Raw genomic sequence first — 131,979 nt, forward strand, 5'->3', positions numbered from 1 at the left:
CAAAATGTGTTGTTCACGTCTCATACACCCGTTTTTCCCCAGAAAGCAATATATGCTACGACAACCGACAATCGCCACACACACTCATCTATGAGCGAAATTTTTGTAACGCGAAATAAAACCCAATTTCACCCCCTCAGCTTTTACACATGCTTATTTGATTCTATATATTTATTTTTTTTCTCACTAAACTACATTATCAAACTATCATTTGATGATACGTGAGACACATCTGACCAATAAACAAGAATGAGTAAGTGAATGAATTGGGTTTAACGCCGCTTTGTTCACTATTGCAGTCACAGCATGGCGTGTCTGCTTAATTTGGGAGAAAAGACCGTGATGCTGGTCTCAGACGTTTACCACGACACCAGGGACAGCGAATTACGACACCTTAGACGACTGGGCCACCCGTGATCCCAGGTGAATAAGAAACACCTGTCCAACTTACAAAATACTGTGAGTAAAATATTATCATTCGATCATGGCAATACTGTTTTTTAGTATTTTATGACAATACGTGTTGTGTTTTGTTTTGCAAGATAGTTTGCTACGTTAACAAAAAAAGTGTACTGCTTGGTCTGATAAGAAGTAGATAACTGTCGTTCATAATCCTAAATCACTGTACTTTGTACAACCGTAATTGTGGCCAACATTTCCTACTGATATCATTACGTCACGGGCATAATCCAGTCAAACATCTGCCAATGCCGTTGAATAGATAACGAGTAATGTGCACATTAAACAATGACCAAACTGCCGATGCTATCACCATGAAGATAACATGGAAGTATGGCATATATAAGAACCCCGCTGTTTTGTTAACGTATGATACAAATCCCTCTTGCATGGTTTCAACATATACGGATCGTGTCTTGTCTTTTCTTTGGGTCCAGGAAATGTACCACCACGACCCTATCACAAAGATTAACCACAATCCTTAATACAATCAAGTATGGACTTGCTTTGTACATGTATTCACAAAACGTATTTGAGACAAGTCCATTCTCTCAAAAGGGTTTGATTTTTTAACTTTTTATGTTCAGTATTTTCCAACATGACAAATAGAGAAACCCCCAATTCTTGATCCATGGAACTTTTGTTAGAAAACGTGGAGACCACAGATACAGTAACAGTTCTATCTTCAGGGGTTCAGGACAATTTGTCAAAAATGAAAACAGAAGTCATCTGAAGTTTACCGAGAAGACAACAGAGGAAATGCTGGCCTTCCTCATTGGTAACATTTTACAACTTGGGGGTAAGACATTTAGGCAAGACGTAGGTATCCCCATAGGCACCAATGGTGCACTCCTTCTGGATCTGTGTCTTTATACTTATGATTCGGACTTTCTGCTCGGGTAGGCGAAGTCACAACAAAATATAGACTATAGCTTTAGGTATATCGATGATCTGACATCGACGAATAACAGTCAAATAGCTAATTCCCTTCCACTGATTAATTAGGGACACGAAGGGGGCTTGCCTCGAACAGAAAAGGTCCACGGTCATAATGAATCATCAAAACTGAGACCGCCAAGGAACAAGTGAGCTACAATGATTAAGATAAACCTACTAATATCTCTTTTGCTACTTTGTGGGGGATCCATGTGGGAGAGGAAGGCACTGTGTTTTCAAGCTGCGCATTCGGTTCTAAATTCAATTTAATGCTAGTACCCTAGCTCTAAACTGAAAACACAGCTACACAATTCAACTCGACGTCTTTGGATTTAGCGAAGATATGTGAGTGAAGCGGCATGGGTTGAATCCATTGTTTTGGGTGGATTGTCGATTTTAATTCTGGAAAACTGATAACAGCCTTTAAACAGATAATGACGCTGAATGTGCTTGAACATATTTCTTTCCATGAATATGCCTTAACCGTATATAGGACAGGCATAGAAAGTGTTAAGCAAGCCTTGCAACGTTTAGTTCTACGTACATTAAACGTCACTCTTGTGACGTCACATCGCTCATTGTCATTCAAAAAATAAGACGTCACAGTCAATAAGATAAAAGAAAACGCAAGGGTTCCAAGCTCTCTGATTTCTCCAAACTTGTATTACACTCTCATTTGATTTATATCGTGCTTTCTGCACAATATGTATTTCCAAAAAGACTTTGAATTTTTAAATTACCGCAAATCTTCATTTGATAATTTTACATCTAATTATTATATTGAAATGCCTGATTGGTAAAAATGGAAAACATCTGAGACAAGGGTCATTTAGGACATTCCTCCAACAACAAGCTGACACACAGTGATGTAACTAAAATGTACCCAGAAACTGGTCATCGAGCTCAGATCCGCTTCAAACCCTCCCCATTCACTTAGTACATGTGCAGCCTCCTTGTTTCTTGGTGTTCTTCGTACAAACTTGGGGTTGTGTCCTGAACAAGGTTTATTCATCTCACTATCAAAACCAGTGCATATACAACAAATGTACTTACTGTATCAGTATGTTTATGAAGTGTAATGTATATCTGTGTTTACTATATATTGTTTTATAACTGTTGTATTGTAGAACTGATTGTTTCAGGGTATACTTTCATACCATCTGGAATAAAGATATTGGCCATCGACGAACACAGTAGCGTCTATTGCCTGCGCGGCTCACGCAGTCCTGTTGTATATATGTTGTATATATTTCAAATTTTATATACAGCTATAACCGCTTCTTATGTTTGATTTGTTGGTTTTGTTGTTTAACCCCGTACTGTTATTCCAGCTATATCACGATCTGTACATAATCGAGTCTGGACAAGACAATCCAGTGATTGACATCATGAGCATCAATCCCCGCAATTGGGATACGATGACATGCATCAACCAAGTGAGCGACCCTGACCACCCCATCCCGTTAGTCCCCTCTTACGACAAGCATAGTCGCCTTTTAGGGCAAGAATGGGTTGCTGAAGACCTATCCTAACACGGATCGTCACAGTTTGACTACCGCTTCATACAAAACCGTCGACTACTTAATATACAAGTCTTTGGTAGAGGCATTGTGATTTTTTTATCTATTTTGTAAAACGTGAACACGTTCATTTTGAAAAAAACCCATTTGTATCTAATTCTATAATTCTATTAGTTGTATCACCGCAGACTGTATAACGCGTGTCAGTATTTTTTATCTCCGCCATCTTGAGAACATAAGTAAGGTATAGATATCAGTGCGGAGTTAGTGTTATATATAACACATCGGATGATCGGGCCTGAACAAAGCTGCTTGGTGTGTTACAGTAAGAGGGTCTCGTGACGCCGACTAGCATATTTGGCAACGTCTTATCGTCACCCTTCCGAAGCCATAGCAGACAATAGTATTAAGAAGCATTACACATTATATAGTATATTCAGTTCTTGTGACAGTGGTATTGTCAGTCTTCAGAAATATATTGAGATGAATGCCAAATAATACGGCATATGAATTTTTAACCCATATTAGGCTGTATTTTAAGGTACACATTCGTGTCTTGTACAAGCATATTTCAGGTGAGTTGGGTTTAACGCCGCTTTTAACATTATTCCAGTTATATCACGGTGTGTCAGCTTAATGTGGGAGGAAAGCCCGAAATGATGCAGGTCTCAGGCGTTTACCACTTCGCTGAAACCCACGAGCACGGGTATGGTGCTGACAAACCTAGAAACATAATCGGGGCGAACCAGGATTCGAAGCCATAATCATAAGTTTCTGGCGTGTCCAAGGAACGCAACTCTGCACAGCGAATCGCGGCGCCTTAGACGACTGGGCCCCCTACCATGCAAGAATAATTGGACATGCAAACATAAGGATTGGATGTTTCTACCTTCTTGCAAATGATCAAAGCGGCTTTCAATACACCTCGTAGTCTTACTGTAAAAACGTAACAGACATTCTTATTCTACTGATAGCAGTACCAGATGGTTTACTCGCTACTTAACCTTGGAACTATGGATGTCACCTCAAGATTCAAAGTGACATTTATATCCAGAATAAACTACCAGAAATCGTGGCATTAACTCTGCAGCTCGATGCTGTTTTGGGTTGAACACATCACTGGCCGTGCTGTAATATCGGGATTAAAAAATAAATAAACAAAAATTCTGTTGACATTGTTTGAGATCTCTTCCTGTCAGAAGATTGTTCTTACAGAAAGTATTTGTCTACCCGATTTCATTCCAGCACTTGTTTAACTAATTATTGAAACATGTCTTGCGTGCTTAACTATTTTTCAGGTGTTTATATCCTTTGCATTTACATGGATTGTATTCGACTTTCACACATGCCTGAGGCGTAGCATTCGCAGCACGGAGTGGCATCCCTTAGTTGTGCCAGGATCTGATGATCGTGGATCTGAATTCAAGATTAGCTTTATAACGAACCTTACAGCCGGATCTGTCAGCACAATACCATTACTTGTGGGTTTCATAGTGGCAAATATATTTCCTTTCACGCTATAAACACTCAGAGTTACTTTTTAAATTGCCAAAATTCTGTTTTATTTTGGATAAAATAAGCCAAATAATAAGCCGAACAATCGGTCTAAATTGAAGCTGGATGTCACGAGTTGCCATACATGGTGTTTATCATTCCACAATTTACAAGCTTCAGAAACGTCACCGGCTGATGAATATTTCTACGTGCAAGAAAAACTGTCGAATGAGGTGTTGGACTCATAACAGACCAATCATCGGTCAAACAGTTGGACATAGGTTGCGGGGTGCCATTCTGCCACTGCCGTCGATCTTCCGTCAAACACGTCAGCTGTGGGTGCAATATCATCGGAATCGGTACAACAGGCTCTGGAGAAGGCTTACCGACATGTGGACGTCGGTTATGCATAGACCAGGCCGATGACCTCGTTTGAGCTTGGAGACGTTTCTATTGGAAACATTTATTGTTATAGCATGCTACTTAAAATTATAAAAGTAAACATCGGAATTTGGATCGGGTGGGGTGTACAGGTATATGTATACTACCGACAAAACAAAGGGAACTGATGAACAGTGGATGTGAAAAGACGATAAATGTCTGTAAAATGTGTGTAGATCAATATCACAACACAACACTTTGATGGTACATGTACATTGTTGATGAATCTGCGTATGGTTGCCCTTGGTATTGCCCGCCATTCCGAATGAATAGCTACCCCAAGCTGGGCCACGTTGGCGTCCGCCCGAGAACATCCCAGAGATGGGGACATAGGGGGCATGTCAGAGGACATAGCAGACCAGTTCAATGTCCGTATGCCTTCTCTTCGTCGATAATCGGTGACGACCTTGGCGCGATGTGATCTGGCATTGTCATCCGATAATTCTAGCGAATGGAACAGCAGGACGCAACATTTCGTCAACATATCGCTGGTCGGTCAAATGTCCATTCGGGGGCACGGGTGGCCCAGTCGTCTAAGGCGCCGCGATTCGCTGTGCAGAGTCGGGTCCCCTGGACACGCCAGAAACCTATGATTGTGGGTTCGAATCCCGGTTCACCCCGATTATGTTTCTAGGTTTGTCAGCACCATACCCGTGCTCGTGGGTTTCACCGAAGTGGTAAACGTCTGAGACCTGCATCACTTCGGGCTTTCCTCCCACATTAAGCTGACACGCCGCGATATAACTGGAATAATGTTAAACGCGGCGTTAAACCCAACTCACTCATTCACTCACTCACTCACTCACTCAAATGTCCATTCACAAATTCCAAATGAGTGCGCTGGCATGTGTGATGGCGCCCCCACACCATGACAATACCGCCCCCATACCGATCATGGTCAAGAATTGTTTCCAAGCATACCGCTCACCGCTACGCCGTCGACAACGTTTTCTGCCATCTGTGAATCGGAAGTAACACCTTGATTCGTTTGTAAACATGATGTAATAACATTAGCGCACAGCTCGTCCCTGTTGTGCCTACCCCATCTCAATATTTTCCACCCCTGGCTCTGGAAAGCTATGGTACAGTAAATACATATACACTTATTAAAAGAATCAATATCCTTGGTTCTACGACATTTATTGACATGGGAGTTAGGGCGAGAGATTATAAATTTACAAAGAGCTCTCAATAGAGATTTATCCTGTGAAATAGTTAAATATTATTCTGATTCGATACTTGCATAATGTTTGAGAAAATGTGAGAAGGAAATGTGTTAGTGCCAGTTTTGCTACAATATCTAAAGGTCTTTGTTTAAATGTATTAAAAAAACTTTTCATTACCGATGTCTTGTGAGATCCATACAAAGGAAAATCCATGATTCAATAATATGCTTCCTACATCAGACATTCAATTCCTTTTCCATTCATCATCTGATCGCTTTATGAATTTTGTAACATTGAAATGAATACCTGTCTACTTCCATTTTTAATAATTTGTTTCCCATATTTCAAAACAAATATGAACCTATAGACCACAGCCATTAGTTTACCAAGTACTGCCTTGAAGCATATTTACCAATGTATAAAAATCGCTTAAAATACAAACATTGAATTTTGATCTATTGGGTAGTACAATTGATGTAATGAGACGATCCTGTCTGGGTGTCGTTCTTTCAGACCTGCCACGCTCAGGTCTCATTGCAAACCCGCCCGTTTGACGGTACTTGTCCCTCAGTCGATAAATTTCGCTGTTTGATTTGTCAAACATTCGGGCAACTTGGGATATTGACCCCCTCTATTGTACTCACAGTTCGCCATTTTGTCTGTCATTGAGATACTGTATCGGAAGCATTTTAATCGTGTGCTTAGCACATTTGCATTGGTGTTTATGAATTCCCCAATAGTGAGTGAGTGAGTATGGTTTTACACTACTTTTAGCAATATTCCAGCAATATCATGGCGGGGGACACCAGAAATGGGCTTCACACATAATACCCATGTCGGGAATCGAACCCGGGTCTTCGGCGTGACGAGTGAACGCTTTAACCACAAGGCTACCCGACCGCCCCGAGTTCCCCAATAAGCAGAGACACGTCATGATGTGAAATTCCATTGTGATTGGATGTTGCGTTCAGTTGCAATGCCACGGTATTGTATATTATTTACTCGGTATAGTATAAATCCATAAACAATATCTATGATACATCGGTTTGTACAAAACAGATCACTTTACTTTGTATATTATGCCCTTTGCTCACATTAGTCCTTTCCTCGGAAAAAACACATCAAAGGATTCGTTTACCAAAGGAAATAAAGAAAAAAGTGGAAGACAAAAACGTGTCAAGGTATTATTCCTCGAGTGATATGTGACAGCAGCCATGATGACTGTCAAATTGTACAAAACGAATGTTTATCTTCAAATCTACGCATGAAATCCGCCTACCCTAAATCACACCAACGTGACTCGCTGTTATATCAGATCTTTTTTATCTTAACATAGTGTCAACATGTTTACCTATATCACGTTGGTGTGTTACTCCTAGTCTTTGTGGGACTACCTGAAGGTTCCGCGTTAGCATAGTCCCCATGAAGCTCAGATGACCATCCTCAAATCAATATATATAATAATCAATAAGCCGTTTAATCATACTATACCGCACTGATCGATGATATTGAACCCTTTTTGTCCCATGGTCACGCAAATGTATAGTGTTAAGGATTTTACGAATCGCCTTGATCTGACAAGCTTAGTTACATTGTCGCAACACGCAGTGTGGCTTAATTGTACTGGTCTCGCACAGGACACAACAAAATACTGTAGTCTGTTTTGAAGCAATATGTAAGTCGGTGGTCAAATCTCGCTTGTAAACACAAAATGTAAGTATAACGTCATTGCAATATATATTTTCTCAATATATTATATAGATATGCTTGTATCAACAGTATATGTTAAAAAATCAACAGGCCTATATGTTATAATTATGATCTCGCGTCTGTTTCAGGGATTGCGAAATTTAACGTAAGGTCACATGTCGAACACGGACGTTTCCTTTTAAAATATTTTATTAGAAATTTTCCCTTAAATATATATTTCTTCACTTTAACCCTCTTCATTACGCCTCTGTTAAGTTACTTATCCATATGCAGATGGGTAATCGTAACATGTTACATCTTCTTTATGTGCTACTAATGGGTGCTAATCTTTTCGCGAATACCTGGTGTCATTATTGTTTGGTAGTGATTTATAAGCACATGCTAATGATATAGTCAGAATCGCACAATGGACTGTGCTTTAAGTAAAGATTTTTATGATTATGGGATGTTTTTGTCTCTTTCGCCTGATCACATACAGGTACCAGCGCACAAGGAAAAACAACGATGATCATATGATTTTATTGATAGATGAAAATTAATGAAAATTAAGAGGATACGCATACGGACTAAACGGTTTTATAGATTCATAACCTACTAGCTTTATTTAAAAGGAACCACTTCCAAACTGACCCCTCTAGGTGATGCCGTTTAATACTATTGGGTTATAAACGTCACCTCAAATATTCAGTTCTTATTGGAATAAAAATATCAAGGATTGGAGCTGGTGAATCCATGCCAACCAGAACGGGGTAGTTTTTGGACATTACCATGCCACCGACATCTTACCCACATTCGTTGAAGAGATGGGTACTTCTACAGGGGCCTTGCATCTTCTTGTCGGCATAGTTTCCACAAGAAGCAGAGAAAGGACCTATGTGATGCCACCTTTGCAGCCATGTGTGCATTGATTCAGAAAAATCACGCACAGCATATGTGCATTGTTGCATTAGGGATGAAAAATGTTTGAACATAGAAAAAGATGCATTTGAATTTTGGTAAATTCGGGCAGGTTTCCAGCCACAGAAACAACCACCCAAACGCAACCTAACGGTTTTCCAGTCACCGCAGATGGTCATTCGTTGAGTATTGGACGTGCAGCAATTGCATAGGGCATTTTGTGTTTCTTTGAATTGAACATAGCTCTCTGAACATTGTCTGTTGGGCGTTTCATACTTTTTTGAATAAGCACATGTTAAGTTGGTCATCTTTGCATATGTATCATGTTACATATTAATTTTATATATTGTTATTTTAAGTATGATATCATACGCCAAAATAATATTGTACAACAAATAAATATATTCGCAACAAAACATAAAGCATCGTACAATTTGAGTGAGTGAGAGAGTTGGGTTTAACGCCGCTTTTAACAGTATTCCAGTTATATCTCGGCGTGGCAGCTTAATGTGGGAGGAAAGCCCGAAGTGATGCAGGTCTCAGGCGTTTACCACTTCGGTGAAACCCACGAGCACGGGTATGGTGCTGGGAACCTGGAAATATAATCGGGGCGAACCGGGATTCGAACCACAATCATATGTTTCTGGCGTGCCCAAGAGACGCAACTCTGCACAGCGAATTACGGGGCCTTAGACGACTGGGCCACCAGCGCCCCCCGTGCAATCTGAAGTCACTTAAGCAATATAAGATGTAACTGTAGTACAGAGAGGGTCTACCAGCATCTTGTAGACCTTGAATCTATTGTACTGTCTCCGTTTCTTTCAGATCTATGCCTGAAGGTGTGACTAACCATGGAGTTTCACGTCTTGACGCACCTGTTGGTTCTATGGCTGAGTCTTCTCCCTGCAAATGGTATGTAGCTAAGTCCATATATCACCTGTTGCATTGTTACTTTATGATAACGCATATGGATACTTTACAACACCTACGGTATTCTTATTCTTTTGGCAAACTGCGTAGTGTTCATTCAAAATAGCCATGATTTCATAGTTCATAAAACAGGCGACACAGTGTTCCATGTAGAATTGCGTCCCTTTGTCGTGCGAGGATCCGTTCATATTGGGCTCCATTCCCAGTTTTGCCCTAATTTGCCCTTGATTATGTCAGCCCATGTATACCCCGACAGACCAGGCACCTAATGTGAAATAATAATAATAATAATAATAATAATAATAATAATAATAATAATAATAATAATAACCAGCCAGGATCAACCCAAACCCTCTTTGCTGCATTTTAAAATTTTAATCTGTAAATAATAACAACAACAAAATAATAATAAAAATAACATTACATTCGTTGCATCCCGGTTTTTGATCACTCGCTTTAACATAGTCTTCACTTTACAGCCGCTCTGTGGCACTTTCCTTGTTTTTGGAGATACCAAACCGGTACGTTATTGCATTGGAAACGCGGTAATCACGCAATTGTAACGCAGTTATTCCACATACATAGAGCGTTGTTACAACCCTTAATGTAAAAATTACTCTTAACATAAAGGTTTTGTATTAAGGGTTACGTGTTAACAGTAAGGGTTAATATCGTACATATCGCCTCTTATTGTGAAAAATTCTTATAAACAAAGTGTCATTAGAAATATAGGGTACGTTTTGCTATTTGCACATCTTTCATTGTTTTTGCTCGGTTTCTTGTAATTATTCGTAAAAGGCGACAGCGTGAGAAACTGACTTTGCTCAGATCTGACAACGAGAGGGGCCATTATTAGAATGGCAGGCTCGTTATTGAGGACATGCCAGCTACTACTTTGGAAGGTGATGAGCATCAGTTGTCGGTTCCAGTCGCAGATCGCGACTCAAGTGGAACAGCGTCAGTTGTGGATCAGGAGCGGATGCTGCCGTCAAGGTCGAATGTTAACTCAGCCTCAGGGAATTAACATCCCATTAGTAAGACATCCCATTAGTGAGACACCCATTGTAAGACAGTGGAGTAGATGGGATTATTTAAACAAACACAGCCAGTCTACCCACTTAACAATGGTCACAGCCCATGATTAGCGGATTAATTAATAAGAGTAGGCCAGTAATTCCGTTTGAATATTCTCAGGAAATAAATGAGTTAGGAGCTAGTAGGAGCTTACTCAAAAAGTTGAGATGCATGTTTTGTTAAAACGTACTTATTACACATATAAATTCCCCCCCAGTCTGTGAACATTTTATGCACAATCATGGCAGGTTTGCAACAGGTTCAGTTCATTACCAGTCAAAGAGGTACTCTCCAGGTCCTCTTTCAGGGATATCTCCACTAAAAGAACAAAGTAAGACAAACTGGTACTCATTGGCGATGTGCCTTTAAGACCTGCATTGGCAAATGTACAACAGTTGGAAATTTTGTTAGAAATTTCACTGTACACAACCACCCACCAGAAGACACCAGCAGAATCCAGTTCCTTGGCAGCTTAAGGAAGAGAGCAAGAGAAGAACCAACCACTCCTATGCCAGCCCTCTACAACGACGAGGTCTTGACACATGATCCGGAGGCTGCAGCTATATTTCCCTCCTTCAGCTCAGTCGGCGGCGCCATGTACAGACACCGCAGTCACACCATCCCGAAACTCCCTAAAACCAGAGCTGAAGTCGACATTGCAGCACCCTGGAGAGAGACCCATGACGGTGAGCGGTTTCTGCTTTTTGCCGACGGTGAAGAAGACAAGATGCTGGTATTTGCAACTAGTGATCAGCTTAGAGTCCTCCAGTCAGCTTCCATTGTCTACATGGATGGTACTTTCTCCGCCTGTCCAGATCTTTGGAATCAGCTTTACATACTGCATGCACGGAAAGGAAGCATTACCTATCCCCTAGTCTACGCATTGATGCCTGATCGTCGGACTACAACTTACCAACGCCTCTTTGCTCAGTTGAAGGTCCACATCCAACAACTACTGAACCAACCATTCCAGGTGGACTTTGAAGTTGCTGCCATTAGAGCCCTCCGGACAGAGTTTCAAGGTTCAGACATCAAGGGGTGTTTCTTCCACTTTACCCAGGCGATTTGGCGGAAAACACAGGAGCCTGGTCTTGCTGTTGGATACAGAGATAACCCCCTTGTGGAACAGTGGATCCGACGAGCTGCTGCCTTGCCTCTGCTGCCCTCTTCAACAGGTTCAGGATGCATGGATTGACTCCATGAACCAGCCTCCCGATGTACCGAATGCTGACGAATTCAACGACTACATAGTAGCAAACTGGGTGGATTATGAAGCCAGATTCCCTCTTTCGCTGTGGAACCATCACCAGACATTCGGCCCAAGGACCAACAACAACCTGGAGGGTTTCCACAGTCGCCTCAATGCATCACTGAATCATCGTCATCCTAATCTCTACAGGTTCATCGAGATCATCAAGAAGATTGAGAAATCTGAGAAGACCAAGCTATCTCAGTTAGACCTAGGTGCAGCTCCACCAGCAAGAAAGCGTGTGTACAAGGAGATTGACAATCGACTTTCCAGACTGAAGGATCAGCTATCCCAGGGTGTCAAGACACCACTCCAGTTCTTGGATGCTGTTGGCAAACTTCTGAAGATGGATTAAGGTTGTGTCAGTGTGACAACCTCGATGTGAACTGTAATGTGAACTGTGATATAAACTTTAACTGAACTCTAAGTGGCGAATGTGTTAGAAAAATGGATTTAAGGGATGGATGAATTAAAATGTTGAATGAAATAAAGTAAAAGAGGGTATCAAGCATCTTGAGTCATTTCTTTTGTCTATAATAAGACAAGTCCATTTTCATGATAGGGGTTAATTACCTGATTAACATGTGCAACCAGGTATGACATTGTTGTTTTAAGGTGTCTCACAACTGGGCTGTCTTACTAATGGGAGGAGACCGCCAGGGCTCTTACAGCGAGTCAACAGGCAAAAGCATGTCTTTCATTGCAAGGCATATAGAAGATTTAACCAACATTGGCTTTGTTTCTTTTGTATCGCAACATGCCATTGTTGCTTTATATGAATCATAGTCAATAACTAATATTACCTCTTATGTGACATGATAATGAACAGTTTTCGACGACAACATGTCACTATCGTCTAAGGCGTCGCGATTAGCTGTGCAGAGTTGCGTCCCTTGGGCACGCCAGAAACCTATGATTGTGGGGTCGAATCCCGGTTCACCCCGATTATGTTTCTAGGTTTGTCAGCACTATATCCGTGCTCGTGGGTTTCACCGAAGTGGTATACGTCTGAGACCTGCATCACTTCGGGCTTTCCTCCCACATTAAGCTGAGACGCCGTGATATAACTGTAATACTGTTAAACGCGGCGTTAAACCCTACTCACTCACTCACTAAATAGATCGATTGGCTTTGGTGTACATAGAAGCGACAAAACCCTTTCCATATTCATAAAAAAGCTCTGCCAACGTCACAGTCGACTGCACGATTCCGACTGTATTATGAGCATGTGTTTATTATCACTATCAAATAGTGACGACACCAGATGTTCGCGAAAAGGTGGGCGTATCCTTCCCCACCGGTGGCACATGCAAAGACATGACAATTGTTCACCTAAATAACACGGGAACATTTCGTACAGGTTAAAATAGGACATTGCATCGAACATGTAACCCTGCTTTGAACACTTTTCAGTCAGGGGTGCCGCTAAATTAGATATAAAATTGGGAAACATTTTAATTATTTGTGATTTGAATACTTTTGAAATATTTTATTTGAGATACCTTATTTTGCATTTAAGGAGGTAAATGGACATACATCGATGTTGCCTACAACTACGTGAAAGGTTACGACTTCGGCCACGAACCTATTGGCCGGAATTACGTCCGAGGCGAGATAAAGGCATGTCAAAGTATGGAGGTATACATTTCGGACAACGACGACTGGGACAACTACGCCTATTACCAACTCGACTACTACGGGTCCTATACCGCTATACTTGATGGCGGTAGCTTTCTCACCTGGGAATATGGCCTTGTGCTTGCGTGTGACACATGGAAGCCTCTGTGGTTTGCATGGGAGGGGACTTCCTTCTCCATGGGGCGTGGACTAGAGCCAAATGTTGACACGTATTTGACTGCTGATTTTGGGAGATCATTCAGCAAGAATATCCTCATCCTAGCATCGTTATCAACAGAGGCGTCTGGCCAATGGAGGTGGCTGACAGGTAAAATCAACGTCTCTATACAGTCGAACCTCCTTAATATGTTAATCCATTGTTCCCAGTTTCGTTTAGTCCTACTGAATGAGCATTGAGTGAGTGAGTGAGTGAGTGAGTGAGTGAGTGAGTGAGTGAGTGAGTGAGTGAGTGAGTGAGTGAGTGGTTGGGTGGTTGGGTGGGTGAGTGAGTATGGTTTTAAGCCGCTTTTAGCAATGTTCCAGCAATATCACTGCGGGGGACACCAGAAATGGGCTTCACACATTGTACCCATGTCGGGGATCGAACCCGGGTCTTCGGCGTGACGAGGCTTTTACCAGTAGGGTACCCGACCGCCCCTCCAACTGAATAAAGTTACGTCTGTTTTTGAACTTTTAATGTGCGTAATGAACACTGTGTATATGTTTTAAATGTATATTACGTATACGTGTGTATTCCGTGTGTATACCCTGTTTATACTATATGTGTATATACTCCGTGTGCATACTTCGTGTGTGTACTCAGTGCATACTACATATACTCTCCGTGTGCATATCTGCCCCGTGTGTATACTCTGTATTTACTATATGTGTATATACTCCGCTCCGTGTGCATATCTGCCCCGTGTGTATACCCTGTGTATACTATATGTGTATATACTCCGCTCCGTGTGCATATCTGCCCCGTGTGTATACCCTGTGTATACTATATGTGTATATACTCCGCTCCGTGTGCATATCTGCCCCGTGTGTATACCCTGTGTATACTATATGTGTATATACTCCGTGTGTGTACCCAGTGCATACTACATATACTCTCCGTGTGCATATCTGCCCCGTGTGTATACCCTGTGTATACTATATGTGTATATACTTCGTGTGTGTACCCAGTGCATATTACATAAACTCTCCGTGTGCATATCTGCCCCGTGTGTATACCCTGTGTATACTATATGTGTATATACTTCGTGTGCATACTTCGTGTGTGTACTCAGTGCATACTACATATACTCTCCGTGTGCATATCTGCCCCGTGTGTATAGTCTGTCTAATCTGCGTATACTCTGTGTTTATACTGCATGTGTATACTCGGTAAGTTACCTGCATGTATATATTTGGTAATATGTATTCTCCGTGTGTATACTCTGTAAGTTATCTGCATGACATTGTGTATATTCGGTATGTATTCTCCGTGTGTATACTCTGTAAGTTATCTGCATGTGTGTATCGGTATGTATATTCCGTGTGTATACTCTGTAAGTTATCTGCATGTGTATATTCGGTATATATACTCCGCGTATATACTCTGTAAGTTATCTGCATGACATTGTGTATATTCGGTATGTATACTCCGTGTGTATACTCTGTAAGTTATCTGCATGTATATATTCGGTATGTATACTCCGTGTGTATACTCTGTAAGTTATCTGCATGTGTATATTCGGTATGTATACTCCGTGTGTATACTCTGTAAGTTATCTGCATGACATTGTGTATATTCGGTATGTATACTCCGTATGTATACTCTGTAAGTTATCTGCATGTGTGTATCGGTATGTATACTCCGTGTGTATACTCTGTAAGTTATCTGCATGTGTATATTCGGTATGTATACTCCGTGTGTATACTCTGTAAGTTATCTGCATGTGTATATTCGGTATGTATTCTCCGTGTGTATACTCTGTAAGTTATCTGCATGACATTGTGTATATTCGGTATGTATACTCCGTGTGTATACTCTGTAAGTTATCTGCATGTATACATTCGGTATGTATACTCCGTGTGTATACTCTGTAAGTTATCTGCATGTATATATTCGGTATGTATACTCCGTGTGTATACTCTGTAAGTTATCTGCATGTGTATATTCGGTATGTATACTCCGTGTGTATACTCTGTAAGTTATCTGCATGACATTGTGTATATTCGGTATGTATACTCCGTATGTATACTCTGTAAGTTATCTGCATGTGTGTATCGGTATGTATACTCCGTGTGTATACTCTGTAAGTTATCTGCATGTGTATATTCGGTATGTATACTCCGTGTGTATACTCTGTAAGTTATCTGCATGTGTATATTCGGTATGTATACTCCGTGTGTATACTCTGTAAGTTATCTGCATGTGTATATTCGGTATGTATACTACGTGTGTATACTCTGTAAGTTATCTGCAAGTGTATATTCGGTATGTATACTCCGTGTGTATACTCTGTAAGTTATCTGCATGACATTGTGTATATTAGGTATGTATACTCCGTATGTATACTCTGTAAGTTATCTGCATGTGTGTATCGGTATGTATACTCCGTGTGTATACTCTGTAAGTTATCTGCATGTGTATATTCGGTATGTATACTCCGTGTGTATACTCTGTAAGTTATCTGCATGTGTATATTCGGTATGTATACTCCGTGTGTATACTCTGTAACTTATCTGCATGTGTATATTCGGTATGTATACTACGTGTGTATACTCTGTAAGTTAACTACATGTGTATATTCGGTATGTATACTCCGTGTGTATACTCTGTAAGTTAACTACATGTGTATATTCGGTATGTATACTCCGTGTGTATACTCTGTAAGTTATCTGCATGACATTGTGTATATTCGGTATGTATACTCCGTGTGTATACTCTGTAAGTTATCTGCATGACATTGTGTATATTCGGTATGTATACTCCGTGTGTATACTCTGTAAGTTATCTGCATGTGTATATTCGGTATGTTTACTCCGTGTGTATACTCTGTAAGTTATCTGCATGTGTATATTCGGTATGTATACTCCGTGTGTATACTCTGTAAGTTATCTGCATGTGTATATTCGGTATGTATACTCCGTGTGTATACTCTGTAAGTTATCTGCATGTGTATATTCGGTATGTATACTCCGTGTGTATACTCTGTAAGTTATCTGCAAGTGTATATTCGGTATGTATACTCCGTGTGTATACTCTGTAAGTTATCTGCATGACATTGTGTATATTCGGTATGTATACTCCGTGTGTATACTCTGTAAGTTATCTGCATGTATATATTCGGTATGTATACTCCGTGTGTATACTCTGTAAGTTATCTGCATGTATATATTCGGTATGTATACTCCGTGTGTATACTCTGTAAGTTATCTGCATGTGTATATTCGGTATGTATACTCCGTGTGTATACTCTGTAACTTATCTGCATGTGTATATTCGGTATGTATACTCCGTGTGTATACTCTGTAAGTTAACTACATGTGTATATTCGGTATGTATACTCCGTGTGTATACTCTGTAAGTTAACTACATGTGTATATTCGGTATGTATACTCCGTGTGTATACTCTGTAAGTTATCTGCATGACATTGTGTATATTCGGTATGTATACTCCGTGTGTATACTCTTTAAGTTATCTGCATGACATTGTGTATATTCGGTATGTATACTCCGTGTGTATACTCTGTAAGGTACCTGCATGTGTATATTCGATATGTATACTCCGTGTGTATTCTCTGTAAGGTACCTGCATGTGTATCGGTATGTATACTCCGTGTGTATACTCTGTAAGTTAACTACATACGTATACTCGATATGTATACTACGTGCGTATACTCTGTAAGTTAACTACATGTGTATATTCAGAATGTATACTACGTGTGTATACTCTGTAAGTTAACTACATGTGTATATTCGGTATGTATACTCCGTGTGTATACTCTGTAAGTTAACTACATGTGTATATTCGGTATGAATACTCCGTATACTCTGCATGTATCCATCTCTGTTCCCAGACGAGCCTCCCCTCTTCAACTCTCCCTCGCCTGACGGTAACGAAGCCCTCGTTATACCGGAGGACACAGCCCAGTACCAGGCGTTGTACGCCCTGGCGGGCACGGACCCTGAGGACGACGAAATCACCTTCGCAACTGACACCCCAAACACCAATTATTTCCAGGTTGGAGAAACATATGAACTTGTCAGGATGAAATAACATTCCAAATTCAAATCGTTTATCCCATGTATGTAAACCTGAAATATGTGTTATGTGTATTGTATCATGTATATCCCCGTAACTATAATCTCGGGCTTTCTTTCTGTCCCGTCACTATTATCACGATATTATTCTATCACGACACATTGTTCTCAATCTATATTGTACTTCGACCTAATTATCGCGATAGACACCGTTTAATAACACTATGGTCTCAACATATATTGCATCACGACACAAAAGAAATATCCATATGCATCGTATCAAGACACTATAATCTTAATATGCATCGTATCACGACACTATAATATCAATATGTATCGTATCACGACACTATAATTTCAATATACATCGTATCACAACACAATGATATCGGTAGTTATCGTGTCACGACACTATCATATCAATATACAGCGTAACACGATTTTATAATCTCAATATTAATCGTATCACGACACTATGATATCAATATGTATCGTATCACGACGCTATAATATCAATATTAATCGTATCACGACACTGTAATATCGATATGCATCGTAGCAAAACACTATAATCCCAATATACACCGTAACACGACACCATAATCTCAACATACATTATATCAAGACACTATAATCCCAATATACACCGTAACACGACACTATAATCTCAACATACATTATATCACGACACTATAATCCCAATATACACCGTAACACGACACCATAATCTCAACATACATTATATCACGACACTATAATCCCAATATACACCGTAACACGACACCATAATCTCAACATACATTATTTCACGACACTATAATCCCAATACACACCGTAACACGACACCATAATCTCAACATACATTATATCACGACACTATAATCCCAATATACACCGTAACACGACACCATAATCTCAACATACATTATTTCACGACACTATAATCCCAATACACACCGTAACACGACACCATAATCTCAACATACATTATATCACGACACTATAATCCCAATATACACCGTAACACGACACCATAATCTCAATACACATTATATCACGACACTATAATCCCAATATACACCGTAACACGACACCATAATCTCAACATACATTATATCACGACACTATAATGTCAATATGCATCGTGTCACGACACTATAATCTCAGTGTATATTTATTTCTGATTATTAAGGTGTATTACGGGTATATCTACTTGATGGAAACCCTCGACTACGAGACAAACGGCCCGAATATGCTCATAACCCTAACGTAAGTAAATTCTTCCCCAAAAACCTTTCTTATCGGTTGTAGGGTGCTGGTGATGAGGAGGAGTAATACAAGGGGTTTTCTTGTGGGCTGGGATCGTGGCGTCGGGATGGGGAGAAGGTGGTTGTAGCCACGGTCATAAACGTTCACTCAAATCTCATCGTTTGTGCTTCAAGTTTTATGTAGTCTCCAAGAAATAACATAATGTATTTATTGATACAATATAATTTCATTCAACTTATGTTAATGACAATGACATGTAAAATCATCACATTTGAATGCATAAGCAAACGCATTATCTGTCATCCATCAAATATATGTAAGTGTAAACATTCAGTTAAACATATTCTAAGTCGATACAGCATAGTAACGTGTGTCATAGTTATCAATCCCGGATCTCCATGTTTTTTTTCTGTTTATCGACACCATACCCGTGCTCGTGGGTTTCACCAAAGTGCACGTGGTAAACGCCTGAGACCTGCATCACATTGGGCTTTCCCCCCACATCAAACTGCTACGCAGTGAGATACTTAAAAGGGGCGGTAAACCCAACTCACTCACTCATTCTAAGTCTGCTTCCAGGGCAAATGATGGAAGGCACACAGTGAGCAACACCATGCTTCTAAAGGTGACCAATGTCTATGACGTCACTCCGACCATCACGGCACACAGTATGACACTGCCAGAGGGGACACCCGTAGGAACCAATATTGGTTCTGCCTTCACTGTGGTCGATGGGGAGGAGGGAGACTCCTTGACGTACGCTATTTCTGGTAGGTTAAGAAAGTCTTTGGAGCCGCTATGGTATATTTGTTTTGCAATAACAGTTGAAGGAGTCACTGCATGGTGGAAACGACTGAATGAATAAAAGCAACAGGACCCTTTCCATGGTCATAAGACATCTCTGCCAAAAGCTCAGTCGACGTTCGCAAAATGATGAGTGTGTCCTGCACCATTGGTGGCACTTTTCAAAAACACTTGCAAAGGCAAGTCAATTGTTTATCTGAAAAGAATCAAGAGAACGTATGTTACAAATCAAAATCGTGAATTACATAAATTTTGTCACGTTTTGAAAGCTTTACTCAGGCCTTGAATGTTGTAGGCTTGACCAAAAAGCCTTTGAGCAAGAGTTTTATGACACTCTGTAGATTGTACCTAAAACATTGTAGATACCAAGACTGGTGCTGTTTGAAAATTGCTCGACATAAAGGGAAAGTTGACTATTGGAAAGTTGAAGTCTTCCCTCTTGCCATAAAGTCTTGTGGAGAGTTTTTAGTCGCTCTGGATCTTTATGCATAGACCTCACTGGTCACAATTATTTCTGTCTCAGGTGGGTAAATCAGTGAAAGGGAATTGGCTATTTGACCGTTATTGAACGATAACAGATCATCCACATACTTCTTGGCCTAATTCTCTTGTTTTGACTTTCGCAATCCGATCAGATTCACGTGCATGAACAAACCGGTCTTTAAATTTAAATGGTTTAAAACACATATATTTTGAGGAAACATGCTCAAGATAAGACAATTAATGACCGACCATGTTATAGGCTTTGATGCTTTCAGAAATAACATAAGCCATGTCCTACGCCGGAGGTGAACGTTACACGCGACCACCAAGTCACCGAATCTGTCTAACCGATACTTTTAGATAGGTACTCAAGTCATTGAAGTATGAATTCAGAGCCAACTGTCGGATCATGGCAACAAACGCAAGTGTTATTTGGAACAGACCATTTGATATTGTTCGGTTAGGTTGATTTTATCGAAAAAAATATCGTCTTGAAATAAATAAATATGCTTCAGATTGCTGTAAAGGAAAGGATTTGCCTGCCACAAAATTACACTGTTGCAAAATGTTTTTATTTAAAAGCAATTCAGGTTCATAGTTTAAAATATATTATAGCTGTAGCTGAACAAAATATCTAATCTCGATGCAAACGCCAGGGCCGTGCCTTTTGATTTGTTACAATTTTGAGAATTTATTTCTAGAAGTGATGATCTTAAAAAGAATTTCCTGGTACTAGTTCAACATGCACTCTCATTAACTCACGGGTTATTGATAGAACAAATTCATATTATTTCTCATAAATTACATCATTTGTGATTTTTGTATTTTTTTCTTATAAATAAATATTATTCATTCAAAACATTATCGTAAAGGTAAATAAACCATTCTTACCTACATGTAAATCCACACATCGCTTACGTTTGGAACACTGTTATTGACAATGTCCTGTTCTCGCATTCCCTCCATGTCGACCTTTGGTAACAAGAAGTCTATTTCAAATAAGCGCGATACGAGATTTTGGTCAAATCTCTCGTTCTCGCATTCTTACAATCGATACGTCGCTTGTTTCGAACTACGCTTAAGTCGAATTATGTTCAACTTGAAGTTACCATGTTAATGACATATTTCACATTAATCAACCTTTATCAAATGATTAGGGGTGATATAAAACATATATTTCCAGGTTCTCACTCGGACTTTTTATCCTGTGATTCCTCGAGTGGTCAGATCATCATCGCGAAGCTAATGGACTCGGAGGCCACTACATTCGACTTCAGCGGACTTGCACTGAGTGTTACCGACTTGGGCGGAAACCAAGCCACCTTGTCCTTCGACCTGACCATCTCCGACTACAACGACAACATTCCAACGTTTTCCCAGGACTACTATGAAGTCACCGTCAACGACGGTTCTTCTTCAGGTATTGTGAGAGATACTGAATCTTTCAGTGTACGACCCTACGCAGCAGATGATTTATGTGATAAGAGGGTTACGTTTACCATGATGAACACGAACCCTTCTGGATTTGATTGCCGCAATAGGCCACGACTGACGTTTAGTATAGTCAACGCTTTAGACACGAGCAAATTAGTGTGATGAGTCTGACATTAATTATACATATATACAGTGGCTGATGAGATAGAGATAAATATACAAACGCTGTCGTTATGTAAGTATCGCGTTGACGATGTCGTCATGTAGGAATAATACTTGCGATGTCGTCATAGAGGTATAAATCTTGCGCTGTCGTCATGTAGGTATAATACTTGCGATGTTGTCATATAGGTAATACTATAAATCTTGCGATGTCGCCATATAGGTATAATACTTGCGATGTCGTCAAATAGGTATAATACGTGCGATGTCGTCATATAGTTGTGATACTTGCGATGTCGTCATATAGGTATAATACTTGCGATGTCGTCAAATAGGTATAATACGTGCGATGTCGTCATATAGGTGTGATACTTGCGATGTCGTCATATAGGTATAATACTTGCGATGTCGTCATATAGGTATAATACTTGCGATGTCGTCATATAGGTATAATACTTGCGATGTCGTCATATAGGTATAATACTTGCGATGTCGTCATATAGGTATAAATTTTGAGCTGTCATGTAGGAATAATACTTGCGATGTTGTCATATAGGTATAGATCTTGTGATGTCGCCATATAGGTATAATACTGGCGCTGTCGTCATGAAGGTTTAATACGTGCGATGTCGTCATATAGGTATAATACTTGCGATGTCGTCAAATAGGTATAATACTTGCGATGTCGTCATATAGGTGTGATACTTGCGATGTCGTCATATAGGTATAATACTTCCGATGTCGTCAAATAGGTATAATACGTGCGATGTCGTCATATAGGTGTGATACTTGCGATGTCGTCAAATGGATATAATACTTGCGATGTCGTCATATAGGTGTGATACTTGCGATGTCGTCATATAGGTATAATACTTGCAATGTCGTCATGTAGGTATAATACTTGCGATTTCGTCATATAGGTATAATACTTGCAATGTCGCCAAATTGGTATAATAAGTGCGATATCGTCATGTAGGTATAATATTTGCAATGTCGTCATATAGGTATAATACTTGCGATGTCGTCATATAGGTATAATACTTGCGATGTCGTCATATAGGTATAATACTTGCGATGTCGTCAAATAGGTATAATACTTGCGATGTCGTCAAATAGGTATAATACGTGCGATGTCGCCATGTAGGTGTGCCACTTTCGCTGTATTCTTATAGGTATAAAAATTGCGATGTCGTGATGTAATACTTGCGATGTCGCCATGTAGGTATGATACTAACGCTGCCGTCATGTATGTGTAATACTAACGCCGTCGTCATGAAGATATAATGCCAACGCTGGCCTCATGACGGTATTGATACCAATGCTGTCGTCATGTAGGTATAATACTAACGCTGCCGTCATGTAGGTATAATACTAACGTTGCCGAAATATAGGTATATAATGCTATTGCTGGCGCCGTGCAGGTATGGATAACGTAAACTAATTATCCTGCCACGACAGACGTGTCAAATCTGCCGATATGTTACTTTGACGCCATACTTTACGCTTACCCACCGTGTCATCGTGTCAACATTATGCTGATCATTCCATGGACGTGATTATACCATATTTACCGTACCAGTTTACCAGCAAATATCTTAGAATAACGACTCACTCAATCTCTTAATCGCCCACCCAAAGGGATGCACACTGGCACCGTCCTGGCATGAAGTGATACAATACACCCAAGCAGCGATATAAGCAACCCTTACAAACTCTGTTTCAGGCGACATCCTGACGGTAGCTGTGACAGACAACGATGTTGCCAATCAGGGAATTTCTAATTCTATTTTCTCACAAGACGGCTCCACATCCGGGTTTTCCTTCAGTCTCAGTGGGAATACACTCAGTATCACCGCCGCGCTGGATTACGAGTCCCGGGAAGCGTACGACTTTAAGTACGTGTTGGTCCTGCAAGCTGTTGACAGCCCCCCTTCTGGGGACCCACTGACGGGGACAGCTGCTGTTGTCGTGAAGGTGAAACAAGGACACTCCTTATATTTCCTTTCATCATTTATATGTTTGTTTTGTTAGTTTTGTTAGTTTTGTTTGTTTGTTGTTTACGCCGCACTCAGCAACATGAGTGTACTCAGTAAGTAATCAAAGCTGGACCAGACAATCCAATGACAGACATAATGGTCGTCGATCTACGCAATTGGGAAACGATGACATGCATTAACTAAGATCAGCCGATCCCTTTAGTCGCCTCTTACCGCAAGCATGAGTTGTTGCTGAAGATAAATTCTTCGTATGATATATATTATTACAGTGAGTGATGTTGCTTTGCGTCACAGACAGCAATATATCAGCTATATAAGGACGGCCTTTATATAATCGAGAATGCCAGAAGTGATGGAGGCAAAATGTGGGGATTATCAAACTGTATCAATATTTTACTTTTGCCCGCAATATGTCTCTTAACGTGTGGGCCTGGCCCTTTCATGATATTCTATCAGTCTTGCTAAGTGTAGGTGTATTTGGATAGATTGAGCCTGTCAACGAGCACACACCGTATCTGGCATCTACTCCGTCTGGAAGCAGTATCGCTGAAAACACAGATAAACTGACCGTCATCACCACTATCTCAGCAGCTGATGATGACATGGGACCAGATGGTGTCCTCACGTACTCCATTGATTCTGTGACGCCAGGTAAGCCACGTGTAACCCTTTCCCTTCGAGTTTCTTTGGCACAGATTTAAAGGTTATAAACTAATTTATCATCCAAAAATGGGCTTCCGCGGAGATATCGCTTGGGTTAGATCGAGGGAAATCTTCCAGGAGATGTGAAATTGCATCACAATGCTTTGCAGACATCACCGTTACCATGACATCATAATATTAGGACATCACTAATCTGTGCCAATGATACTGTTTAGCTTTACAAAAGACGTTCAAGTTGCTGCATAAAACTGATTACAAACTAATAACGTTTCCCTTACCCTCGTGTCATTCGATATCAAATATATCAGCATCACCAAGCCTACATCAGCTGGCTGAAGTCGTCACAAGTCCTATATCACCTGGTTGTTGTTATCACCGAGCCTACATCACCTGGTTGTAGTCATCACCAGACCTACATCACCTGGTTGTTGTCATCAACAAGCCTACATCACCTGGTTGTAGTCATCACCAGGCCTACATCACCTGGTTGTAGTCATCACCGAGCCTACATCACCTGGTTGTAGTCATCACCAGGCCTACATCACCTGGTTGTAGTCATCACCAGGCCTACATCACCTGGTTGTAGTCATCACCAGGCCTACATCACCTGGTTGTAGTCATCATTAGACCTACATCACCTGGTTGTAGTCATCACCGAGCCTACATCAGCTGGTTGTAGTCATCACCAGGCCTACATCACCTGGTTGTAGTCATCACCAGGCCTACATCACCTGGTTGTAGTCATCACCAGGCCTACATCAACTGGTTGTTGTCATCAACAGGCCAACATCAACTGGTTGTTGTCATCACCAAACCTACATCAAGTGGTTGTAGTCATCACAAGGCATTCATCACCTGGTTGTATTCATCACCAAGCCTACATCAAGTGGTTGTAGTCATCACAAGGCATACATCACCTGGTTGTAGTCATCATCAGACCTACATCACCTGGTTCTAGTCATCACCAAGTCTACATCACCTGGTTGTAGTCATCACCAGGCCTACATCAACTGGTTGTAGTCATCATCAGACCTACATCACCTGGTTGTTGTCATCACCAAGCCTACATTACCTGGTTGTTGTCATCATCAGACCTACATTACCTGGTTGTAGTCCTAACCATGCCTACATCACCTGGTTGTTGTCATCAGCTGGTTATAGTCATCATCAGGCCTACTTTTTTAGTCATACAGGTTCATACAATTGTCGTCTTCTTCGTGAGCATTTACCATGTTCAACACGTCAGAGCAGATTATGCATGAATGTAAACATTTTATGAATCGTCAAACGTTTCCAAACAAGAACATCTGCGAAAAACATGTACGTATTTCTCTACCACAAAAAACCTCATGGTTATGTCGACAAGCCCGCTAAACCAGCCACAGTGACCTAACGGTGGTGTGATATTAATATCGATCTCACTGTAAGATAATTGTATGTCGTGAGACATTGCGATAATTCTCGGACGCTTCAAACTACAGGTGGTTATTTTGTTGACTCTTTGTATTGTGAAGATAAAGAACAACACGTCTTTCCTTTGCGTGTGTAGGCGGTCTCACGATACCAGTGGGTCCTGCTTACGAAACGCGACGCACATATTATCTGGATATACTGTCCTGGGCAAACAAAGAACATTTAAGCTAGAATCGGACACGTTTGGTTTTGGGTTTTGTCTATTAAGCAGTTGACATGTTGTTTGTTCGAAACGCACAATCCCGTTCCAATAGCTATAGTCTTCTATAATAAACCCTGTATCCTACATACGAATATTCGTTACAGTAAACTATCGTTATAGGAGAAATATTACAGCAAAACTTCTGAATATCTCGCAGGTCTTTTGTACAGCCTGTTTGTACAACACTTTCGATGTGACAACACTGTGTACTCCAGGCAATGCTGGAGCGCTTGCACTCAACTTTGTTTCAGTCACAAAGAGGGAAACCTTAAGTTTTTAAAGGTCCGCAAGTAGCTCAGTCGTCATCTTCCCTAGGCAAGGGAGTTAGCTGACAATAAAAGTCCACTTTCTACCCATGCCGAACTAGGCTTCAATAATGGAGTTATATTTTGGCTCGACTAACGAATCTATGCACACCCCAATCAAAGTCGCGAAACGAAATCGACATCCGGTTCGTAAACTGCCGTACAGAGTTCTTTCGATTGCAGGATTTGCAATGCATGTGAACCGAACACTTATCGTTTTTTACAGAAATAATCTAATCTTTCTTTTTTTATCAAGGTGCTCACGTGATTTGATGCAATTCGCGAAGTAAGACGCATTTTATTACAATACAGATCTTGATTAGCGATCAGATCGTCTTCACTGGGCTATTATATTTGAAGCAAACGCAAGTGATATGAGAGGTGGAATCTGACTGGTCCATAGGACATAGTTACAGTCAGTTGGAAGGTGCTACACACATGTAGGTCGTCAAAGGCACAACAATTCGATGTGCGGCGTGGTTCGAATCCCAAAGTCACCCTGGTTATGATTCGATGTTTGTCAGCATCATATATTTGTTCGTTGGTTTCAACAAAGTCTAGTACCTGCAATACTTTGTGCTTTCCTCCGACACTTAGCTTACAGGACACGATACCACCCAAAGAGGTGATAAACCCGTTTCACATACCAGTTTTTTCAACTTTAAATTCATTCATACTTATTCTCTAGAACCATAGGGGCGGTCGGGTAGCCTAGTGGTTAAAGCGTTTGCTCGTCAAGCCGAAGACCCGGGTTCGATTCCCGACATGGGTACGTTGTGTAGATCCCATTTCTGGTCTCCCCTGCCGTGATATTGCTGGAATATTGCTAAAAGCGGCGTAAAACCAAAACTCACTCACTCACCTAAGAAACATAGAATACTTCCTACCCAATTGTTCATGTGGACATTCTTGAAGCACAGGCATTACTTTTATATATGTCGTTATAAAATAGACACCTTTAACTTGATATTCAAATTTCATTGCATACAAAAATCAAAATTGAAAGCGACCAAACCTAATCAAAATTTAGCCTAATTCAAACGAATCATATAAAAATTGTTATAATCAAGCATTTCAATAAGCAAATGTCAGAGGTATACAACCACTAAAGTGCCAGGAAATTCATTGATCTTTTTTGGCAGCCTCGGGAACAGGTCTCTTCACTGTCGACGCCAGTACGGGAGAAGTAAAGGTCGGAGGTCAACTTGATGCAGATGCTGCTACAGGAGGCGTCACCAGCTACAGCGTCTCCTTCAGCGTCTCCGACAACGGTGCAACTCCCAAGTCCACCACAGGCTCAATCACTGTGTCTGTCACAGGCGTCAATGATAACAGTCCCTTCTTCGACCAGAGCGGGTACACTGTCAATGTTGATGAAGGTAGGGCTGTCACTGTGCTTGCACCTGCTACATCCGACCATGATGGAGATGCGCTGACCCTCACCGTACAAAGTGGGAACGATGATGGCCTATTCGTGGTCCAAGGCAGTTCGGTGGACCTTGCGGCAGCCCTTGACTATGAAACCAGCCAACACCACGTTCTCATTCTCAGGTATAAGTCTAATGATTCTCCCTTTAGTGTTTTTTTATAGTAATGTCCCGGCGGAGGACACGTCGAATCGGTTCCACGCAATCTACCCTTGCCTCACTTGGAAACCCGTGCACTTCTTTTCCAACCTTCATAATGTATAGGGTAGCCTAGTGGTTAAAGCGTTCGCTTGTCACGCAGAAGACCCGGGTTCGATTTCCGACCCGGGTACAATGTGTGAAGCCCTTTTCTGTTGTCCCCCGCCGTGATATTACTGGAATATTGCTCAAATCTGCGTAAAAGCATTCTCACTCACCTACATATGCGAGTATTACCAATAAGCCACCATTCCATTCATACATCGTGCAACATCTTCATCGCCGTGATGAGTCCTTAATGTTATTTTGTATACAGGGATCGATTATGCTCAAGTTAAGTTCTGGGGTATGATCTCACACATTCTGAAAATATATTACAGTGATAGACAAATATTGCCTTACTTACTTGGAATGTTCTGCACTTTTTGGATGAGCTTAGAAGCAGAGACATATTTAATCAATTCGATCTTCTTTGGAGAAGCTACCGGGTTTGCTCGTCCTCGAATTAGATACATATTCCTACCGGGAGACAACACAAAATTCCAAAATGAAAGATTATGCACATACCGTAACGTAAATAATATTGAAGATCTGTATCATTTCATCTTTATATGTCCGTCCTGAAAAGACATTTCGAAAGCAATACATACCAAAAAATTATGTAATTCGACCTTCTGACCAACAATTTATTCGCCTCATGGCAACCACAAATTATCAAGATTTTTAATCTGTTATGTTATATATAGAGCAGAAATGTAAAGAAATTAAACATGTGATTCTTTTTTGTAAAATGATTGTATGCACTTCATTCTTGTGCTGTATTGTATGCACTTCGTTCTTGTACTGTATTGTATGCACTTCATTCTTGTACTGTATTGTATGCACTTCATTCTTGTACTGTATTGTATGCACTTCATTCTTGTACAGTAACTGTATTGTATGCACTTCATTCTTGTACTGTATTGTATGCACTTCATTCTTGTACTGTATTGTATGCACTTCATTCTTGTAGTGTATTGTATGCACTTCATTCTTGTACTGTATTGTATGCACTTCATTCTTGTAGTGTATTGTATGCACTTCATTCTTGTACTGTATTGTATGCACTTCATTCTTGTAGTGTATTGTATGCACTTCATTCTTGTAGTGTATTGTATGCACTTCATTCTTGTACTGTATTGTATGCACTTCATTCTTGTACTGTATTGTATGCACTTCATTCTTGTACTGTATTGTATGCACTTCATTCTTGTACTGTATTGTATGCACTTCATTCTTGTAGTGTATTGTATGCACTTCATTCTTGTACTGTATTGTATGCACTTCATTCTTGTACTGTATTGTATGCACTTCATTCTTGTACAGTAACTGTATTGTATGCACTTCATTCTTGTACTGTATTGTATGCACTTCATTCTTGTAGTGTATTGTATGCACTTCATTCTTGTAGTGTATTGTATGCACTTCATTCTTGTACTGTATTGTATGCACTTCATTCTTGTAGTGTATTGTATGCACTTCATTCTTGTACTGTATTGTATGCACTTCATTCTTGTAGTGTATTGTATGCACTTCATTCTTGTACTGTATTGTATGCACTTCATTCTTGTACTGTATTGTATGCACTTCATTCTTGTACTGTATTGTATGCACTTCATTCTTGTACTGTATTGTATGCACTTCATGTATTTTGGTCTATGGCCTTTCATACAGTGATCATTGGAATTTGAATTTGAATTGAATTCGTTACGAATTTGAATATCAGTGATTCCTCAGACGGTTCTAAAATTTCTTTTCCCCTATCAACAAGATACACCAAATCATTTTCAACAAACCCTGTTTCAGACATAATATTTATGTACGAAAAATATGAAAGACAATTCAAATATATATTATCATTTGATAAGCAGAGGAATTACACTTTAAAGGTGCGCGAGTGGCCTGATTGTCAGAGGTGTCGTAATCCGCTGTGAAGAGTTGTTTCCACAGGCATACCAGGGTCCTGTGGTCGTGGATTCCACTCCCAGATTCTTCTTTTTATTGATGCTTGGATTGTCAGCAACCTTCCTCGTGGGTTTCAAAAAGGTGGTAAACGTCTGCATAAAAATGTAGTGGAAATGATAACTTAAGGGTCATGTCATCTCAGGTCAGACACGAGTCACTACAGGATCCGCAGGCGATGGGTTCGAATCCCAGATTCGCCCCAATTAGGAATCCGGGAATACCCGAGCTCTTTGCTGTCACCAAACCGACCAAAGGACCTGCATACGTTTGGCTTTCCTGCCATATTTAGCCGCTACTCAATGATATAGCTGAAATTTCTGTTTAAGACACTCACTCACTAACACACCATTACATTCGTGATTGACTCTAAATACGTTTCTTCACCAGGGTCAGCGATGGTACACATTCGTCCGATGTTCCGATGGTTGTGAACGTTCAGGATATTAAGGACGAGAGCCCGACCATCACGGTTGTATCTAACACATCTATGGCAGAAGAGCAAACTATAGGAACACGGGTATCTGGGGGAGTTGTCGCCTCCGACCCAGATGCTGCAGATACCCTTAGTTACACCATAAGTGGTGAGTGACCTAAATTTGCCATGATTATGTAAACCTTTTTGCAATAGTAAAGCATAAAATATTATTTTACAAATTTGGCACCAAGAGGAGGCAACCGGACCCGGACTTAAGGCGCGACGAGCAAACGCTAAATCACTACACTACCCCACCACCTGTGAGTGGTAAAGTCACACATATAAAAGTCTTATATAATATGTATTGAGGTTGGGTGAAATGGGGTTTAACGTTGCGTCCAAGAGTATTGCACTTAAATAGCGACGTGCATGTACGTGTGTGTATGTGTGTGTGGCTGTTTGTACAAGTCCGGACTAATGCCGATTTTATAGTGCTAGCCAACTGACATACCATACTGCAGCTGAACATGAATACCCAACTCAGACACAGCACACTGACCCCGAGTCCTTGTTTTAGCCCCTCAGACAGGCTGACAACAATTACCATCTTTTAACGTCTTTTGATATGACGCGGCTTGACATCGAACCCCGGACCTTCCGCTCTCCGGGCGGACGCTCTACCACTAGACCACGGAGAGGTTAATGTGCATTGAACGTCATTAACGGCTATGGGAGGCTGTGGATGTGTTCACTTTGAGTTCAATGTCAGATTGTGCCTCGATTATTAACCTCGGCGTGTGTCCACTGAGCGATGTAGGTGTTTTGAAACTGACACCTGCCCCAGTTAGGGCTGAAAACTCCCCACCCCTTCTCCCGCTCCCGAAAACCTTCAGCAATAACAGGGCGGGTGACACCATGAAAATTAGGCTTCCTACATTGTAACCAATGTGGGGATCGAACGCGTCTGTAACGACTGAGCTACCTCCCCGACGTAATAGTGAGACGAAGCCATGTGGTAGTACTGATAGTGCAGCGTTTATGCAGAAAGTGCGTCCAGTTCACTGCTGCTACATTATGGTTATCCAGGATCCGGGAGCACCTACCTCAACATTGACTCAGGTACTGGAGAACTGACTGTCGCCCAGAACGTGGACTACGACAGCGGATTGACACAGCTTGTCTTCACAGTAACGGTAACTGACACAACCTCGAATCAAGCATCTTAAACAGTAACCATCTCCGTCGACGACATCAATGACCTCTTCCCTGTGTTCAACCCATCTGTTTACGAAGTTGAAGTCACAGAAAACGCTGCTGCAAGTAGGTTCTGATAAGTTACATTGTGTCTATTTGTGTACCCTCTACTAGGCTGACCTCCTCATTCTCTTTCCTATGTCCAGTCAGTAGCATAAAAATATAGTTAAGAGTTTTGTATCTACATATTTTCCCCAAACCATGGGGCAGGTGATGGAAGTTAATACAAAACTAAATTTTACAAAGGTTCAAGAAATGGATTCCTTTAAATCATTGTCGGTAAGGTGAAATAAAGAAAGAAAATGAAAAGATAGGTTTCTCAAAAAGCATTTTTCATTTTCCTAGACACTGCACTGGCTGATCTGACCTGCTCTGATGGAGACACGGGTAACAACGCCTTGTTTGACGTCACGGTTGCCGGTGGAGATGGCGGAGCAGGTATCTTCAAGATGTCTGGACTGCAGCTCCTTACGGACTCCACCCCTGCTGACTACGAGGCTGTAGCAGCATCAGGCTACATGTACACCCTGGTCATCACAGCAGTGGACACACCAGACCAGGGGGAGGCCAACACAGGGACAGCGATAGTGAAGGTGACGGTCAAACCAGAGAACGAGTTCGGCCCTGTTTGGAGTAATCCAGTTCCTGATGCCAGCAGTAACTTTGCAGGAGCTACAGTCAGTGAGGGAGAAGCTCCGGGATACGTGATCACAACGTTCCAGGCGACTGATGCTGATCTTGAAGTGGATGGGGAGATCACATTCAGCACCACGTCTGTAACTGGAGGTGGGTTAAGAGTATCAACTTGTTTGTTTGTTTGTTGTTTAACGGCGCACTGAGAAATATTCCAGCTGTAAGACGGCCGTCTGTAAATAATGAAGTCTGGACCAGATAATCCAGTGATTGACATCATGAGCATCGATCCTCACAATTGGGAAATGATAACATGCATCAACCAAGTCAGCTCCGGATCTTCACAGATGGAAACAACTTGTACTGAGTTGGAATTGTTGCCTCATTACTCCCGTCCATTGCACGTCGTTGTGTCCTGACAGAATATGCAAGTCTTTCATTCGAGTCACAAATTCACTCCAGTTTTGATCCCTGATCTGCCTGCACCATACCCCTGCTTATGGCTGCAGCTGATAATCGACCAGAACCTGTGTAATCTGGCTTTCCTGGCTCTTTAAACAGAGATAAAACAATATTCGACGCGGTGCTAATCTCAAATCAAAAGTTATTTTATTTTCAAACATGACAACGTATCCATGATAATCAACAATAAAGATTATATTACTGAAATTTGTGAAAGAAATAAGCATCATGTATGTATTTTTATATTCCTCATATTTAAGGATGTATGGTTAAATGAAGGATGGCGAGCAAAAGTCATTGCTATGACGTAAAACATGATGTTTTTTGTTTCGTTTGTTTTTAACGCCCCACGCAGCAAAATTGACGACGATTTGTAAATGATCGATTCTGAACATCGATTCACGCTTTTGGGATACGATAACATGCATCAACCAAGTCAGTGAGCATGACCACCCGTAAGCACATGACAATCTTTGTGTCGTGTTACAGCTTCTGGAGCAACAGCAACAGACAAGTTCTCTATAGACTCCACAACAGGGGAGCTGACGGTTGCAGGGGCGTTGGACGTAGACGCAGGGACGAATGGGGAAGCCAGTTACACCATCGGGCTGAGAGCCTCGGATAGAGGGACCTCATCTCGCCATGTGGATGGGACTGTTGTAGTCACACTCACAAATGTCAATGATAACGCACCGTTTTACGACCAGACTGACTACACGACGGATGTGAGTGAAGATTCCAGTGTTGGGGCAGTTGTGGTCACCCTCGCCACCGATGACTATGATGGTGATGTGGTAAATCTGACTGTCGCAAGTGGGCGAGATGATCTGTTTGAGTGTGTGGGGAATGATGTCAGGGTCAAGGCAACTTTGGATTTCGAGACCGATTCTACTCATGTTTTGATAATAAGGTATGTGTGCTTGGATGTATTTGTGTAAGACTGGAAAACATTTTTCTCTGTACTTTTTTCTGCTTACTATTCAATACACCTAGTAGTATAGGTAATGATGACTACCGCAACTCCAATGGAGCCAGATTTATATACCAATTCCTATACTACAGTGGTAATTTTTTATGCAAAAACGGCGATGCGAACAAATGATCGTCATGGCACCTGGAGCCATTCCAACGATCTTCACGATTCTAAACTAAATTGTAATGAAAATATTCTCTATTATTTTTACTCATACGAATACCATTATTTTGAACAAAGTGATATTCAACATTTATACTAAGTTCTTCATTCATTTTACAAGGAGACCAGACTGTATACTCTTCTTTGCCATTGGAAAGAAACAATTGATAACCGTATTTGGATGGTTTGACATCACTGATATAATATATCCCTTGTGGTAATTCTCGCCATTTGATAATTTTGTCCCGGAGCATAAATGCCTCGATAGCTCTTTCAAGTTCTTCCTTTGTTGGCTTGTAATTTCCTATTATTATAGACTTGTGTAGGCATTCGTCTAAATGATTTTTTTATGTGGTGCGATCAAACGATGTATCCAGGATAAACAATCTATTTTTAATTTCCAACCAGTTCTTTGGTTTTGGCACGGAATAATTGATGCGCTTGTTGTTTTCCCTGTTATGTGAACTTTTTTTTTCTTGTCTTCACTGATGCCACTGGTCTTTCGAGAATTTGATCGAATCTCCTGCTTCATTTCATTGTATTTGGTTGACTCAATAACACATAGCCTGGGTCATCTGGCAGGGGAGCGACTAACACACACTTTCGTTTTGAGTGGATATAAGCCCCGAGTACGTTACCACTATTGATTATCTAAGTTAGATAATGTCCTTTACCCATCGTCAAATATGGTGGGGCAATGGCGATATTCAGTAGCCACTCGATTTTTGCTTCGATCATAGTCCATTCATTATCATCATTGCGAGGAAGATTGTATGAAGTTTTTTTATGGAAACTACTAACGTCACCATCATTTAAATCTTCTAGATTAGGTGTTGGTCCTGTGAATACAACTTCTTTCCACTTGTATACATTATCTTGTAAGTGTAAAGCATATAACTTGCCATCGGTACCATGTTTATCAAGTCCTTCTGTGTCTCCAAGATCAGAAAGCACAATAGTATTACATTGTCTAAGGTTATGTGTTCCAGGGCCTGAAGAATCAACCATTTTTTATGAGTGTCACACTAAAATATCCTATATGTACAGGTTGATGTTTTACATCTATTACAGAAACTTTGAGATCTGTAATAACACCTCAACTTTGTATATTGTGATGTTGAGAAAAATTCCGCTCTACCACTATTGTACTTTTCATCTTTGACTGGAATAGCTCTTAGCAGAGTTGAAGGACTTTCGATTTGAAGGACTTTCAAGTTGAATATTATCCGTTGTACTGATCTGATAAAGATGGATGCATAGCTCTTTATAGGGAACTATATAGGGTAATTTAATTCTATGCACTGTTATGTTGTTTAATACTTCTCCTCTGATAAATCCAAGTGTATTTGCTTAGTTCCTGTGAAGAATTATAGACTGTTCTCCACTGCTTAACATCAACACCCTATTCGACTCATTTTGTGTTAGACACGCTCCAGAAGGCTTAAAAAAATCATCATTGAGTGAGCATACGCTGTGATACCCATCAGATATAGTGTGCCACTCTCTATTTATATATATATATCTTATTATTATCTCTCAAAGCACTTATATTGGTCCACCGCGGGTAATACGTTACATCGCAGAGAGCAACTTCAAGTTGCCCAACTGAGTTATCAATTGCATAAAGCAGTTGAATGGACGATCATTTGTTATTCCCGGGAGTGTAACATACATATTAAATATACAAAGATACTATATCATAACTTAAATATGAAATCAACTTACATTACGATCCAGTCGATTTTAGTAAAAGCCTCTGGTGCTAAGTTTTTTGTTCAGTTTCCTGATATCTTTGAAAAATACAGGTTCGCAGCAACTAGCACCAAAATTTTGCATGATTGGTTCCACAATCCAATTCAATTTTGGCAAAACCAGTTAAACTTTAACATATGGTGTGCAACAACAGGATGTGCTGTATCTCTTTATGCTGCCGGCTTTGAACTAAATAAGTCTGTTTTATCATTTCATGTGTACTATCAGATTACTGAAAAGAGGTCGGCTTCTTCCGAGCTTTGCTCTCTCGAGTGACGAGTGGAGAGACGATCGTATGAACTTTAAGGGTGGTGTGACTTTCACCGTCCAAAAGGTTGAGCAACCACAACATGCTAAAAATGTTTGGGATGAATTTCTTTATGATAAAACAGAAAATAATTTACTAACCCAGGAGTTGTAAGAGTTAATGAATCAATAAGAACTTATGTATGGGCAATACACAGGAATAATTTGGTTCTGGGATGGCGCTCAATGCACTAAAACAGTTTGTTTCAAATGTAGAGGATACTATTGCTTCACCAGTTGACATACCATCTTTTATAAAGCGTTATCAAGATGTATGACAGTACGCTCAATCCAAAGTAGACTGCGTTTTTGGGGAGGGACTATACATGTCTCCGAGTAATATGGAACTTAAGATCGGCCAAGTGATAGGTTATAATAATAAAATTGTGGTTGCTACCGATAAACAAAAACCAGGTAAAAATTCAGATATTAACACTGAATTAATGACGCAAACAAACACAGGCGAAACAGGAATAGTCAAGCCAGAGTCATCATGAAAACCACATGTTTCACAGCCACAAGTTGTAAAACCACATATTTCCACTCAAGATCAACAACAAATCGATGAAAAAAGTACTTAGTAGGTGGAGTTGCAGCTGGTTTACTCATGATTTAGATAACTAGTCTTTAGCAGAGACGTACAACAGCCAACAAGTTTTGACTAAGCCAAGTAGCGGTCTTGGCTTATAAATTCAAGAGCTAGGATACAATACTCCCAATTATACCAGGAAGTGCAGATGTGGCTTTCCCAGTGAGCTTTCCCAGTGCTTCCCCTAATGTCTGTAAATGCCTTTTATCCACTCTTTTACACAATTTTTATCACAAGGTGTGCCACCTCGTACACTGCGGACACCGCGGACACCGCGGACACCGCCGCCCCCGGTTAACGCTAGAGTCAAAGTTGATATAATAAATACCAATGCAGTTAAAATACTAGTAATGGTTATCCCCTGTTCTCTGAAAAATGTTTTAATTTTTTCGGCCAGTGTTGTATCATCATTGAGGACTTGATCAATAGTGCCTCTTTATTTGTGGAAACTGTTTCGAAGCGGGCTGATCTTTCGTCTTCTAAGTTATGTAATCTTTCTGTAACACGGGGTCTGCTGAATTCATCGTCTGCCTGTTCAAGTTTTGTTTTCTCATAAGCTATATGCTTGTCGAGTTTATCTGGCTTGGCTATATTATTAATGAGTGACCCCTGCATTGTTTGCATTGCCCTGTCAATACCTCGTAATTCTCTAATATTGTACAAGGATGGTACCTGTAACGTGGAATTATCGTAAGTTTCCAAGATTTCTTTGAGTCCATCAATGACCTGCTTAGTGCATTGTGGTACATCTTCCAAATTATCTTTATCTATGGCAGCAGCTGTTGCACTGAGTTCAGTACGCACAGTCTGAAGAACCTTAGTAGTCTTCGCAGAAAGTTTTGCTTGTGAGTTGTCATAGTCTGCAAGACCTAATTCATTACGAATAATGGTGATGCCACTTCGACGCCCGCCTATCGTAGACAACGCTAGGGGTTTCCTAGTATGAGAATGCATAAGTTCAATATCCAGAGAGCAACGCAGTCACAATATTCCTTTACTATCTATTTTAAACTTGGAATAGTCACGACCAGTAGGAGGAACATATTTGTTTCCTCTTTTAAGACATTGTAATAATCATTAACGGTTGATTGCAAAAGTTCCTCGTTAAGATTCATAAAGCTGGTTTCATCAGGACCCTCCTCGACTGTACTAGTATCAGCTAGGTTATCTAGATTAATATCATCCATTTTTATATTAAACATAAGGTAACATAATTTCAATATAAACAATGTCTTCGCAATACGGATGCAAGTTAAATCCACAACGTAGACTTTGGAATCCAAAGGAGTCAAAGCAATTCGCCAGTCTGTAACTATAACTAATAACCCGAGTACCATTGATCAGATTCAAACACTTTTGGTTTGCTTTCCTAATCTCGGCACTCATGGTGTGTTAGTTGTAGGACACTGCCCGACTATCATTTACAATTAGTTTGACTTCTGATCACAATAACAGAGAGCTTGTTCAGAACAAAAAGAAAATCACAATTAATATTAGCGGTAATGAGGTTTTTAGTATTGACGACAGCGATGTACAATTCTGTTACATGGATCTCTGGAGAATGGCGAAAGAATGGGAAAACTTACTGTACCAAGGTATTGACACAAGCACTAATCGGAATTCAATGAGACTGTGTGTGGGTGCTGAGAATGCCAATGTCATCACAGAAGATCTGGCTGTTGCGAATGCATTGGGTAACCGATTCCATATTCCGCTCGATTTTGAATTACTCGATAGTCACATGCCATTTTGTCAAGCATCCCTAGGAGATAGGTTAGAATAGGAACTCACTTTTAATGACTACAGTAGAGTAATCAAAGCTGCCGATGATGCTCGCTATTCCATTGACAATATCTCACTGGAGTATGATATGATAACAGATCCTGAATTAGCCAGACAAATTCGTAACCAGTATAACGGAAGTGTAGCCAATTTGTATGATCGCATGCTCCTGCACCGAAAGATTACCAGGGACAAAAGTGATACGATGTGGAATATCAATCTAAACCTCCCTGCTAGATCATTGAAGGGTATTTTAATGTTGTTCGAGACCCCTTTTGAACCATTGTCCAGAGATACTGAGGAATACTATAACCCTGGTATTACAAAAGTCGAATTGACTGTTGAAGGTGTGCCTTATCAACTAAATAGTCAAGGCATGCGAGCATATCAACAGTGGGATGAGATTAAAAAACTCCCTTCTATAAGACGAAGCCCAGAAGTTAACGCGGTTGCAAAAGATCTGGCTCTTGGGGATGTATCACTGGCTGAATTCCTTACCACAAAGTATGCGCTATGGCTCAACATGTGAACCACAGATGATGACCAACTACACGGTAGTGGGAGGAGAATAGAAAATGCCAGTGAGGGTGTCACAATACAGATGACGAAGATCAACAAAAGGGCTGGTAAATTAAACATATATTTGTTTGTGATTATGGACGCGCAACTTAATATACAGAATGGAAGATTCGTGCAAGCAGTCTATTAATAATCTTTTACCTAACCGAGATTCTTTTGAGTAATGCCTACAAGAGAATGATGTTATGTCTACCAAGCTCAAGCGAGATAAAGTCAGAAAACTGTTAGCGGAAACAAAGCACTGTAAACTCGTATTAAAAACTGACCAACAAGTTGCTTATGCAACTGCTTAGCAACTACTAAGCAAAATATAGCAAATTAACGCAACTGCTTAGCAAATTATAGCAACTGCTTTGCACAATATGGCAAAATATAGTAAAAATATAGCAAAATATAGCAAAATATAGCAAAAATATAGCAACTGCTTAGCAAATTATAGCAACTGCTTGGCAAAATATAGCAAAAATATAGCATCTGCTTAGCAAAATATAGCAAAAAGCGGTAAATTTAACATTAGCAGTGATTATGTAATCATGTGGTTTGAAATCTTCATTCCTTTGCAACAGTTTATTATTTTGGGCTGTATTAGATATGCCATATTTCATTTTGTTGGACTTAAATATCGGCTAGGGTATTACATTAAAAAGATGGAATGTGACGAACTTATCGAACAACTGCTCCAAGATGAGCCAGAGCCTGTAGTTACAGATCAACAAAGAGAAAGACTCGCAGCTTTGGAAAATGCTGCAAATACTTGGGGGAAAATTATATCACTGAAAAAATTGATAATATGACCGATGAAGAAATAAAAAAACTGTGCGCGCATTACGAGTCTAGACTGGGAGCTAACATGACTAAAACAATAGGTTCTGCTATGGTACAAATATACACAGCTGTAGCTAGTACGTTTCTTCCTGTTCGCCAGAAAATCGCCTGTATTTATGCGAATCTCTCGAGAAAGACCCATTCATTGAACATGCTTGAAGTGCAGTAGGCTGTGAGTTTTAGAATAGATACGGAATGTTCTTGGCGCCGCTGACCACCACTTTAAAAACCGCATTGTCAATTTAAACATACGTGCCCACCTAATAATATAAATGGAGGTAGAAATACCACAAGTGATTGCAGAAACGCCAAAAGTGAATAAGGAAACACCACAAGTAAATGTGGAAACACCGCAAGTGAGATTGACTGAGATTCCTCAAAAAGTCGCAGCCGTTAGAAGGGGAGCGCTAGCGAGGAAGGCAAAAGCCCATACTGAACATAGTACAAACTCGAGTAAAACTTGGGCTCCCTGTGCGACAGGCGTTATAGCAGTTGTATGGTTGTTTTTTAAGAATGGAGAAGTGAAAACACAATCAGTCGAGGTTCAATTAGAGTTAAGCCCTCATGTAATGTTATAAAAGCATGACTACTCCAGTTGCAGATTGATAAAATGTTGGTAAAGGCAGCGTGTCATTCAGCTGTGGTCAGCGGCTTGGCCATTGGCTATGCGCACATAGGTAAAATGATTTCTAAAGCCACATCACCCAAGCTAAATTTTAATGGTTATGATATTGGTTTGATGGTCCTAGATCTAGGCCTGGCTATGGCTACTAAAGATATGCTAATCAAACAAGGGCTTATCCCAGAAGACATAATGAAGTAATTAAACATTTGAATATTTATAAACATAAAAATGGCATCAATTGCGATGATGGTCGGTGGAGCTATTGTTAATGCTCTAGCTTTTTTGGGGAGTAATTTTTTATTTTCTACTATGAGAGAATAAAATGCTTAAGAAATTGAAGAGGAGCGGAAACGGTATAATAAAGCATTAAAACAACTCGAAACAGCCCAGTCACAATGGTCCAGAAGAAGGACCCAGAGATTAGATTTTATTAATGATAAACTTCGTAAACAAAACCATTCAATTCAAACGTTTAAGGATGTTGAATCTGCAATGCATGAATATTTCCTTGTTTATGGAAAGACATTTGATCCAATTGACAAAAGGCAAACAATCATTCAGTTTTGTACACCGTCAGAGGAACAAAAACACAGAGAGATAGCATTTACAGCGTTGGGATTGTCCATCGTAGCTATTTTTAGCTATGCTATTACGCATAAGCCATGAGCTGACAACATTCTATTAATAGCGCTGAGTCTTATCAGCTATGAGCTATTAATAGCGCTGAGTCTTATCAGCTATGCCCTGGCAACACACTAGGCAACATAAATCATGAGCTATGTCGTGCTGAGTCTTATCAGCTATGAGGTGGCAGAGACTCGGCTGATTTGCATTTAGACAAATGATATGATAGGTGTATAACAACCATGAATCTGTGTAGATTTACACTCTTTGGAAAGCCCATTATCTGTGGCAGACGATGTGTGAAAGATTTTTGTGGAATTCATGCTTACTACGTTAGACAGGGAAATATAGACTATACATGTTCTGTATGTGGGATAGGGGTCAAAGGTCGTTACTGCTTATGCAAGAAACATGGCACTGATAACATCAGGAACCAGATTAGTTACGCTAGGAAGAGGGATTACATCAACGAGAGGAATAGGTTGGGGAGAATACGTGTTTAGATATATGAAAAATAACCATTTAGACATTTGACGCATTTTGCATATACCATTACATCACAATGGTTTTTGTCAGAGAGTTGAAGGCTTTGGCAAAACAGCGTGGTCTACGTGGTTGTGCTCGAATGAGAAAAGGGGAATTGTTTACCTTACTCGGTTTGAAATACAACAAACCCCAGACTGTTAGAGAACTCAAAGCTCAAGCAAAAAAAAGTGGGCTGAGAGGTTATTCTCGAATTTGAAAAGCTGAATTGATTGCTTTACCGAATGTTGGTAAATATCTAAGAGTTTGGAAGATGGATATTAATTCCAACATGGATGTTAATGATGTTAAACCCATCGTATCAGGCAAAATTAATGAGGAGTTAGATGATTTAAATAGTATAAAATACCAGCTAACGGTTAAAATGTCATTGAGTAAAAATAATGCAGACGATAGTGCTGAATATAGCGAACAGTATTTCAGGGGTAACTGAGAAAAATTCGTACCAAATTTGATGAATAAGACAAAATATATAGTTCACTATAGGAATCTCCAGTTATATCTATCACTAGCCATGAAACTAAAGAAAATACAGAGTTCCTATGTTTGATCAAAGACCTTGGATGGAACCCTATATTAGGCTGAACACAGATTTAAGAAAGGTGGCTTCAAGCAATTTCGAAAAGAAGTTATTTAAGCTCATGAATAACTCAGTATTTAGTAAAACTATGGAGAATCTAAGGAAGCATGTTGATGTTAAATTGGTCAGATCTAATGAGGAAGAAAGACTCAGGAAACTTATAGCCAGTCCGGCTTTTAACAGAAGCAAGATATTTGATAACGACTTAGCCGCATTACATATGCAGAAAAGTAATATAAAATTCAACAGACCGGTGTACGTAGGCATGAGTATTCTTGACTTGTCAAAACACTTGATGTATGACTTTTATTACAACGAACTTAAGAATCAATACGGCGATAGATGTGATGTGTTATAGACCAACACAGATTCTTTGTTGATGGAAATTCAAACCGAGGATGTGTATAAAGATATGGCAGAAAAAATAGATATGTACGATACAAGTGATTACCCTAAAGATAATCCATTACACAGCGCAGTAAATAAAAAGGTATCAGATAAGATGAAGGATGAATGTGCTGGAACTTCTATAGCAGAGTATGTTGGATTAAGACCTAAGATGTATTCTATAAAGAAGTCTGATAATGGGGAGATAAGAAAAGCTAAAGGTGTGAAGAAGTATGTGGTAAAAAAGCATATCAAACACGAACAGTATAAAGAAGCATTATTCAATGGTAGAACATTCAAACACGAGATGAACACTTTAAGAAGTGTCAATCACAGGATATATGGATTAAGAATGAACAAGACATCATTATCCCCCTTAGATACAAAGAGATGGATTGATAAGGATGGTGTAACTACCTATGCTTATGGTTCTGGTGGTAATACTGTATCTCTTGGAACTATGAGCAACTCTTCTCGTAAAAATTCACTGCCTGTTTCATCTTTAAGATAATAAAGAATAGGCTCTCCTTCTTTCATAACCAACCAACTAATGTTATATATCTTAAGTGACCAAATCGAATCGGTTGCAAGGCGTTGGCCTCCTTCGAGTTCACCAGGCTGGTATAAATATCTTACGATTACTCTACCTGGAAGTTTTTGTTCTTTGCCTCTCCTCGGTGCTGAAGATTCAGAAGTCACAGATTTAATTTTAATCGCATCGGATGGTTTCTTCCCAATTAATCATGTTACTTCATTATATAGCACTGATACAACTGCTGATAATCGTGTCACCCATTCGGTTGATCTTAATCGTTTTATTTCAATCCGATACTGATATCCAAACAAACGTTCAGCTAATGTCTGGTTAAATCTTTCAACAATAGCTTGGCTACGGTGGGCCTCTTTCGCCACGCCTTATTGTGACATCGTGCTTTGTTAAAAGTTTAGTTACTGATTCCATAAACTCGCGACCAGGATCGTCTTGAAATAACTTAGGCCATTTTAATGGTCCATGTTTATATATGCAGCTCAGTGCATTAGCTACTTCGAGGTTAATGGCTCAGCCTCCTTGTAGTGACTAGCCATATCCACTACGGTTAAAGCGTATTTATATGTTTTGCGACTTACCTTATCATTTGTCACATTGCTTGTTTCTTTAACTAATCCTTGGTTACATCTTTAGATACCTTAGCCGCAGTGTCTAATTTTTTTATTGCCCCTATACCTTTCCAATATCCTCACGGGCTATAGTAAATCCATTATTAATTAATATTGATGTTTCTTTTAATACGAGTCATGACAATCATTGAATCGCATCATCGTTTTTGCATAAATAATACCCCTGTAGTATAGGTATTGGGGTATAAAGCTCAGATGGAGTTGCAGGTAGAATCACCATTACCTATACTACTCACCTGGAGTATTCGGGTAAGAGTCAACGACAAAGTAACCCTGTATTAGTATTATTAGTATTTGCAGATTAAAATAAAAAATGCAGCAAAGAGGGTTTGGGTGATCGTGGCACAGTCAGGCTGGTTAGGCTCATCATCAGCTCAGGGCCCTTGTGAGCTATCATTATCATTTTCAGCTTAGGTATGATCTGCGATTCTTCAAAGGACTTCTGGATTTTCATGGTGATAACTAAGCCAGAAAAGGCTGCTGGTTGTTGATATTAAAACCCCTATCGCTTTTACCCCTTTTGTTTGAAGTATGCTTTTAGTTTGGTTGTTTAAAAGATTTTGTCTCAATGTGCTCGGTATAAAAATCTGTTTTCAGAGCCAGTGACGGTGTCTTTGAGACCGATGTCTCTGTCCAAGTGAACGTACAGGACGTCAGTGATGAAGATCCTGTCATCACCATGGTAACAACTGCCACCATGGCAGAAGAACAGGCACCAGGAACCGGAGTGTATGGGGGATATCTTGTCACTGACCCTGATGCTCGAGACAATCTGACATATGTTCTCTCTGGTATGGAGAACGATTCATAGAGCACATGATCATGATATAATCGGAATTGTACAGTTGATTCTGCTTTAAGTAGAGATTTCTTATGATTATGGAAATGTCTTAGTCGCTTTCATTTATTGCACTACAATACATGCCAGCTATTCTGGTCATTGTATCCGTGCAGTATTTAAATACTGTTGAGGGACACACACAACAAACGTATCAAACCGATACATGTTAATTGGAACCTTTGGTGACCCTCGGTCATGAGATATGCTCTCTCTGGTACACAGACTTTCATTGATATACATGTAGCTGAATGTTTTACACGTTACATGCAACGTGAGGTGGCGATCATGACTCAGTATTTGTTAATTAAATGCATTTTTGTATTTAGACCTTCCATTCGATATTACACCTGTAACTTAATAATAATCTACATCTAAAATTTCAATCACAAGATCATTTCTGGATGCAATGTATCTTTGACTCTTTTCATAACAGGAGCTGACAGCGGTTACCTTAGTATTGATTCTGCCACTGGGGCGTTGTCAGTAGCCCAGAATGTCAACCGAGAAGGAAGCAGTGGCAAGACACAACTGGACCTCACTTTGACCGTCACTGACCAGGGTGGTCAACAGGCCACTCAGGCTTTCTCACTCACAGTTGAGGACATCAATGATTTGCCACCGGTCTTTAATCCTTCAGAGTTCACTGCTGAAATTACTGAGAATTCAGCAGCAGGTATGCAGCCTTTCATACAGTCAAGATGTCGAACTAGCCGAACAGAATTGATCGTATTGACAATGTAACTGCTATTACCATATAAGAGGGACATAGGAGTAGTCTTGTGGTTAAAGCATGCTGGAATACACAAGCATGCCACACATGTGGGTGTGTGAAACATGTAACATAAGCCTAAAATGTTGGTTTTAAGCTACAATTATTTTCCAATGCAAGTGCTTTTTATTGACCCATTTCACTGATTTCAGTGATCCATTTATATCATTTTCGTTACAATTTTGCCTTTTACTCCCAATGGAATCTGTTTCGGTTGATAACCATACAGGTTATTTTCTGTCGTTGGCGTTTTATATTTGCTGTTTTATTCTAGATGTGTCGTTGCTGGATGTAATATGCTCTGATGGAGACACTGGCAATAATGCCCTGTATGACATCACGGTTGCAAGTGGAGATGGTGGAGCAGGTATCTTCAAGATGTCCGGACTTCAGCTCCTCACGGACTCCACCCCTGCTGACTATGAGGCTCTCGGTTCATCAGGCTACATGTACACCCTGATCATCACAGCAGTGGACAAGCCGGATAATGGAGTAGCAAACACAGGAACGGCCATTGTGCGAGTGACAGTGAAGCCTGAGAATGAGTTCGACCCTGTTTGGAGTAATCCAGTTCCTGATGGCGGCGGTAACTTTGCAGGAGCTACAGTCAGTGAAGGTGATGCTCCAGGGACTGCCTTGACAGCCTTCACTGCAACTGATGCTGATCTCGGCGACGACGGTGACGTCACCTACAGCATTGCGTCTGTCACTGCTGGTAAGGAATATACTATCAACATAGCAAAATGCACGTACCCTTAAACTACGTGAAATTTTACATAAAACACTTGAAAAAAACACATTACAAAGTTCTATTAAATCAAAATCGGCCTCTTTCTTAAAGTTGGTCATATCTATATATGGATATTAATTATTTGTATATGATGGCATTTTTTCTGACTCCAACATTGTTGACATGAATTCCTTTACTGATCATCAATCTGTCTGTCTGCCATTCTCTCTGTCTCTCTGTCTGTCTGCATATCTGTCTATCTGTTAGTGCATGCAATGTATATGATATATATATATTCAGTGTGTTCAACTATTTCATTACCCTCTAACAGCATCAGGAGCTTCATCACCAGACACATTCTCCATAGCCCCCACAACAGGAGAATTGATGGTGGCAGGAGTGTTGGATGTTGACGTGGGGACAAACGGAGAAAGTAGCTACACTATTGTAGTCAGGGCATCAGACAACGGAGCAACAGTCCGGACCGTGGATGGTAACATTGTTGTTACGTTGACAAACGTCAACGACAACGCCCCGACCTTTGACCAGACTGACTACACAGCTAGTGTGAGTGAAGCTAGTGTTGCTGGGACAGGGGTGATCACCCTCATCACTGATGACTATGATGGCGATGCAGTAACTCTGTCTGTAGCCGGCGGACGGGATGACCTGTTTGAGTGTGTGGGACATGAGGTCAGGATCAAAGCCCCCTTAGACTACGAAACAGATACATACCATGTTGTTACAATCAGGTATTTGCTATAGTTGTCTCTCTGTATCACAATTGTGGAACTCTGCACATGAATATGTATACAAATTCAATTCAGCTAGTCAATCTATATTAATAAAGTGCTAGAGGCCAATGGCCCATTCTACAGTTGCATCATTGCTTGAGAGAGTAACATCATACATTGGAACATTGATATGCATTGTTCATACAAATGATTGTCTTATTTGGGTTGATTTATAAACAAACTTTACAAGATTTTTAACAGTTTCTGGATTTTTTTACATCAGTAAGTTGTTGGATGTAATGTTGGATATAAGTATTCTTTGGGTGGGTGGGTATATACAAACTCCTGATATTGTCATAAACATAACACAAATACAAACTGTCACTCATCCTCTATGTACTTTGTTTGGATAGAAGGCATATTCTATCTGACTTTACTTCTTTATCATATCTACCAGTATCAATTCGAAGCTGCAGCACGGAATTATTAAATTGAAATGTCTTTAACAAAGAATTCGAGACCAACGGACAATGTGAAAGAAGCATAGGTTACCAATTTAGAACTAGAAATGTATGCCAATCTTGCTCGTAGGATGATTTCAGTCTATATACGAACTCAGATATAAAACCAGACACATATATACATCTTCTTGTTGCCAGATATATCCCGAAACCAAACCTTGATAAAATGTTAATTTTAGAAGACCAGTTAGTCTTTCCATTTACACACTAATAAACTGTTATATTACTTCACATATCTGTCGTCAGGTATAGTAATTATTTTACATCAGTATTTAACAGCCCTTTTATAGACAAAATCAATTGAAAATCGCAAATGCTATAACTGATATTGAAGGGTTAAAACACATTATGATACATTCTACTGTTTGTAGGGCTAGTGATGGTGTCTTTGATGCCGATGTGCCCCTCCAAATCAACGTCCAGGATGCCAGCGATGAGAGCCCTGTTATTGTGATGGTTGCTGCTGCATCTATGGCAGAAGAACAAGCATTAGGAACAGGAGTATATGGAGGATATATTGCCACTGATGCTGACGCAAACGACACAATCACATACGATCTAAGTGGTATGAAAAACCTTTATAACCTTAAACGTGTTTTCACGGAAAGATGGAAGTGAGGATTATATAAAATGTATTTATTCTTTGTTCAAGACAATTGACAGACTATATCAGACCACATATTAGGATTTCGCCAGGGCCAAACATAAAATCCATAAACATATTGGGTTAAAAGGGGCGGTTGGATAGCCTAGTAGTTAAAGCGTTTGCTCGTCACGCCGAAGACCCGGGTTCGATTCCCGACATGGGTACAATGTGTGAAGCCCATTTCTGGTGTCCCCCGCCGTGATATTGCTGGAATATTGCTAAAAGGGGCGTAAAACCAGACTCACTCACTCACTATTGGGTTAAAGAACTTCATGTTTGAAGGTTTTAATGTTTAGATAAAAGGATACAAACGCATTTCCAGAATCATAAGAAAGTTTTACTGAAAGCAGATTCCATTGTACGATTCATACTACTCATATATCATCAGCATGTGTTTATGAATCGTTCTAAAGGCGATCACGGTATGAGTACAACTGCTATTGCAAGACTATGCGATAGACGTACACAATCCAAAAACGTTGTGATCAGCTATGGATGTTTCAGTGTATTTTATTTAATGGGTGTGGTACTACTGACATGATAGTCACCTGTGTATGAATCGTTCTAAAGGCGAGCACGGTATGAGTACAACTGCTATTGCAAGACTATGCAATAGACGTATACACTCCAAAAACGTTGTGATAAGCTATGGATGTTTCAATGTATTATATTTAGGTGGTGTGGTATTACCGACATGATAGTCACCTGTGTTACTCATATCCACACTTCAAAGGTGCTGACAGCAGCTTCCTGAACATTGACTCTACCACTGGGGAGCTGTCGGTGGCACGACACGTCAACAGGGATGGAAGCAGTGGAAAGACCCAGCTGGACCTCATCTTGACCGTCACTGACCAAGGAGGGATGCAGGCCACTCAGGCTTTCTCCATCATTGTAGAGGACATCAATGACTTGACACCGGTTTTTGCTTCTTCAGAGTACAGCGTTGAGATAGTGGAAAATAGTGCTGCAGGTGGAGAATGGTGTTTTTCTTACAACTCAGTGAAATTACGGAGACGTGTGAACCATTTATTACGTGTTATCAATGTATAACTAATAAAGAAATCGATTCTCTAATCAGTAATATGAGGGCACGGGTGTCCAGACATCTAAGGCGCCGCAATTCCATTTGCAGAGTTGCATCCTTTAAACACACCAGAAACCCATGATAGTGGATGGAAATCCAGGTTCGCCGTGATTATGTTTCTAGGTTTGTAAGCACCATACACGTGCTCGATGGTTCCACCAGAGTGGTAAACGTCCAAGACCTGCATCACTTCGGTCTTTCCTCCTACACCAAGCTGACACGCAGTGATATCAATGGAATACTGTTCAAAGCAGCGTTAAACCAAACTCACTCATTTAGTAAAATATGACAGAAAAAATAATAACCTACAGAACAAAGCGTATTGCAGCTGGACCATTCCAAAAGGGATTCTTAGCCCAATGACTTGAGCGCTATGACAATAATAGTGCTCAGATAGCTTTCTTGCGACGCGATCGTGGTCACTAATATATTCTGTATATTCTTTGAATATGTCATTGCTTTTTAAACAAGATTAAACTTTTCTGTAATTAAAACAAAACACAGTTGATTTCAATTTATCGTAATAGATCTATCGTTGTTGGACCTGACCTGCTCTGATGGAGATACGGGTAACAACGCCTTGTTTGACGTCACGGTTGCTAGTGGAGATGGTGGAGCAGGTGTCTTCAAGATGTCCGGACTTCAGCTTCTCACGGACTCCACCCCTGCTGACTATGAATCCGTCGGTTCGTCAGGCTACATGTACACCCTGGTCATCACAGCAGTGGACACGCCTGACCAGGGGGCACCCAATACAGGAACAGCTATTGTAAGGGTCACAGTGAAACCTGAGAATGAGTTTGACCCCGTATGGACATCCCCAGCTTCTGATGGGGTTGATGCTGTAGACATAGATGAAGACTCTGCTCCTGGTGCAGTGATATCAGCTTATCAGGCTACAGATGATGACTTGGGTGTCGACGGAGACATCATCTACAGCATTGTCTCTGTTGTAAGCGGTTAGTAACATTGGACATCATACATCGAAGCGCTGCTGTAACTACAACTCAATCACGTTTGTTTGTTTTGGGGGGATTTTTTTCTGGTTTTGATGGAGGTCTTTTGGTGTTTTTTGTTCTTTTTTAAGTAGGGATTAAAGCTTTCCCTGGTCAAACAAGATAAATATTCCCCTACGTCACATGTGTAGGGCCCGTGGATAGCCTAGTGGGTTGCTCGTCACGCCGACGGTGCGGTTTTCTGGCGTCCCTCGCAGTGATAATGCTCGAATATTGCTACTAGCGGCGTAAACCTATACTCCCTCACTACGTCACACGTGTAACGCACATCTCTTATCTTCTACGCTGAAAAAGGGCAAGAGTCTTGATTAAATGTGGCGTAAAACCCTATACATATTCACTCGACATTATCGGAACTCAAGACTGACTGTCAACTGTGTTCTTCTTCAATTCCAAACGATGTTTTTCAGTTCGAAAGGCGTCACTGGCGAAAACATTATTATAATGTTAAGAAAGGAATTACTCTCACATTGACATTAAGTATTATTGATATTGACAACTAAATAGACAAATCCGTGGCGAACATACATAGATATAAGTGAAGGCATCAATTATGCTGATGGTTACGTTTTGTTGAAAACAATCATTTCTCTTGCCTTGATCTTATTTTTATAGCATCATCTTTATATTTACATTTACGCTATACTCCGTTTCATTAACTGTACATGATAATGGTAATTTGTGGCCTTTTATTGCAATTTCCTTTCAATTATCAGCATCAGGTGCAGATGGCTCGGACAAGTTTACAATAGATGCTGTGTCAGGAAATGTGATGGTGGCTGGAGAGCTTGACGTGGACACCGCCACTGGTGGAGAAGCTAGTTACACTGTCAGTGTTAGGGCTTCAGATAATGGGGTGACGCCACGCAGTGTTGACGGGAGCATCACTTTCACACTGCTAAACATCAATGACAATGCACCTACATTTGACCAGTCAACATTCCAAGCAAACCTCAATGAAACCAGTGCTGTGGATACAACTGTCATCAACTTCAACATCCAAGACCATGACGGTGACGACGTGACGTTGTCTATCGCCAGTGGACGGGATGACCTGTTTACGTGTGACGGACATGACGTCAAGGTCAAGGCTGCGCTGGATTTTGAAACGGACACAGCGCACGTTCTTGTTATAAGGTAATATTGAAAAGACATAATATGTCTCCCCTTGTAGAAAAGGGACTTTATGGGTGCTTGGATACAATTGTGTTGTGACGTCATAAAGAAAGACGTTTGACGTCAACTTACTTCCGTAAAAATCGCTATGTAGATCTATGCGGTCTTTACAAAAAAAATTATTTTTCTCTTTTTAGGTCGTAATGTAACACATTATTTCAAAACATGTCAGCATACATGTCTACTTTCGATTGATTAGTCATTATATTTAAATTATAACAACAACAGTGATAATTTCAAGTCTGAAAATGCGATTTTGCAGAAAATTAGTCCAAATGTTTGATACCAAGTATCTCTGTAATAAATATGATTTGAAGCCTGTGCATTGTGTTCCTGTTTTCTCCAAGGCACTGTATTTTTAAAACATAATGAGAAGTCAAAATGTGATTTTTCACCCATATGGCCTCTTTTATTATGGTTGGTCACATATACCACTACGATTTTTTCGGGTGTTCTTTAACCTATTTCGAGTATTTTGATATTTCATTGTCAGTATGTTCGTCGTGTTTATACTGACGTTTTATGTGTGTTTTTTCATCACTATTAACACTGAATTATGACAAAGTATATCCGCACTTTAATTTTACAGGGCAAATGATGGTAAATATAACACAGATGTATCACTGGAGATCAATGTTGCTGATGTCATGGATGAAGCACCTATCATCACCATTGCAACTACAAGCTCAATGGCAGAGGAACAAACAATAGAGACGGCAGTGGATGGAGGCTATGTTGCCACAGATGCTGATGCTGGGGATGTCCTGATGTACGCCCTTTCTGGTATGCTCTGTCCCTTTATGTTGGGTAATACCCTGTCTGTATCAGCTGCACCTCTTTATCTCTACATCCAGCAGTGATCTACGCTAGTGTACACTCGGTATACACCTAACCATAATATCTGCCCCATTAACTCAATGTTGAAGACCTATATGGCACAGGATGGTGATACTTATGACGCGACATATTTTCTACTTGTATTTGTAGTTCCCCCGTGAAGATCCGAGTTAAAATTGGTCTTCAGCAACCCATGCTTGTCGTAGGAGGCGACTAACGGGATCGGACGGTCGCTGACTTGGTTGATACATGTCATCGTATCCCAGTTGCGTAAATCGATGCTCATGATGTCAATCACTGGATTGTCTGGTCCAGACTCGAGTATTTACTAACAATTCGGTTTATGAATTGCCAATTCCTTTATGTTCCCGATATTCTTTGACTATCGTTTAGAATATACTTGGTTGTCGCAAAAGCCGACTAAAATGAGAACATGGGTCACAGTGTGTGTCCTTGCATCTTGACGTATACATTCATGTTCATACTTGTCCCAGATGTCTGTATATATAGGCCCATGATAAAGCTGGAATATGTGTTTGTTTGTTTCTTGCACACAATATTCCAGCTATGTGACGGCGGCCTGTACATATTAGACTGTGGACAACACAATCCAGTGATCGATACTGTGAGAAACGATCCACGCCGTCGGTATATGATGACACACAACCAGCTGGGTCGTCGAGCGATCATTTTGATCGCCTCTTACGACCATCATAGGTTGTTAGGTGCCTATTCTAAATCAGAATGGAATAGTACAGCTGGAATAGTGAAATTACTGAAACATGTGAACCATTTATTACGTGTTATCAATGTATAACCCTTAAAGAAATTGATTCTCTAATCAGTAAAATATAGGGACACGGGTAGCCCAGGTGTCTAAGGCGCCGCGATTCGCTGTGCAGAGTTGCGTCCCTTGGGCCCGCCAGAAACCTATGATTGCGGGTTCGAATCCCGGTTCGCTCCGATTATGTTTCTAGGTTTGTCATCACGATACCCGTGCTCGCGGGTTTCACCGAAGTGGTAAACGTCTGGGACCTGCATCACTTCGGGCTTTTTTCCCACATTAAGCTGACACGCCGTGATGTAACTGTAATACTGTTAAAAGCGGCGTTAAACCCAACTCACTCACTAACTCACTCGAATAGTCACATATTCTTATTGTCTGGGATATTACATAAAGATTGGGAATTTTGCGTTGTGAAACAAGATTCACTCAGTCACTCATGGCTCAGATTGTGAAAAGAATTGCTTCATCTGCAGGATCCGACAGTGGTTACTTCGCCATTGATTCCACGACGGGAGAGTTAACTATGGCACAGAATCTCGACAGAGATGCAGGGAAAAGCGAAGCCTCTCTCACCCTGACTGTCACTGACCAGACTGGACTTGTGGCCACCAAAGATTTCACCATCTTGCTTGTGGATATAAACGATCTCCCTCCCGTTTTCAACCCGATAGAGTACTCTGTTGAAGTCATAGAAAATACACCTCCCGGTACGTTTCTTTCAATAATGCTTGATTTAAGCATTGTTTTTGTATTTTCCTTATCCTTTTGCGTGATATCTTACGAGTATTGGTCATATTAGAAGATTCCTTACAGAATACCTTCAAGAAGACATGTTGCCTAAAGTTCTACTTTTGGGAATCCCACTCCTAAAAGTACTCAGCACCTATAATAATAATTGTTTCTATTAAGTTGAAATTAATACAAAACAGGCGTGAATTGTTGAAACAGTTGATAATAGTAATGATGTAATAATTTTGGGACACAGGTCTTTGGTACTGCAATTTGCTGTTCAGAGTTACGGCCCTTCCCTATGCCAAGATCCGCTGATGTAATGTTAGAATTCCTGATTCTTCCTGATTATGCCCTTCGGTCTGTAAACACCATACCTGGGCTCACTGGTTTCGCCAAAGTTATAAACGGCTATGATCTACGCAACTGTGGGGTTCACCCTAAGACCATGCCTTTACTGAAATAAGATTCAAAGCAGTATAAACGAGCCAAAAGACTGGCAACCTTTTCTTCACCATAAATAGAGAGTGTTTCTTTCAACATACTGCCCTCATGTCTCCAAAACAAAGTATACTATTGTATTGATGATTCACTGATTAACCTAACAAGATCGATCTTCTGGGGGCCTCATACCAAACTACGTTAAAAATGGTACTTGTTGTTACCCTGTATGGAGTTTTGCTTCTGATTAATATAAGGGGTAAAACAGTTCGTCTCAGAGTCATATATATGTGTCTGAGTGGTGTATCCGTGTTAAACTCATTGGGCTAGCACTATAACCGACATAAAGCCGGACTACTACAAGCAGCCACACACACACATGTGCAATAATATTGAACTCCACCTTCACCTTCACTTTCACTTTCACCTTCACCTTCACTTTCACCTTCACCTTCCACATAGTGTTTACATAATCCTTTCAATGCTTGTGATATGATGTTCTTTGGTATATGGGACAATTACGTCGTGATATAACTGGGATACTGTTCAAAACGGCGTTAAACCCAACTCACTCACTCAAAGGATCCGGGTTAGAATTAATCTTCAGCAACCCAAGCGTGTCGTAAGAGGCCACTAACGAGATCCGGTGGTCAGGCTTGGTGATTCGATTGATGCATGTAATCATATCCCAATTGCGTAGATCGATGCTCATGATGTCAATCACTGGATTGTCTGGTCCAGGTCGATTATTTAGAGACCTCATATAGCTCGAATATTGCTGGGCGCGGCATTAAACATCAAACAAACAAAAATTTATAGGACAATTTATGATTTGATTTCAGATACGTCTCTGTTGGACCTCACATGCACGGACAGTGACGATGGAAACAATGCTGTATTTAATGTCGTTGTTCAACATGGAGATGACGCATCTACAAAGTTCAAGATGAATGGTCAGCAGCTTCAGACAGATAACCTGTTGGACTACGAATCTGTGGACTCGTACACCCTGGTCATCACAGCAGTGGACACACCAGACCAGGGGGAGGCCAACACGGGGACAGCGATAGTGAAGGTGACGGTCAAACCAGAGAACGAGTTCGACCCAGTGTGGACAGGACCTGCTTCAGATGGAAGTGGAACATTTACCGGGATAAGTTTGACAGAAGATGCTATTCCTGGTAGTGTTGTGACGACGTTCGCTGCCACTGATGATGATGAAGGGAATGATGGTGTAGTCACCTATAGCATCGTCTCAGTCACTGCAGGTAATCAGAACTCTACATATACAATGTACATATTATATTTTCACCTTATGGAAACACATTTTCACACTGATTATTTGAGCAACTCGAACACAAGCTGCACAGTTACTTGCTCATCCTAGAACACGTGACAATGAACACATGGCGGGCCCCATTTGCAAATAACTTTGTGACATTTGCCTCTGAGAGAGTGAATATTAATACAGTTGTGAGAGTAGTGCGAGTACCAAATAATATCTTTTTATACATCCCAGGGAGCTGAAATGTGTTTGTTTGTTGTTTTACACCGCACTCAACAACATTCGGCGGTATGTAAACACTCGAGTCTAGACCAGACAATCTTGTGATTGAAATCATGGGAATCGATCTACACAACTGGGATACGATGACAGAGCTCAACCAAAGTAGCAAGTCTGACCACCCGATCCCGTCAGTCGGCTCTTATAAGCATGTGTGGTCGAAGACCCGGATCATCATGGGGGAACCATACATACAAGCTGAACAGATCTTGCGTTATTAGTATCAGCAATATTTCCCATTATAGATTTTATAAAATCATTTATTGGAGCTATATAGTATCTTTAGCTGTGTCCAGTGTACACTAGCTTAGATCACTGCTAGATGAGGACAGAACATACCAGGCAGAACGTTAGTTAGGACATCCCCAGCATCAACGTCTGTGGCAACATGTCCTCCGCTGAATCTGACCACTCAATCCCGTTAATCGCCTCTTACCACAAGCATGGGTTGCTGGAGACAAGTCAATGGGATAGGGAACTGAGAATGCACAGTCACTGTTTCGTAATATTGTCCTGCAATTTGAGCACGCCCCTCATTCATATGGATCCTGGTGCTTAATTTGTAGCATATTATCATACGAACGCCTATTGATGACACAAAATCATAGAGTAACAAATAATAATATGTATACAAGATTTAAGAGAGGCACGAATTACTAAAAAGAACTTCCTAACTTTAGGAGAAAAGAAGTACTTAAAACTTGCATGCGGCATCATAAAACGGTCATATTGCCTTTTGTTTCTGCTTTTACTATCACGTACAATTGAGGTTGAAATATTCAAATCAACAATTTTCTGATTCAGCTTCTGGTACAACAGTTGCTGATAAGTTTTCAGTCCTTGGCCACACGGGAGATGTACTGGTGGCGAGTCCTTTAGACGTTGACTCAGGAACAAACGGCGAGGCGAGTTACACCATTGTAGTGAAGGCATCGGACAACGGAGCCACGGCACGCTCTGTAGAAGGAACCATCACTGTCTCTCTGGACAACGTCAACGACAACGCTCCTGTGTTTGATCAGACAGAGTACCAGGCAGACCTCAGTGAAGACAGCACTGCGGACACAGTTGTCATCGCCTTCAACGTCCAGGACCATGACGGTGACGCTGTGACGTTGACTATCTCAAATGGACGCGATGATCTGTTCGCGTGTGACGGAAATGACGTCAAGGTCAAGGCTGCTCTAGATTTCGAAACAGATACCTACCATGTACTTGTAATCAGGTATGTTCAACAGGCGTAGAGCCTTATTTATATGTTGAAGATGAAAACATACAGTTATTGCCTCAAATGTATTATATATACATGTAAAAGATGTGTATTTTCTTCAGGGCCAGTGATGGAAAGTTTGAGGTTGAGGTTTCACTTCAAGTAGATATTGTTGACGTCATCGATGAGGCACCTGTTATCACCATGGCAACCACAAGTTCAGTTGCAGAGGAACAAACAACAGGAACCGGAGTGTATGGAGGATACATCGTCACGGATGCTGATAAACTAGATATCCTCGTCTACACTCTGACTGGTTAGTGACGTTAAAGAGTTAATCATTCTAAATGTAAGATATATCATATAATGGGAGGCGATGGGGTAGCCCTGTAGTTAACGCGTTCGTTCATCAAGCCAGGTTCTAGTCCCAAACTGGTTCTGTGTAAATCCAATTCAATGTGTTCCATGTATTGATGCAATATTGCTGATTTGAGTGTACGACGTCCTCACTGAAACTAGGACATACATACCCATAGTATGGAATTGTTACGCTTCGTTTAACTTACATATAAACACATACCTTATGAAAACGGATGATTCAGATTTTATTCAAACTTATTATTGTTCAATCAGTAAACCATACAAAAAATGTTGTCCGGTGTAATTCCCCAGTTTGACTTGTACCATAGTATTATCTTCCCGTGTTTTTTCAAGTGAACATTTGACTTGCCTGTGCATATTTGTGACGGTGCCACCTTTTCGCGAACAACTGGTATCATAACAATTTGATAATGATTCATAAACACATGTTCATGATATAGTCGGAATCGGACAATGGGAATGTTTTTTTGTCGCTCTCATTTCAAGACATCATGTGTCGGAATTCGAGGTTTCTGTACTGATGATATACAACGTTAGGAAGCAATGATATATTTGTAGAATCTCTGTAATCACTTAACACTTAATATGTCCTTTAAAGGAGCTGACAGCGCCTACCTCAGCATTGATTCAGCAACAGGCGAGCTGACAGTTGCCCAAAATATCAACAGGGAAGGGACCAGTGCTAAGTCAGCCCTGTCCCTCACACTGACCGTCACTGACCAGGCTGGACTCCAGGCCACCCAGGACTTCAATATCACAGTTGAGGACATCAACGATCTCCCGCCAGTATTCAACCCATCTGTGTACGAGATAGAGGTCACAGAAAACACTGTTGCCGGTGAGTGTCAGCCCCGTTTCATGTCTGATATGTATGTCCCTGGAAATAATTTAATTGGCCCCATATTTAGCAACACATTTAGATCGGATGCTGTAGGATAGAATGCGTGGTAATACTTATCTAACCGACATAGACAGCAGTAGCAATGATTACATATACTACGGACACTGTTTATGATGTAAACTGCTGGGCAATAGAAAGTTATGTTTTGTGGTGGCTAAAATGAAACAAACAAGAAACGGTTATTTGATGTCGATGTATTTGATACGGGTAAGATAGTTGCGTTTTGGACCTAAGTTTGCAGTGTTTCTGTGACTGTTTCAGCCTGGTAACGTTTTGATAACGTTTGTACTGTTTTTTACAAATCCCCTTTTCAAGTGTATACTTTCTCATCAAGTATGTCAATGCCGAATTAGTTTAAATTACATTGACGTTTTAATAATCTTTGTGTAATATATTCAGGTAGTAATTCATGTGGTCCTCACTCAATCACTCACTCACTCACTCACTCACTCTACCAGCATAGCTCTGATATATCTCAATATCATTCACTTCAGACTTTAACCTGCTGGAGCTCACCTGTACTGATGGAGACGCAGGCAACAACGCCGTATTCGCGACGTCATCGGCCAGCGGGGACGATACAGTCCGGAAGTTTCAGATGGTGGATCTAAAACTACTGTCAGCTGATAATGCTATTGACTATGAGAGTCTGGAGGCTTCAAACTACATGTACACCCTCATCATCACTGCAGTGGACACGCCCAATGATGGGGAGGCCATGACAGGAACAGCAATCGTCAAGGTCATCTTATCTAATATGTTTGACATGCGTCGTCCTTTGTGTGTTCAAAGCAATATTGCCCCCAAATATCGTAATCAAATGGGGGTCTTGCGTAGCAATGTACTTATAATTACTCATGATAGCGTAAAAGACGACATGACTTATCCAGATATCACAACTCACAGGATGTCATGAAATAGCTGCTATATTGCTGTGGCAAACAATGATAGTTCACGTGGAAAACTGGCACTATTATTCTGTGCACAGTTATACTGAATGAATGGGTATGTTTTTACGTCGCTTTTACCAATACTCCAGTAATATCACGGCGGGGCACACGTTGTACCCATGTCGGGAATCGAACACGGGCCTTCAAAGTGACGAGCGGGCGCTTTTACCACTGGGCTACCCAACCTCCCCCACAGTTAAACTGGTGTGAATCACAATCAAAGAAAGTTTTGCAAACCTTTACTTTTATCTATTTCCTAATGTAAAATTGACTTCACGACTGTGAATTAGAACCAATAATCACAAACAGGAAAGGCAAACAATGGCGACTTTTTATTCGAACCAGCGGATCCTGGATTCAATGCATTGAACACCCTGGAGATAGATGTATAGATCATGATCAAAACTAAACATTCTGACCAGTTTGATCATGACAAATATATTTCGCACTATAAGTTGTCGACAGGCGCCCACATTCTATATGTAAATTAAACATAATTAATCCTATTTCGTTATAGGTGACAGTTGTGCCTGAAAATGAATTCGACCCGGTATGGACCGCGCCAACGTCAAGCGTTAGTGGTAGTTTTGATGATATTGTCATATCTGAAGACACATCAGTTGGTTCTGTTTTGACAGTATTCACTGCTACTGACAATGACAAGGCAGATGATGGCCTCGTCACCTACACCATCACAGGGACAAATTCAGGTACATGTATATTCAGGAAATCCTTCACAGTTATCTGATAGATATAAACTCCTATGTCAAACCCGTAGTGCTTGGAATAGTGAGTTGGGTTTAACGCCGCTATTAACAGTATTACAGTTATATCGCGGCGTGTCAGCTTAATGTGGGAGGAAAGCCCGAAGTGATGCAGGTCTCAGACGTTTACCACTTCGGTGAAACCCACGAGCACGGGTATGGTGCTGACAAACCTAGAAACATAATCGGGGCCTTAGACGACTGGGCCCCCCGTGCCCCCCGTAGTGCTTGGAAGTCATTTTGACAATAATTGAAGGAGAACAATATTACATGATTGAGCACAGATTTAATTGTGGCGAAGATTTATGCAACCACAAATATATTTTGTGAAATGTCAAAACGTCATATTCGATTTTTTTATTGGCATATAGATACATCTTTGATCAGTGTCCTGCTTCCGTCATTATTTTCCTGAAATTTTGAAATTCCGTTATACTTGGAATTGTGTTGTTTTTTTACGAATATGAATAGTACAATTTTGACGTTTTTAGTTTATAGGTAAAACATATACACTAGGTGATAGATGAAATATATATATGTATGCCAGAGATCTGGTTGGACAAATCAATGTGTGGGCAATATATTGCTAACTAAGGTACCCGATACAATATATACAATACTATGCAGACCAAAAATGTAATGACCTTTTTTTCGGGAAGCACTTTTTTAGAAATTGGATAAAGCCACCTAACTCCGTTGTTTGAATGAAGGTTGTGGTTTGATTAATGATCAGGGTGATTGTTTGATTATTCCACAGCTTCCCGAGCTTCTGCTGACGGTATGTTCTCCGTTGACAGCCATACTGGAGAACTGATTGTTACTGGAACATTAGACTATGACGCTGGCACCAATGGCGCAGGAAGCTATACAATTTCTGTGAAGGCATTAGACAGTGGACACACCCTAAGAGAGGTAGCTGGCACTGTGACCATTACACTGACCAACGTAAACGACAATGCCCCTGTCTTTGACCAAAGTGAGTACCACACCAGCGTCGCCGAGGACAGTGGTGTTGGGGCGGTTGTGGTTTCCCTCATCAATGCCGACTTTGACGGTGATGATGTTAACCTGTCCATCGCCACTGGAAGGGATGACCTGTTCGAGTGCGACGGAAACGACATCATCGTCAAGGCTGCCTTAGACTTTGAAACAGACAGAGTTCACGTTCTCACAATAAGGTTAGTTGTTTCAGCACACATGCACGTAATAATATGATATTTCTTTACTGCTTCTTATTACATTCAAATATTTAGATATGATAAAGAGACATTCTCAGCATATAATTAAATTCATCTGGATCAATTACAAAACAACCCCCTTTTTTGTTATGAATCAGGGCATTTGATGGAGTGCATGAAACTGATGTGTCCGTCAAGATCGACATAGTAGATGTTATAGACCAGGCTCCTGTCATCACCATGGCAACCACAACTTCCATGGCGGAGGAGCAGACAGTTGGGACTCCTGTAGAGGGAGGATACGTCGTTACAGATGCTGATGAGAAGGATGTTCTTACTTATGTCCTAAATGGTATGTTGCATGCAGTATTAATCCCAATAAATCCGACAAAGTATGTTTGAAGATCACAATACATTATAATAATTTATACCTACATTTCAACTATGTTCTCCAAAGTTGTTTTTAAGTCCTGAAAACATTTTCCTGGTTCCTTAAATGTGCTCCTGTTGACCTATATATATTCTCCTGTCCTCATCTAATTTATTTTTCTTTCCATCCTCAGTGGCATTTTATGTTCTTCTGCTAACCCAAAGTAATTAACTATTTTAAACTGGATGGATTATATTTTGCTAACCAAAATATTTTTTTCCTTTCTTGACCTAATGATTTCCTTTGTTAACCAAAAGGTACACTACTTTCTTAACCTATGTGCCTTATACTTTGTTGTCCCAAAGCTCTTCTACTTTCGTTACCTTGGTGGGTCATACTTTGTTAACCCAATATCATCTTTCTTGATCTCGATGTTTCCTTCTTTGGTAACCCAAAGAACCTCTACGCCCTTGACCTTGGAGTGTTCTCCCTTAATGACCTACAGGTGTTCTTTCTTTACAAACACGTGGACAAACACGTGTTTTCATGGATATTCCCCTTTTCATTTCTTCAGGTGTTGACAGTCACTACCTTACCATCAACTCATCATCTGGTGACTTATCAGTTGCCACGAATGTTGATAGAGAAGGGACCAATGCTAAAACTGAACTGTCTCTCACCTTGACCGTCACTGACCAGGCTGGACTGCAGGCTACTCAGGATCTCACCATCACAGTAGAGGACATCAATGATCAACTTCCGGTTTGTGACCAGACTGTGTATGAATTTGAGGTCACTGAAAATACGCCAGGAGGTAATGCTACTTAAATCCTTGAAGCAAATATTGGTTAGGACAAACCATCGTCTTTCAGGAATTCGTGATTTTATAGGAGATCCATTTAGAGCAATAATACCTCACCAACAGTTAGGTCCCTTTGACGACATGTGTGTTGTGTAGGCATTACGTGTACAGGAGTCTATACTGTAGTTAAAGGGGTGTGTGGGGAGATGGGGGGGGGGGGGGGGGGGGGGTAGTGGGGGGGGGGGGGGGGGGGGTGCAGAGCATTCGCTCGTCACGCCAATGGCAGGACCGTGTTCAATTCTCCACGTTAGTGAAATATATTTCTTCTGTCAACCGCCGTGATATTGCTTACTGTGAGTGAGTGCGGTTTTACGCCGCTTTTAGCAATATTCCAGCAATATCACGGCGGGGGACACCAGAAATGGGCTTCACACAATGTACCCATGTCGGGATTCGAACCCGGGTCTTCGACGTGACGAGCGAACTCTTTAAGCACGAGGCTACCCGACCGCCAGATATTGCTAACAAAGTACTAAAAGCGACGTACATAGATGCTCACTCAGTCATTCATTCACTGTCGTCACAGAGGTTGCGAGGTTATTTTAGGATTAATTGAGCTCGTAACACGTAAAACGTGTCAGACGTACCATGACGCTTCAGTTAAGTTTTCAATTCATCAGTATCAATACTGAAAGCCTTTCATTGATTTCATCACATCCACTTCACACGCCTTACCTTTAATTTTCAGATACCGAGCTGCTGGATTTTGTATGTGTTGACAGCGATGTCGGCAACAACGCCAAGTTTGACCTAACACTGGCCAGTGGGGATGATACCGCCAATAAGTTTAAAACAGCCAGCTCTAAACTGTTCACTGACGCCACTGATCTTGACTACGAGGCTCTAGAAGCGTCAGGCTACATGTACACCCTGATCCTCACAGCAGTGGACACACCAGACCAGGGGGAGGCCAACACGGGGACAGCGATAGTGAAGGTGACGGTCAAACCAGAGAACGAGTTCGACCCTGTGTGGACAGGACCTGCTTCAGATGGAAGTGGAACATTTACCGGACTGAGTGTGAGTGAGGATGAAGCACCTGGATTTATGCTGACGACGTTCACCGCTACTGATGACGACCACAGTGACGACGGGGTGATCACATACTCTATTGTTTCCATCACTGCAGGTATATATCATGTATATATTCATAATTGTATACTTACGTTATTCGTCTTCTTAGTCACCAAATCTTGTCCTATATCATCAAATACATATGGTCCTTTACCAAATTTATTTTGTTCGAATCAAAGTACAAAGTGTTTTGTTTTAGACGTCAGGAAAGGAATCTCAACGTGTGACAACTGTTCAGGGATAAGACTCTGTGTGTGAGGATAAGCTGCGAAAACACCTGAGATCAATGCAATTAGTTTGTGGATTTTATTATTTTAGAGGGAATTATATCCAAACGACTAACTGCATTGCAATTTTTTGTCAAAATTAAAAAACAAAAGGCATTAGAACCAGGGAATTGGAACGTTTAGTCTGAAAAACATTGTGATTGGCATTATAACCTGAGAATTTTGCACTGCGGAAATCCGTACTGAAAATACCAATGCATTATAACCAGAGAATTTTGCACTGCGGAAATCCTTTCGGAGAATACCATGGCATTTGACCGGAGAATTTTGCACTGCGGAATTCCGAACTGAAAATACCAATGCATTATAACCGGAGAATTGTGCAGTGCGGAAATCCGTGGTGTAGCCTATGCTCTTGCAATACTTGATACATTATACATGATACATTACAGCCAATGGGGGTATGAAATAGTTCATTCCAAATGCAACTGCACTTCACTCTTTGAAGTTAAAAATGAAGTTGAACACATCTATCTCAAATTATCTTTACTCATTATTGACGCTGAGTATATTCCTCCTGTAGCTTCAGGTGCATTGGTTTCGGACAACTTCATCATAAATCCCCACACAGGAGAACTCATTGTAGCTGATGACTTAGACGTTGACTCAGGAACAAACGGCGAGGCGAGTTACACCATTGTAGTGAAGGCATCGGACAACGGAGCCACGGCACGCTCTGTAGAAGGAACCATCACCGTCTCTCTGGACAACGTTAATGACAACGCTCCTGTGTTTGATCAGACAGAGTATCAGGCAGACCTCAGTGAAGACAGCGTTGTGGACACAGTCGTCATAACCATTAACACTGAAGATTTTGATGGCGATTCGCCGACGCTTTCAATTATATCGGGTAGGAATGACCTATTTAAGATTGATGGAAATGACGTAGAGGTTAAGGATGCCCTCCTGGACTACGAATCCACCCAGAGTCACCTGCTGTACATCAAGTAAGTAACTAATATTTAAGAATATTTCAAGTCAATACGTATTCAACCCTGCTTTAATCAATGGTTTGACGACATCAAACGAAAGAAGGAGGGTTATCAACGTAGTTTGGCGAAAGCGTCGCGCACGAGTATGTTGGTGGTGACAGTTCTAATGAGTTAGAAGCTGATAACCCACGAGAATATCTGTTTATACTGTTTCTGGACAAAGCTAAATCCCCCGACCACACTCCCCACCTCCAAACCCCCACACTGTGACACTAAGGAAAATTTATATTTCCTTCTTTTATTTTCCCGTAAGGTGTAAGACAAATTCGTATCGAGGCAAGCACTTTCCACTTTAAACCAGCATAAGATCACACACAACAGTTAGAGTCGAACTGGCTCACTTCTACTTAAGATAATAACACAATTATAATTATTATAATTACAAGTATATACAAATATCAATAATTAAATGGCTCATATACTTAAAAGTAAATGTTATACGTTACATCCTACTTCAAAATGATGCTCTTTCTATTTTTTTAGTTATCAATAAAACTACGAAATAATCTCTTTAAGCGTCTCCTCCTAAGGATATGTTTCTATCTACATCAGCATAACCGTGTCCACGGGTATTCCAGGCTAGCTTCTTTGTCGTTTGGTATATAAACGCACAGCGAGGAGTTCGCTTGGGTATTGATATCCTGAGCTGAAATAGTTTCTATTTCTGTTTCAGGGCGACTGATGGTACGTTTGAATCCCGAGTCTCACTGCATGTTACGGTGCTGGACGTGATAGACGAAGCTCCGGTCATCACCATAGCAACAACAGGCGCCATGTCCGAGGGACAAGCTATAACCACAGGAGTGAACGGGGGGTTTCACCTCACCGATCCCGATGAACAGGATGTGCACATATATGCATTAACAGGTATAATCGTCCGAGGAGATAAGAGTGCACATGTGTTATTCTGAATGAGCCTGTGGGGATTACAAAAAGCCCGGGCAAGGGACGCAACTCTACATCTTTTCCAAGGCAAGGGAGTTAACTGGAAACTGGACTTCTAAAAACAGTTAACTTCCTTGCCTCGCGAAAAGGGAACCCAGCCACTCGGCTCCATGTTGCAACAAAGTAGTTGATAAAAATATACATTTAAACATTGAAAGTTGTAGTTATTTGGGATGTTTAACTACGAGTTATTTGAATTATTCGAAGGCGCTGTATAGCAATTACTTTAAGGCTTTGGGGAGGGGGAGTCTCTTAAGCAGCGCTTTTCGCTGTGACCTAGGTTGGAATCGCAGATTCACTTACGTTTCTAGATTTGTCAGCAATATACCCATTATTGAGGGTTTCACAAAGTGGTAAACGTCTAAGTCCTCGGGTTTTTCTCCACCATCAAGCTGACACGCAGTAAAATAACTGAATTACTGTTGAAAGCAGGGTCCACTCACTCCTACCACACTTTGGGCTTCATCGTAATAACTTCACCCATCGATATAGAACTGTACACTTTAACTGTGTAACGCTAAGATCTCAGGCTTTCAAAAACAATCCAGGCCAATAATTCACGTGACATCACATAATTCACGTTTCAACATTATGCACAGCCTTTTTAAGGATGTTAAGAAAATTACGAGCTTTAAACATATTTATCAAAAGTTAATAACGATGACTCCCTGAATAAAACAGGTGGGTGAAGTTCGGTATTTCTCACGCGTTCTCACAATCCGCACGTCGATTATCTGTTCCTTTTCTCCTAATGCTGATTGTCATATCTATCTTACTTTCGGATGCCACTTCATTTATCTGCGTAGTCTAGGTACATGTATGGGGAGCAACTTACTAGACACTTCCCTCTCATAATTCACGTTGTCCACTATATGACGTCATGAAGTTGCGAGCGCATACCCGAATCACCAGAAATGACGACATGCTAGAACAATGTTTTATCGTGAAATATGAGATAACTACACGATAAATCGCACAGAACAATGAAGATCGAAGTGTGGTTTATTGCGCCCCTCATGGTTTATTCTCCCTGCAGTGTTTCATTGTTCCATAAACAACTCCCACTCGTCATTTATTTCTGAAATAAACCACGCTTCGTTTTTCATTGTTCTTTATCGCGTAGCTGTCTACATGTCTTTATATGTATTTGTCTCTTCTGCAGGTGCACACAGTCACTACCTGAGTATCGACGCGGGCACCGGCGACCTATCTGTGGCGGAGCATATCGACAGAGACGGGGCCAGTGGCGTCACGGAGCTGACCGGGCTGACACTGACCGTCACGGACCAAGCCGGACTCCAGGACACAAAAGATTTTACTGTCACAATAGTTGACGTCAATGACCTTGCCCCTGTGTTTGACCCAGCGGAATACAGTATTGAAGTCACCGAAAATACTGCTGCCGGTAAAGTTTATTCGCATGGCCCCTTTGATTGTGGGTTTCGTCCCGACTATGTTTATAGGTTTGTCAGCAGCAAACCCGTGTTTGTGGGTTTTCTCCAAAGTGGTAAACGTCTGAGACCTACATCACTTCAGGCTTTCCTCCCACGTGAAGCTGACACGCCGCGATATAACTGGAATACTCTTCAAATCGGCGTTAAACCCAACTCGCTCGCTCGCTCACTCCACTGGTAAACAATAGCCTATGAAAGCGCCCTGAAACGTATTCACATAAATAGAAGGTAAAACAAGAAATTATAACTCAAATTAATGGCAGAGGTGAAAACATGTACTGTATCACTTTTACAAACTGAATCCAAATTACGACGAGTTTATACCTGTTCCCGTTCAATCACGCCAAGCATGAAGAAAGTGTTACCCAGCTGGTCAAAAAGTTCTAAGCCTAACAAACAAAACCAACAATTGTGAAAGTGTTTTTAATTGTATTTGTCAACATATTCTCCCTACTTTTCAATACTCTTCTCATGTCGATAGTGAAGCTTTTCAATTCCAGTCAGGAAGAAGTTTTCTGAAGCCACCCTGAAAAACCCATTCACGGCAGCTTTGAGGTCATCGTTGCAATGAACAACTTAAACAATGTACTACATTGACTGGTTCACTTTGTTATGGCCTATAGTTGAAAGTTAGTCAGGTTTAGAACGTTTTGACCAGCCCTCGTATTAAGCCAAGACTCCAAGCGTATAGTCTGAAGTGACCTCTGTATGATGTAGGGTACTTGTAGTACAAATTGGGTATGTAAGTTAATATGTGGAGAGGCCCACAATATGTAGAAGTGGAATGTTTTACTGGTTTGCCGTTTAATGTCGTTGCCTGGTTTTTCCAGGAACTTCCCTCTTGGACTTTCTCTGCACTGATGGTGACTCTGGCAACAACGCTGTTTTTGTCGTGGGTGTTGGAGATGGCGACGATTCTCAGCCAAAGTTCAAAATGTCTGGTCAGCAGCTTCAGACAGATGGTAACCTTGACTACGATAGTCTAGAAGCATCAGGCTATATGTACACCCTGGTCATCACAGCAGTGGACACACCAGACCAGGGGGAGGCCAACACGGGGACAGCGATAGTGAAGGTGACGGTCAAACCAGAGAACGAGTTCGACCCTGTGTGGACAGGACCTGCCTCAGATGGAAGTGGAACATTTACCGCCATCTCTGTGAGAGAGGATCTAGCTCCTGGTGATGTCGCAGTGACTTTCATTGCTGTTGATGACGATCTCGGAGTTGATGGGGATGTTGCATACAGTATTGTGTCTGTCACGGCAGGTAAGTTGATTTTTCGTAAAATTTGACTGCATGACCTTCACTGTATAATTTTTATATACCCTAGGGACATAGATAGTGTTTGCTGGTTACCATTATATATTACAATATTATGTATTAAACAATATAAAACCATTACATTTCGACAAAGACGTAGGTAATTCCGACAGAACACGAGAAACGTAGCAATGAATTACAATCAAGAACGTAGCCTGTCATTATCGGAAGGTCATCACAATGGAGTAACTAACTACGGACCTGGGTTTCGATCTCACACACCAATTTGATACCAGTTATCTCAAATGGGTTTCTCACCCTCAGGTGTGTCAGAAAGAATATTTCACGCGGCACTCACCAATATTTCAACTTCAACACGACGGTCTGTATAGCGAGTCTGTGTCAGTGTCGTGGCAAATGGTTGATAGCATAAACAACGAATACGTCGTTATTGCATTTTGTAACACCCGATTCTCATCGTATGCGACAACGAAATTATTGCGTTCCTTGGCCATTCCATGATCTAGTTTTCTTTGGATCGAATCCCATATTTACACCTATTATGATCCCGTTCCCGTCGCGTTTAAAATGTCAATTTCTGAAAGTTCTTAGAAAAGAAATTTGACCTCGGGTGGTTCACATACAATCGGTCGCTAATTGCGTACGACCTGCCCCCATTCAGTTTAACTAACTTGTTGTTAACACAGCAGCGGTGAACCCAACTCACTCACTCATTATTATCTTTCTGTAGCATCTGGAGCAGATGGAGCTGATAGATTCTCGATAGATGCAGCGACAGGGGGTCTGCTGGTGGCAGGCAAGCTCGACGTGGATTCCGTTACTGGAGGGGAGCCCAGCTACACTGTTGTGGTCAAGGCTTCGGACAATGGACAAACACTGCGCGAGACACAGGGAACAATAACTGTATCACTAGAGAATGTCAACGACATCGCACCTGTGTTTGACCAGACGGATTACGAAACAGCCGTCGATGAAGACGTCGCTGTAGGCGTCGTCGTGATGTCTATGGTCGTTGTTGACCACGATGGTGACACTGTGACGTTGTCCATTGCCAGTGGACGGGATGATCTGTTCATGTGTGACGGATATGACGTCAAGGTCAAGGCCACTCTGGATTTCGAGACGGAAGATATTCATATCTTAGTCATACGGTGAGTGATGTTGGTCATGTTTAACTATCAACGTTCATAATCTTTTCATTCACGCACAGACAGACAGGACACAGGTTGTTATCAAAAGTATTGGTAATTAGGTGATTTTGGTTCCAGTGTCCTTGTTTTCGTTAATTCCCTTTACTTAATCTTGGGATCAATCACCAATCAATTCAGCCTACGTACATGTAATCAGTAATCAATATTTCGCAACTTTTATAAAAAATATAACCCTTGACTTATTTGCATATTAAGTGTCAACTTGAAAATTTCGTGAGTATCGTTCTAGGGTGTATTACGATACTTTGAAACACTTTTAAATACAACACAGTCGTGTTTTAATGCTTTTGTTTGAGATTTAATCATAAATTCGATCGTATATGGTATTAACGTTCAAATATTAATATTTAGCTTTTTTCATACCTGCGCTATAGTTGACATGATGTCACGTTATCAATACCAATCTAATGTATTCATTTCTAAAATCACTCAAGTAATGTCAACATGTTGACAAAGTTCAAGATATCAATAAAAGTGCTGATTATTATCTTAAAATCATATTTATTCGCAACGTAACTTCGAAACAAATTCAGAATATGTTCATAACGGTATTTCAAAACAAATATAAAGAAATACTGAAACACACCTATATCAACATATCGTTATTTTGGTGCCCTCAGAGCGTCAGATGGCACATTCACTACGGACTTCACCATCCACGTCAGCGTCAATGACGTCTTAGACGAAGCGCCAGTGATAACGGTAGAAGGGACAGCGTCGATGGCGGAAGGCCAGGTCATGAGAACAGGGGTGTATGGCGGGTTGAGCGCCAGGGATGCTGATGCTGGTGACACGCTTACATACTCCCTCAGTGGTGAGTCCCCCCGAACTGAGGAATACAGGCAACTCTCAAGTACTCATCCTCCATACAATCGATGTCCGTATTGAGTAAAGATCGTTTTGTCTTATAAGGAAGCTAGACTCGGACCTTTTGAGCAGTCAAGCAATCCCAGCAAGTGGGATCTAGTTAATTCAAAACCAGTATTGTTTGTCTCCTTTGTTTTACTTGTATATTATCGCAACGTTTTCCCTTTTAATGACTTGCGAATAGGCTGTCATGAAACACACTAATATGTTTGTTTGTTTGTTGGTTGGTTGGTTGGTTGGTTGGTTGATTAACGCCGCTATCAGTAATATTCCAGACTGCTAGGTCCCTCTTCTAACCAGGAATCACCCTGGCACATTATGTTTGATGTTACGCGTGTATGTAGAAATAGAAATTAAGGGTGTCCAAAAAACGTATATTTTTACCTCTTTCATAACCCCCCTTGGACTAAAGTGACATGTAAAATGAGTGACGATGAAATAAATTCAAGGAGAGACAGTGAGTGTGTGTTATAAGCAATTGTCCAAATGTTAGATGCTTCTGTGGTGTGATATAGCGGTACGATTGATGATTTTGGCAGACACTGTTAGGATTCCTGGTCAGAGTGAGTGAGTATGGTTTAACGCCGCTTTTAGCAATATTCCAATATAATAGCGGGGACGCCAGAAATGGGCCTCATACATTGTACCCATGTGGGGAATCGAACCCGGGTTTCCGGCGTGACGACCACTAGGCTACCCTACCGACACTGGTCAGAATACATCTCCAGTAACTAATGTTTTTTTCGAAACTGACGATACTCGCCGTCGTGATAAAGCTGCAATTTAGCTGATTGCGACGTTAAAGTATATTGCTAAGTACTCGTTGACTCACTGTGACAAACAGTTGTAACTTGTTGGTATAGTATTTTACTCTCCGAGCTCGACTTTCTCCCCTGTTTGCTGCAGGTGTGGACAGTGGCTACTTGGCCATAGACCCGACCACTGGCGAGCTGTCGGTTGACCAGAACGTGGACAGGGAAGGGCCTAGTGGGAAAACTGAGCTGTCCCTCACACTGACCGTCACTGACCAGGCTGGACTCAAGGCCACCCAGGACTTCACCATCACAGTTGAGGACATCAACGATCTTCCCCCGAAGTGCGACCCAGCGGTCTTCATAACGGAAGTCACTGAAAACACCGCAGAAGGTTTGCGCAACTCATAGAACATGTGTGTTTGTTTGTTTGTTGTTTAACGCCGCACTCAGTAATATTCCAGCTATATGATGGCGGTCTGTAAATAATCGAGTCTGGACCAGACAATCCAATGATTGACATCATGAGCATCGATCCACGCAACTTGGATACGATGACATGGATCAAACAAGTCAGTGAGCCTGACCACCCGATCCCGTATTCGCCTCTTACGACAAGCATACTCGCTCTTGCGACAAGAATGGGTTGCTGAAGACCTATTCTAACCCGGATCTTCACGCTTCATGTGTATTACTGTCTTCAGAACGAACGGAGTTGGGGTTGAACTGCGACAGTATTGGACGGGTTCGGGTGTGTGAAGGACTGACGGGTATGGAGAATGGAGAATTTACGTTCGGGGGTTGGGAGTGGCCGGGGGTATGTCGGGTTGGCAGGGAAACATGTAAATATTGTGGTACTCTATGTAGTCTTTTTTATTTATTATTTGATTTTTATTGATTATCGGGTCTTTTTTATGTGTAGTTGTTGTACCTTGTTTAAATTGTTTTGTTTCGTTGTTAAAATTTGTTGCTGTTGTCTTTCGGAGGGGACACGTTTCAACGCGCGAATGTATATGTGTGTCGACAGGGCTATATTACTTTTTTGATTTTATTGACAGAATGTTTACATAGCCATGGTTGACCTAGTGTCAAAGTCAACATTTTGTAAGAACGACTACACTGTAGACTTAATTACCCGACTATCATGTAACGTTTTTGTTTTCATGTTCGAATAAACATCTTTTAAATTTGAAGACCTCATTATGTATTTTCATCTTTTTCTTGTTTGCTGTTTAACAGATGTCGTCCTCCTTGACCTGACGTGCACTGACGACGACGACGGTAACAACGCCATCTTCACCGTGTCCATAGGCAGCGGGGATGACACAGACCCCAAATTCAAGATGTCAGGAAAGCAGCTGTTGACAAACAGCTACACGCTCGACTACGAGTCGTTGAAGGACAATGACTACATGTACACCCTGGTCATCACAGCAGTGGACACACCAGACCAGGGGGAGGCCAACACGGGGACAGCGATAGTGAAGGTGACGGTCAAACCAGAGAACGAGTTCGACCCGATATGGAGTGACCCGGTACCTGACGTCAATGGCTACCTAAATGATGTCACAGTGGACGAGGACGCTGCTCCGGGGACGGCAATAACGACAGTGACGGCGACAGATGACGACCAGGCCGACGACGGAGTTGTTGTTTATGAGATTACTTCAATTACAGTTGGTATGTAATTACTTATGAGTGAGTGAGTTGAGTTTAACGCCGCTTTTAACATTATTCCAGTTATATCGCGGCGTGTCAGCTTAATGTGGAAGGAAAGCCCGAAGTGATGTAGGTCTTAGACGTTTACCACTTCGGTGAAACCCACGAGCAGGGTATGGTGCTGACAAACCTCGAACCGACAATCATAGGTTTCTGGCGTGCCCAACTCTGCACAACGAATTGCGGCACCTTAGACGACTGGGCCATATGTGCCTTCGTTATTACGTTTGAGAGTAGTTATGGTATAATCATTTCTTGAACAATTTCTTATTGCCTACTATTGCAATCTGAAAAGTTAATACATAGATACCTCAACTATCGTATAACTTCCAATCTGAAGACTACATGGTTGCCAAACTACGTTGTTGCCAAACCTCTGAGGAACCGCCCATTTAAAAATAACGTGGTACCGTTGTCTTTGACTCTTTTTTACGGACAGAACACTTATTTATTTTTCTATGGAAGGAGAAGCCGAATATTTCTTTTCACAACACATTTGTTTCAGGATATCCATAATTTCCAACGACCATATACCCATTTTTGTTGTACGTTGTACCTGAGGCCAAAATAATATTTTAAACAATTTTCGAGAAACAAATTATTTTGAATTTCAAGTAACCTATCCTGTATGTATCGGCTGGTCAGGCTCGCGGACTTATATTTTGCTAAGTGTGTTTTATCATATGCCGACAACGTATGATAATATCAATCATCGGTTCACTGGCCCAGAAACGAATATTTACACGCCGCCGTCATATAGCTTGATTGCGGTGTTAAACATCAAACTAACAAAACAAACGGTAATATGTCAACTCTTAGATTTAAGCTATTCTATTGATATAATCACGCCTTTCAGGGATATCCAAAAGGGTAAAATATGTAATTATCAGCTTAAAATATGTCCTTATGAAAAGAAACATTTCAGTAGTTAATATATTTTTGTCCAAGATGACGGGTCCGACGCTCTGGGAACATTTGTCATTGGGTACGACACCGGCGACCTTCAAGTCAAGTCGGGTCTTGATGCAGAAGGAGGCATCACCCGCTATGACATTGCACTCCGTGCTGTAGACCTCGGCACCCCTCCAAAAGACGTGACTGCCTCCATTAAAGTCTTCGTGAACAACGTGAACGATATGGCGCCAGAGTTCTCAGATACGAAATACCAGACGTTGGTGTATGAAAACGTCACCGCCGATTCCGCCATCTTCACGTTAGCCGCGACTGACCCTGATGGAGACACGATGACGTTCGCGTTAGAAGAAACCAGTGACCTTTTCGTGGTTCGAGGAGATGAGGTTTTTATACTGAAGACATTAGACTTTGAGACTCGCAGATATCATTCCACTATCATTAGGTAGGTAAAACATATACCACTCAACTTTTGATAGGGATGTTTTTTTTCTATCCGTGATACACAGAAGTGATTCTCATATTATGTCAAATGAGCGATTGAGTGAGTATGGTTTTACGCCGCTTTTAGCAATATTCCAGTAATATCACGGCGGGGGACACCAGAAATGGGCTTTACACATTGTACCCATGTGGGGAATTGACCCGGCTCTTCGGCTTGACGAGCGAACGCTTTAACCACTAGGCTATCCCACCGCCCCCATATTATGTCACGAGTATATATACTTAGAATGACACATCTGATTATCCCTACCAAATGCTGAGTAGTATATATTGATGCGTAGTTACACTACATTAACCCATCCACTAAAAAAGCTCTTTTTTAATCGATGTATCTGAAAAACAACCACGGTGACCAAAACCAGGTAACGAACATGAATCGATTAAACATGTCTGACCATGACGTAAAACACAATAACGCATCTTTCACAGCGCCAGTGACGGCATTCACACCACCTACGTTTCATTCATCGTGAACGTCGGGAACATCATGGATGAGCAGCCCTCCATTACGGCGTCGAGTTACTCTATACCAGAGGGGCAGCTAATTGGCACCGTCCTTGGAGACGTCTTCACTATCGACGACGCTGACCTCGGAGACGTTTTTCAGTACACCCTTTCCGGTAGGTCTAATCAAAATGTTCAGAACAATACGAGTAATCAATTTTATTTATATTACTTTAAAACTAATTTATTGGAAGTGCTCGTGTCTTGTTGTTGTTGACCAGAGATATATATATTATGATCAAGGATCCACCCCGTCGAGTGACTTGACACGTCACCCAAATCACCGAGCCTGGCCAGATTATGATTTTCGTCACAGTTTAGTCGTCTTTTACCACCAGCATTCATGTAGTTTGCTGGAACCAATCATAACACGGAACTATACAAACCTCTTTCAAAGGCCATAGTCATGAAAAAGAAACATTTTTTAAATAAAATTATTATATTATTATAGGATTTGATTCCCTTGGCCAGGTACTAATGCACACATGCTGTCCGTACATGAAGACACGGGAACGTTATCTATTAACAAGTCCATCGATTACGAAAGCGGCATGACTGTGCTTGAAGACGTGACCTTGACCGTGACAGATCAAGGGGGACAATCAACCAACGCTGATCTCCGGTTTACCGTCTGGGATATAAACGACAACGCGCCACAGTTTGCCACTCCGTCATACACTGCATCTGTTACAGAAGGTGGCATGGATGGTCTGTATATGTCACGAGTACTTATACATTTTGTATAAATAGTGGCATCTGGAAAAGTAAAATACGTTGAAGAGAAACACGAATTCTCTCTTTAAAACCATTAGGGGAGTTGCAGGTAAAATAGCGCTCCTCAGGTATTAGGCCTTAAGTAGACTGGTCAGTAGGTAAATACTTTAAATTTGTTCTTAATTTTCATCTCTTATAAAAGAGTCACAATTAAAATAATGGATCATTGGGGTTGCTGGAAACATCATTATTTGTTTGACAAACGTTGCTTTACATATATGTATTTATTTAATAACCTTGGTTATAATTGTATTTGTGGAACTGGATTTGACCAACAAATTACAAACGTTAACAGAACGTTACCAGGCTTAAAGCAGACTCTGAGGCACTGCGAACACCAAAAATAGGCGTATGAAATACATAACCATCGAACGACTTGTTTGTTTCAACCCAGTCACTATATATCAAACATGGATATATACTTTCTTTTGCCCGGAAATTTAGTTGGATTTGTTTTGTTTTATTTGTGCGTGTTGTTTTGTTGTTGTTGTTGTTTTGTGGGTTTTTTTGTTTTTGTTTTCTTTTGTTTAGTTTTTTTTGTTTTGGGTTGTTGTTTTGTTGTTGTTGTTTGTTTTGTTTGTTTTTTTGTTGTTTTTTTTGGGGGGGGTGGTGTTGGGGAGGGGGCGGGGAGATGCAAAACACAACTCATATGTGTATGTATTTATTAAAATATATAATTTATCTGAAGATTTGAGGACAATCGTTTCTAAATCCATCTTTAGGTCAGGCCCTGTTTGACTTTATCGTTACGGATGAGGACGCGGGTGTCAACGGAGAGTACACCATCATCATCTTATCACCCAACAACGTCGGCAGCATGTACAACATCACGGGGACAACACTTTTCGCCAACCCTTCCAACATCGACTATGAAACACTAGCCAGTTCCGACTACAAGCATGTTTTGACGGTGGTCGCCATAGACACACCGGTCGAGGGACAAGCGTTGACAGGATCGACATTGGTCACCGTGACGGTAACAATGATCACTCGCACAAAAAAGAGACATTTGTCAAACGTCTTGTGACAGCTTAGACAGTATTTCATATTACATGAATCCTTAATGTGATTAATTAAATAATATAAAATTTGTGAAGTCAAACGTTGAAATTAAATGCTTAATCACGGCTTATGTAAGTCTGTAAATTTGTTCCAAGTCTTAAAGTTTTAATACATCGTCTAGTTAATCTTCGATAGATTATTTGTATCTGCAATAAGCAAGTCTTCTACTACAGTAAAGTATAGAAACGGGAAGCTGCAAGATGACGTATGATCATGGTTATGGTGTCCCAAAATTTTGCACGCGGAATTCCGATAAGATGGCCGCCGTAACAGCCATATTGAAAATTTCATTAGCACTCGCACTTAAATATTAAACATGTGTACCACAAACTTAAAGCGATATATGTGGCCATTTAGGTGGCGCCAAGCAATGAGTTCACGCCTGAGTGGTCAGACCCCGTTGTTGACGTCAACGGCGTCTTCCCCAACGTGACGGTGATGGAGTTACCCTTTGGTTCCTTGGTGGCTAACTTCAGCGCGGAGGATGGAGATGATGGGGAGGATGGAAGGATAGTCTTCGACATACGGTCAATTACATCGAGTAGGTTTGTCAATCGTAAACAACCTAAACATGCGTCAGTTAATGATGTGCAAGAATTATATTTCTCAGTGTCCTTGACCCTGTGTGTTTGTGAGTGAGTTGTTTTACGTCATTTTTTACAATTTCACAACCAGCGGAGTGGGAAGGGACACCAGAAATAGGCATGTGGCGAATCTTCAACATTAAGATATATAACATTTTCACCAGACAAATCGTAATACAATTCATTGCTGACAGAAATCGGGTCATACCATTAGTCACTGTTGGATATTTGACGATTTGATTTTGCTGTTTCAAAGCTGCATTGCAGCGTTCAAAGTGTGATGAATGTTGGAGACGGTACGCCGAAATCAATCGCCGATAGTGAATGAATTTGTATGGTTTTGATTAAATGCCGATTTTAGTAACACCCTAGCGTAATCACTTGGGGAGTGTATGACACCATAAATGCGTTTGACTGGGGATAGAACTTGGTTCTTCGACGCGGCGAGCGGCAGTTTTAAACCACTTGGCTACCTGACTTCCGTGTGACTGACGTGTCTGTGTCTGATTCCATGCCGAAGTTTAACATGGATACCCCTCTCAGACAGAGTATACTGACTCTGAGCCGACCAGTCCTTGTTTTAGCCCCTTAATGCCGAACGCCAGGCAAGGTAACAACAAGCACCATTTTTAACGTCTTTCCACAGAGTAACACCCCTTCTGCAGGACTACGATGTCAAGCCTTGTAATGAACTGGGGGTCAATGCTTAGATTACCACATTATATCCACAAATGACTGGTTCAGTCGTACAGTTTTTGGTTTCACCACGTGCGCAATGAAGAAGTGTCTTCTCTATGTCCCGTCTATGTTACGCCGAAGAGACTTTCGATGTCAGATTTTTAAAATCGCTTATTAAATATCATCGTCTTCGCTTACATACACAGTTAATGCACATTTTCTGTGCCGAATGTCTGTTTTCCACGATCACGGTTGTGTTATGACGTGTATGTTTGTATTACAAGGTGACGTTAGCCTGGTTGACGGTGTGTTCACGACGTGTATGTTTGTATTACAAGGCGACGGTAGACTGGTTGATGGTGTGTTCACGACGTGTATGTTTGTATTGGTGTGTTCACGACGTGTATGTTTGTATTGGTGTGTTCACGACGTGTATGTTTGTATTACAAGGTGACGGTAGCCTGGCGGATGGTGTGTTCACGACGTGTATGTTTGTATTACAAGGTGACGTTAGCCTGGTGGACGGTGTGTCCACGACGTGTATGTTTGTATTACAAGGCGACGGTAGCCTGGTGGATGGTGTGTTCACGACGTGTATGTTTGTATTACAAGGTGACGGTAGCCTGGTTGATGGTGTGTTCACGACGTGTATGTTTGTATGACAAGGTGACGGTAGCCTGGTGGATGGTGTGTTCACGACGTGTATGTTTGTATTGGTGTGTTCACGACGTGTATGTTTGTATTGGTGTGTTCACGACGTGTATGTTTGTATTACAAGGTGACGGTAGCCTGGTGGATGGTGTGTTCACGACGTGTATGTTTGTATTACAAGGAGACGGTAGCCTGGTGGATGGTGTGTTGACGACGTGTATGTTTGTATGACAAGGTGACGGTAGCCTGGTGGATGGTGTGTTCACGACGTGTATGTTTGTATTGGTGTGTTCACGGCGTGTATGTTTGTATTGGTGTGTTCACGACGTGTATGTTTGTATTACAAGGAGACGGTAGCCTGGTGGACGGTGTGTTCACTACGTGTATGTTTGTAATACAAGGTGACGGTAGCCTGGTGGATGGTGTGTTCACGGCGTGTATGTTTGTATTACAAGGAGACGGTAGCCTGGTGGATGGTGTGTTCACGACGTGTATGTTTGTATGACAAGGTGACGGTAGCCTGGTGGATGGTGTGTTCACGACGTGTATGTTTGTATTGGTGTGTTCACGGCGTGTATGTTTGTATTGGTGTGTTCACGACGTGTATGTTTGTATTACAAGGTGACGGTAGCCAGGTGGATGGTGTGTTCACGACGTGTATGTTTGTAATACAAGGTGACGGTAGCCTGGTTGATGGTTGTTCACGACGTGTATGTTTGTAATACAAGGTGACGGTAGCCAGGTGGATGGTGTGTTCACGACGTGTATGTTTGTATTACAAGGTGACGGTAGCCAGGTGGATGGTATGTTCACGGCGTGTATGTTTGTAATACAAGGTGACGGTAGCCTGGTTGATGGCGTGTTCACGACGTGTATGTTTGTATTTCAAGGTGACGGTAGCCAGGTGGATGGCGTGTTCACGACGTGTATGTTTGTATTACAAGGTGACGGTAGCCTGGTTGATGGTGTGTTCACGACGTGTATGTTTGTATTGGTGTGTTCACGACGTGTATGTTTGTAATACAAGGTGACGGTAGCCAGGTGGATGTTGTGTTCACGACGTGTATGTTTGTATTACAAGGTGACGGTAGCCTGGTTGATGGTATGTTCACGACGTGTATGTTTGTATTGGTGTGTTCACGGCGTGTATGTTTGTAATACAAGGTGACGGTAGCCAGGTGGATGGCGTGTTCACGACGTGTATGTTTGTATTACAACGTGACGGTAGCCTGGCGGATGGTCTGTTCACGACGTGTATGTTTGTATTACAAGGTGACGGTAGCCTGGCAGATGGTGTGTTCACGATGCGAGAGAGTGACGGCGTGGGTAGGTTGTACACGTCGTCACAGCTGGTTGCTGACACAGAGGCGGGTGGCGTGGCCTACTACGAAGTCGTCATCGCTGCTGCTGATGCTGGTGGCACTCCTCGCTCTACCACTGGCACTGTCACAATCAACATTGACGGAAACAAGCCAGGTACGGCTACTGTTGCACAGAAAGTCCGCGGGGATTCCGCGTTACAATTGGTAGTGTTCGTGTCATCGTACCCCGGCGGCGTTAGACGTTGTTCGTAATATTAACAAGCTTTTTTATGTCCAGGATCCAATAATTTCAAGGCTGATTTGAATATAGTTGACTGCAGGGACAAATCAAAACAAACAGACCAGTCGAGTTGCCAAAATGAATAACGCAACATTGGAACTATGTTCCCGAGGCAAGAGAGTTAACTGACTGTAAAAGTCCATTTTCCACCCTTGCCGAACTAGGCTGGTATTATTGAGTTACATTTTGGCTGGACTAGCGAGTCAATGCATTGTCCAATCAAAATCTCGCAACGAAATCGAAATCCGGTTCGTAAACTGCCATGTAGATTTCGGTCGATTACAGGATTTGCAAAGCATCTGCACCGCCAATTCGTTGTCAACAGATATTTTCCAAACCTTTCCAAGTTTTTAATCAAGATACTCGCTTGATTTGATGCACTTTGCGATGTAAGACCCGTTTTATCACAATATAGGCCTTGATTATTGATAAGATCGTCGTGACTGGGCGCCGCCATTTTGTTTGAAATAAATACAAGTGATGGAATCGGTCCATAGGAGAGGCTCAGAAGGGACATAACTCATAATAACTACTGGTGGCGCCACGATCGAGCCCAGGAATTCCAGCCTAGTTCGGCAAGGGTGGAAACTGGACTTTTAAAGTCAGTTAACTCTCTGCCTCGGGAAGATGCATTGGATTGGTACCTTCCAGCTACGTGATGGCGGTCTGTAAATAATGGATCAGTCTGGATCAGATAATCCTGAGATTGACATCATGAGGGCTGATAAACGCAACTGGGATACGATAACATTTATCAACCAAGTCAGCGAGACTGACTCCCCGATCCCGTTATTCGTCCTTACAGTAAGCATGGGAAGCTGAAGACCGAACTCTAACCCGGATCTTAACGGTAATTCTTGGAGGTCGGATAAATCGTAGTTAAGTAGCATCAGATGCAGAGTAGTAGTAAAACTACGTGATCAGCAACAGATTTGTATTTGCTGTTGCTGTTTCAGTTTACACAGATCCGTCCAATGACGTGGACATGGAGACGTGGGTATTGAGGGCGTTTCTCATGGCGACGTCGGCGGCGATGCTGGCAGGGGTAGCCATACATGCCAGGCAAGCTTGGTAAGTATAGAGACACCGACAGTAATACAGTACATTGCCCTCTACCATGTCCGATCGAAATCGTTGTGTAGAGTTGTCTCCCTTAACCGTTTGAGGATCCGATGCAACCATATCTTATTGTAGCTAATTGTTACAGTAGCCGTATCTTATTGTAGCTAATTGTTACAGTAACTATATCTTTTTGTATCTTATCGTAGCTTATTGTAGCGTTATCTTATTGTGTAGCTTTATCTTACTATGTCTTATTTATTTAGTTTAGCTTTATCTTATTGTAACGTTGTCTCATTTGGCTTAATGTCGCTAATTGTAGCTAAATGTAGCTTACTGTCTGGTGACGTATGGTTGTTAATTGAAAAGATTTATCAGAAAACTTTGGGTTTTGAACTGCTATGTTGTACATTTGTTAATTCAATTGATTAATGTGATTGTGAAGACAAACCATTATCAGTCTGACGCTGGCTTCGAGCTACCACATCGTTTTGTTGGGACCTGAAACTAGTAGCGAAAGGGACATTATAGGATTGCAACTATTAATTTGCTGAGTTCCTATTTAATATCACTGATGAGCGGTTAATTGTTGCTTTTTTTATTTCAGTCGACCAAAGGCCCCTAAAAGTAAGATATGTCTGAAGTCGGTTCAGATTTTCTTGTCCAGGTTGGGGTATGGATGGCCTAGCCATGGAAGCCATTCGCAGTCCAGAGTTGCGTCAAATAGGCGTTCCAGAATCCTGTCATCGTGATTCCAATCCCGACGGACCAGGATGACGTTTCTATGTTTGTCAGCAACATACCAATACTCGTGGGTTTCACCAAAGTGGTAAACGTCTAAGACCTGCATCACTTCGGGCTTTCCTCCCACATCAATCTGACACGCCGTGATATAACTGACAATCTGAGACCCATTATACTCACCAGTCTGAAATGACACATTTTGATATAGACGAGTAAAACATAGATGTTCTGTTTTAAAACAGTTAGATGTATTTATAGCAATGACCTGTTCAGGATATACAATAGCTCCAAACCATATACGTATGTTTAAACTTTTAGATCGTTTGAGTTTTTGTTACCCTTTAATTGTGTTGATAAATAATAAATTCAAACCTTAAAGTAAAGCTGTTAAAAACAAAATGTAACTATTGACCACACAGTATTACAGATTTTGACGTACACCCAAGGTTTACCTACCTGTAGACAAAGACCATGATAGCTTGATGTCATTATACAACCCATTGGGGTCATTGAACTTAATATCTCAAATTGTCTTTTACTTCCTAGCTACTGTGCAGATATTTCATCATACAGTGTATGGAGAATACCAAACATACGGCTGAATTGGAACTTCAAAATATCAACAACAAAATTAGAAATTCTGTGTCGTCAATCTTATAAATAATATAATAATAAATACACATTTTCACTATTCAAAGAAAAAGATTGCAGTTCTAAAAAATAACGAAATTATATTAGAACATGAACTGTTATTTTTGCCTTTGTGTATATATGTCTAGGCATTTATTGAAGAAGTACTTCACTGTAATATTATCAAATAGTTGTTGGCTGTGTTTAACATTAAACTCATTTGGCATTGATTTTAGAATTCTAGTAATGGGCCCATCCTAGCTCCACGAATTCTGACCCACCAGTGCAGTGGCCCATTTGCCCTCTGAACAGCAAGAGTGATGCACGAGACGGAGGCGGGACGGGGGACGTAGAACACGAGTTTGTTGTACCTCCATTAAGAATCTTGCAATTCCATTGGTTAATCAGTACCACGTGACGAAACAATACATTTAAATGTCGGCCCCGAAATCATGTGACTGACCTTGACCTGACTCGTCACATGATCAGTATTGACCTGTCACATGATGAATATTGACCCGTCTGCTGGAACACAAGATGGCGTCTGGTACGAACGTTTCAGGGTTCGCAGCTTAGTGACTGTAATGAACTAGAGGACGGTTTATAGACTTCATAAACTTAAAAGTGAATATTGGTATAAAAAAAACTAGTAATTACTCTTGACGAGATCAATATGCGAAAACAAGGACCTCGTCAAGAGTAATTATTTGTATAATATTTAAGACTGGCCTTGGTGCCGTTGTGCAAAGCGATCTTACGACAGTCGTAGCTAAGGTTGTTTTGTACAACGGCACCCAGGAGTATAATCGCGGTATTTGTAAGGGCTCATATAATTTTTGTCTTTAAACCTTTTCAGGGAAGCTTCACAAAAAGTTTGAGCGACATCGTGGTGCCGACAAAGTGTTGTCATTGGAGGAGGTCGTGAGTATTTATTATCAGTTATTACGTAAGTGAATTATGTTAATGGCTTACCTATTCCATGCCAGGATAGCGTGGTTATAATGTGGAACCTGTTTGATTGGGTGTGGAGATTATGTATTGCTGACACTAACGAGACACACACGCTGAGTCTGAAGTTGTTGATTATTTATTTTGTGATTGCTGTGATGAGTTGCGCTATTACGCAATACCGTTAAGATAATAGTATATGTGTAAGGACGTCATCACTTTGGGAAAGAGGACCATGCGGTCTCCCGCCTGCGAGTTGGATACAACAATAAACTTGTGTGATTCTGTCGAGCTTCTGTCAATAAATCTCAATACAATAGAAGATTACAATTGCCTGGGTGTAAAATATTCATGTCCTGTGTTTTATTTCAGGAATCATGGAACGCTGCAATCATTACACCAGGCAGGAAGATTAGACCCCCTCTATAGGATTCGCTTTCGAGTGAGTTTGCACAAGAACCGTTATAGTGGCGAATGTATGATTCAACCACTGCCCAAGTTATCTTACTTGGGTACTGGAGGCAGCACTGCCCCGTATCCGCCATGCATGGTAGAGTAGGCTTGATGGGCGAATATAAGTGATACCATTTATAATAATTATATTTTTTATAATTGCAATAGAGAATACTTCATGTGTCGTGTGAAATGTCATGTTTCTCTCCTCGAGTGACGGTGGAAAGGAAATAATAGCTTCTAATATCTTCTTTCCCCCGTCACGAGATGAGAGAAACATGATATTTCACAAGGCAAATGGAATATCCTATTATTATATACTTTTATGTAGTTGTCTACCTGAAAATAAATGATTTCATTACAAATATAAAACCTTGAAACGTAAATTCTCCCTACCTAACACATAGCGACGTTTCACCAAGCATTGTAATTGCGACTTACAAGGTAGTTCCATGTTTCCAAAACCTTTAAAAAATATAAGCAAAACTAACAAAAATTGTTTGGTCGCGGAATTTTTTGTATCATACATTTGGATTTGATAATATACAAAAGGAAACAAAACGTATTCTTGAAATCTACGATAGAGCTGTTGGAAGCGAAGTTCCGCCCGAGTGTTATGTGCTCTGGAGTGATATATCAATTGTTATTTTTACTGCCATATAAATATTCCTCTTCTCAACTTCGGAAAACCCAGTCTTTCACAAGTATACAATAAACCGTATTATTGTATCGAATCATAACAAGTCATATTTATTATATAATTTATTTCAGATCAAGAGAATTGCCGTGACGATGTCAACATCCATATAACGTTGAAACACAGACTTCCTTGTACGCCAATTCCATTGAAGATGTATTTCTATCTGCTTCTCCGATATATATCAGTCTATCAGTTCATGATTACCTCAATCACACAATATATCAAATTTACGTAAATCAATAATTGCGACCAAGCTGGTCATGGGCCTTTGAGTACACCATAGCTCACCCTCGCCTAGCGTCCAAACATCAATGCCAGACACATCGATATAAATGGTGCCATTCATTTTTATATATAATAATTTTCATCTACGTGTTATTTAAGTGCTGATCATAAATGAGTATTCATTTAATAACGACGTACATATCCTGGTTTCCTGGTCCATGTGATCACACATTAAAAGTGATAACAGATAGTCATCAGATACCTCTAACATTGCAGCTTGCTTGGCTATATAAAGAAGCTGGTATGCATGTACATTTTTAGGATTTCATTGGAAACCGACGTCACTGGTGTGTACCTGTGATAATTTATTTGTTATGATTTGTTTTTGTATTGTATTGATTAAATAGGATGAAATAAGAAACTGCAAAAGTGCATTATTTTGGTTTGTTTTATGTGATGAAAACATAGCGGTATCAGTATGATGTATGATGTATGATGTATAATACATAATGGCATTTAGAAGTTTGTATGATGAAGAAGGAAGATGGTGAATATGAACATACAGCTTCTTTATGACGATGATTACGTCGCATTCACTGTAGTGAGTGAGTGAGTTGTGTTTAACGCCGCCTTGCCCACTATTCCAGTTATATCACGGCGTGTCAGCTTGATGTGGGAGGAAAGCCCGAAGTGATGCAGGTCTCAGACGTTTACCTTTGGTGAAACCCACGAGGGCCGGTACGGTGCTGACAAATTTAGAAACATAAGTGGGATGAACTGAGATTCGAACCCACAATCATAGCATTCTGGCGTCACAAGGGACGCAACTCTGCACAGTGAATTGCTGCGCCTCAGACGACCGGGCCACCGGTGCCCCGCATTCGTTGTAACAAACATGATGTGTATCCAAACTATCCCCCTTGTTCTCTAAACTGTTTGTTAGTTTATTATTTAACACCGCACTCGGCAGTATTCCAGCTAAATGACGGCGGTCTCTAAATAATAGAGTCTTGACCAGACAATCTAGTGATTGACATCATGAGCGTCGATCTACACATTTGTGATACGATGACATGCATCAACCAAGTCAGCGAGCCTAACCTCCCGTTGCCGTTAGTCGCCTCTTTCGACAAGCATGCGTTAATGCAAACATGGGGTCAAATGAAATTAAGATATTTGGCTTTTCTTCCACAAAAAGATCTCATATATTCGTTGGCGGCGTAGCCATGAGGGAAAATGTGTTTTTCAGACATGAGATTGGATGAAGATATTACTTGACCAAAAATACAATTTTCTATTTATCATGTGTTTTCTTATTTTAGTCTAACAAAACAAAACGTCACTAAAATAAGGAGAGTGAAATAAGAAACCAACGTGTTATGTCACTCAAGTATATTCCTGATATATAAACATTTAACTTTAAAAGCAGAAACGCAAGTGAAAACAATTCAAACATGAGACGTGTTACACTTGTGTCATAGTTTCAAATCGCACCATTCTCGGGTCTTTCAATGAGTTCCAGATTTTCATTACGATGTTATAATTTATTCTTACGGACTGATTTGTTGTGTTATTAATTTAAGCATTACTGGTTTTCGCCATGTTCAACATGCAACCCCAGAGTGACTTGACTTTATATGACATTCATGGTGAATGTCAAGTTTGTTCAAACCCCCTTTACAAGAAATCAAGTCAAAGTGGTATAGAAAGTGTTGATGTGTAGTTCCTGAAAGTGTTTACTTACAATCTCGGCCAATCACATGTGAAAACTTTCTGATTCGGGTAACGCCACAGTGAACATATATTCCGCCTGGGGTGACCGGTCAATAATTCACTCAGGTAAACCTGTGGTTGATGACCTCGTCAACGTCCCACGTCATTGTCACGACAACACAATCTGCCCAAGTCACAGATATGGCATGTCCATCAGGCGTCGCATGCACAAAGCAATCTCAGCGCTAAGATTAGTTTAGCCTATGTTAAAGTATGGGAGTTACGATTGTACTAGCGCTAAGATTAGTTTAGCCTATGTTAAAGTATGGGAGTTACGATTCTGTTAGCGCTAAGATTAGTTTAGCCTATGTTAAAGTATGGGAGTTACGTTTGTATTAGCGCTAAGATTGATTTAGCCTATGTTAAAGTATGGTAGTTACGATTGTATTAGCGCTAAGATTAGTTTAGCCTATGTTAAAGTATGGGAGTAACGATTGTATTAGCGCTAAGATTAGTTTAGCCTATGTTAAAGTATGGGAGTTACGATTCTGTTAGCGCTAAGATTAGTTAAGCCTTTGTTAAAGTATGGGAGTTACGATTCTGTTAGCGCTAAGATTAATTGAGCCTATGTTAAAGTATGGGAGTTACGATTGTATTAGCGCTAGGATTAGTTTAGCCTATGTTAAAGTATGGGAGTTACGATTGTATCAGCGCTAAGATAAGTTTAGCCTATGTTAAAGTATGGGAGTTACGATTGTATTAGCGCTAGGATTAGTTTAGCCTATGTTAAAGTATGGGAGTTACGATTGTATCAGCGCTAAGATTAGTTTAGCCTATGTTAAAGTATGGGAGTAACGATTGTATCACCGCTAAGATTAGTTTAGCCTATGTCAAAGTATGGGAGTTACGATTGTATCAGCGCTAAGATTAGTTTAGCCTTTGTTAAAGTATGTGAGTTACGGTTGTATTAGCGCTAAGATTAGTTTAGCCTTTGTTAAAGTATGGGAGTTACGGTTGTATTAGCGATAAGATTAGTTTAGCCTATGTTAAAGTATGGGAGTTACGTTTGTATTAGCGATAAGATTAGTTTAGCCTATGTTAAAGTATGGGAGTTACGATTGTATCAGCGCTAAGATTAGTTTAGCCTTTGTTAAAGTATGTGAGTTACGGTTGTATTAGCGCTAAGATTAGTTTAGCCTATGTTAAAGTATGGGAGTTACGATTCTGTTAGCGCTAAGCTTAGTTTAGCCAATGTTACAGTATGTGTATTACGATTGTATTAGAGCTAAGATTAGTTTAGCCTATGTTAAAGTATGGGAGTTACGATTGTATCAGCGCTGAGATTAGTTTAGCCAATGTTACAGTATTTGTATTACGATTGCATTAGAGCTAAGATTAGTTGAAGCAATATTACAGCATGGGAGTAACGAATGTATTAGCGCTAAGCCAAATTGAATGTTACAGTATGGGAGTTACGATTGTATATGCGCTAAGCCAAACTGAATGTTACAGTATGAGAGTTACGTTTATACTAGCGCTAAGATTAGTTAAACCAAAATCACAGTATGGGAATTACGATTGTATTAGAGCTAAGATTGCTTTGTGCAAGTATCAACTTGTCCCCATTTTTGTTCTGACGACAAGCATTGGGTACTGGGAATGTTTGAGATTGGAGGACAAGAGTTAAAAACGTTTTAAACACATTTTAATTTACATCCATAAATGTCATACACTGAATATGATATCCCCAATGCCTCAACATCTCGTTGCGTCGAGACAACTTGCGGGGAAAGTCCAGATAAACATCAGATATGGAAATGGAGCATTTCGAAGTTTAACTGAGCCAGCCCGTGCTAGTGTAGGTCTTTACAGACTGAGCAAAGTCAACGATTCACATTCACACAAACTCCCGCAACTGATGTGCTGAAGCAATCAAGGACGTATTGATCAGCACTGTTGTGCACACTGTAACGATGCTGATCTTAGAATGTTTAGTTTCGGAAAACCGCGAGTCGATAAATTAAGTCACATGCTTTCACAACTGTCTAAAATGCACAGATATGCAAACTAAACTGTTTTGGGTTTTTTCCTGAAAAAAATGCCAACAGTTCTCGAGAAGTCGATAGCACATCCAACAGCAGGGGCGGTCATACTGCGCTGAGGAAACGTGATGTTTAGTAAAACAGATATTTCAAACATTTTCACATTTGGCTCAATAGACAATGAATGCATGCGGGATCATGGTACACTTGTGGAAAAGAACACCAAAAATATTAAGCTCAGTCAAACAGGAATGTAAAGAGATATCAACCATTTGAACGGTACCTCCGGACTAAATGTGTCTGATTATTTACGTTCTCTGAATAAACATAAGATTCCACTTCAAGGCCAATTTCGTCCCTTTAAGGTATTCTTGGCACAGTGAGACATGTATACTGGTAGCATTACTAAAAGTACAATTGTCTCTCCATAGCAAATGCTTCTCCATCGTTTTGAAGACCTTCAAACTTAGCGATCTCCCCAACTCTCTTGCACTTGACAAACCAGGTGACAAGTTCCTGTCCCAGGGCATTCACCAGCCCGACATCCTCTTCCAACTCCTCCAGAGCTTCCGACAGAGAGTTGGGAAGAGTCTCGGAGCTCCCTGTTATACCCGGGGGTGGGCATTCCATTTTGTTGATGACTCCATCCAGACCTGCAGCGATGATGGATGCCATCACTAAGTACGGATTGATCTTTCCGCTTGGAGGTCTATATTCCATGTATGTTTTGAAGGGACCTTCATTTTTTATCCGGAGGCATCCATCTCGGTCTTCTATTCCCCAGGAAATAACTGAGGGGCACATTTCTACCCCGATCCTTCTGAAGCAGTTGATGGTAGGGTTAGCGAAAGCGGTGAGAGCTTTACCGTGCTTAAGGATACCTGCAATCCACTGTTTTGCAGTGACTGACAGGTTGTCTGGAGAACTGGCATCGTAGAACATATTTTCTCCTGTTTCGCTCCACAGCGAAAAGTTAAAGTGACTAGTGTTAGTGGTTTGTGAGTCTGTCATGAAAGACACAACGAGATCCTTCTGATTGGCCGTTTCAATAAGTCCTTCTTTCAAGTTCAAGGTCATATCAGGACATTCGATGCCATATTTTGGTTTCATTACTACTTCAAATTGTCCTGGGCCTAATTCACAGTGAAATCTCTCAATATCGATCTTTGACTCAAAAAAGTTCCTATCGAACCCAAAGAAGTAATTGCTATGTTTAGCAAAATTGGACTGGCGGTAAACGTCGTTAAACTCGTTCACTGATTTCAACGACTTCTTCTCCAATAATGTAAACTCTATTTCAAATCCGGAATACAGTTTGAGACCCAATTCGCCTAATCGTTGTAACTGTTGGCGAGCCACATAGCGGGGACAAGCTTCTTGCGGCGCATTGTCTGTCTTCCATCGTGACTCGCATAACATTTCAGCGACTTTGACACCATTTTCAACCCAGGGAACAGGCCTCAGTGTGTTCAAGTCGGGGATTATCCTCATGCTGCCATAGTTGTAACTTTTCGAATGCTTCACCGTGACTCTATCGGAGGTAGGACTCACCAGCAAGACGTCTACGAAGGGAATTATATTGTTTATAATAATAATACAAGGTGACTTAACAGCCGTTTATCGCGATCGGCTAACTTCGTTGATTCATGTCCCAAGACTAAGCTTGTTTTTGTGTTTACGTCACACGAAGCAATATTCCATCTATATGGAGGCGGTCTTTATATAATCGAGTCTGGACTAGACAATCTAGTGACTGACACCTTTCCAATCCCGTTGCTAAAGGTAAATACTAACCCGGATCTTCATGTGTCCAGATGCAAGACTTAGTATTTACAGACAAAAGTTAATTTGAGACAGTTTGAAAGTTATACCTGAGTATATTTAAATGAAAATGAAACTGTTCTTTTCAACACTCGCATGAGACCCGTGAAGATCCGGGGTAGAATAGGTCTTCAACAACCCATGCTTGCCGTAAAAGGCGACTATGCTTGTCGTAAGAGGCGACTAACGGGATCGGGTGGTCAGGCTCGCTGACTTGGTTGATGCATGTCATCGATCCCAATTGCCTGGAGCGATGTTCATGATATTAATCACTGGATTGTCTGGTCCAGACTCGATTATTTACAGACCGCCTTCATATAGGTGGAATATTGCTGAATGCGGCGTTAAACAACAAACAAACAAACAACACTCGCATGATTTGGATTTCACGTGCCTACAGAGGCTAATTTTACAACATATTTCCAATATTTGAGAAAGAGAAATCATTGACCGGGGTTGAATGTTAAGAGATGTTGGTGAAACATAACACATCTATGGTAAAATATAGTACTCATAATGAGATTATCTATTCAAATCAGTTTTACTAATTTTAGCCATTCCTCGAATTATAAGGGGCAGTGGGGTTGCGCAGTGGTTACAGCGTTCGCTCGTCACGCCAAAGACCCGGGTTCGATTCCCCACATGGGTACAATGTGTAATGCCCATTTCTGATGTCCCCTGTCGTGATATTGCTGGAATAGTGCTAAAAGCGGCGTAAAACAAAACTCACTCACTCAAGTATTGCAATAGCATTTTGGGGGTAACGGGTGGCTTTAATGGGAGTGGAGGTGAAGATCACAACGTCATAGCTGTTTCCAAAAATAGAAAAAAAGTGAAATAGCGTGGCATGTGTCTCATCACATATTTAATTCATTTTCATTGCATGTAAAGTCCCATTTCGACACCTGATTGTATGGCGAAATAAAAGGTTATTATTCAAAGCTAAAATATCAGAATTCCGGAAGCAATTTCACGCTCCATTAATCGTTCAAATTTATAATCCATGTAGTAAGGAGAAAAACTGGAAGTGCATATCGAGCAGCCGGACACTATACCTTTTCATCGTGTCCTGCCTAAAGAGTTTGTTCGTTTGTTTGTGTGTTGCTTAACGCCACACTCAGCAACATTCCAGCTATAAGACGGCGGTCTGTAAATAACCGAGTCTTGACCATACAATACAGTGATTGACAACATGAACATCGATCCACGCAATTTGGGATACGAAGACATGCATCAACCAAGTCAGCGAGCCTGACCACCCGATCCCGTTAGTCGGCTCTTACGACAAGCATGGGTTGCTGAAGACCTATTCTATGAAGTATATAATACAAAATGTCTGACATGAGAACACAACAGCCACGTGCATTGCCACAACACACATCTATGAGTGTGTGTTTCATTGCTTGACTAAGCTGTCGTTTTCTCACAACAAAACAATCTCCAAAAGTATTCATGATCCCTGTTTATTGTTCAGTATATATATACTACCAATAGTTAGTTAATTATATAATTCATTAAAATGTTTTTACTCATGATTTAATCGACAAATGAAACTAACTAGCTTCAACTTTAACTAGTGCTGCAACCCAGGGGTTCAGAGGTCATGGGCAAAATTTTGGTTAACCGAAGTTGGACAAAAACAAGTAAACTGGCTATGTTTGGTAATCTTGCCTTACTTTACAGTACAAGCTTCTGATTGGTTAAGGTGGGAGCATTTATTTTCCATGTAACCCACTCAGAAATCAATCGGAACATATTTAGGTAACGTGCTTATCTCGCATATGTATATATTTGAGTTTCTGAAATGAACCGATGTATATGCGATTGCATTGGGTAAAAGGGAGCAACTCGGTTCGTTTGCGACGCCTGCTGGGTGTTTTGCTAACTCATTGAAACAGCTGACATATATTCCGTGCTTGTATGAGTGAAAATCATTAAGATATATATGTTGTCAATCCATCCCTCGGGTCATATGGTGTGATGTACCCTGTGTGTGAGGCTCACACAGAGGGTACATCACACCATATACCCCTCGCGATCGCTTGATAACTCATATCATATCTCAATCAAGCGGGTTAGGTTATTTCATCACGTACATCTAACTGCGAAAAAAAGCGATTAAACCTACCCTGAAATAAATCAAGCCCTTCTTCCAAATATTGCGCAGCGTGTCGACTGGATACCGTTTGACCACGATGCAAACCGTTCAGGTCGCACAGGGAAAAACGGACGTAGTCAAATTTCGCAAACATTTTCTTGACCTCTTCTAGGCTGAACATTGTTGGGAGCTACAAGTGTAGCCTTGGTCGATGTCTCTTTCTATGAATATTCATGAGACTTTGACTGCATGAAATTACATACACTTTTATTAGTCAAGTCAAGTCAGGTCATTTATTCCGTATAAATGGCCATGAGGCCAACAGTACAACATGTGTAAAATATGGGACAATATAATGATACGGCGCCAGTAACATATTTTCTTTCACAATACATTCATATTATTTCTTATTTTAAAGTCTTTATCAAGGAAAATACAGAGCTTTAGTAACTCATCATAACCAACCATGTTCAACAAGTTGATAAATTTGTACATATTTGGTTGATAATAATAATAATAAGTTGGAAGATATTTAACACGTAAATGGTTATAAGCCGGACATACCAACACGACATGGAGTTAATCTTCAAATTGTGCGTTACAATAATGACAAGATGTATCTGGTGTTTGGTGCTTTCTATAAGAATTTACACTGAAACTATGAATATTACAACGTAGCTTTGTCAGGCATCTCCGTAAACCTGCATTATTGATAAATAAGTATTTCTCGGGATTGTAGTCATGTTTAATCATTGAGTAGAATTTTAAGTATCTTGATATGGATATTTCATGGCTCCACTCTTGGAAATATACATCTTTACATCGTTGCTGAAATAATTCTAAGAAGTAGTTTCTGTTATCATTTGACTGGGCTACCCACACATAACCAAAACCATATTTGCAAAGCAGTTTCCGTACTTTCGAGACCCAGTTTTCATCACCCGATTCGTCTAATCTTTTTAACATTTCATAACACTTCTTGGTGTATCTGTGTGTTGGTTGACGGAGAAGCCTGATCCAAAATGCAAGTAATCTGACATTTGCAAATAAACATAGCTGATAACGCCCGCACTCAGCTAAAACAGCTTTGTTTGGGGATCTGGAGCCAATTTGTAAAACATTTTTACAAAAGTTTGTGTGGACTTTTTCAATAGATTTTCGGAGCTCCCAACCCCATAGTTCTGCGCCATATAACAAAATTGGCTTAATTTTACCGTCAAATAGCTTGAAGGCAGCATTAACCTGTAGATTTTTAAATCTATACATAAAGCGTTTGATTAGGAATACTGCTTGTTCAGCCTGTTGGGATAATGTCTCACACGCTTTCATAAACATGTTCCTGCACGAGAAGACAATATCTAGATATTTGTAATATGACGTTACTTCAATTTTTATCCCATTTATAAACCATTTCTCATATTTATATAAGGTCCCACCTTTTTTGAAAACTACAATTTTCGTTTTCTTAGAAATCATTTTTAATCCCCATTTCTCACAGTAGGTGCTTAAAATATCTATTTTCTTTTGAAGATTTAAAACAGTATCTACAAATATTGCTACATCATCTGCGAAAAGCAGTATAGACAATGCTTTAAGAGATACATCAATAAATATGTCACTGGTATCGGATGTTAATATATCATTTACAAGTTCACCAATGTACATTATAAAAAGTACCGGTGACAATATGCACCCCTGTCGCACTCCACATGCTGTATTAAATACATCAGTCATGGTTTGCTTATTGTACCTTACAGATGCTTTTACATTTTGATATATGCCATTTAGTAAATTATACACGTTTCCATGGATACCTCTTTGTATTAACAAATACATCAATTTATTCCTGTCAACAGAGTCAAATGCTTTATGGAAGTCAACAAATATGCAGTAAAATTTACCCCTCTTCTTTCTTATATACTTATGAATTACTGAATGTAAGATAAAGGTAAAACCTTCCCGAAAGCCCGCCTGCGCTTCAGAAATAAGATCTTGTTTATCTATCCAGAGTGAGTGAGTGAGTATGGTTTTACGCCGCTTTTAGCAATATTCCAGCAATATCACGGCGGGGGACACCAGAAATGGGCTTCACACATTGTACCCATTATCTATCCAGAACTTAATTCTATCATTTATGATAGTTAAAAACACTTTACTGATAACGTCAAGTATTGCTAATCCTCTATAGTTTCCTGGGTCAGTTTTAGCTCCTGCCTTATAAAGAGGTACTATTAACCCTATACTTTTATAATTGGTGCTTCATGTCCAATTTCCAATAAACACAACATTGGTGATCTGTATATACAGTAAAACTACAGTTATAACGAACACAACATTGGTGATCTGTATATACAGTAAACTACGGTTATAACGAACTCAAAGGGACCACTAATTTGTATTCGTTATATACGTTGTTCGTTATAAGCATATGTACAGCATATAGACAGAAAATGGAGGGGACCAAGAAATAGGTCGTTATATCCGACAGTTCGTTATAATAGTGTTCATTATAAACGGTGAAGTGAAATTGGGTTATAGGTGGCTGTCCTGATTATTGCACTTGTATTGTGATGTGCTGCCCCCTATGTGTGTGTGTGGCTGCTTGACCTTGTCTTCTATAAGAAAAAATTACGTTTAAAAAAAATGTACCAGCACATCTTTATAACGTGATATGACATTAATTAGTAGCTAGGAATTCGTTATTGTGTATCGACTGCTGGTTGTTCCAAGTCTTTGATACGCATTTAAAACATACAGCTGTTAAACTTTTGTATGGATAACGATAAAGAAGTTATTATCCATGAAACGTCTCATGGCTGATGGGTCCTTGTGTTAATTTAAGGGGGCGAATGTTATTTTATGCCGTAGCCAGCAATATGACAACTACGCAATGACGACCAGGAACAAGCAAATCAGTGACTCAAAGCAAGTGCAATGGTTCACTCCATCGTGGCACGTTGACACGCCAAGTGACAGAAGTTGACCCTTTATTGGGTTTACCATCTTCCCGAGCAAGGGAGTTATATGACTATTTAAGTCCAGTTTCCTCCCTTGCCCAACTAGACTGGAATTGTGGAGTTATATTTTGGCTAGACTAACGAGTCTGTGCATTGTCCAATCAAAACCGCGTAACGAAGTCGACATCCGGTACGTCACCTGGAGTGCAGATTTCGGTCAATTGCCGGATTTGTAAATCATGTGTACTCGGTGTCAACAGATATTTTTTTCCAAATCGTTTCATGTTTCTAATCAAGGTGCTCACGTGACTTTGGTGCACTTCGCGTAAGACCCGTTTTATTACAATATAGATCGCCGCCATTTTGTTTGAAGCAAATGCAGGTGATATGATTGATAGAATCCGATCGGTCAATAGGAGGGACACTGGTGGCGCTACGATCTAGCCCAGAAATTCCAGTCTAGTTCGACAAAGGTGGAAACTGGACTTTTACAGTCAGTAAACTCCCTTGCCTGGGGAAGATGTAGGGCTACTGGAGATCGTGTCATTACTGGAATCCCCACGTGTTCTGCTTTAAAGACACAGTGTGACAATATGTCAGTATACAATGATGATGATTAAGAAATCAATGCTTTTTCAAACAAAACACCATGGTAGTTTTAAGTTGAAAATCCCAGTAAGGACGCAATATGCCCCCCTGAACCCCGCCCCGTGTACCTGTCTCCCTTTGGGGATTCCGACGAAGAATAGGTCCCATAAACCCCATGCTTATCTCCCTGTGGGACATTCCAAAGCATATGGGTCCCACGCTTAAGAGATTCAGAGGAAGCATAGGTCACCTCATAACGTGACATGTTCGGCTTGGCAAAATGAATACCCCAATATAATATATTATGTTTTGTGGTCAATATGTATCAGAGTATGTGAGAAAAAATCTCCTTGCGAAAATATGGTGATAAATAAAGATTCGGTGTGTGTGTGTGTGTGTGTGTGTGTGTGTGTGTGTGTGTGTGTGTGTTTGAGTGTGCTTACGTGCGTGCTTGCGTGCGTGCGTGTGTCGTAAGAGGAGAGGCATTTGTATAGCAGCTAAACTAATTCCCGGAGGCTAACCTAAGCCGGATGAGACGTCAAATAAACTGAAATTATGAAATAAACACGTTTATTATGTACTTAAGTGTGAAGTGTGAGTGTGAGTTGAGAAAAGTGATTTTTCCATTGCAGTGAACACAAGAATAATATTGATTTTTCACTAAAGTGAACATAACACTTTGACGGAACTATTGTCATACAGTCACCTTTCCTCGAATTGTCTCCCTTTATCGTAAGTGTTTTGTCCGTTCTCAAACTGTTGACTTCCTTTTTACGTACGTTCCACATTGACAAGGCAAACTAATGATCGAGGGTCATTTATAGAGTTAATATCGCTTCATGGCGTTTGTTATTCTCTTAAAAATGTTCCGTTTTAAACTGTACATTTCTCACTTAACCCTTCAATCGAGACCGTTCGTTTCGCAAAGCGCCACTTTCATTACTGGACCAGCGCGTATTCTTTTTCAAGACTAAGTATATTTTGTATATAATCATATCTATATGTATGAAACAGAATTTTCACGACCACAAATATCTTTTGTTACATTTTTTTATATTTGTTATAATTTAAACTACTTTTATAGTCGCAAATACAACGGGCGTGACCCGTCCCTGTGTTAGGAAGGGAGAATTTACGTTTCAAGGTTTTACGTTGGTAATGAAATAATTAATTTTCCGGTAGACAACTACACAAAGAGTATATAATAAATCGGATATTCCATGTGTGAGGGTGACGTGGGAAAAGGAGATACTTTCACTCGTAGCTACGCCACTAGTGAAAATATCTCTTTTTCCCGCGTCACGAGATGAGAGAAACATGATATTTCACGAGACACCGGAAAAATCCTCTTTTTATCTCCATTCCACATGACAAAACTCTTTATTGTTAGCAAATATACTGAGTGAAGCGACATGGGTTGTGTCCAGTGTTTTGACTGGGTTGTCGATTTGAATTACGGAATCACCGACAACAGTCTTTAAACAAAATATCGCGCTGCTCTGGAGTTTTATTGCACCCTAATATGACATCATGTCATGTCATATGACGCAAAATATATTACGTCACAGTCGTTTAGAAAACAACCAAATTTCACGCCTTCGGTTGTCCCCAAAACGTGAAATACATTGTCATTGTAGATTTTTATCGTGTTTTCTACACGACATAGATTGCCACATCTCCTTTGAATATTGTAGTAACCACAACATAGCATTTTGTTTTTTGGTTTGGTTTAGTTTGGTTTGTTGTTTAACGCCGCAATCAGCACTATTCTAGCTATATGACGGAGGTCTGTAAATAATCGAGTCTGAACCAGACAATCCAGTGATTAGTATCATGCGCATCGATCCACGCTATTGGGATGGATGACATGCATCAACCAAGTCAGGGAGCCTGACCACCCGATCCCGTTAGTCGCCTCTTACGACAAGCATAGTCGCCTTTTACGGCAAGCATGGATTGCTGAGGACCTATTCTACCCCGGATCTTCACGGGTCCAGCATTTTTTTTGTTACCTATAATTATACATGTAATATATTCAGTAAGTCCTCCAGACAATGACTGAAAATGAAGTACAATTCTATAAATGATAGCTTCCGCGGTGATGCAGCCGTTAAATCGGCTTTTTAATCAGAGGGGGTTCATTGAGATTTGATAACCTCTGATTGACCAATCAGAGTGGAGTAATCTAAAAACTCATAAAAGAATAACTGATAACGTTTGGATGTTACAATGTTGATAAACATTATGTGTTTTCCGAATTGTGGTGGTTATTGTCGCTTTCTGTTTGAAATGATATTTCCGCGCATCAAATAGATATAGATATAGCCAGTAAAAGACGCAAATCTGTAAACACATAAGAAAGTAACAATTTGGTAGCGCTCTTTGTCTATGTGAACCTTCATAGATGTGTTTGTTTGTTTGTTGTTTAACGCCGCACTCAGCAATAGTCCAGCTATATGACGGCGGTCTGTAAATAATCGAGTCTGGACCAGACAATCCAGTGATTGGCATCATGCTCGAGCATCGATACACGCAATTGGGATACGATAACATGCATCAACCAAGTCAGCGTGCCTGACCACCCGATCCCGTTAGTCGCCTCTTACGACAAGCATAGTCACCTTTTACGGTAAGCATGGGTTGCTGAAGACCTATTCTACCCCGGACCTTCACAGGTCTATCATTGTTGTGAGAAAGACACTACCCCACTCTGGAATCAATTGAGAAGGAACGTGAAGAAAAACGTCTGGAATGTCATATCTACCAGTCTATTGTTCTCATTGCGTAGTAACGGTATCCACGTGTTGCCTAATGCACAATGACACAATGACGTAATAATACGCTACTACTACCACTAGTAACAATGCTCCTTTGTGACGTCATATTGCTTTAACTAACCAGCTTTGAGAATCTAACTAATGTACGTACAAATACATAGAGATTATTTAACTCGCATATGTGTTGTGCTGATTTTGAAACGAGTATTTCCCGAGCGAGGGCGAGTGTAATTTCTGTATTACTCATTACCCCTTTGAGCCCCCCTTTAGAACAAATGCACTGATCACGATCGCCCTCTTAGAAAACCACAATTGTCGAGCTATGACGTTGTGTCTAGTGTGACGTCATGCCCACCTTACGCTACAATAACATTTGAATGATCGAATCAACAATGCCGTCCGGATGACGTAAACAATACACTGGTACGCGTGAAATGATATTTGCATTAGTGCCAATACGTGTTGTGTTTTATGAACTCCGTTATTTCTAACCCTATGGTTATACTTCAAATATATGATTGGTTGGTTGGTTTGTTGTTTAACGCCGCACTCAGCAATATTCCAGCTATATGACGGCGGTCTGTAAATAATCGAGTCTGGACCAGACAATCCAGTGATTGAAATCATGAGCATCGATCCACGCAATTGGGATCGATGACATGCATCAACCAAGTCAGCGTGCCTGACCACCCGATCTCTATAGTCGCCTTTTACGACAAGCATTGTCGCATTTTACGGCAAGCATGGGTTGCTGAAGACCTATCTACCCTGGATCTTCACTGAAAAAAAACCGAGGCTTACCGCTGAGATTTTATTTATTATCCAACATCATTCTTCCAACTTTTGCAGTTTGTAGACAGTAATAATTTTTAAGCAGTGTCTAAGTGTAAAAAGTACTGCTAACAGCTTCAGTAACAGAGCCATTAGTGATGTCATTTGATTGTGACGTCATGTAAAAATGACGTCACAATTGTCTGCAGAGCATTGTGATGCAATTTCATTGCAACGATCTCTATACAATGTAGATATCGCTTGATCTCACCCAAGCAATATCTGCTGTGAGAGCCAGTTTTGGATGATAAAGAAAGTTATTACACTCGCGCTTTTACCTAATGGGAAATATTATGAGTTATGACCCGTAACGGTTAACATATGGTTAAAGAATCTAGAAAATATAGATTAAAATAAACAAGTACAAAAAATGATATGTTGAAAGAATAAAGAAACATAATAAAAATGTCAAAATCTTGTTCAGCCGCTTCTAACAAGGGACATCACTCTAATGTTATTCATCTCACTTCCGGTGTATTAATGATGGAAGAATATTTTCTGTCGATGTTTGGAAAACACAGAGATTACGAGTTCTTCTTTTTTGTTTGAAGTTATGAGATCTTGGCTTTGAAAGATATGTCTGACAGTAAGTATATCTATGCGTTGTTTACATTTCAACGTTACTTCTTCCTGCCATTCAACAGCACTGAGAATGATGACGTCTGCCAGTGCTACACCGTACCGCCAGTCGCACTAATCAATAACTTTATGAATAACATATAGGTCGTGTAGAATGGTACCTATGTTTATAAATCTTAGAAATGACACATGGCTTGGCTGTATTTAGTCATTTTGTGTGTTACGAATACGAATAACAATACGAATTAGACAAGTATACGTAATGCCTATGTGAGACTAAACCTGTAGTGTTGTTTTTCCTACAAGCCCAAGGGTCTATTTAAAATATCTGAATATAGGAATAAAAATACTGTAATCAACGTATTTAACACCACTTCCCAGGAATAGTGCACTTTATCTCTCACATTTGCACTTCACATCTTTTTCTGAGGCAGAGAGGGGCGGTTGGGTAGCCTAGTGGTTAAAGCGTTCGCTCGTCACGCCGAAGACCCGGGTTCAATTCCCGAAATGGGTACAATGTGGGAGGCCCATTTCTGGTGTCCCCCGCCGTGATATTCCTGGAACATCGCTAAAAGAGGCGTAAAACCATACTCATCATCATCATCTGAGGCAGAGAGTACATGTATCTTGATGATATGCACGATAGGTAACCTTGGTAGGCAACGGTCGCTGTCACACACATAAAATTCTCAATTCAGGTTATTCAATTACTGTGATGGCTTTGTAAATGGGACATTTATTTCCCTGGAAACAGGAGCAATAAAGATGGCTTTTGTGCTTAGTTTTATGTTATTGCATTGAATAAATGTTAGAGTACCGCAGAGTTTCAGTAAATAAGAACTTTTAGAAAATCCAAGTTTTGTACGAAATAATGTTCTTTCCCAAATTGCTGTCCAAGTGCACTTGTGGTTTGGAATCCTAGTTCAATCAATGGCATGAATTGAAGTGGTGTCACAGTATGTTAAAACCAATCACAGTATTGTTGAGATACGGCAATATCAGCTAATCATGTTCCTCAATGGTGAATTATGCAGTCCCTCATAATTATGTTTCTCGTCAAAGTGACAGATGTTGGTTTTCAAGACATATGGAGTCCCCAATCTCATAAAAATCAGATCTAAGTTCTCGCTATCGCTAAACAAACATCTGAGGACATCACATTACGGGTCATGTCAGAACGACCTTTTGCAAACCTTGACCTCCCACTGAAACGACTAACAAGAAGTCTACATCAGCCAATTAGGAAGCAGCTTTCTCGAGCTTTACGGCACTCGTTTCAATCTGGCAACTTCCATTTCAGACTACGCTTGAAAAATATGTTGACACAGTTCTCGATTAAATTTTAAAAACTGAAAAAACGAACATTCCAAAATGTCTTATATATGGTTGCGATTGAATGGCAGTGCTTCCAGCGTACTGTGCAATGCCTTCACCGTTCAAATGTTTCTCCCACGGAAGAAAGAGACGATAATTTTGACGGAATCAGTCGTACGGGCCGTAACTGTCGTTCGGAATACCCTGTGTGAACAATTTCGAGGTTGCATGATTAAATAACACATTCCGACTGTCACTTTCATGATCTGGTAAGCGACGCTCTGATTGGACGGATGAAAGGTCGTTCTGACGTGACCCCTAATGGGATGTCCTCAGATCTTTGTTAAGCGGTAGCGAGAACTAGGATCCGATTTGAATGAGATTGATGGAATCTCTGACTTAAGTCCGAAGACCTAGTCTAGTAAAATTCTGTTCTGTCTGATAATCACCGCTAATAAATGTCCATGTGATAAGATTAAAACATACTATTAATGATGAGTCAAGTTCAAATGTTTTTGGCACAGACTTGCATGTGACAACTCAGCACTTCATACCATATTACGCATGGATACCAAATCATGTAAATAATATAAAAAATTGAACCCTATCCCAAACTGTCCTGGGCACTAAGGATCCACTGTGGTGGGGATTCCAGGTCAGAATTGATCCCCAGCAATCGTTGCTTGTAAGAAGAGACTAAATGTGCTAATTAGATCAGTTGGTCAGGCTTGGTGACTTGGTTGGTGTGTCATTGTACCCTAATTTTGTTAATCGCTGCACAGAACATCGATCACTGGTTTGTCTGGTCCAGACTCATATAAGCATGATAAGAGGAATATTGCTGAGTGCGCTGTTAAATAACCAACCAACCTAAGGATTGACACAGGAGCTTTTTGAAAGTATAGATGGAAGAATAACTTTTACAGTAAGGATGGCTCAAGGACTAAAGATCCTGAATATGGCTTTAACTGTCAATCAGTCGATCTTCTTCATTCAGCATGGATGTAGGCCATCAGCCCATACAGCTTAAGTTACAATGCAGCAAACTACCAGTCTTTGAATTACACATGAACACTGCTTAGGGATTCATATGGCCTGCCCAGAGGCCGATATTCAGCCCCAAGTCTGCAGGAAATATCTGTAAAAATTCCCAGTTTGAATTATGAATTCACAATTTTCTCAGAATTTACAAAACAGAACATTAAAAACTTCCAATTTTGAACAATATCCCAATTTGTTTGACAAGGGCACAGACTTTGGGATCCTAGATGAATCCATGTTGATGTTTCTTACTGGGAATTGCATTGCATGAAAAACAAGCATTCCCCAAGGTTTACAATGTTTGTTTGTTTGTTGTTTAACGCAGCACTCAGCAATATTCCAGTAACATGATGGCAGTCTGTAAATAGTTGAGTCTGGACCAGACAATCCAGTGGTTGACATCATGAGCATCAATCCACGCAATTGGGATACGGTGACATGCATCAACAATGATCAACCAAGTCACTGAGCCTGAACATCCGATCCCATTAGTCGCCTCTTACGGCAAGCATAGTCGCCTTTTAGTTTTATGGCAAGCATGTGTTGCTGAAGACTGTATTCTACTCTGGATCTTCACAGGTCAATTTGAATGTTGTCAACAGACATTAGTATATTATACTTCTTTAAGGTAGGATGTACATGGTATTTCTGGTTAAGATAAATGTGACACAGATCTTCAATAATGTCATGCTGAAATGTTTCATACTGAACAAGTTTCATGAAGCACGGGAGTTTCACACCTCTATGAACTTTACAGTACTTTATCCGCATATAAATCTACGCCACGTGACCAAAATAGTGACCACCCATTGGACGAAAGTATTTGCCTGTGCTCAAATTATGTTTACATCAATGTGATTTTATTGTAAAGTTGTTTTTAAAATATTAAGAATTTGCAACTTGTGTTTTGTTTTTGACATTTTTGTTTGACAGAAATACAAATATAAGTCGTTTTCATTTTGGTATCTATTATCATTGATAATACATCACACATTCAATTCCCAGATCAAGGCCCTCCGCCTTCCTATGATGAGGCACAGGGGTACCCTCAGTATGATGCGTCAGGACAGATGTCAAATCTGGGACCACCTCTCTCACAGACAGGCTCCATTTTCACCTACAACACTGACACTGCCACTCCCCCAGGGGCATACTCCACCCAGCCAGGCGGACCCCCTCCAATCACGGGAATACCCCCACGGCGACCAGGTGCGCCTCCTCCGGAGTATGTCGGGAGGGCCAAGCAGTACGCTGCAAAGACTCAAACATATGGTGCACAGTTTGGAGGTTTTGCACATCCCCCTGAAGCACAGTATGGATCTGCGGCAGCTGGGTACAGCACCATGTCCACGTCGTACGGGCCAGGTCCCACGGCCCCTGCTGTTGCAGGGTACCAGCCCACAGGCTCATACACCCACCCAACAAATGCCACGGCTACCGGGGTGGTGTATAACCCGTCTCAGGGCACTGTGCAGACGGTGATGCCTGCTGGCTATAACACAACCCCTCTGGTAAGTATTACTGTAAATCAGGAAGTTAATGACATGACATTAGGGCATCCAATGCGAGGGTCCTTGCTCATGATAATATACCAGTAGTGACAAGTATATTCTTGACAGTTTTGTTTGACATCAGGTTCACTGAATATGCTGGAAGTGATGCCATTCCTAAACTCTGTATACTAGCCTTGCAGTACCCGATTAATTCACAGTTCTAACAAATCAACAGAGATGAAAATATGCAAGTAAGTAGATGCTAAGGATGAAATGTTGCGGATATTATTCCCATAGCAAAGCACCTCTGATTGTTTGTCAAGAAATGCTGACTCCCAGTTTAGATTGTATGTCGTCCATGGTGGTATATTATTAATAATCTGAAGTTCGCAACTGACGTTATTACATTTACAAATTATATCTCTATTTTCATTGGTTGAGAAAGTGTCACATGACCTTCCTTGAAACACGGTATTGTCCTGAGACCCACCCTGGTGTGAAGGGATTGCACTGCATAATCAAGCCAATGGACTCAAAGAAATATTTTCAGCCAATCAGCAAGAGTGCAATGCATGGCTTATTGTTGCGCTTCATCTTCGTGGCAACTCATTCAACTAATGTTGAATTTGAAATATTCTTGTTATTATATTATGTATAAAACAATTACTTAACCCTCATGAATAGTCAATAATTGATAAGTATTCTCCGCTTCCACAGGCATATGATCAAAGGACTGTGAACCACCCCGAAGCACGGCGACATAGAAAAATCGCCCTTATTGTCATCTGTCTCATCATTCTATTTATAATCCTCACCACCACCTTCTTCGGGATCTTCCTCTAGCCTGTGTTTCCCGGTTAGGCCAACAAAACATATGTGTGTTTCCGCTTTCAGGCAACCCTAATCTTATGCCCCTGTCCTGAAACCCTTTTTTCCCCCTTGAGTTGCACAATAGCTTTTATCACCATCCTGATGTTGTCCATAGTTTATGCCACAAGCCGGTATTTGTTGTGCCAACAGTCATTATCTTCATTAAAAGCTGATTTTCCAAGAAATAATAACTTAAGAATAATAAATAAATGTAATTTTTGTATTGGCTGAAATAGGAAACACACATATCGTTCTATGTATGTGTATGTCATTCATCATCTGTTGATGAAGGGAAGAAATGAATATGTGTTTATTTTCAATTGTTCCAAAGGGCACAATGTTTAGATGTGCCCTTTGAATGTAAGTGGGCAACACTTTAGATAAATGAAAAACCAGGTTATTTATTTGAAATGGTTTTCATTTTTTCCTTGCAGTTAGTATTGTTTTACATTCAATGTAACTTAATGGTCACTACATGGAATTTCATGTCAATTAACCAGGACAGTTTTCATAAGATAGCCGTTATGAACATGATGAAGTTACTGGTGTTGAACTTGACCAATATGCTTGGGTCCATCTTGAAACCATTGAATGCTACATAATAAGCATCTGTTTGCCTTTTTCTTTTCATTGAGATTGATCATGTTGATAACACCCTATCAGTTTCTAATTCATAGGATACATTTAGTGACTATTAAGCACATCAAGTTTTCATCCCATATCTTTGTCTAGTTCACCTGTTGAAAGTACTGATACATTTATCACTTGATTCATACAGTAAACAGTGACAAGGTAGTTAAGAAATATCATCTCCCTGTGGACCTAACCCGAAGCCTGTAGCACCGTGATCTCATTTTAACTGGGCCATTAGTGACTGTGCCATTTACACTCTTATTGTCATACAAGGAATCTCAAACCCGGTGTACATAGATATCCTTTTTGACTTTTTGACCAACAGCTAGGGAAGGAGATGGGTGTGTTTCAAGGGAAAATAATCTGACAGTTTTAAGATATTAGTTTCTATTTTCATCACAACATACTCACACGTTCCCAACCCACTGTAGATTAGGTTGTTGGTCCCAGACCTGTTCTCCACCCGCTGTATGCTGGACTGTTGGTCCCAGCTAGCTGTTAGCTACCCACCAATACTGTTGGTCCCAGACCTGTTACAAACCACGGTAGATTCAGCTGTTGGTCCCAGACCTGTTCCCAACCCACTGTAGATTCAGCTGTTGGTCCCAGAGCTGTTACAAACCACGGTAGATTCAGCTGTTGGTCCCAGACCTGTTCCCAACCCACTGTAGATTCAGCTGTTGGTCCCAGAGCTGTTCCAAACCACGGTAGATTCAGCTGTTGGTCCCAGACCTGTTCCCAACCCACCGTAGATTCAGCTGTTGGTCCCAGACCTGTTCCAAACCACGGTAGATTCAGCTGTTGGTCCCAGAGCTGTTCCCAACCATCTGTAGATTCAGCTGTTGGTCCCAGACCTGTTCCAAACCCACTGTAGATTCAGCTGTTGGTCCCAGAGCTGTTACAAACCACGGTAGATTCAGCTGTTGGTCCCAGACCTGTTACAAACCACGGTAGATTCAGCTGTTGGTCCCAGACCTGTTACAAACCACGGTAGATTCAGCTGTTGGTCCCAGAGCTGTTCCCAACCCACTGTAGATTCAGCTGTTGGTCCCAGAGCTGTTACAAACCACGGTAGATTCAGCTGTTGGTCCCAGAGCTGTTACAAACCACGGTAGATTCAGCTGTTGGTCCCAGAGCTGTTACAAACCACGGTAGATTCAGCTGTCGGTCCCAGAGCTGTTACAAACCACTGTAGATTCAGCTGTTGGTCCCAGACCTGTTACAAACCACGGTAGATTCAGCTGTTGGTCCCAGAGCTGTTACAAACCACGGTAGATTCAGCTGTTGGTCCCAGAGCTGTTACAAACCACGGTAGATTCAGCTGTTGGTCCCAGAGCTGTTACAAACCACGGTAGATTCAGCTGTTGGTCCCAGAGCTGTTCTCCACCCACTGTATGCTGGACTGTCGGTCCCAGCTAGCTGTTATCTACCCACCAATACTGTTGGTCCCAGATCTGTTCCCAATCCACTGTAGATTCAGCTGTTGGTCCCCGACCTGTTCCCAACCCACTGTAGATTCAGCTGTTGGTCCCAGACCTGTTCCCAACCCACTGTAGATTCAGCTGTTGGTCCCAGAGCTGTTACAAACCACGGTAGATTCAGCTGTTGGTCCCAGACCTGTTACAAACCACGGTAGATTCAGCTGTTGGTCCCAGAGCTGTTCCCAACCATCTGTAGATCAGACTGTTGGTCCCAGATCTGTTTCCAACCCTCTGTAGATCAGACTGTTGGTCCCAGATCTGTTTCCAACCTTTTGTAGATCAGACTGTTGGTCCCAGATCTGTTTCCAACCTTTTGTAGATCAGACTGTTGGTCCCAGATCTGTTTCCAACCCTCTGTAGATCAGACTGTTGGTCCCAGATCTGTTTCCAACCCTCTGTAGATCAGACTGTTGGTCCCAGATCTGTTTCCAACCCTCTGTAGATCAGACTGTTGGTCCCTGTGCTGTTTCCAACCCTCTGTAGATCAGATTTTGTTTCATATTACCTGGAAAAACAAAAGAGGGTAGGTATTTGGAAAAATATTCTACTTTTTCAAATATTTTACATGGCATAGCTATCACTTGGACATGTTGAAGTCTCTTGTTGCATGGATGACAACAAAAATATATTTCGCCAATATGTCACATAAATAATTTAACAGGGAAAAAAGAATGTCATTGTATTAAGTACTCCATTCTAAAGAGTTGAACAGGAAATGTTTGAACCATCACAGAAATATTGAATTATAAACATGTATCCCAGGTTGGTGCTCTACCATGTCTACCAGATGTCTTGGTGAAGTTGAAATTGATGTAGTTAACACAGTGGTCCCCGATGAAAATGTCAGTCTTGGGAATTGCCTCTTGATGATTGAGGGTGGGGTGTGACGAAATGAAGGTGCTGTAAAGAAGGAGGTGTCCCACGTCCTTATAAGGAATTGTGAATGCGGTATGGTGTACAATCAATCATTATAACTAAAGATGTAAAACAATATGGAGTGTTTAAACAAGAGTATATAAAGAAATTTTCTTTTATTAACTGGTCATGATTTCCAGTTAATTTGATGCAATGTACAGCATATTATGTGTGGACCATTTTTTTCATATCTACAAACACTACTGTCGAGTTGGATACAATTTCACACAAGAATATTGCCAATAACGACAATATGAATACATACGTACATTGAATACAGTGGTTATACATAGATGCATTGCTGTCAGGGTAGATACAATGTTACAAATATGCCAATAAATAAATAGGTAATAAATGGAAAAATGAATATAACAGTGGTTGTTCTGTCTTGCTCTTATTCCCTCTTCTCTTCATTTCCACTCATAAGTAATGCTACATTCATCCTATCAGCAGCTATCTTACTCTTTCATTCTCTCCTTCCACTTTACAGTACATTCTTCATGCATACACATTATATGAAACAACAATTTCAAATTTTGTTTTCTCTTGCATTCTGTCATCTCATTGTTTCACTTATTCTCTGCTTCACTCATTTTCTTTCATTCTATTTCTTGTCAGTTCATGTGGACAAACACTTCATTCATCCATTTCTACATCTCTGTCTTTCTCTCGCACCCACACTTCACCTCTCTCTCTTGGATCCACCCGATCATTAATGAGCATCAGAATCTATAATATTGCTCATGAAACAATAAGACAAGCCCATCCTAGACCAACTTTCGACATTCATTCATACCTCAAACATGAGTGACATTTATCATAAACGGACAACTAGATCACACAGGTAATATAAGCATTCATTTTCAATACAATATTAAGAATCACATAGGGACAGATAATCGTGACCATTCATTGCCAACCCCCGCTAGCAAAGGGTCTGTAATGGGTAAGAGCAGTTTCTCTGTTCCACACAGTAGGTATGTGAAACCATTTTTATAGAATTAAATATGTCCAACAAAAATAGTTCAGTTTGTTTTATTGAAATGTTAGAAGGAAATTACAGATGTACAGATGTATCTGAGCAGAAAATCTTGCTGATATGATTCATATTCAGGGACCTTCAATCGCCCCCTTGGGCAGCTTGAGGCTCCTGCAAAACCAAAGTAGCCTGTGAGTATGTCACTATATAAACATATGTAAAACCACAACTTAATGGCCACAATTATGTTATTCCTATATTTGATACATTCTCTTCACTTACAAGTAATTATTTCAATTTTCAGTATTTTAAAATGTGAACAGAAATAATTTACATATAGCGAATAAGAATTAATGGACTGAGAACTGTTGAAGAAGGTGGTCACTGCAGTAAATAGGATAAAACTAATATAAAAAAACACAATATGTAACCATGTGTTAGTTGAGTCATGTTTTTAGTCATGCACATTAGCAATAGTATACAACAATAAACATCAATATAAAGAACATGAACAGTGTTGAAGCAGTCAACTAATTTTTATTTAGATGGGTGCTGGAATGATGGTAGGTAACCATGCTCCAAAAGCTTTGGAGGCAATATTACTTCCACATTAATAGTTTAGAAACTAAAGAATGAAACAGTTGTTTTCAATAACTTGCGGATACTCTCAAAAAGGCATCAATACACTCCAGCCATCCCATCCCTTGAAAGAATTGATTGCTCCTCAATGTATTGAAATAGATAAATACAAACACAAATGAATACTACTTTATTTTTTAAAAATCAACAAATATTTGTGTAAAACATTCATAACAAGAAAAGAACAAAGTAACATCTCTCCATGAGAAAACTGCAGTTGAAGAATACTGCAAACTGCCATCCAGGAATATATTGCACTGTTCACTCACAACCAGAATGCGGAGGTTACCCTGGATAGAATCCTCCTTCAGTTTGTATGTATACTCTACTGGTTCAGTCCTGGCCTCACCCTCCTCAGAAACATGCTCATCATAAATAATGTTGTACCACATGTTGTAACCAGGCACAACACCTAACACAGTTCCCTTGCATGTGCATTCATCAAATGTGTGCTCCACCCTTTTACCAATCAGCAGAGGCACAGCTTCAGTGTAAGACTCATCTTGAGATCTGGACACATCCAAGGCTCCTGATATCAAACATGAAAGATTCTGCTTCAGTGCTTCAACAGACAATTTTTGGTAGGAATTACCATTTTTTTTGGTAATATTAAAGATTTTGGCATCATGGTGTGTCTGTCCAAGGACTTGTTTCCTGACATTTATTTGGCATTCAAGAGCTCGTCTCTTGTTAGCATCGGTGCCAAGTTCCTCAAGTTTAGCATCAACAGTTGTTGTTGTTTGCCACAGTCCATAATAGATGATGTCCGATGTCAGCTGTTCCTTTCCATGAAGTCTTCTCTTCTCAGCTCTGGTGGCTTCTTCGTGTTTTTTTTCTCATTGCAGCTAAGCGTTGTTCTTTAACTGTCCTACATCTATCTTGGAATTTCTTTTTTATTTCTGGAGCCATTTTCCTAGCAGTCTGAATGAGCCGATTCACTTCCTCGGGTGACTTTGCCTCTAGCCAATCATGTGTCTTATTATGAGTACATTAGAAAAAGCCTCATTAGCCAAGGCTGTTGCATTGGGACGGTGGTGCATGAGATAGTCCAGAACACCAAAGACAAATTCAGGTAATTTGTTGTGTGGATTCACTGAGGCAGTTGAATTCCTGAATAGGTCAACATCTTCAAAGTATGTTCCACCAAGAAGTTGTTCTTTCATGGCCTTTTTCAGTAAAGCATGAAAAGCTGTGAAAATAGTCTTAGCCAGTGTGACAGAGTTAGCCGAAACTGCTAAGAGAACTGTGTTGTCATCATCATCTGTTTGGACAAGGCTGTCGAAAACATCGTCCCTCTTCAAATACTCAGTCAAATGGATGATCCTCTCCTGGCAGAAAACCAGAGGGATCTTTGGACATCCTCTCGAAGTACTGCAGGAGGACAAAAATAGTGGCTGTTCTCTTCAATCAAAAGCCACCAGTCAGGGGTGGCCACAGGGGTGCAGTAACCTTCTTTGAGAATAAGCCAAGAACTTTGATCCCTGTCACAAATAAAGTTTTGTAATGCTTGAAGCAGTTCCTTTTGTAGTCTGTTTGAAGCAGGGTTGACATAGGTAAAGAACTCAATTATCTTCTTTCTGTGATAAAAGGCAATCCCAGCAACAACAAAAACAATGTTGAACCTGTTACCTCTGAACTGTGGGAATCTTACTTTGAAGTTACCCTGTGACTGCATCCACACTGAAAATTGGCCATAGCATCCATTTTTTTCATCAACACCACGCGCAAAGCATTTCGAACATATTCTCAATAAATTAATAGTTTGTGAATCATCACCAAATTGTTTGGGTTTTTCCAAAATCCCACTTTCAAATTTCCGCAAGACTTCCGCTACACAGTCAGCAAAGTTCACCAGTAAATGTAGTCCACAAAAGAAAGAATTGACTTTTGAAGTTGCAGCCTGCTCTACTGTGGACAAGTGATCCCAAAACCTAAGAATTTCCCTAAATATGTCTGTCCTGTACTTTTCCAGAAGATCTATGAAAGCAAGATTTGTAGCTGCATGATCTGACATCAGGTTCTGAATGTTTGTCAACACCAAATAAGCTGGAGATAGGGCATCACTATTTTCCTCACGTTCATTTACTGCATCCGAGATGTCAGCTAGAATTTCCTTGAAAGTATAAAGAGTTGTTTTGGAAGACTTGTTTGCCATTTCCCTAAGACCAAACAGGTATGATCTCTTTTCATTATCTGAAATAAGAAATGTGTTGTAGGTTTTACTAAACTTTCTGGTCTCATAAGAATAAAGCGTTGTTGATGTTTGTCAAGGTGTTACTTCAGATAGTTGAAGCCGAGTTACACCAGCTTGGATGGGAGTGAATTTGTCCACTGTGGATCTCGATGGTAATCTGTCGGGAACCTTACCTGCCAGACTTAGTACACTTTTAATAACAGGTCCTACACTCACGCTAGCAACGTTTTCAGATTTCAAATCAAATACACATTTATTTGATGGTCTTGTCACTGAAACGCCACCCATTTGTATCAAATAGGTTAATTTTGCTGTCATCCTGAAGCAAAGTTTCAAAGTAATCTGATGATTCCTTCCAATTAGAACATTCCTTCTGTAGTCTTTCATAATCTCCACAGGGAACATGTCCATGTCCATTGTGTTCATTTCCCTCTGTAGCATCTGTAGGAGATTCTGATTTTGTTTCCAAGTGCGATATTGACATTTTGAATTGTGAATTCAAAGTACCGGTACTCAGTTCTTTAACTTCTTTCTCCAAGTCATGAATAGTTTTTCACTGTTTAGTTTTATCTTCCTTCAAAGAGACCACCTTGCTATCACGTCTTTCAAGTTTCCTTTTCAATTGTTTCTTTCTTCTCTCAGGTCTGCAACCTTAGAGCTTTGCTTCGATAACTGTTCAGTAGGTCTTCTTTCACAGAAGTAGATGAAATACACTGAACAGGTAACGAAAATATTTTCTCGAGATAGTCTTCTTTTGCAGAATCTCTCAGAGTTTTGAATTGGGAATGTAATCTGTCATATTTAGACAGTAAGGCCTTAGGATTCACTTCCCTAATTTCAGTGTGAGTTAATCTAGCAATGAACTCAGTGAAATGTTTTCTTTCGAAATGTGGGTTGTATTTCACCATAGGCATTAAATCATGGCAGATTCCAAACGTAAGTGTAATCTTAGGAACAGTTTTTGACACATCCAGTAAATCATCAAAGTTAATGTTCTTGCTTAGTAATCTGTCCAGGGTGATATCTATTTTTGCTTTGTTCCAGATATAGATTTGTGGATTATGAGAAAATCCCAAGTAACAACTATTGGTGTTCCCTTGTCTTCGTAAGTCACTTCAGGTGCTGGAATCCTGCTGTTCAATTCTTTGAGCATAATCATCCTGCAGGGTTGATTCTTCCTCTGGATTGTACTGTACCTCTTCTACCTGACTCTCCTCTTCAATTGTAATGACATCCTCCTCTCAGTCTTTAGATGCAGACACGTCAGATGTATTGTCTGTTACTGCATCTTCCCTGAAGTCACACTCGGGTGGTTGTGTATCCTGTGAATCTTCACAGCCACTTGCTAGACACCTCTGACCAAAAACAAGTTCAATGCAACTATAACAAGTAACATTTACTTATAACATGTATACAATCTCATTCATCACGTTCATACAAACATCCGATAATAGCCTTTCTTTAAAAATGTTCTGTTGACGTGACACTTGCATAACTTCATCATGAAAATGAAATAAATCAAGTGAAATATCATGCTTAAACAAGTAAACAAACTTAGTGCATTACATAAGTATAACATGAAAATGTAAAATCAGCTGATAATCAGTATGCAATGATATGAGTATCTATATATGAATTTCATCTTCAAATCACCTGATAACATTTCATCTAATAGATTTATGATGATTATTGTATCATTAAAATAACTGAACCACATATATACCCTCAATGACTTCCTCAGGCAATCTGCTCCCTCTAGATCCAGTAGGGGTCGCTTGCTCATTTCTGATGGTCTGTTTGAACATAGCAAAATATAATGGTGGTGTCTTCAATTTCATGCAATATATCAAATATATTGCTTTAAATTGCAAATTGCATCCTAAAATATTAGGCAGGCTTCAAATAAGTCTATAATCTAGAAAAAATGTCAAATACATAATTACATTGTTATCATATATGTTAGTGTTTGATTAGATTTTAATACAAATTAGATATCGATTATTAAAGATGTGTTACTGTACACAGTTTCAAATTAGAACATTGAAACTAGGAAACATGAAATATATTCTCTCACCCAACTTATCACCATACTTCATAATTTCTCTTTTACCTTTAATCTGCAAATATGTTTCATTGCTTTTATATAAGAATGTTAGTTTCTAATTAATGGTTCACTTACTTCTTATGTTGTTATATGTACATAGTGTGCATTGTGGTACATTTGAAACATACTAAATGTACTTATTTACTTCACTTAAAAAGTAAATGTAAAATCTGAAAACATTCAGAGCCAGGAGTTATTTCCCTTTGGTAAGCACAGCACATGGAAGTCATGTTGACAGAAAAGCTGTCCCGACCTTTCTGTATTTGTTACGAATTTGCAGCTATCATACGAATATGTAAGTACTTCCCTATTTCATACAAATAATATGCCAATATACGAAAAGAAATCACAAGAACAGAAGATTCATAGAATCCTTTAAAGAGGTGCATTGAATGCAATGTTAAAAAATGAGTCCATGGGAAAAATACATCCAAGTTTGCCTGCAAAGGGCACTTCGTTTGAAATTGTACATAAATCCAATCTGTCTGTCTGTCTGTCTGTCTGTCTGTCTGTCTGTCCACTATGACATGATCTCTTCAATACATATACGAACGATGACTTTCAACCTGTTAGTGTTAGTCAGACCTGGACTAATGCTGTTGTTAACAGTGTCTCTGCTGTTTCCAAGTTTTATGTTAATGAACCAGTAAAGAAAAGATTTATTTCATTACTTTCCGAAGTAAGAATACTTTTTGTTTGCCTTTTCATGGTAGTTTATCATTTGATACAAAAACAAAATAACTTTTCCTTGCAATTCAAGGTGTTCAAGTTTCGCATGTAAGTTAAGTTTTATAATTTTCCAGAGAAGTATTCTTCATCCTCAACCATGGCAGTGGTATCTGCTTTTATTTATTTATATTGTATCATAGATGTTGAACAAATTGAGAATGTCACCCTTGTGCCTTTTCATATCAAGGGAGGTGGGGTAGCCTAGTGGTTAAAGCGTTCGCTCGTCACACCGAAGACACGGGTTCAATTCTCCATGTGGGTACAATGTGTTGGGCCCATTTCTGGTGTCTACTGCAGTGATATTGCTGTAATACTAATATTGCTAAAAGTGGCTTAAAACCATACTCACTCACTTTATATATCGACACAAGTCAATACGATTTTAAAACTCTCTGGATGAAAATGATAAGTTTATGAACACAATCCCTTGAAATGTTTTGCTTATTGTTGTACATGTTGTACACAGTAATGGCTTGATTGGTGAGCCAGTTTATTAGAAAAGGGATACTTTTTATTTTTGTTTCATCAGAACTAACAGCTGTTTTGTTTTATTATCTGCTCCTTTTCACCCCTTACATAAAAACGTATCTGTTTTACCCTCTTTCTTTATCCTCGAACCCTATACCATTTAAAACTCATTCAATAAGAAATTCTAGCATTTATACACTGTGGTGTTGTGCAGCAATGAAGGTGAGCTTCTGTACCCGTGTTTCTCGGGTTGAGTATATTTAATGTTAAGTCTCTTTTGCGATTATTTGGGCAGTTACCATGGTTACAAGCATCGTTTTATGTTTTTTACTTTTGAACATTATTTAAAGGCATTCTTCGCTTGTGAGAGTAAACACTTTTTCACATAATTAAGGGAATGTGTGACAAGGCAGTATTGACAGTGAGTGGGTTGGTTTTGACACTACTTCAAACAGTACAGCAGATTACGGTTATAACGAACCCAGAGGGACCGCTCATTTTAGTTCGTTATAAACGTAGTTTATTATAAACATATGCAGCAACTGGACGGGACCAAAAAGCAGTTCTTTGTATCGTCAGTTCGTTATAAGCGTGTTCATTATAAACATAGTTTACGATATTCCCATTTAATATGATGTTTACCACTTTGGTGAAACCTATAATGACAAGCATGGTGCTGACAAACCTAGAAACATAATTGGAGCAAACCAGGATTCCAACCCACAATTATAGGTTTCTGGAGTGTCCAAGGGATGCAACTCTGCACAGAGAATTGTGGCGACTTAAGACGACTGTGCCACCTCTGGCTTGCGGTATTGACAGAAAAGTTATTCAATACAAATAGAAGAAAATGTTGAAGTTAGTGTGCCCTATAATGTCAAATCACTGGACTATTTTTTTCTTCTGTCTGCAGGCTTATGGAAAAAGAAGTGAAAATGGGATCTTGCGGAACAAGGCATGTGTTCGTATAATATGTGGATGTGCTGGTTGTGGGCTTTTAGGTTTTATTATTTTGTTTTATAAATTTTTTCAGTATTTGGCCTCATGAATGTTAACCTTTGATTTTGGGGTCATGAACATGATGACGCTAGTCACTGTAAGTTAGTGATCGGTGTTGGGGGGGTCCTGGGGGTCTTCTAAGATGTGGGGGCACGCCAGAAACCTATGATTGTGGGTTCGAATCCCGGTTCGCCCCGATTATGTTTCTAGGTTTGTCAGCACCATACCCGTGCTCATGGGTTTCACCGAAGTGGTAAACATCTGAGACTCGCATCACTTCGGGCTTTCCTCCAACATTAAGCTGACATGCTGTTAACTTATGTTAACTTATGACAAGGACCACTTCACTGTCATGTTAATTTTGAAAGCTAAACAAAATACAGTGACGGAATTTGCTGCAAGAATCCCATTAGCCTTTTGCAAATGGGTCAGTCTTTTGTTAAGGTGGATCTCGTCCTTGGGCAGCTTCCAAGTTTCCAAGTTCTTCTGAAAGCAGGGCTGTTGGGTAGCCTAGTGGTTAAAGCGTTCGCTCGTCATGCCGAAGACCCGGGTTTGATTCCCATGTTGTGAAGCCCATTTCTGGTGTCCTCTGCCGTGATATTGCATGAATATTGCTAAAAGCAGCGTAAAGCCATACTAAATCACTCACTCTGCTGAAAGCATTGTTCATATCTTTCCGTAATATTATTATTACAAAAAGACGATATACAGAAAGATAACCTTCAATGTCATGTTTGAGTAAATGCCACATAATTAATAACACATACAAAGCCAGATAACACCATTAATACTGACATAGTCCTCATTGTGCCTTCACATGTCTTTGTGTGACGTATTTCAATCTGTATCAGTTTCCGAGTAATTCACAGAGTGAAATGAATTACGGCATGACCCCCTTTCTTTGGATAGATTTCTTGAGCAAAAGCTGAATTGAGGCCAGTACTTAACTTCAGGCCGCTGGGCCATTTCATGTCCTCTTCCCTCGAAATGACGAGCATTTTTTCTTGATTATGTTCATGAATGGCCATTTCGAGTGATGCTGTGCATTGCAGCCATCTGCGAGCTGTGGAACTGTCTCAACAGGCACAATCCTCCTCAGACAAGACGCCACTTCCTTCAGACAATAAACATTCTGTGATTTCAGATAATCTTGTTGAGAACATGTGTATTCATTTAATGTTAGGCAACACTTTCTTAATTTTATGCTTCATGGATTTATTCCAGTTTTTCCACACAAGGTCGTTTGAAATTATAATAAATATAAATAGCTATGTCCATCATTCATTTATTTTTATGAAAGCCATTCTGCCGTGGAGTTAAAACTACAGGTGGCCTTTTGAATCACTGATAGTAATGAAGACATGGAATATATATAAGAGGGATTATAAAACTAGTGGGAGACATAATAGAAATAAATACTTTTTTGTTTCATTTATTTCTTTTCCACCTGCTTTTCAGTAGTGGTGGCGGGCCCGTGAAACGAACAATAGCAATGTGTGGCCTTACCACCCCCCACCCCCCCCCCCACATAACCCTTATAAATTCTGGGTTTTCTTTAAGGCTAATCCTTATGTCACTGGTCTCCTAGCTAGTCTTGCTTGAACAAGACAAACATGTTTAATATGTTTCAATTCCAATTCGTAGCACTAACTGAAGACTTGAGAACTGGTTCTGAATTATAGGATTTTTACTTCTCCTCAGCACAATATGGTAATCTCCGAATAGCGAACTAGTGGGAATTTCAAAGGCTGCTGATCATTAAAGGGAGCCTAGGCTAGAGGTGTTTGGCAGTCCTAGCAAATTTCATCCAAGCCTCTCCAACACAACTTTCTGTCTGCTACTAGTGCTAGTTCCCATTCTATCATGCATATCAATCTACCAATTAATGCTTGCCCAAATTACAGAGGAAGAATGCCTCAGTTTTACACATAGTAGTGATTGCAATGTCTAACAAGGGAGACAACTGGCACCAGGATATGAAGCATAATCCCCTTTAATTCCTGAATGCCATAGTGAGTGATTGAGTTAATATTTAACATTTATTGGCAGTATTTCAGCCATATCGTGACGAGATAAAGTTAAACATTGACAATAAATATATTTAGACTGTACAAAAATGTGTTGAAGAACAATACAATAACTAGACTATCACAGATTTTAGTTACAACTGGCTGGAGAACATGTAAGATAATAAACTATCATTCAACAACACATATAAAAACCGGGCTACAGATTGCCAGCAACCAAAGTTAGGCAACCCTGATAGGGACCGTGGGGGCTACACTACTTCTACAGCTGGCAGTTATCCACAGTGTTATCCATCAATTAAAACTTACCAGTATACTGTGAATAAAACTACGGTAGGAATAACATACTTTGAAAGACATGGTCTTACGATGCCCTCTCAGGGGACAATATTTTTACAGTACTGCAACCCCCATTGAGGGCACAGCAACAAACAATCTCAGTTAATATACACGACCAATATTTAAAAAAAACAACCGAAAAACAGCTATGTACATCAAAATTTATCAATAAGTTCAATATCTTTTAAAAAACTGATCATTAGACGAGAGGCGATATTGTAAAAAAGATCCTTTATGGATGAAACTTTGAAATAGTTATCCCTTGTGATGGAAAAATCAATACAGTCAAGCAGGACATGCTTGATGTGAACCTTTCATCACAAGGGAAACAAAAAGGAGAATCCTCTCCTCAATAAATATTCATGTGTATATCTACTGTGGCCAATACGACATTGTCGCATAAACAAACCTCTTCAAATCCGGACTGACAGCCCAAGTATGTGTAACGGATATTTGGTGTTATTGCATGTAATTTTTTCAAAACATAGGTTTATAGTTGCTGAAATACATAAGAAGTGGTGTCACAGATTTGTTGAGAGCTGCTTTAGCTGCAGCATCAGCCATTGTGGCTGTGGCCATTCCAACATGGCTAGGCAACCAACTAAGAGACGATGTTGTATTGGCCAGTAGCAAGATTATTATGTAATTCATTGGTGTCAAGTAAAATGTCATAATACAGGTCTCACAGTACAGGCCTACTGTTTTATACATTGTATATTCCATTGTCTGTGTTATATATATGAACTACTGCCATGTTGTACATATTGTTGGTATATAGCTGATGTTTTTCCCATAAATTATGTTTACTGTAAACACAAATTGATTTTACACATGTACACGCTGTTGACACAAATAGTGTGTGATACTTTGTTGTGTTTTTAAATTGTCAGTAGTGCTCTCAGTGCTTTTGTTGGCATCCATGTAGCTTCATTCATAAACTTACACAGTGAAATCCTGATTAACCAGACATGGCGATAGTCCACTAGTCCTTATAATGTTAACTTATAGCAAATCCCTTAAAAACAGCATATTTCTACAACTCTTTATGATATTGGGCAGTTTGGCAAGGACTACTGGTCACTGACTAGTTATTGACACTTTTTTCATGTTAATTCTGAAATATCTATTTATAAAGTTAACTGTACAAATAACTTTTATTTGTGTGAAACAATAAGCAAATGCACATAGTTCTGTCTGTGGAAACAAATCAGTAGATTTCTGTTATAATGCAACGAGAGTGGAAATTGAAATATCCCGTCCACCAACTGTACCAGTTATCGACATCATCTGAACAGCATGTGCCATGTGATCACTCACGCCGCTTTAGTTATACAAACTACATTTTCTATTTTTTCTGGTATCGCACTCTTTTTTTACATTCATTACAATCAATAAGATGCTTTTATCCATTTGTTGTTTGCAAACTGACGTACACCAATATTCTCAAAATTCGATTTACACATGCTTATCCTCCACACTATGTACTATGGATTTTGTGATATATACAGGGTTATGCATTTTTGGAAATATAGCTCAAATAGGTTTTAGAATTGCATTTTGGGGAAGAAATGACAAACAGATAGTAAGCCATGACAAAACTGGTTGTGCATCATTGTGTTGTTGGATTTTTGTTTACATGTAAATTAGTCATGTGACACCTCCCGCGTGTGTCTTCTAAAGTTGTATTTGAGCAAGGTGATTATATGGTTTGTCTTTAATATTTCTTCCTAAGAGTCAGTTTTGTTCATCATTTTTAGATAAATATTCCTCTCTTCTAATGAAACTGAGCTAAAGTAAAACGAGATGTGATCCCGTGCGTGCTATCACGGGGAGTTGGCGGTAATTGGCGCTCGGCAATAACTGGTCGCTAGCCAGTGTAGGACAAGAGCCCATTTCTGAACCTTGATACAACACATACACATCTTCTTGGCCTGTTTTCTATAGAGGAGTAATGATATGGTGGGGTTGCAATATGATACTATGGGAGCGATACAATTCATACCCTGATACAGTACTTACATGTCATAAGTTGATATTCTTTCTTATTGCAAGTGAATCACAACCATGAATCATTTGTTATTAAGTTTCAGCGATCCAAGATAGGGCAGAACATATAGGCTAGAAGGCATTGTAAATGTTACGCTATTTATGGCCACCCGGGAAATACTACAGAATCTGTGTAAGCTGTTTGTTGAACAGTTTCTGTTAATATTCATGTTTTTACAACAATATAACTTGTAATGTAATGTACCATATGTATCGCTATACAGGGCTTGTAAATCAATGTATTCTATCGCGGGCCTCGTATCAGGATACAACACCGTATCTCTGTATCGTTACACCAGCATCTAATAGTAAGGGACCAATGGTATATCAGGCTCCTATGGTTTATGGTGGGATGTCACACTATTACCAGTGTAGGGAGAAAATAGGATCACAACACAGCCCTATGTTATAGTGTTCCCCCTGGGGACGCAAGGTTACAGAATGTCCCTAGCAACCTATGATGTCATACAGGGTCAGACTCAATGACTTGATGGACAGCGTGTCATCGTACACCAGTGGACAGGGATGTTGCTCAAAATATCAATCACTGGATTGTCTGGTCCATACTCAATTATTTACAGGCAGCTGGGAAATAACTACAATATTGCCAAGTGTGGTGAGGTATTTTTAAACAGGAAACAAATAACTCATAATCTGTGGCCTGATGTCTCGTGAAATCTTTACAGGGATTGTGATGCATGACTAGATGCCGACAACTGCATAATTGTATACCTTTATCAGTCCAGATGATGCTCAACTTGCGGGTGAAATCTATATTTATATATGGTCTGCAGGATTCTGTATTGCTGAGTCCAAGCTTCCAGCAGGTAGTGTTCTAATATACACTTTATTCAAAGATGCTTTGCTAAAAGATCAAAGGTGCCAACTGTACTATATCCTATGACAGGTGCACATTTAAGTTACGTTGTAATGGGCTTACGTAATGATGCGGTTCCAATTACCTTCCCGGTATCTAATGTATTCTTGGTAACATTGTTCTGTCATTACTGACAATCAAGATGCAAGCATCCGCATGCTTTAGCTATTAACGTTCAAGACAGAACTATACTTTATTACTGTACACATGGAGGTGGACAAACTGTTTCTTAGACATGTGGTTGATGAGGCTCAGACAGGTGTCTTACTGTGCTGTAAGGATTTGTAGCCAATTTGCTGAGCGACCACATGGAAACCTGTTTGATTCCATGGCTATTGGGGAACCCAAACAGATTTGTTCTATGCAATAGTATGGTACAACTAGTCAACTGGTTGAGATCAATAGTCAACTAGGATAGTAGCCTTGCTTCAAGGCTGTACTGTAAGATAAGTCCATGGATGTGTAGTAATTCTATTCTCCTAATAGGCAAGTCTAGATATTTTGACTTCAGTCTGTACTAGGGACAACTTGTTCTTATTATTTACAAAATCTAAAATCTAAACTGTATGATAATGATTATTGCCTTAGAGCATGTAGAGACTTGTGCAAGTCTACTAGGACAGCCACTTGTCCTAGTTTATAGGGCTGGGAGCAGGCCAAATTGACTACCCAGGTACCGACCCCCTGTTACGTAATGACTATTACAGCAGTGTCCTGGGCATTGGCTCATGTTTGGGTTTGAGGCCACCCCATAGTTTGCTAGAACTTTGTGTTAGGTTGGCTGTCTCACAGTCTTGAGCCCGTCTCCAGATTGCGAAAACAGCTTTTCCATGACAGGGTCTTGGCTCTGGAATTTTTAACGACATGGTCACCTGCGGATAACAGTCCACCCCGAACTGTTGACACATGAATCCAGTTTTACGGTCGTCTGTTATTGATGCAGTTATTTTATTTCACTGGGAGAATGACGTTTTCTTACTTCCAACCCCAGTAGACATGACGATGAAGATGAATGATATTTCATGTGATGACTGTTGCAGAATTTTATACTACTCTAAATAAGTTCAGGACCACCTGATTCTTTCACGAAACTATAGTTAATCAGTCATGCCATGACAGATCAACTATAGGGATATGAAAGAATCAGGGGTCATTCATTTCTTTTGAGTAGTTATGCACTATCAAATGATCATAGTTTTGTAGTTGTGTGATTGTATAGTATTTTTTATTGAATATTAATGTTTTATTTTTGCATGTTATCTGAATCATGTATTGACAAGAATATTTCATTTTATTGATGGCTGTGTTTATGTGCAATGTTTTACAATTTTTGCCTTTTTTACACTGAACATTACTCAAGCATTAGGCTCCATATTGTGAACCATCCTGCTCATCTGGAGATCACCCTCAGATTATTTTTAGAAAAAGGGTCTAGTTAGGACTCCTGAGATGTACTTATTACTCATGTGTGTTGTTTAATTAAATGTGCAGACCTTTGTTCATTAGCTTGTGAACCATTTTACTACTTCAACTGTCTTGTATATTCACATTTTTGCAATTCCCTGTTTTCACTTGTACCATATATTCACATGATTTTTCAGGTGAACAATTGACTTGCCTTTACATGTGTTTGTGACAGGTGCCACTAGTGTGGCAGGATATGCTCACATTTTCGAACACCTGGTATCATCTCCATTTGAAAGCGATTCATAAACACATCCATATGATGTATCGGTAGTCGGAATTGTAAACTATCTTAGAATTATTGATATGTTTTTTGTTGTTGTTATTTCAAAATCACATCCTTACATCAAACTGTTCTGTTAACCAGGTATGGTTCTTGTTGAACTGTGACCTATGACTGCTTGACTGGGTGTCACTGTTTGGTGTTCTCAGGTTCATACTTACTCGATGTGAAGAAATGTTTTTGAATGTAGAAAAAGATCTGGGCTAGAATAGATCTTCAGCAACCAATGCTTGCCGTAAAAGGCAACTATGCTGGTCTTAAGAGGCAACTAACAGGATCGGTTGGTCAGGTTCGCTGACTTGGTTGATGCATGTCATCATATACAAATTGTGTGGATTGATGCTCATAATTTCAGTCACTGGATTGTCTGGTCCAGATTCTATTATTTACTGACCTCCATCATATAGCAGGAATATTGATGAGGGAGAAGGTACTCTGAAGTGTGAAGGCCTTGAAGATGAACAAGTCTTCCCCACCTATATGGTATATCTAGTCTGTCATAGTGATGGTAATACAGGGCCATTTTGTTACTGTTACTGGCTCTCATTCTAGTCCATATTGTATTAGCACTGCAGAGTTGAAGCACAGGTCTGTTGTCACCTTGAGATGAGACTTATTACTGCAGCGTGTTATGTTCATGTCATAGATAGACTTTAACTGTTGTAAGTCTTCAAACTAAAATATCTGATAGCCTGCACATTTAAAAGCATGACGATTGCTTTGTTAGAAACCATTATGTAACTAACAGGAGTAAGTGAAAGAATGAATGAAATGTTTTAGATTTTTAAGGCTATGTTATCAAGTGTTTCAGCTATGGCAAAACTTTGTGAAAGTTGAAGATTCTTTTATGTCCTAATGAACTAATATTAGAAACATAATCAAGGGTCACTTGTGGTACATGTATTATACTACCACATGATCTTTGCATTGGTTTCTAAAGGGTTTGGAAATCTCAGAAATCCTTCTTTACCACAGAATAACAAATTTCTTTGCTGAACAATGGGTCAGCATTTTTTGTGATAAGTACACAATTACGTCTATGTTAATGAAATGTTGCAAGATTCCAAAGAAATTTCATTGTATTTTCAACAGTTCAACATGTCTGAAACAGGTTTACTAAGAAAGGAGGCAAAATTAGCATTGCCTGTAGTTAAAAAAGAAATGAACTTCTTCAATGTTGAATGATGGCCAATCATTTCTGAATTTCAAAATTTATTTTGCAACATTTGTTTTCAGAAAATTGTTAAGGCTATGATTTTCAGAATTATGAATATAAGCTCATTGTTCTGCAAAGTATGTGGTCGAATTCAGTGCACTTGGCATCAAATCCTTCCAGGACCAAGGCATGACCTCTAACTGGACATTCATACTTCTTTGTAGAGAAGGTCTGTGCGAAACGTTGTATAGTCTGAATGTTCTCAAACCTGGTCAAATATCTATCTCACAACATCGTCTGCATTGGATGTTAGATTTTATTCATGGTAATAAACTGTTGTTACTTTGTTGAACATGTTTGTTTTCTCTTTCAAAACAAGATGAAGGGGCTGTATAGGTCAGCAAGCCACAGATGAAACATGTCACTTCTTCTGTAATCTTGGCCAGAAATAACCACTAAGGGAGACTGCTCGATCCTAGGACATTGATTTTTACATGTATGAAGGTGAGGGGAGGTGAAATAGGGTTCACCGTCGCGTTCAAGATTATTGCACTTATATAGTGGCGTGCATGCATGTGTGTGTGTGCGTGGCTGCTTGTACTAGTTGGGACTAAAGCCAGTATTATGGTGCTAGCCCACTGAGATACCATGCTGCAGTTTAACATTAATACCCTACTCAGATACCGTATACTGACTCCAAGCTGACCAGTCCTGTTTTATCCTGTAATCTCATGAGCCAGGCAGGGAAACAATAAGTACCATCTTTTAATGTCTTTTGGTATGACACAGCGGGGATCAAACAACCAACCTTCCACTACACCATGGAGGTGATCCTCACATGCATGAAACCCGTACTGTATGTGCAAGGCAGTTCTTCAGATGAGTGAATGTTGTTTTATGCCACATTCCGCAGTGTTCCAGGTTTATCACAGGGGCCTGTAAATAATCAAGTCTGGATGAAGCAAACCAGTGACTGAAAGCATGAACATTTGGGTGATGATGACACATAATCAACCAAGTCACCATGCATGACAACCCATCCAGTTTGTCACCATATAACAAGCAAGTCATTGTGAGACCTATTCTAACCAAGGTCTCAGGGGTTCAAATCCCAAGTGCATAACAGCAGAACACAACATGGCACCTTAATAGTATGGAAACAGTTCCCTGAATTTGTAATGAATCCATGTAGTAGGTTTCAAGTACAAGGTTCAAGTGAAATATATCCAAGTCAAAAAATGAAAAGTAGCTGATTTTTTCTCTCAGAAAATCCAAATATTGAAATCAAACTTCGCACTGTACCTCTCGTATTGGATAAGAAAGTGTTCACCAATTTTGAAAAGAATCTATGAAGTAGTTTTCAAGATAAAGATAGGTTACACACAAAAATTGTCCTCAGAATTACAGACGGATGGAATTCCTTGGTATAACTATATACCCCAACCCTTTTAGGATGGGGGTATATAAAAAAAAATCGATGAAAACAGACTTACCAAGTATTCTCAAATTTGCATTCTACATTTGTGATGTAAGAGGGGACTAACGGGATTGGGTGGTCAGGCTAGCTGACTTGGTTGATGCATGTCATCGATCCCAATAGCATGGCTCATGATGTCAATCACTTGATTGTCTGGTCCAGACTAGATTATTTACAGACCACCGTCTATAGCTGGAATATTGCTGAGTGCGGCGTTAAACAACAAATAACCAAAAACGTTCTAGGTTGGTGGATCTTCTTTTGAAATAAAACAAGTAAACTTTTTTCAGTAGCATGAATATTATCATCCAGACCAACAACAAACAAAATTTCAAGCATCCAAGGCATTTATTAAATGTACGTATTTTACACATGATTCAAAAGAAGCTAAATGGTATGTTAATGGATTCAAGTCCATAGCAATACCGGTGTATATATATAGATATAATGTACACTTTACACCAACAATAAAGATATGCATAGAATCACTGGAGGATGGAAGGGGACAGTACACAGACATTGTCAGTCCATGAAAGCATTATGTAAAGAGGTACTGAAGCTCACCTATAGTGCATGATTCAAATTGTGAGGACATATACACAAAATATATTCCACTTTTTCAGAATGCTACTGAAGTTCTTTAAAAAGAGTAACTTAGAACTTGGTAATATTCTGGAAACACTGTCAGGTTTCTAATGTCAAGCAGTCTACATCCTGACAACACATGATACTTGTTTACCTATGGATAAAGTAGAAACAATAACAATGAGGGAAGCAATTGTAATGATTAAAATTCTCTGTAATAAGGTTTCATTTCAAAACTTCATTTTTCCACTGAACATGTTTAAGAACATGCTTAGAAATGGCATTCAATGCCATTTGTGTGGTGTTCACTACAGTCATATACACAGGTATGGAAGGAAATAGCACAAAAGAAGCACCACATTTATCAGCAGTTTTTTTTACATTCAGTTACACATCATTACATTGTCTTACCCACAAGAAGTTGATATAACAACTGGGGATCTTGAAGCCACGCTTCACTTAAAAAAACATGGACTAACCCATAAAGTGGTCGACTTAACGATTATTTACAAAAATACATATATTTCTTTACAATTTCATGTTTTTCTTCAATTGAATAAAATCTAGTACACATTTATTTATTCTTTGTTTCAAATGTAAAATGTAAGGACATGATCTCCCCATAATGACTACACGTCTATGTACATGCTGTGGCCAGTGCTCCATATGCCCTGTGTACAATTTTAATGTAATCATCACCCTTAAAACACCTTAAGTGAAGCCATCAGTACTTCAAACATTACCAATTGTGAGTGAATAAGTATGGTTTTACGCCGCACTCAGCAATATTCCAGCAATATTCCAGCAATATCACGGCGGGGGACACCAGAAATGGGCTTCACACATTGTACCCATGTTGAGAATCGAACCCGGTCTTCGGCATGACGAGCGAAACCAAAATGTGAATGATTATTAATTGATGTTAAGTAAACTTATTAATTATTGACAAAGTGGATTACAGCAATAACTTGAACAATAAAGATATACAATTCATAAGTGCACTTACAAAAACAAACGTACTCCCAATTCATCGTCATAACATAACCATCAGTCCATACCTTTAAACATTATGCAGTCATTGAGCAACTTTTTACATCCCTTTTTGCAGTGCACCATCAAAAACAATACAAGAAAGATTTATATCCAAATACCTTACAGATTTCAATCCAACGTTCCTCCATCACTCCTGAATACATATGGCTGAAACACAGTGTAGTAAAGACGTGTGTCTATTTCAAGTCGAGCAAATCTTCCCGAGGTAAGGGAGTCAACTGACTTTGAAAGCCCAGTTTCCACCCTTGCTGAACTAGGCTGGAATTATTGAGTTATATTTGGGCTGGACTAACGAGTCCATGCATACTCCAATCAAAATCGCATAACGAAATCAACATACAGTTCAGAAACTGCTGTGCAGATTTTGGTCGATTGCAGGTTTTGCAAAGCATGTGTACCGTCAACTTGGTGTTATAAAAATATTAATTTCCAAATCTTTTCATGTTTCTAATCAAGGTGCTCACGTGATTTGATGCACTTTATGAAGTAAGACCCGTTTTAGTACAACATAGATCTTGATTATCGATCAGATTGTCTTTACTGGGCACCACCATTTTGTTCCAAGCAAATGCATTGATATGAGAGGTGGAATCTGATTGGTCAAGAGGAGGGACATAAATGGAACGTAACGCGTAATGGCCACTGGTTGCGCTACGATCAGACCCAGAAATTCCAGCCTAGTTCGGCAAGGGTGTAAACTGGACTTTTACAGTCAGTTAACTCCCTTGCCTCAGGAAGATGAGTCAAGGAATGAAATGAGGCTGTCAAAAGAGTCGTACTCTGTGCATGAAATGTCTGGAGCAGATGGCTGCAAGGCTATGACACATGTTGCACAAAAAATATAGGACTAAGCACTCACTCGTTTCCCACTCATTGGAACCAGGCCTTGTCTACACAGAACATCGACCATATGTGTCCAACGCATGTAGGAATATAGAATACACAAAGTACTGACGATGCTAGGTCTGAGGATTTGTCAGGTTAAGAGGAACTATTGTTTGATCAGCCATAACCTAGCATATTTTATTTGTTTGTTTGTTACTTAAAGCTGTCCTAAGCAATATTCAAACTATATGACAGCTGTCTATAAATGACCAAGCAACCAGACAATCCAGTGACCAACACATAGTTTAGTCCTAATGATAACTTGTGGAGATGCATCACATCATCTAGTTACATGTAATTAATGACAATCTTCCACAACGAAAAAATAACTGCAGCCTTCCCTGACATGTACAGACTTAGGTGCTTCCTATCGACAAAAGTCATGATCTGTGCTCAGAAAATATCACACATGTAGATAACCGTCACTGGTACTGCACTAAACACATCATGGAACATCCTCCACTTGATCGGGTTCACGATGTCCTGACATGCTGTTATTGCAAGTTGTTTGAAGATCAAACCACTGCAGTCAATCATCTCTTATTTCTCATCATCATGGAACTTGTAACGCTTTGGGGGAACCACCTACCATTTAAAAACCATTTGGGAAGGGGTCAAAAACAAATATGAATTAAACTAAATAAATCTAATAACCATAAAGATATTCTTCGCTATTCAGCAATTTACAATCCATGTTAGTTCATTAACAAATACATATATATTGTACCACACAAACAAACAATATACATAGAATATAATTATCATAAGTAATATGGTAAATTCAAAACAACATACCATGTATGCTAACACAATTATACAATGCTGCCTGCAGCAAGTTGTCTTGCATTGCAATATAACAGCGTTGTATGTATACAGATATTACAAAATATGGAGATAATACTTCCAACAATCCTAACCTAAATATACAAAGGATTTTCTTTTTTTTATACAAAGAAATGTACCCTGATGACAAAATCTGCAATACTTTCAACATGCTGTTTTCGCTTCATTTTCATAAAAGCGCCAGGACGTCGATAGTTCTGGGTGTCTTTAAATCATGCATGAAATAATTTCCAAATGTGACATCACACCTTTAGTTCATGCACGATTCAATTTTGAAACCAAAACAATAGAGGTCCGCACAGCAGGCCGACAACCAAAATGCTGTGCAGAATATACTGAAGAAAGCCAAGTTCTATGGAAGAACAACTTCTTTATTACATCCATAGAACTTGTCTTTCTTCATCACACAAACTTCTAAACGCCACTGAAAGAAGAATATACTGGCTTTGGTCAGGTATTTATCAGAGGCAAATTGAAGAGAAAGCTTCCCATGGATCAGTTACAAAATACTAATTGTCAGCTTGATTGGATTAGAAGCCAGTGTTTATCAAAGCCTATATTACAACATAAATGCCTTAGTCTCATGAAGCCAATCACGTTGCAGAAAAAAGGCAGGGGTATTCCCCGTAAAGAAGTGCTTCCTGACCTGCTAATGGGCCTACTCCATTGGTGTGGTCACAGAAGCAGACTCAGGATAATGCGAGCAGAACAGAGTAAGCTTGGGGATTACATGCTATGTTTTGCAAACAATGCTTCAGAACGGTTGACGTCATGGCGTTTTAAAATCTCACAGATTTATTTTCTTGATATTAAGTGAATGGAACACAAACTTCTTTCCATGTCATTGAAAGGTACTATTCCATAGTATGACACTCAACAACCATACATTAAATGAATACAAAGATAATTGGGGGATTCCAGAAAAGCATACAAACACAAAATACAATAATCAAAATCAAGGAAAAATGATAAATTCACATCAACTCAAAGATTAAATGGAACACAGCTAAAGCCAGATAGGTCAAATGGAAAACTTCAGTCATATACACACTTCATGGACAAACAAAACAAAGGTTAGACTCTGAAAACATAAACCGGAATGGCGACATTTCACACACAATAGTCATGATAGTAACAGTATTTGAAATGAAAAGATATTTATAATAAATATTCATTGCCAGCTGTTTCAGTTTGATTGATGCTTTAGATATCACACATGAATCCTTTCAGTAAAAGGTAAAGGCAGAGAAAGGGCAATCTAAGTTGGAAGAACTTGTCCCCCAATACCGTTCACTTCTTGTGAATAAATATGTTCAAATCAAAGGTAAAATATCACCAAAGGCGAAACCATGCCTGTCTATCAAAGCTTGAACCTATCTTAATGTATAAAACTGATAAAGTCAAAAAGAGACCCTTAATGCAAATTTCTAAAAGCAACATTCTGAGAAAAGTTGTAGTATATGTTTAGACATATCACTAACCTACGGGTAATATCATCTATTTATGATGAAAGTAGCAATGTGTGAAAAAAAGTTAATAATTTATTGATATCAATGATATGATATAATTAAAAATGTCAATGCCAGAGAATAACCAGTCTCGATTATCTGCCGAAACATATTCCACTGGGTGTAAAACAGGGTAACACAAACTGTGAGGCTACAGAACTGTGAGATTGCAAAAATCCAAGAATCGTAAAACTGACGCCTCTAGAAGTAATGTCTTCTATCCCACTAGGTGCACCTGTTTTCACAATCTTACACATATTTAGAAATTCAGAATGGATTCTTGTTTCAATATATGCACCCAAGGCATCTTAAGTCTTATGCCTATTTTGTGGCAGGCAAACAGGGAAAAAGCTTTATTTAATTAAACATTTGACCTTTTCTCAGTCCTTATCCTTTGGAGGTATTTTGGCATTTTACAATTACCGGTATATACACTAGTATTATGGCGTATTTGTCCTTTCTTGCCCTGTTATCAGTGAAACACACATCAGTTTTCGACAAGTAAAACATAGTCTTTGAGGTGTCAAAACAGTAGAAAACTGAAGTTGGAAATCTTTTACTCCATTATGGAAATTTGACAATTTGTGGCAGAACTGAATCCGAATATTGGCCTAAACACCTTGATAAAAATATCCGATTGAGCCAAGCAGCAATCATTCCATTATATTCTGTTGAACACCATACAATTCATTTCAGGACTGGTTTCCTTTGTAAACATGTCTAACTCCAAAACACATTACACATGGATAAAGAAGGAAGATGTAACAGGGACATGCCGCTAGGAGGTGTGCAGCTAATACTAATGAAGTGATCTTAGCGCTAAGATGATCGTAACTCCAACACTTTAATATGGGCTTACAATAGCCTTAGTGCTAAGTTCACTTTGTGGAATGGGACCGAGGGCTCTGGGCCCCTTTCCACAAAGCGATCGTAGCGCTACGGCTGTCGTAAGTCTATGTTAAAGTATGGCAGTTACAATCATCTTAGCGCTACGATCGCTTTGTGGAACAGGGCCCTGTTCTACAAAGTGATCTTAGCGCTACGATTGTCGTAAGTCTATGTTAAAGTATTAGAGTTGCGATTGTCTTAGTGCTAAGATTGTTTTGTGAAATGAGGCCGTGGCAGTAGGTAAAGTCAAGAATACCCTGAATACAAGACATGCTGGTACTACAAGACCATACATTAATACTAGGCTATATCTTTAGAGGATTCCAATACATATAG

The 131,979-nt window shown here is 40.1% G+C and overlaps 3 protein-coding genes across 4 annotated transcripts; 2 read left to right on the plus strand and 1 right to left on the minus strand.

Annotated features, from left to right (window-relative positions):
* The first annotated feature begins 11,826 nt into the window (after nucleotides 1–11,826).
* LOC124112238 (protocadherin-16-like) lies at nucleotides 11,827–85,324 on the plus strand. Its single transcript, XM_048386505.1, has 51 exons — nucleotides 11,827–12,208; nucleotides 13,396–13,821; nucleotides 17,565–17,728; nucleotides 19,643–19,787; nucleotides 21,488–21,724; nucleotides 23,624–23,874; nucleotides 24,383–24,548; nucleotides 27,683–28,091; nucleotides 30,557–30,750; nucleotides 31,671–31,703; nucleotides 32,184–32,624; nucleotides 33,423–33,843; nucleotides 44,437–44,630; nucleotides 45,114–45,353; nucleotides 45,724–46,164; nucleotides 46,511–46,931; nucleotides 47,806–47,999; nucleotides 48,814–49,053; nucleotides 49,695–50,126; nucleotides 50,900–51,320; nucleotides 51,949–52,142; nucleotides 53,457–53,690; nucleotides 54,996–55,421; nucleotides 56,522–56,942; nucleotides 57,050–57,243; nucleotides 57,907–58,146; nucleotides 58,704–58,951; nucleotides 59,677–59,869; nucleotides 60,681–61,101; nucleotides 61,260–61,453; nucleotides 62,046–62,285; nucleotides 63,022–63,462; nucleotides 64,218–64,641; nucleotides 65,360–65,553; nucleotides 66,794–67,036; nucleotides 67,916–68,353; nucleotides 69,099–69,519; nucleotides 70,200–70,393; nucleotides 71,353–71,592; nucleotides 72,438–72,878; nucleotides 73,866–74,274; nucleotides 74,763–74,953; nucleotides 75,309–75,545; nucleotides 76,334–76,587; nucleotides 77,031–77,214; nucleotides 79,859–80,062; nucleotides 81,145–81,259; nucleotides 81,855–81,874; nucleotides 83,478–83,542; nucleotides 83,942–84,011; nucleotides 84,794–85,324. Exons 1-50 carry the CDS (start codon nucleotides 11,827–11,829, stop codon nucleotides 83,996–83,998), a joined length of 13,629 nt encoding a protein of 4,542 aa, XP_048242462.1. The 3' UTR covers nucleotides 83,999–84,011; nucleotides 84,794–85,324.
* A 3,085-nt stretch (nucleotides 85,325–88,409) lies between these two features.
* Nucleotides 88,410–90,254, minus strand: LOC124112237 (lengsin-like). The gene has a single exon (XM_046472249.2). It carries the CDS (start codon nucleotides 90,191–90,193, stop codon nucleotides 89,108–89,110), a length of 1,086 nt encoding a protein of 361 aa, XP_046328205.2. The 5' UTR covers nucleotides 90,194–90,254; the 3' UTR covers nucleotides 88,410–89,107.
* Nucleotides 90,255–100,242: 9,988 nt separating this feature from the next.
* On the plus strand, nucleotides 100,243–124,756 carry LOC124112270 (postacrosomal sheath WW domain-binding protein-like). 2 transcript variants are annotated; one of them, XM_046472297.2, is made up of 3 exons: nucleotides 100,243–100,360; nucleotides 103,714–104,219; nucleotides 116,127–124,756. In XM_046472297.2, the coding sequence occupies exons 1-3, from the start codon at nucleotides 100,351–100,353 to the stop codon at nucleotides 116,259–116,261; spliced, it is 651 nt and encodes a 216-aa protein (XP_046328253.1). In that variant the 5' UTR covers nucleotides 100,243–100,350; the 3' UTR covers nucleotides 116,262–124,756. The 2 variants fall into 2 exon arrangements, with proteins under 2 accessions (XP_046328253.1, XP_046328255.1); XM_046472299.2 differs by lacking the exon at nucleotides 116,127–124,756 and adding an exon at nucleotides 104,919–106,879.
* Nucleotides 124,757–131,979: the final 7,223 nt, after the last annotated feature.

Source organism: Haliotis rufescens, unplaced genomic scaffold, assembly GCF_023055435.1.
Source record: "Haliotis rufescens isolate VD_foot unplaced genomic scaffold, xgHalRufe1.0.p SCAF_6, whole genome shotgun sequence".
Classification (NCBI taxonomy): Eukaryota; Metazoa; Mollusca; class Gastropoda; order Lepetellida; family Haliotidae; genus Haliotis; species Haliotis rufescens.

What these genes read in the sequence shown, in the direction of transcription:
- LOC124112238 (XM_048386505.1), top strand. Translation starts at nt 11,827, where the DNA reads ATGAACCAGCCTCCCGATGTACCGAATGCTGACGAATTCAACGACTAC. An exon ending in TATTGTTTCCATCACTGCAG is followed by an intron (nt 63,463 to 64,217) that starts GTATATATCATG and finishes TTCCTCCTGTAG; the next exon opens with CTTCAGGTGCATTGGTTTCG. An exon ending in TGTTGTCATTGGAGGAGGTC is followed by an intron (nt 83,543 to 83,941) that starts GTGAGTATTTAT and finishes GTTTTATTTCAG; the next exon opens with GAATCATGGAACGCTGCAAT.
- LOC124112237 (XM_046472249.2), bottom strand. Translation starts at nt 90,193, where the DNA reads ATGAGGATAATCCCCGACTTGAACACACTGAGGCCTGTTCCCTGGGTT.
- LOC124112270 (XM_046472297.2), top strand. An exon ending in GCTATAACACAACCCCTCTG is followed by an intron (nt 104,220 to 116,126) that starts GTAAGTATTACT and finishes TTCTGTCTGCAG; the next exon opens with GCTTATGGAAAAAGAAGTGA.